Source organism: Hyperolius riggenbachi, chromosome 4 (genome assembly GCF_040937935.1).
Source record: "Hyperolius riggenbachi isolate aHypRig1 chromosome 4, aHypRig1.pri, whole genome shotgun sequence".
NCBI lineage: Eukaryota > Metazoa > Chordata > Amphibia > Anura > Hyperoliidae > Hyperolius > Hyperolius riggenbachi.
The window spans coordinates 65,183,310-65,293,367 of NC_090649.1; the positions used below are offsets into that span (position 1 = coordinate 65,183,310).

The 110,058-nt window shown below is 45.1% G+C and overlaps 1 protein-coding gene across 1 annotated transcript; it reads left to right on the plus strand.

Annotated features, from left to right (window-relative positions):
- The first annotated feature begins 22,488 nt into the window (after nucleotides 1-22,488).
- LOC137570373 (cytochrome P450 2K1-like) lies at nucleotides 22,489-101,005 on the plus strand. The gene is made up of 9 exons (XM_068279036.1): nucleotides 22,489-22,675; nucleotides 24,591-24,753; nucleotides 47,444-47,593; nucleotides 54,726-54,886; nucleotides 59,009-59,185; nucleotides 60,988-61,129; nucleotides 90,926-91,110; nucleotides 94,441-94,582; nucleotides 100,583-101,005. The coding sequence occupies exons 1-9, from the start codon at nucleotides 22,502-22,504 to the stop codon at nucleotides 100,759-100,761; spliced, it is 1,473 nt and encodes a 490-aa protein (XP_068135137.1). The 5' UTR covers nucleotides 22,489-22,501; the 3' UTR covers nucleotides 100,762-101,005.
- The last annotated feature ends 9,053 nt before the right edge of the window (nucleotides 101,006-110,058 follow it).

Below are 110,058 nucleotides of genomic sequence, written 5' to 3' on the forward strand. Positions count from 1 at the left end.
AACAAAAAAAAATTATTTCAATATTTCAAAACAAAATATCTTTGCCATACGTTGTATCTGCAACATCATTTAAATGTTAAAATAAAGGAGATAAATAGATTAATAAAATAGGAAGTATTTTTACAGTGGCATTGTTTATTTTCAAACTGTAATTGGTGAAAAAAGTGAACCCCAAGTGTGAGGCCGTCTCTTGTTGCTATCTACTGTATGCAGTATCTGTGTCATCAACAGAGTCTCCCCTTGTATATGTATTGTACGTCCTCAAATTTACTTGGCAATCCAGCTCTGACTCAGGCTGTTGTTGTTGGGAATTTTGGTGGGGGGGGATATTGTGAATATTGTATTTTCTGTTGCATGCACTGTACACTATTCTCACTTCCTGACGAAGCCCTTTGGAGTGAAACATGTTGAAGTCTGTGTCACTGTATAAATGTGCACCCTTTATGTGATTCTCTCAGTTTTTGTGTGAGCATCTGACATTGAGCAGTGCTATTCAGCATTTGTGTGGACAGACAGCTACTGTCCCTTGAATATATCTGCTCATTTGGCTGTGTTACGATTTCCTAGCTCCACCTGTGTGCAAGAAGATAGCTACACCCCTCCCTAGGCACATATATAAAGAAAGGTGGGGGTTCAGCAAGGACCCGAGCACACTCGTGGGATACCAGTATCTCCTACATGACCAATGTGGAGAGGTATTTTAACTAATGTATATACATATATTGCTAATCTGTTAGTTTCTGTGTTATATAGGGCCGTCCATTATACCCGATGCAGCATTACCTTTCCCCTGGTACATTATTTGGAATCGTTTGCATTTTAGTACCAGGAATAGAAAGTGAATGAACAACAGCTCAAACCAACCTTTGGCATATTGCTGGATTCCTACAGTAAACAGGCACAAGAGGTTGTTGGAGATTCTGTGTCTCAGGATTAGACATACATAAAATGTGGTGGTGCTTGCATACACAGGACATAATCTGGTGTTGTCACTATATCACTACAGCCTGGTTCCAGCAAGGGATCTGTGGCCTTCGGGAGTCAGTGTGGATGGGTGCATGGCTCTCCACATGGGCTTGACATCTCTTCAAACCTGTGTGCTCACACGGATGGACTTCCTCTGGCATTGCTGGGTGATGGGGACACTCGGCGTATGTTGACTCGTTAAGAGCCAACCACTAGAAGCAGATCAGACATTCCGTTGGTTGGCTGTGGTTGTGAGGCGGTTGCTAGTATTTAAGCCAGGGTGGCACACTTGTTAGTTGCCTGTAATAACAATAAGTCATTAGAGCTAGCTGCTGGGAAATCCTTGCTAAGCGTCTATACTTGCCTCTTTCTGTCCCCCTTTGTTCCTCCTTCTGCCCCCCTTTGTGCCTCCTTCTGCCCCACTTTGTGCCTCCTTCTATCCCCTTGTACTACCTCGTTTCCACTCTTCCTTCTTCTGTCCCCCTTTGTGCCACCTCTGACCCCCTGTGCCTCCTTCTGTCTCAATGTGCCTCCTGTCCCCCTGTGCCTTTGTCTGTCCCGCTTTTTTGCCTCCTTCTGTCATTTGGACGCACAAGGTGCTCAGTGCCCATTTACTGACTTGATCTTAGTGCTATGCGCATGGCACTGGCATACAAGGAGGATATATGTATATGAACACTGGATGTGAGATCCTCACAGGATATCTTCAGCTGTAACATGTCTGTTGGATAACCCGAGTATATATGATGTGCTGCTTGTTAAACTGGGCACCTATTTCATGCCAATAGTTAAAATATTGGTATGTAGTATTACCGATATCTGACAGTGGGCTCACCTATTCTAACACTAACCCTCCCTCCTAATGCCTAACACTAACCATCCCATGTTATGTCTTAAAGAGAATCTGTATTGTTAAAATCGCACAAAAGTAAACATACCAGTGCGTTAGGGGACATCTCCTATTACCCTCTGTGACAATTTCGCTGTTCCCCGCCGCATTAAAAGTGGATAAAAACAGTTTTTAAAAGTTTGTTTATAAACAAACAAAATGGCCACCAAAACAGGAAGTAGGTTGATGTACAGTATGTCCACACATAGAAAATACATCCATACACAAGCAGGCTGTATACAGCCTTCCTTTTTAATCTCAAGAGATCATTTGTGTGTTTCTTTCCCCCTGCAGCTATCTTCCACTGAAGTGTCAGGCTGTTTCTTCCTGCAGAGTGCAGACAGCACTGCCTGTATGTAATTCCTCAGTATGTGAAAGCCCAGCCAGCTCAGAGGAGGATTTATCCAGCTTGTAAAAGATAATAGAGCAGAGAGAAGCTGCACTAATCTAAATAACACACAGGCAGTGTGCAGAGAGGGGCCTGGTGGGGGGAGATGCATCACAGAACCACAACACTGAAGAACTTGGCAGCCTTCCAGACACAGGCCGACAAGTCTGACAAGAGAAAGATAAGTTCATTTATTACAGAGATGGTGATAGTAGAACGTGCTGCAGTAAGCCAGAGGACATTAGAATAGATTTTGGAACTTGTAGGATGGAAGAAAACCGGATGAAATTTTTGTTACGGAGTCTCTTTAAAGGGAACCTTAACTCATGGCTCCCGCTGCCAGCTAGTTATGTTTTTGCCGACTGGGAGTCGGCCGGCCGCCGTGCGTACCTTTTTACGCATTCCCGCTGGTGCAGAAAGCTATCGCGGACATTAACAAGTACATTTTTACACGTTACGGGTGCAATGCGTAAAAATGTACGCATGATACCTATAACGCGTAAAAATGTACTTGTTAATGTCCGTGATAGCTTTCTGTACCAGCAGGAATGCGTATAAAGGTACCCATGGCAGCCGGCCGACTACCAGTCGGCAAAAACAAAACTAGCTGGCAGCGGAGGACCAGAGGAGCCACAAGTGACTGTGAGGGCACAGGATGGCAGCAGGGGGCTGGTAGATGCCCCAGTTAAGTGAAACTCATGTTTTGTTTTGTTTTTTAGTTTAGGCTCCCTTTAATGACACTAACCTCTCCCTCCCCGTGCTAAAACTAACTACTAGTGCTACCTGATGGCTGGTGATGGTCTGATAATACGCGAAGTGAACTGTGCATTGCCTGATACATGTTACAACCACACTGCGAATGAATGTCCAAATGGTTCTGTATGCTGTGCTCCACAAGTTACCAGATACAAGTGTTTGTGAAATAGGTTGCATTGTGCTGCATGTGTTACTTGTGGGTAAACCTGGCGGTGAAGTGTGGAACATCCCTCCTTCATTGGTTCCATGGTATGCTGTGTCATTTGGATGCTGTGCTCCTCCTCCGCTGGAAATGGGCCAGATAGAAGAAAAGACAAGTGGCCTCCTGCAGCAATACAGCGAAGTCTTCCCTTTTTCTTCTTCTTTTCCACTTTAAATAATTGTATACAGAGCCAGGACAAGGTCCTCCAGCACCCAAGGCTGAGACACCAAAGTGCGCCCCTCCATCCCTCCCACCCCAGCCGTCACACACTGATTGCTATTAGACTAAGAGGGCCACAGGGCCCACAACCTCCCCAACACCTTAATATGTAGTTATCTGGCTTGCAGTCACTGCTATGTATCCCCTTTTCTTATTTCTTTCTGCTTCAAACACAATTAGGAATGACAGCTGAATGAATTCTGCGCCCCCTCTTACACTGCGCCCTGAGGCTGGAGCCTCTCCAGCCTATGCCTCGGCCCGGCCCTGATTGTATACTAATAACCAACCAGGACATCGGCTTGGCGGAATCCCGCACCACATACATTTTCTCTCACAATGGGAACTCCATTGTAATGTACCTGGCTGTAGGTCTAATGTAACTAAAGAACTTCATTGCATGAACATAAACTGGATGCAGCTTTCACTTCTGATCCAGCAGAATGGGAGTTGGTAACATGATACCTCAGCTATAGGACAGTGCGCTGTATGCAGTGTTTATACAGCTGGGGGCGTGGTGAAGAGAAAGCGCTTTACCATAATACCAGCCTTTACAAGTTAGAGATCAACAGAACTTGTTGTGGAAGAGGAAACCAGCATACATCCCAAGAAAAGGAGGCCTGTGAAAGGGAAGTGGATCTGATCCAAGAATACAAGCAATAAAAGTAAGACTCTCTGGAACTGTTTACTGAACATGAACCTGGAGTGAGAGGTGTATAGAAGATGCCATAACACTATCAGTGTTTACACAATGCTATCTGTCTGGCTGGTGTGCAGATCTGCCTTTGCTTCAGTCATATTTGATATATATATTTTATTATATTATATATAGCTATGCTCTTTAAACCTAAAATATAGCTACACAAGTTTTAAGCCCCATAAACAGTGGGATCTCTGTCGCCTGGCAGGGATTGGTACACGATCCCTTGAGCAACAGATCACTGCCAAGGCTGTAGACATGCGTCATCAGCATCCTGGCTAGTGACGTGTCTGTTGCTATGTGGTATGTTGCTATGCGGGCAGCACGGTGGCGTAGTGGTTAGCTCTCTCGCCTTGCAGCGCTGGGTCCCTGGTTCGAATCCCAGCCAGGGCACTATCTGCAAAGAGTTTGTATGTTCTCTCCGTGTCTGCGTGGGTTTCCTCCGGGCACTCCGGTTTCCTCCCACTTTCAAAAAACATACGGATAAGTTAATTGGCTCCCCTAAAAAAATTGGCCCTAGACTACAGTACTTACACTACATAATATAGATATATGGCAATGGTAGGGATTAGATTGTGAGCTCCTTTGAGGGACAGTTAGTGACAAGAGATATATATATACTGTACAGCGCTGCGTAATATGTCGGCGCTATATAAATACTAAATAATAATAATAATAATATCTATATATATATAAAATCGGATGTATATGTTTGTGTGTGTATGTATGTATGTGTGTATGCACCGCGATCACGCGAAAACTGCTTGACCGATTTGAACAAAACTTGGTACACAGATCCCTTACTACGCGGCCCCCCTGCACACCTGGGCGGAGCTACAAACAGCAAATCAGATTCCACCCATTCAAGTCAATGGAAAAAATGTAAAAGGCTGCCATTCTCACAGTAATCAAGCCAGAGTCCCCACACATGGCACAGTTGGTCACTTGGTGACCGAGGTTACAAATCCAGGAAAAGTGGGCGGAGCATAAAACAGCCAATCAAATTTCAGCCGTTCATTTTAACCACTTAAAGAAATACTATCGATACCCAAGTGTTCTAAAATGACAATGTACAAATAATGTCAAAGTAGCTGTGTAATCATTTTCTTCCTTTTCATGTAAAATATCAGAGGCAAAAGCTGTAATTTATTGAGGGTAGGATTTAGCTATATTGGGACAAATCAATTGCAGAAGTTGCACATCTAGGCTGACCATGCATCCTCTTTTGCCCTGTCCGGGCTGTCCTCCCGGATTTTTTAAATGTCCGGTGAAGTGAAGAGAGCCGAACACACTTGCAGAGATCCATTAAAGCTGAGATGAGCCGAACACTGCGAGCCAGCGACAGAAGAACCGCTTGCAGAGCTCCACTGAGGCCAAGATGAGCGGAATACTGCGAGCCCAAGCAGCAGAAGAACCGCTTGCAGAGAATCTCTGCAAACGGTTCTTCTGCCTTGGGCTCGCAGTATTCGGCTCATCTCAGCCTCAGTGGATCTCTGCAAGCTGTTCTTCTGCCTCTTGGGCTGCAGGAGAAGCGAGCTAGGAAGTGCAGACAGCTAGGGGGAGGAGGCGGAAACAAGCCAGCGGCAATAACACACACGCTGTGTGTGAAACTAAAGCAAGTCATTGGAATGCCGGGGATAACATAAGGAAGCCTCAGATGGGAGGGGGAGAAGAAAAGTGGACAGCCTGACACAGGACAGTGAGAGGAGGCTGAGATTGGAGGGGGGAGAGGTGAGCTGACAATAGAGGGAGAAGGGTGAACAGACAGAAGCAGAGTGCAGCCTCAGCCACTACTAGTGTCCTGCATGCTGTGCACTGTGTAGAAAACTCCAAGCCCTTGCCAGCCACAGTACTTCAACACAAGCTGGACACTTGTTAGACACCCTGTATACATGCTTGTTATATGCTATTAAACCTGTAATGTCTTACAGGTCCTCTTAAGTCCTCTTGTCTCCTGTTGCAGCCAAGTTTTATTCTCGCAAGTCGATGTCCCTGGCCATGCGCATCTACGTTCACGTTCCTTTGGCCATGAGTGTCCTGCGCGGGTGCAGTGCAAGGTTTTCTCGTACTGTGTAGGATGCTCTTGGTGATGGGAGTGTGAATGAGGACGTTTGTGTGGCCAGGGGCAGTGATCGCTGACTTGCAAGTCCGCAAGAACAAAACTTAGCTGCGGCGGGGGACTGGTGGATCGTTCAGAGAGAGGAAACCTGTAATGTCTTTAAAAAAAAGTTTCACTTACCTGGAGCTTCTGCCAGCCCCCTGCAGGGCACACGGAGGCTGCAGGGGGCTGGCAGAAGCTCCAGGTAAGTGAAACTTTTTTTTAAAGACATTACAGGTTTCCTTTAAAGGAATTCTGAGATGTTTAATAGTTTTGTTTTCATACTTACCTGGGGCTTCCACCAGCTCCATGAGGTGCGTGGACTCCCTTGCCTTCCTCTCCAGCCACTCTGTTATCTTATTATCCCCTCCAATAATCTGTCCAGTCGCACTCTTTGCGTTGGTGACTTGGTCAGAGGAGAACAAGGGAGGTATATTTAGGCAGCCGCACGCAGCATGGGGGAAAGAGCATTTTGTGGGGAAATGTGCTGCCAATCTCATTGCATTTGTGGGGAAATGTGCTGCCAATCTCATTGCATTTGTGGGGAAATGTGCCGCCAATTTCATTGCATTTGTGGGGAAATGTGCTGCCAATCTCATTGCATTTGTGGGGAAATGTGCCGCCAATAAAATTGCATTTGTGGGGGAATCTGCTGCCAATCTCATTGCATTTGTGGGGAAATGTGCTGCCCATCTCGTTGCATTTGTGGGGAAATGTGCTGCCAGTAAGATTGCATTTGTGTAGAAATGTGCTGCAAATAAGATTGCATTAGTGGGGAAATCTGCTGCCAATCTCATTGCATTTGTGGGGAAATATTCTGCGAATCTGATTGCATTTTGTGGTCGGCCGGCCCTCCACCATGTGGTCTTGAAAAAAAAACGGCCCTCCATGCCTGCGAAGTTAGACAGCACACTGCTAAGGTCTTGTGTATTTAGCCTCACACATGACCACGCCCACATGCTGTTGTGATCGTCCTCTTTTTTGGAAATCAAAATATGGTCACCCTAGCATATCAGACTACAGAAAGCAAATATCAAACATGTCAAACTCTGAAAGCAAAAACAGTATGAAGAGCTGTGACAATTAGTTACATTTCCTCTGCTCTCTTCAGACACTTCAGCTAGAAACACAGGACACAGAAGCTGCAGCTGTTCTCTCTGTCACACACAGAGTTACATATAGAGTTAACTGATCAAGTGTGAGGGGAATTTCCCCTCTCCTCATGGCTCAGTCTGTCAGTTTTGGCGTCAGTAAACTTTGAAAGTATTTTGATAACAGTAAACAATAAAGTTGCTACTAAAATGTATACACTAGTACTTAGCAGCACTTCCCAATCAATTTCTGTGTCAATTGAAAAAAATACGTGAATCGATAGTATTCCTTTAAGGACCATGGGATTTTCCTGATATCAGTGCTGCGTGGGCTCTCCAGCCCGCAACACCTATCAGGATTGAGCCTGGGCGATCAGACTTCCCCCCTTTTTTTCCCACTAGGGGATGTCCTGCTGGGGGGGTCTGATTGCCGCCGGCTCTCTGCGCTTTGCGGGGGGGCTCTTCAAAGCCCCCTCCGCAGCGATTTCTGTCCTCTCTGCCCATACCTGCTTCTTCCCGCAGGCTATGGACTGCGCAGGACGGATATCCGCCCTGAGCCGGATAGGATAGGCTTTAGCCAATCAGAGGCCGGGTCTCGCCGATCTCCTTTACGGCACTGCTACGCAGCAGCACCGTATTGATGTAAACAGCGGGGATTTCTTCCCCATTCTGTTATTGGCAGGGTTCTCAAACGTGACACAGTTGGCCACTGGGTGACTGGGACTAATATTCAGAAAAGTGGGTGGAGCCTACAGCAGCCAATCAAAATTCACCTTTTGATTTTCAAGGGGAATATTTACATTGCTGCCATTCATGCACTCTTAATGGCAGAGGCCTAACATCTGCTACAGTCAGTCACTGGGAGACTGGGGTTTAAATTCTTAAGGGAGTAGGCCAAAAACAGCCAATCAGATTTGTTTAATTCCAATGGTAAAATGCAACTTATTGATGCCAAAGACCCCAAAGCTCATAAACTTGGTCATTAAGTGACTGTATGTCAAGATTCGAAATAGTGGGCGGAGCCAAAAACAACTAACTTTTTACATGGGGAAATGTAAACTGCAGCTTTTCTTACACTGTTAATTGCAGGGTTCTCAAACTTCACACAGTTGGTCACTGGGTGACTAGGATTAATATTCGGAAAAGAGGGTGAAGCCTAAAAGAGCCAATCAAATTTCACATATTGATTTTCAAGGGGAATATTGAAACTGCAGCCATTCTCACACTGTTAATAGCAGAGGCCTCAAACCTGCTACAGTCGGTCGTTAAGTGTTTGGGGTTCAAATTCAGTAAAGGGGCGGAGCCAAAAACAGCCAGATTTCTTTGCTGGATAAACTGCTTCCATTAGCACAATTTTGATGCCAGGAATCCAAAAGCTCACAAACTTGGTCATTGAGTAGTGACTGTGTGTCCAGGCTACAAAAAGTGGGTGGAGTTAAAAACAGATTTTTCTGGGAAATTGTAAACTGCAGCCCTTCTTCACTGTAAATGGCATGGTTCTCAAACTTAGCATAGCTGGTTACTGGGTGACTGGGATTAATATTTAGAAAAGTTTGTGGAGCCTAAAAATGCCAATCAAAAATCACATGTCACTTTTCAAGGAGAATATTAAAATTGCTGCCATTCTTGCACTGTTAATGGCACTAGCCTCAAACCTGGTACAGTTGGTCATTGGGTCACTGGGGTTCAAATTCAGAAAAGGGACAGAACCACAAACAGTTAATCAGATTTGTTTCATTTCATGGGAAAATACAAATTATTGATGCCAAGGACCCCAAAACTCACAAACTTGGGCACTGAGTAGTGACTTTGTGTCCAGGTTACAAAAAGTGGTCGGAGCCAAAAACAAATTTCACTGGGAAAGTGTAAACTGCAGCCCTTCTTACACTGTTTATTTCAGGGTTCCCAATCTTTGCCCAGATGGTCACTGAGTGACTGAGATTAATATTTAGGGCAGTGGGTGGAGCCTATAATAGCCAATCAAAATTCACCTGTTCCATTTTCAAGTGGAATATTTAAATTGCTGCCATTTTTACACTGTTAATAGCAGATGCCTCAAACCTGCTACAGTTGGTCATTGGGTGACTGGGGTTCAAATGCTGGAGAGGGGTGGAGCCACAAACAGCCTCTGATTTGTTTAATTTCTATGGGAATATACAAATTATTGATGCCAAGGACCCCAAAGCTCACAAACTTGGTCATTGAGTGTTTGTGTGTTAGGGTTAGAAAGTGGGCAGAGCCAACACCAGTCAAATACATACCCGGGCAATGCCGGGTCATCAGTGGGTGGAGACAAATACAAATGTCACTGGGAAAATGTAAACTGCAGCCATTCTGTTAATGGCAGGGTTTTTAAACTTTCCACAGTTGGTCACTGGGTGACTGGGATTAATATTCAGAAAAGTGGGTGGAGCCTACAAAGGTGAATCAAACTACACCCGTTGCTTTTCAAGGGGAATATTTAATTGCTACCATTCTTGAACTGTTAATGGCACAGGCCTCAAACCTGGTACAGTTGGTTATTGGGTGACTGGGGTTCAAATTCAGAGGGGGTGGAGCCACACACAGCCAATCAGATTTGTTTCATCTCAATACAGATTATTGATACCAAAGACCGCAAAGCTCACAAACTAGGTCAGTGAGTAATTGCGTGTTAGGGTTAGAAAAGGTAAGCGGCGCCAACACCAGCCAAATACATACCCGGGCAATCAGCTAGTTATATTATATTATATTATTTATTTATTGTATTTATAAAGCACCAACACGTTACGCAGCACTGTACATTAGTTAAGGTTACAGACAATATTTAGGGGTGACATACAGCCAGACCTGGATTTTCATCACAGGAGCCTAAAGGCACAGATGTCCTGGCACTATAGACTTTATACTCCATGAACTTACTAACACCTGTCGAACAACACCGTAAGTGTGCTGGCTGGTCCAGCTGTCACTTCTCCCTTAGTTCTCTTGTCAGTCAAAGGTAGCTACAGGTGCCACTTAGTATTAGGTAGCCAGAGCTATCCTTGGTATTAAGTAGCTAGACATAACCCAGGTATTAGGTAGCTAGAGAAGCCCCCAACTGAAGAGAGATTTGGTCATTGGAATGCAGAGACCTGGGTGAGTAACCTCTCATTTACTCTCTGCTTGTGACTTTGCATCGGGAAGGAGGGAGGAAGGTACTTTTGGAGGTGAGTGAGTGAGCCGCCTTTCCATCTTCAGGCGCCTGTAAGCACGTGCCTACAGTGCCTTATGGTGATTCCAGCACTGTGTACAGCGATAAGACAATACAGGAATTCATGCAAACCAGATCACGCAGCACGGTGTAAGTATGAGGTAATGCTTAGTCAATCACTGGATGGGAGTATGGGGATTAGGCAAGTCGAGTTCACTCAAGAGTTCACTCTGATCCATAGGATGGGTGTGCAGTAATGGAGGTGCATGAAAAGGTAAGAGACATAAAGAGGAGGACCCTGCCCGAAGCCAGCAGAGCTATATTATTTTTATTTAGTATTTATGTAGCGCAGACATCTAACGCAGCGCTGTACAGAGTATATTCTCTTGTAACTTAAGTGAACCTTAACCGTGATAAAAAAAGTTTAACTTACCTGGGGCTTCCCCAAGCCCTCTGCAGCCATCCTGTGTCCCTGCTGGTCCTCTACTACCCTCCAGCCGCGGGTTAGATTAGTTTTTGGCTGACTGAGAGTCAGCCCCTGGCCAGTGGCCACGAGCATCCTTATACGCGTTAACACCGTCAAGCGCGTCCTGAGAAACCTCGTACTGCGCAGGATGCATTGACGATGAGGGAGAGAATATACAAACTCCTTGCAGATAGTGCTCTCTCTGGGATTCTTACAAGGAACCCGGTGCTGCAAGGCAAGATTGCTATCCACTATGCCACCATGCTGCACTGTGCTGAGTAAAGACCAGGGGCTTCACTAAGACAAATAGCATGCCTTATCAGAGTTAACACACTTTATCAGAGTAGCATTGCGAGCGATACGAACGTATGCCCACTAATTGGCAATGACAAGAGCTCCATTCATCCTGCCCTGAGCCCCTGCGGGTCCAATCACTTTAAAGGACATTATCCCCGCACTTTGATTGGCCCAATAGGCTGCCTGTCAAGTTTCCTGTCAAGTGACCGGCAGCCTATTGGGCCAATCAAAGTGCGGGATAAAGTGACAAGCAGACTATTGGGCAAATCAAAGTGCGGGATAAAGTGACAAGCAGACTATTGGGCCAATCAAAGTGCTGGGTTAATGTCCTTTAAAGTGATTGGACCCACAGGGGCTCAGGGCAGGACGAGTGGAGCTCTTGTCATTGCCAATTAGCAGGCGTAAGTTTGTAGTGCTCTGCTCGCTATGATACTCTGATAAGGTATGTTAACTCTGATAAGGTGTGCTAACTCTGCTAAGGCATGCTATTTGTCTTAGTGAATCAAGCCCATGATGTGTTTACTCATTCTAGATGGGGAGGCATTACAGCCAGGTTATCAGCACAGGGAGGATGTTTTGAAGGAAGGCAGCAACAGCCCCTTCCACATTCCCTTCAAGTTCAGTTTAGTTTCTCTCTTTTTTTTTTTTTTTTTTTAAGAGCTTGCGTTTAGGCTCAGTTTACATGAAGGACTGGTAAATTTGCTGTGGCGGGTATTTTTATGGTGACGATACCGCTTTAAAGTGACTCCAAGCTCATCTAAAAAATAAAAGTTGTACTCACCAGGGGCTTTCTCCAGCCCAGTGCTGGTCAGGAGGTCCCACGCCGGCGTCCTGGCTCCTCTCCTTCTCCCCGCTCCGGAATGGCTGACAGGCCGCAGCCCGGGCGACACTCTCCCGAGTGTCGGGCTGCTTCTTCCGCATATGACGTGGATTACGTCACACGCATCATTAATCGCGCATGCGCAGTACTTTCACGCCGGCTGCCTCGCGTCATCACGGCGGCCGGCGTGAAAGTACTGCGCATGCGCGATTAAAGCGCGCATGCGCAGTACTTTCACGCCGGCCGCCGTGATGACGCGAGGCGGCCTGCGTGTGACGTAATCCGCGTCATATGCGGAAGAAGCAGCCCGACACTCGGGAGAGTGTCGCCCGGGCTGCAGCCTGTCAGCCATCTCGGAGCGGGGAGAAGGAGAGGAGCCAGGACACCGGCGTGGGACCTCCTGACCAGCACTGGGCTGGAGAAAGCCCCTGGTGAGTACAACTTTTATTTTTTAGATGAGCTCGGAGTCAATTTAAGTTGGTTTTTGTTCTTATTTTCAAATGTTAATATGAAGGAAAATGAACCAGGATAGAAAGAATCGGCGTGGTTTGAATTACAGAACAACATATTTTTCTTATGAAATCTTAATAGCATGCATGTCTATAGGGTGTGCTGGGGGTATGGTTAGAGGTGTGGCGGGGGTGTGACTTAAATGTCTTGTCTTGTGAGGCTTCATGGGTGAAAAAGTTCGGAGGTATGAATTAGTACCAGTAAAATTGCTATGCGCTGCCTGACTCTGCAAATTTACCAGCCCTTCATACCTCAGGAAAACCCCTGAACTATCAATCAGAAGAGTGTGACCATGCACAGGAGGCTGAATAAAAAAACACACAATGGGAGTGCAATCAGCCAAACAGAGTTAAATCCAACATGCAGAAAAAGAGGCTTTGCACATCCCTAAGTAAAACTTTTGATTTATTTGAAAAAGATTAAAAAGGCATACATTACAAATCCCAAAGGTATAACGGAGAGAGGTTCAGGCAGGTGGGGAGGTCGACAGCCGTTTCGCGCCGTCACATAGAGTGGCGCATCGTCAGGACAAACACCCCAGAATAAAATCCCCCTTAAATAGATGCTTACCAGCCAGTCAGTGAGCAGCTGCAGTCATGGCCCCCTGCGCACGATGGTCTACATGGAACGCACGCCAAACACGAAAAACAGGAAGAGGAGGCGGCTTCCGCCCTATGGAGCGCAACCCGGAAGTCAAAATCCGCATCGCATCCGGAAAGTACGTCAGACAGATGCGGCCAAAAAGCCGCAATAGTCCTTACCCAGTACGCATGGCTTACTGTCACCGTCCGCAAAGGGGCAGCAAAGCATAAATGAATACGCATACCACATTTCCATCTCAGGAAAACCCCTGAACCGAGTTTATTTGTGGTGCTATGACATATTTAGCAGCACCAGGCTGCCCCTTCAGCACCCACTGTTGCCCCCACACTGCTTACCAGTAATATTTGAACCCCAGTCACCCAATGACCAACTGTACCAGGTTTGAGGCCTCTGCCATTAACAGTGCAAGCATGGCAGCAATTTAAATATTCCCCTTGAAAATCTATTGGCAAATTTTGATTGGCTGTACAGGCAAGGCTAATTTAAACCAATCAAACTGTTGCATTCAAATTATCCAATCAGTATGGTCTGTTTCATAGCCAGACCTGATGTGCAACTACATTACTGGTAGTCTATCATGGCTCTCATGGAGGCAGACACCAAATATCATCAGTACTGTGCATAAGTAATTCATGCACATCACTCCCATCGGCAAGGCCCTTCAGCACCACCCAGCTGGTCGCACTCGCACACCTCATGGGAGAATAGGCAAGCTGTGGCATGTGGAAGCAAAAAGAATCACCACTATCAAGCCTCGCTGCTGAGCACCCATGGCAGAGGAAGGCAAAGCTACCTCTTACCACATTGTTGATTTATCCCCCCATGCTACTATTTTTTGGAAGACAAGCCTCTTTTTTAACCGAAAGGGTACTGTAACCCGATTTATCCGTTAGCACTGGGCCCCGGCTGAGAGGAATCCACCAGACACTGACTCAGATGAAATTATCAAAGATTATTTGTGACCTAACGGTGGTCACTGGTAGCTTCAATCAACCTGTAACACTTCAACAACACAATACACCCCCTTTGCACATCACAGGTCAAAATACACAATTTCCTAGTCTTCACAGCCGGTGCACCGGTAAATGCTGTGTAATAAAAAGGTTAAAGAGTAACTGTCGGGCATACAATCAAAAATCAATTCTTTATTTTTATCTGGTAAAAAAGTAATAAGGATGCTAATCAGACAATCCAAAAGTTAAAATCACTATTACATTTCTTGTTGATAAATTATCATTCCCCAATTCACATGACTCTTATTTGGTACTCAGAAAATTTGGTACACAAAAGAGAAGTTGCAGGGCATGCTGGGTTGTCTTTTTTTGCTTCTCTACTTCCCCTCAGACTTAACTAATGCAGCCTGATTGGCTGAAGCATCTTTCCCTCCTGTTTTCCCCTCCCACACCTCTGTTCCTGTCTGATTGGCCAAAAGTCTCAGGCTGAAACAATGCACTTTCTATAGTGAATGGCGGGCAAATCAGGCAGAGGAGTCTAAGGATATTACATCACGACTGGCTTCAAAATAGCCACAGTAACTATGGAAACTGTCTAGAATAGGATTCTCTACCTTTCCTTTATAAAATTCACAGGAATCATAACGTGGACAGTGCAATGCATATGTTATGTAAGTAGAGCAAGTATTTATCTACTTATATATTTGTTTTGTTTTTTTCCTGAGATAGTATGGCTGACAGCTCCTCTTTAAGTTACATACAAATTATATATGAAAGTTGAGCTACAAAGGTCTTCTTGTACAACAATCACTTTACAGCATGTTTACATCACAGTACCACTGTTGGGGCGTCGGCTGGGGGTAAAGGTCTGGTCTAGTGAGCAATTTCAGTTCCTAAACAGTTCTCAGTCTCTTGTAACCAAGTTCAAGCTGTATTGCTCAGCAAAACCTGGGAGAATTCGTGACAGTTCTTAAGATGGAACTGTATAGTTGCACAGTTCGTTGGTTGATCCCAAAAAGGATGTTCACCTTGCTCAAAGATCTCTTAAACTCTTTACCCTTGAAAATCTACCACAAACCCATTTTTACACTTAAAGGGACACTTAAGCCAGAAAAAAAAATTGAGTTTTACTCACCTGGGGCTTCTACCTGCCCCCTGCAGCAGTCCTGTGCCATCGCAGCCACTCACTAATCCTCTGGTCCCCCGCTGCCAGTTAGTTTCGTTTTTGCCGACAGGACTGGCCACGCGTAGCTTTCTCCGCGTTCCCGACTGTAATTAGCGCTATTGCGGACCGCAACGCATACCAAGATACGCGTTGCCGCATTACCTACGCATAGATATGTGGCAACACGTATTTTTGTACACGTTGCGGTCCGCAATAGTGCTAATTACAGTCGGGAATGCGGAGAAAGCTACGGGTGGCCAGTCCTGTCGGGCCTGTCGGCAAAAACGAAACTAGCTGGCAGCGGGGGACCAGAGGATTAGTGAGTGGCTGCGAGGGTACAGGACTGCTGCAGGGGGCTGGTAGAAGCCCCAGGTGAGTAAAACTTATTTTTTTTTCTGGCTTAAGTGTCCCTTTAACACACTTGTCTGGATAGGGCCTCCCAAAACAAAAAACAAAATAAAATATAAATCATATAATCAAAAAGGATTACGAAAATAAAAGTAAACAAATTAAAATATAAAGTGACCAATGCACCCAGCTATGCCACCCAAATTACTCTCCCACAATATAACTCTCTTTTAGTGCACTTTGACTTTTAGGCTGAATAAGCTCTAATTTAGAGTTGTTGCAAAACTTGTACTCCGAGTAATTTAACTCTGTATCTTGGTCAGATGGCCACCGGGTCCCCTCTTAGTCTCCGGGGTGACTGCTGCGGCCTTCCTCTCTTGTGGCCTCCTTTTCCCGCTTTCCCTGGCTCTAACCAGTTCCCTCCGGCTACACTCTTCTAGCTCTGCCCCTCCGCACATGCGCTGTAGCTTCCGACAGGCCACGTGGGGCTTCTGGAAAGTTCCACTGCTCTGTGTGCTTTGGTCGCTTAGCAACAGTTTATACGACCATTACAACACCTCCACTCCTCTCCCAACGCACCGTTTTGGTTCCACAGGCAAGAATCTAAGGCTAAACTTAGCCTTAGATGCTAAAGTTACCTCACACATAGAAATACATTAGCAAAACTTTTGGGATACTCTAACTCACTTACAAAAAGTCTGGCTAATAGAGGGGCACTGCGGTAGTTGGCACAAGCCCCAGGTAAGTTATTTTTTGTTTGTTTGCTTTAGGTTCACTTTAAGGGGCCAGAGTCATCTGGTACGAAAGTAATTGCATACAAATCAGTGCTACTATCACACGCTAGGTTCAAAATAGCTAAAACATTAATGAAGATATAGCAGTTTACCAAAAATTATACATCTTAAAGCGGTATCATCACCGTAAAAATCAAATTTCAACAGCAACTGGTCTTAGTGTATTAAGTTATAAAGATGCTAATCCTGCATTCAAAACTTCCAAAACTTTTTCTGCTTTTATGATTTGGAGTTATCACATACTTAAGGAGCACTGGCCCTTTAGTAGTCGGTGCCAAAGAATTGCATGCTGGGGGTTCTTTTTATCAATAATATATTCCTCATCTTTCCTTTATTTCCCTGCCAGCTGCTTATCTGAAACCTAATCCCCTACTCACTTGTGTTTACAAGCAAGGCTGAGGCGACTCAGCGATTGGAGGAGACAAGAAAAAAAAGTAAAGGGCAGAAATGACATCACGAGTTAGCCTTAACTGTGCGCAAAAGACATGGCCGCCACCACTAACAGAATTATCGTCATTTACTATATAACATTCACTGAAATCAAAACGTGGACGGTATAATACATGTGTTATGTAAGTAGATCAAGTATTTATCTACTTATATATGTGTTTTTTTTCCTGGCATAGTATGGGTGATCCTACTGCTTTAAAGGAAATCTGAGGTGAAAATAAATTGATGAGAAAACAATTGTACCTGTCCTTCTCCTAAAAATGACTTTTTTTTAGATATCCCACAGTTTTATTTTATACTAGCTGATGGCCTGGCATTGCCTGGGTATCTGATTGGCTGTGACTCCACCCCTTTTCTGAATTTGAACCCCACTCACCCAATGACCAACTGTACCAGGTGTGAGGCTTGTGCCATTAACAGTGCAAGAATGGCAGCAATTAAATATTCCCCTTGAAAATCAATAGGTGAATTTTGATTGGCTTTTGTAGGCTCCACCCACTTTTCTGAATATGAATCCCAGTCACACAGTGCCCAACTGTGTAAAGTTTGAGAACCCTACCATAAAAAGTGTAAAAATGGCTGCAGCTTACATTTTCCCAGTGAAAAAAATTGTATTTGTCTCCGCCCACTTTTTAATTATGGGATAAAAAGTGTTCTATATGTTATTCCAGGCAATGTACTATGTGTGTGCCAAATTTCATTCAAACTCGTTCAGCTATTGTTGTGTGATTGAGTAACAAACATCCAAACTTACGCATTTATAATACTAGCTGGACGCCCAGCGTTGCCCGGGTATGTATTTGGCTAGTGTTGGCTCTGCCCACTTTTCCTAACCCTAACACACAATTACTTAATGACCAAGTATGTGAGCTTTGTGGTCTTTGGCATCAATAATTTGCAATGAAATAAAATTAATCTGATTGGATGTGGCTACACCCTTTTTCTGAATTTGAACCCCAATCACCCAATGGCCAACTGTACCAGGTACAGGTGATTAACAGTGCAAGAATGGCAGCAATTAAATATTCCCCTTAAAAATCAATAGGTGGATTTTGATTGGCTTTTATAGGCTCCACCCACTTTTCTGACTCTTAATCCCAGTCACCCAGTGACCAACTGTGCAAAGTTTGAGAACCCTGCCATTAACAGTGTAAGAATTGCTGCAGTTTACATTTTCTCAGTGAAATTTGCATTTGTCTCCACCTAATGATGACCTGGCATTGCCCGATTATGTATTGTGCAGGTGCTGGCTGCGCCTACTTTTCCTAACCCTAACACACAATCAATTACTCAATGACCAAGTTTGTCAGCTTTGCGGTCTTTGGCATCAATAACCTGCATTAAAATGAAACAAATCATATTGGCTGTTTGTGGCTCCACCCACTTTTATAAATTTAAACCCCAGTCACCCAATGATCAACTGTACCCGGTTTGAGGCTTGTGCCATTAACAGTGCAAGAATGGCAGAAATGAAATATTCCCCTGAAAAATCAATAGGTAATTTTTTATTGCCTTTTGTAGGCTCCACCCACTTCTCTGTATATTAACCACAGTCACCCAGTAACCAACTGTGCAAAGTTTGAGAACCCTACCATTAACAGTGTAAGAATGGCTGCTGTTTACATTTTCCCAGTAAAATTTGTATTTGTCTCTGCCCACTTATGACCCAGCATTGCCCGCTTATGTATTTGGCTGGTGTTGGCTGTGTCCACTTTTCTAACCCTCACACACAATGAATCAATTACTCAATTACCAAGTTTGTGAGCTTTGCAGTGTTTGGCATCAATCATTTGAATTGGAAATAAACAAATCTAATTGGCTGTTTGTGGCTCCACCCCCTTTCTGAAATTGAACACCTAGTCACCCAATGATCAACTGTACCAGGTTTGAGGCGTGTGCTATTAACAGTGCAAGAATGGCAGCAATGTAAATATCCCCCTTTAAAATAAATAGGTTAATTTTGATTGGCTTTTATAGACTCCACCCACTTTTCTGAATATTAATCCCAGTCACCCAGTAACCAACTGTGCAAAGTTTGAGAACCCTACCATTAACAGTGTAAGAATGGCTGCTGTTTACATTTTCCCAGTAAAATTTGTATTTGTCTCTGCCCACTTATGACCCAGCATTGCCTGCTTATGTATTTGGCTGGTGTTGGCTGTGCCCACTTTTCTAACCCTCACACACAATAAATCAATTACTCAATTACCAAGTTTGTGAGCTTTGCAGTGTTTGGCATCAATCATTTGAATTGGAAATAACCAAATCTAATTTGCTGTTTGTGGCTCCACCCCCTTTCTGAAATTGAACACCTAGTCACCCAATGATCAACTGTACCAGGTTTGAGGCATGTGCTATTAACAGTGCAAGAATGGCAGCAATGTAAATATCCCCCTTTAAAATAAATAGGTTCATTTTGATTGGATTTTATAGACTCCACCCACTTTTCTGAATATTAATCCCAGTCACCCAGTAACCAACTGTGCAAAGTTTGAGAACCCTACCATTAACAGTGTAAGAATGGCTGCTGTTTACATTTTTCCAGTAAAATTTGTATTTGTCTCCGCCCACTTATGACCCGGCGTTGCCCTTTTATGTATTTGGCTGGTGTTGGCTGTGCCTACTTTTCTAACTCTAACACACAATTAATTACCAAGTTTGTGATCTTTGCAGTGTTTGGCATCAATAATGTGCATTGAAATGAAACAAATTTAATTGTCTGTTTGTGGCTCCACCCCCTTTCTGAAATTGAACCCCAGTCACCCAATGATCAACTGTACCAGGTTTGAGGCTAGTGCCATTAACAGTGCAAGAATGGCAGCAATGTAAATATTCCCCTTGAAAATCAAAAGGTTAATTTTGATTGACTTTTATAGACTCCACCCACCTTTCTGAATATTAATCCTAGTCACCCAGCGACCAACGGTGCAAAGTTTGAGAACCCTACCATTAACAGTGTAAGAATGGCTGCAGTTTACATTTTCCAGTGAAATTTGTATTTGTCTCTGCCCCCTTTTTGGTTATGGGAATAAAAAGTATCCTATACTTTATTCCAGGTACTGTACTATGTGTGTGCCAAATTTCATTCAAATCCGTTCAGCCATTTTTGCGTGATCGAGTAACAAACATCCAAACATCCAAACAGCCGAACTTTCCCATTTATTATATTAGTAGGATTAGTGAGATTTAAATCTAGTTTTTTAAGTTGTTACTGCTTCCATTTTGGGGGGGGGGGTGCTATGCAGGTGCTGGACCAACTTGTAGGGTAGTTGATGACCTGTGTCGCACAAAAAATGGGCGTGGCCATGACCGGATGAGGGAGGAGCTAACTGTAATTTAAAGTAAACCTGAGGTGAGAGTGATCTGGAGGCTGTTGTTTCCTTTTAAACAATACTAGTTGACTGGCAGCTCTGCTGATCTATTTGGCTGCAGTAGTGAACTGAATTACACCAGAAACAAGCATGCAGCTAATCTTGTCAGTTCCGACAATATTGTCAGAAACCCCTGACCTGCTGCATGCTTGTTCAGGGTCTATGTTTGAAAGAGTTAGAGGCAGAGGATTAGAGGCAGAGGACCAGAATTAGAGGCAGCCAGGAAACTGGTATTGCTTAAAAGGAGATAAATATGGCAGCCTCAATATTATTCTCACCTCGGGTTCTCTTTAAAAGTGCAACGCAAAGACAGTTGGCCCAAGTTTTGGTGGCCCTTTCCCCAGAAAATTCACATGATTGTGCAGGTTTTCTCAAGAAAATACACGTAATGTGAGCAGATTTGACCAGAAAATATGTTCAATCATGTTGGCAGATTTTCCCAGAAAATACGTTCAATCATGTCGGCAGATTTGCCCAGAAAATACGTTCAACCATGTGGCAGATTCGACCAGAAAATATGTTCAACCATGTCGCAGATTTGACCAGAAAATACGTTCAATCATGAAGGCAGATTGGACCAGAAAATATGTTCAATCATGTTGTTAGATTTGACCAGAAAACACGTTTAATCATGTGGCAGATTTGGCCAAAAAACACGATCAATTATGTGGCAAATTTGACCAGAAAACTACGTGCAATTATGTGAAAACACAATCATGTGGCAGATTTGACCAGAAAACACAATCAAGTGGCAGACCTGACCAGAAAAAACTTCAATAATGTGGCAGATTTGACCAGAAAAAACTTCAATCATGTGACAGACTTGATCAGAAAAAACTTCAATCATGTGGCAGACTTGATCAGAAAATACACCTGCTAATAAAAAAACAAAAAACAAACAAAAAAAAACATTTACTCACCTGCTGAGGAACTCTTTTCCCGACCTCCGTCCAGTGCGCAGTTCCCACAATCCTCTGCAGCCAGCAACTGCAACTCCCGCGCTGAGAGCAGGGCTATGGGAAAATGGCGCCCGAAACCCTGCACTGCAGCCTCGAAGTCTCCAGAGCAGAGCTTCGGGCGCCATTTTAACATAGCCCTGCTCTGCCGCTGCTGGAGCTGCGGGCTGCTGCTGCCGGTGAACTGACATGGCGTCTATTAGACGCTGAAAGTCCGTTCACACTGAGGGGTGCTTTAGGGGTGCTTGGAGAATTTTAGAGCGTGCTTCAGCACCCAAAGCACCCCCCCTGGTGCCGCCCCTGACTGTTTCTTTGTCTCTGCTCAATAACACCTTCGTTGAAGTATGCCAGAGCTCAATCATATGAATTATTGATCTTTTTTTTATCTCTTTCCTGTTCTCAGAAGCCATTTACTGACAGGAAACCATTTTATGGCTGTAATTACTTATCAGTGAAGGTTATGCGATAGTCTAACCCTGTCACTTCCATACCTAATGTTTAACTTTCAGTCAGAGAAAGAAAAAAAGAACACAGCGTAGTTATTTGTGTACTTAGCACTGTACATACACATGTCTATCTCATCATGTCACATGTCACCTCGGTTGTCCTTTAAAGAGGAGCTGTTAGGTATAAGGTCTCAGAGAAAATAAACACATATATCAGTAGCTAAAGCTTGGCTGTACTTACATTACATATGCATTTCACTGTCCACGTTTGTACTTCACAGAATTTTTATATAGTATATGCAGAGATTGATGCTCCTGACAGCTCATGGCAGGTTCCATGTTTTTCTGTCAAATGTGTCGTCATGTCCTGCCTGCTTCCTGATCACAGAAAAGCTCGTACTGAATAACACAGTGTGCAGTGAATATTAATGAGCCATGTGGCTAGGAACAATAGCTGACTCCTGCAGTGTACTCTGCCCGGAGATTTATCAGTGCTACGCGCTGGACTGATTACAAGCTGCTGTAACGTCTCATTAGCAGCCGAGGGGAGGGCCCCAGAATGCTTTGCAGTATAGTATGCGGCTTGCGTCCTCTTAGGTCTAACAGCTTTTCTGATAAGCACACATCAAAGGTAAGAGAGATTTTTATCTTCACTAATGCCTTTTTGGCTTCCTTCTAAACTGTTTAACACAGGAGAATAGAGGTTTAAATTAGCTTCTGCAGCCTGACAGTTACTCTTTAAGAGACCAAATTATATTGATATGCCCTCATTTAGAACACATGATGCTGCATTATAATCATCCTTGTTATTTTTTCCCCACTCAGAGCTGAACATATATTTCCTATGGACCCCATCACAATTCTTCTGTCTATTGTGGTTATCTTGTTTTTTTTCAAAATCTATTATTATGACTCACAACACAAATGGAAGAACTACCCTCCGGGGCCAAAACCTCTGCCAATTATTGGAAACTTGCTCACTATTGACCCGGCAAAACCTCAGAAAGCCTTGATGAAGGTAATAAAGCAATTCATTGTATTTAAGTATCAATGCTTCTGGTCTTTGTCTTAAAGTGAATGGGAACCACATGTAAAAAAAAAATGAAGCAAATACTTACCTAAGGAGAGGGAAGGCTCTGGGTCATATAGAGCCTTCCGTCTCCTCTCTCAGTGCTCTCTATCCTGTGCTGGCTCCCCCCCCCCCCCCCGTTTCAATCCCCCGCCGAAAGGGTATTTGGAAGTCTTCGGGAGCCGTGTCCTCCCAAAGACGTGCGGCTCCATACTGCACAGACGTGAGCGTGCTTGCGCAGGCGCAGTACAGGGCCACACTTCTTCAGGAGCATTCGGGCTCCCTGAAGACTTCTGAAGCCTCCTTCGGCCGGGTAAAGCAGTATTTGACTAATTTAGTCAAATACTGATACCGGGCGAGCCAGCACCGGAACGAGGGGACCAGGAGAGGAGCGGGAAGGCTCTATAGGACCCAGAGCCTTCCCTCTCCTTGGGTAAGTATCTGTCTCATTTTTTTAAATGCGGTTTCCATTCACTTTAAAGGGAACCTTAACTGAGAGGGATACAAATGTTTCCCTTTTAAACAATACCAGTTGCCTGGCAGTCCTGCTGATATCTTTGGCTGCATTAGTGGGCGAATCACACACCTGAAACAAGCACTCAGCTAATCCAGTCTGACTTCAGTCAGAGCACCTGATCTGCATGCTTGTTGAGGGGCTGTGGCTAAAAGCATTAAAGACACAGGATCAGCAGGGGAGTCAGGCAACGGGTATTATTTTAAAAGGAAAAATCCATATCCTTCTCAGTTTAGGTTCCCTTTAAGTTGGTAGATTTAATGTGACATCTGTATAGTTTCATTTTAACACTGAACTGTAAAACGTAGCTGTGACAAAACTGCTTTGTTAAACTGAAACACAAGCAGAAGTAATTACTTTTTTTTTTTACTTTTAAAACCTTATCACAAGCCTTTTTTGCATTTAGAAAAAGCTCTTTTGGCTTCTATTTACTTTTTAGGAATTGCACTGAATTGAACAAGTTGTTCAACAAGCTCAACAAGCTCAACCTACTGGCTGGATAGTGTACTAGTTAAGGGCTCTGCCTCTGACACAGGAGACCTGGGTTCAAACCTCTTCCTGTTTAGTAAGCCTGCACCTGCTCAGTAGGAGACCACCACTTCTGCGTATAGAGAGTGCCTAGTGGCTGCAGCTCTGGCACTTTAAAGAGAGTCTGAAATGGCTTTTTTTCCTTATATATAGCAGGGGCATGTGTGCCCCTGCTAAAACACCGCTATCCCGTGGCTGAACGAGGGTCCTTTCCCCTCCAAATCCCCCCTGTGCTGCCCGGGGAGCGCTTCCATGTGAGGCCGGGCTATGAGCTGCAGCCCTGCCCCACACGCGTCTATCAGCGGTGGATCTCCGCCTCTCCCCCGCCCCTCTCAGTCTGCCTGCGCTGAGAGGGGCGGGGGAGAGGCGGAGATCAGCCGCTGATAGACGCGTGTGAGGCAGGGCTGCAGCTCATAGCCTTGCCTCACATGGAAGCGCACAGGGGTAGCAAAATCTACAACCAAGTTGGTCGTGCTTTTGCAGGGGGGGGATTTGGAGGGGAAAGTACCCTTGTTCAGCCGCGAGATAGCGGCGTTTTAGCAGGGGCAAACATGCCCCTGCTATATATAAGGAAAAAAGCTATTTTTATTAAGGCTTCAGAGGCTCTTTAAGTCCACCATGAAATGCTATTTGTCTTGTCATTTGCATAGATAACCTCTATTTTTTTTAAACACTTGTTCTTGAAAACGAAAAGATACTTCAGACATTTTCTAAGTAGGGCTATATAGGTACTATATATAGGTATATGTTAATCTCATCATGTCACATGTCACTTCAGCTGTAATTTAGGTGGTTACATTGTTTGCTGTGTCCTTTTTTTAGTTATCAGAAGAGTACGGCACAGTGTTCAGCGTCCAGCTGGGTCAGGAGAAGATGGTCGTCTTATGTGGTTATGATACTGTGAAAGATGCACTTATCAACCATGCTGAGGAATTTTCCGACAGACCATATGCACCGTTATTTGACAAAATAGCACAAGGACATGGTATTTGTAGCAATATAAATGACTAAAGTGTTAAACATAAACAGCACATTTTTAATTCAAGCACATAGGACATGATTCACTGTCCAAGAGCAACCTTATACTCACGCATGTGGACTGTCATGTATCATCCAGGTTTAAAGGGGAACTAAAGAGAGAGGCATATAAAGGCTGCCATGTTTATTTCCTTTTAAGCAATACCAGTTGCCTGGCACCCCTGCTGATCCTCTGCCTCTAATACTATTAGCCATAGACCCTGAACAAGCATGCAGCATATCAGGTGTTTCAGACTTTAAAGTCAGATCTGACAAGACTAGCTGCATGCTTGTTTCTGGAGTTATTCAGATACTACTGCAGAGAAATAGATCAGCAGGGCTGCCAGGCAACTGGTATTTATTAAAAGGAAATAAATATGGCAGCCTCCGTATACCTCTTATTTCAGTTCCTCTTTAAGTTCATTAAAAAGTGAACCTGAACTCAGAACTCCTCTCTGCTTTAAAAGACACGTAACAGTATAATAACCTTTAAATAGAAAACATTTCTTTGTTACACCTAATACAAATCTTAAAATAAATCTGCACTGTTTCACCTTCCTGATCCATGGAAGCAGACATATTGTTAACAGTCTGTGCTTTCAAACGAGCTTAAAGAGAACCTGTACTGAGTAAAAATATTTAAAATAAACACATGAGGTAACTTCAAATGAACATTACATAGTTACCTTGCTATCAGTTCCTCTAAGAAGCTCACCATTTTCTTCTGACAGTAATCCCTTCCAGTTCTGACAATATTTTGTCAGATCTGAAATATATCAGTTGCTGTCAGTAAAATATCAGTTGCTGTCAGTTATAGCTGAGAGGAAAACTGATGTGCCTGGTAATGTCCATGTTTCCCTATGGCTCAGGTGGGCGATGTTACAGTTTAACTGTGTGCTGACCAGAAAGCTGTTATGGGTAATGGCCATTTTCAAAATGGAGGACGGAAAATTCCCTTGATCACAGTGAACAAACAGGACGCAGGAGAGGAGAAAGACACTGAGGAGTAGACTACATGGAAGGTAAGTATGACTTGTGTATGCTTATTTTGAGTTTTAATTCTCAGTTCAGGTTTTCTTTAACTGCCATCTCTGCCATGGCAGTCATGTGACACAACATCCTCAAACTTTCTTATAGTGCCTCCCATTAAACTCAGGTTTGGAAAATGTATTAGTGTAATAACACAATGTACAAAGTGCTTACACCAGGGCCAGATTTACCATAAGGCACGGTAGGCATGTGCCTACAGGCGCCTGATGATGGAAAGGTGGCTCGGTCCCCTCCCCTAGTGGCTCCCTCCTTCCCTATGCAGATTCCTGATGAGAGTGTAAATGAGAGATTACTCACCTGTTCTCTGCATTCCACTGATGAGATCTCACTTTAGTTGGGGCACCTCTAGCTACTTAATACTGAGGGTACCTATGGCTACCTAATACTAAGGGACAACTGTAGCTATGACGGGCAAGGGAAGGCGGCTCACTCACTCACCTCCAAAAGTACCTTCCTCCCTCCTTCCCGATGCAAAGTCCCAAGCAGAGAATAAATGAGAGGTTACTCACCCAGGTCTCTGCATTCCAATGACCAGATCTCTCTTCAGTTGGGGGCTTCTCTAGCTACCTAATACCTGGGTTATGTCTAGCTACTTAATACGAAGGATAGCTCTGGCTACCTAATACTAAGGGGTACCTGTAGCTACCTTTGTCTGGCAATAGAACTAAGGGAGAAGTGACAGCTGGACCAGGCAGCACACTTGCAGTGCGGTTTGGAGGGGTTTGTAGGTTCATGTAGGGCGGAGTCTCGGGTGCCAGGACATCTGTGCCTATAGGCTCCTGTGATGTAAATCCGGGCCTGGCTTACAAAATGATAATGAAGGGTTTAAAACTGGTATATCTCAGCTGGAAATAAACATCAAATGCAATATTACAATGTCTTTTTAAAGTGATGGTGCCCTACAAGTGATGGGTAGAAATTACGCTTATGTGTAATTATGCATCATAATTCTCAATTACGCATCGCAATGGTAACGCAAAATTTGCAGATTGCGCATAAAAACTCCTCGCTAACGTCTCCAATGCCTCTTTGGCACCTTGCACCACTCCGTCCAGCCTCAACATACACCAGATTACAATAACACTCTAATGAAGAAAAAGAAAACCGCCTACATAGCGTAAAAGTGCAAAGCTTCTTTTATTTCCAAAAAGGTTAGAAGACAAGTTTAAAACAGATTAAGCCTCAATTTATTAGTGTGCAATAATTCACCTCCAAGTCGAATGTGCAATAGGATGAAGACTGGAATAACACAACTTCTAGAGTTAAACCATTCCATGGTAGAATCCAAGAGCCTGATGTATGTCGAAGTGGTGCAGGAAGTGTAGGCTCTCACGGCTGCTTGGAAACTTGGGTACTGCTTACACTACAATAGTAATTGTAGCAATAGTGGCAGCAAGTTAATAATTTGGGTGCTGGAGGCGCTTTATATAACCAAAGAGCATGGGGCAGCGAGGGTGGTTACAGCTGGAGATAGCTGTGAAGGAGTAAAACAGAGGTGTTGGTGGTAGGTGGTCCACACATGATGGATAAAGTTCAAAACGCTCACCACCTCAAACTAGCAATTGGGGGAGATACTGTACAGTATAAAGACTCTGTGCGAAACCTTGGGGTGATCCTGGATGGAAATCTAAAACTCAAACAGCAGATTTCAGCTGTCGTCAAGTCTTCCTTCTTCCATCTAAGAAATATAGCGAAAATAAAACACCTTATCCCAGCTGAAGACCTACCTGCCCTGGTTCATGCATTTGTATCCTCCCGCCTAGACTACTGCAATGCCCTGTTCATCGGATGTACAGAAAAGGTTCTGCGCCCCTTACAGCTAGTACAGAATGCTGCAACCAGACTCCTAGCCAATGCCCCCCACAGCTCACACATCACCCCAGTACTGCAAACTCTTTACTGGTTGCCAGTAAAATGGAGAATCAATTTTAAGATCTGCCTGCTGACATTCAAGGCTCTACACCACATGGGACCCAAATACATTTCGGAACTCACTTCCACAATCAGTACGAGAGGCTCCCTCTCTGGACAGCTTTAAAAAAAAAGGCTAAAAACTCACCTCTTTTCCCTAGCCTTTGAGACTGCATAATGCAGGGTCACAGCGCTTTGAGTCCCCAGGGAGAAAAGTGCTATAGAAATATTATTGTTATTGTTATTGTATGTTTTCTGGTATTGTTCAGAATTCAGTTTTCCACCAATAACGATCTGCAAATATAGGCTTAGGTGCACCAAAAGTGGTCCAACCCAGTACAATCCCACCACCATGTTTCACCAATGAGATAAGGTTCTTTCACTGTAATGCAGTGTTTTACTTTCTCCTACCGTAACACATCTCTTTTAAGCCAGAAAGTTCTATTTTTGGATTCATCCCTCCACAAGACATACTTCCAGATTTATAAAATGTAAACAAGTAGACAGTATGCTCCCCTAAATTTCAGTGCAATCCATTTTGTTTCAACATCTAGACAATATGTTCATCTTCAAAAATTTGCTGGTTCTCGCCTTCTTCTAGGGTACAGTTAGAGATGAGCGTAATGGAGTAATTACGATTTCGCGAAATTTCGCGTAATTAGTGTAATTAAGTTTATGGCCGTAAGTACATAATCGTAATGAAGAAGGATTTCACGAAATTTCGCGTAAGCGTAATTTTCGCGTAATTTTCGCATTGCAACGGGTATTACGAAATTAATGCGTATGGTCATGCTCCCGAAGCGGAAAAGTTGACGCATGTATCAATGTTAGGTAGCCGCCGAGTTTAAGGGTTAATAGCAAAGCCCCCTTAAATGTTAAGAGCCTCAAATTTGGAGAATATATTAAGGAGATCAGGAGGAATAAGAGGAAAAATTTTTTTTTCAAAAAGACCTTATAGTTTTTGAGAAGATCGATGTTAAAGTTTCAAAGGAAAAATGTAAACATTTAAAAACCCGCCGACTTTAACGGTTAATAGCAAAGCCTGCTTAAAGTTTAGGAACACCAAATTCCCAGGGTATATTAAGGGGATCAGTGGGAATAAGAGGAAAATTTTTTTTTTCAAAAAGACCTTATAGTTTTTGAGAAAATCGATTTTTAAGTTTCAAGGGCGAAAATGTCTTTTAAATGCAGAAAATGTCAGTTTTTTTTGCGCAGGTAACAATAGTGTATTATTTTCATAGATTCCCCCAAGTGGGAAGAGTTTTACTTACTTCGTTCTGAGTGTGGGAAATATAAAAAAAAAAAAACGACGTGGGGTCCCCCCTCCCAGACCTCTTTAACCCCTTGTCCCCCATGCAGGCTGGGATAGCCAGAATGCGGAGCACCGGCCGCGTGGTCCATGGATTGGGGGGTCTCGGAAGGGGAGGGGCAGCCAAGCTTTCCCCTCCCCCTCCGAGCCCTTGTCCAATCCAAGGACAAGGGGCTCTTCTCCACCTCCGATGGGCGGTGGAGGTGGAGGCCGCGATTTCCTGGGGGGGAGGTTCATGGTGGAATCTGGGAGTCCCCTTTAAAAAGGGGTCCCCCAGATGCCCACCCCCCCTCCCAGGAGAAATGAGTATAGAGGTACTTGTACCCCTTACCCATTTCCTTTAAGAGTTAAAAGTAAATAAACACACAAACACTTAGAAAAAGTATTTTAATTGAACAAAAAACATAACCACGAAAAAAGTCCTTTAATATTCTTAATTAGCCATTAATACTTACCTGTCCCTTTAAATAAATGATCCCTCGAAATAGCCTCGGAAATGTTCTATCAGTTACAATGTAACAAAGTTATTACAATGTAACAACTTTGTTACATTGTAACTACGCCGCACCCGACGTCACTCGCCGCTCAGAGCTCTGAGAAGCATCTTTGTATTTTGGCTCCAAGGAGCCCCATTGGTCCTTAGCAGACCAATGGGGTTCCTTCAAATCAAAAGGAACCCCATTGGTCTGCTAAGGACCAATGGGGCTCCTTGGAGCCAAAATACAAAGATGCTTCTCAGAGCTCTGAGCTATATAGCTCAGAGCTCTGTCGGGTCCGTGCAGGACACTAAGTCCCCGCAGCTCCCACTGTCCACCCCGCCCACATCTGTCACCCACATGTCACCCACATGTGGGTGACATGTGGGAGAGGCGGGGAGGGCAGCGGAGCCGGCGGGGACTTAGCGTCCTGCACGGACCCGACATATATATATATATATATATATATATATATATATATAAATATAGCTCAAAGCTCTGAGAAGCATCTTTGTATTTTGGCTCCAAGGAGCCCCATTGGTCCTTAGCAGACCAATGGGGTTCCTTTTGATTTGAAGGAACCCCATTGGTCTGCTAAGGACCAATGGGGCTCCTTGGAGCCAAAATACAAAGATGCTTCTCAGAGCTCTGAGCTATATAGCTCAGAGCTCTGTCGGGAATGTGTGCAGCGCAGACGCGTATGCGGCGGCGGCGAGTGACGTCGGGTGCGGCGTAGTTATAATGTAACAAAGTTGTTACATTGTAATAACTTTGTTACATTGTAACTGATAGAACATTTCCGAGGCTATTTCGAGGGATCATTTATTTAAAGGGACAGGTAAGTATTAATAGTTAATTAAGAATATTAAAGGACTTTTTTCGTGGTTATGTTTTTTGTTCAATTAAAATACTTTTTCTAAGTGTTTGTGTGTTTATTTACTTTTAACTCTTAAAGGAAATGGGTAAGGGGTACAAGTACCTCTATACTCATTTCTCCTGGGAGGGGGGGTGGGCATCTGGGGGACCCCTTTTTAAAGGGGACTCCCAGATTCCACCATGAACCTGCCCCCCAGGAAATCGCGGCCTCCACCTCCACCGCCCATCGGAGGTGGAGAAGAGCCCCTTGTCCTTGGATTGGACAAGGGCTCGGAGGGAGAGGGGAAAGCTTGGCTGCCCCTCCCCTTCCGAGACCCCCCAATCCATGGACCATGCGGGCTGGTATAGTCAGGGTGCGGAGCCCCACGCGGCCGGTGCTCCGCATTCTGGCTATCCCAGCCTGCATGGGGGACAAGGGGTTAAAGAGGTCTGGGAGGGGGGACCCCACGTCGTTTTTTTTTTAAAATATTTCCCACACTCAGAACGAAGTAAGTAAAACTCTTCCCACTTGGGGGAATCTATGAAAATAATACACTATTGTTACCTGTGCAAAAAAAACTGACATTTTCTGCATTTAAAAGACATTTTCGCCCTTGAAACTTAAAAATCGATTTTCTCAAAAACTATAAGGTCTTTTTGAAAAAAAAAATTTCCTCTTATTCCCACTGATCCCCTTAATATACCCTGGGAATTTGGTGTTCCTAAACTTTAAGCAACTTTGCTATTAACCGTTAAAGTTGGCGGGTTTTTAAATGTTTACATTTTTCCTTTGAAACTTTAACATTGATTTTCTCAAAAACTATAAGGTCTTTTTGAAAAAAAAAATTTCCTCTTATTCCTCCTGATCTCCTTAATATATTCTCCAAATTTGAGGCTCTTAGCATTTAAGGGGGCTTTGCTATTAACCCTTAAAGTCGGCGGCTTTTTTATATTATACGGAGCGTTACGGTTTAACGCGAAATTACGGTAGCGTTTAATGCGAAATTACGGCATGAACGAAACGCGAAATTATGCGTTGAAAATTACGCTTACGGTATTTTCAATTACGATTTTAATGGCAATTACGCTATTGTAATTTCGCATCGTAATCGCAAATTTCGCATGCGTAATTTTAGTAATGCGAATTAGATAGGCAGCAGGATGCTTCAACCCACAGCTTTACAGGTACTTCAAGTTCCACAAGCAAATTACAGTCCTGACTTTATTGTACCCTATTTCATAAATGAGCACTGCCTGATTCCAGTGCAGTCCTCTTGAGTTCCCCCAGGTTTAAGTCTCCAATGTTCTGTAGATACTTTAAAGTGTGCAAAGTGTGTTAAAAAATTTCTATTACAGTCTAGATAAAATACTTGTGTTGTCACATTAAATTCAATGGTAAAAGTATTTAAAAAAACTTAATTAGGACTTATTACAACCCCTCCCCTCCCCCCCCCCCCCCCCCTGTAGTCCAGCAGGCCCCTCAGTATTCTCTGGTTCCCCTCTGATCTCCTGCTGGGAAATTTCAAATTCCTGTGACTTGAGCTCCAGTTACATTTAATGCACATGTGCTGTCCAATCGCCAGCAGCATATATGCAGTTCTTAAAAGAACGAAGTGCACAGACGCAGAATGCTCCTGACAATGTGGGCACGGTCATGGAGAGTGTGTAGATTGGACTCTGCATGCGCATTGGAGCTCCAGACCACAAGAATTTCATTGCTGCCATCAGGAGAATGGAGAATCCCCAATGGACGCCTGGAATTCTGTTAGTTGGTCAGCAATATTTGGGGGGAGAGCAGTGGCTTTCTTCTTTCTACCTTGCCATCAGTGGTGCTCAGCAGAGCTCGAATATTCGAGCTCTTTTCCAGCTATTCGAGCTCGATATTCGAGCTCCGAATAGCTGTAGCTATTCGAATGGGCTATTCGAGTACACTCGAATAGCCCATTCACTATTCGAGCTATTCGAGCAAAACGGCGCTATTCGAGCTCGGTACCGAGCTCGAATAGCGTCATAGCCCACATTGATGTCCTTAGAGCCAATCAGAGGGCTCCCAGGCCCTCTGACGACAGCCAATCACAGAGGGGGACCCTGGCCAGCCCCTACCCTATAAATAGCGGCCTCCATGTTAGGTTTCTCCGTGCTTGCCTGAGACTTGTACAGAGAGAGAGTTGCTCCTTTGTGCTTTGGCTTAGCAAGAGCTTTATTGTGGTCATTTACCTAGCGTTTTTGCTCACATACACCTCCTATACACACCTATATTGTTGTTAGTTAGTTAGACATTGTATTTTAGTTAGTAGCTTTTGTGTTACATAGAGACAGGCCAGCTGCTGCAGGCTTACAGCTTTAGGCCTCAGGGCCTTGCCTGTGTGGGCAGATGTCCTCCTGTCCTCTGTTTATTTCTCTCTATTCTATACCAGTATTTCTGCTGTCCTTTACTACTGATTGTATTAGTATTGTAGTTATATACTGTAACTGTACTAGGACACTCACTGTCACTGTTCATAGGCTACTAGCTGCTCCTGCGTGTGTGCACTCACTTTCTGTGTACACACTACACACACTCTATTTCCTTCTGATAACTGATTGATTATTGTAATTGATTATTGTAATTAGTTAGTTGTACTTACTGTTACTACTTACTGTACTAGGAGTCTAGGACACTCAGTCACTGTTCATAGGCTACTAGCTCCTGCGTGTGTGCACTCACTGTCTGTGTACACACTACACACACTCTATTTCCTTCTGATAACTGATTGATTATTGTAATTAGTTAGTTGTACTTACTGTTACTACTTACTGTACTAGGAGTCTAGGACACTCAGTCACTGTTCATAGGCTACTAGCTCCTGCGTGTGTGCACTCACTGTCTGTGTACACACACTACACACACTCTATTTCCTTCTGATAACTGATTGATTATTGTAATTAGTTAGTTGTTTGTACTTACTGTTACTACTTACTCTTACTGTACTAGGAGTCTAGGACACTCAGTCACTGTTCATAGGCTACTAGCTCCTGCGTGTGTGCACTCACTGTCTGTGTACACACACTACACACACTCTATTTCCTTCTGATAACTGATTGCTTATTGTAATTAGTTAGTTGTACTTACTGTTACTACTTACTCTTACTGTACTAGGAGTCTAGGACACTCAGTCACTGTTCATAGGCTACTAGCTCCTGCGTGTGTGCACTCACTGTCTGTGTACACACACTACACACACTCTATTTCCTTCTGATAACTGATTGCTTATTGTAATTAGTTAGTTGTACTTACTGTTACTACTTACTCTTACTGTACTAGGAGTCTAGGACACTCAGTCACTGTTCATAGGCTACTAGCTCCTGCGTGTGTGCACTCACTGTCTGTGTACACACACTACACACAGTCACACACTCTATTTCCTTCTGATAACTGATTGATTATTGTAATTAGTTAGTTGTACTTACTGTTACTACTTACTCTTACTGTACTAGGAGTCTAGGACACTCAGTCACTGTTCATAGGCTACTAGCTCCTGCGTGTGTGCACTCACTGTCTGTGTACACACACTACACACACTCTATTTCCTTCTGATTACTGATTGATTATTGTAATTAGTTAGTTGTACTTACTGACTGTTACTACTTACTTACTTACTGTACTAGGGACACTCACTCAGTCACTGTTCATAGGCTAGCTCCTGCGCGTGTTTGCGCGTGCGTGCACTCACTGTCTGTAGTGTACACACACTAAATTTACTTGTGATTACTACTGATTATTGTAACTGCTAGTTGTACTTCCTGACTGTTACTACTTACTTACTGTACTAGGGACACTCACTCAGTCACCTCACCCACCAACCCACTCCATTAAAGTACCCCACTTTTCACCCGCCCTTTTAAAAAACTTTTGTCTATACGCCCAAAACATCGAAGATGTCTGGAAGTGGCAGCCAGCGCGGTTTGGGCAAGGGGAAGGGCAGCAAGGGAATCAGGAGGAGAGGGAGCAGCATTGTGGCAGGCCGCGGCCGTGCCACCATGCACAGTTCCGCAGCAGCAGCAGCGTCAGTGGCTAACATTCCTCCCATAGCCACTGGCCGTGGATGCCTTGGGCGCCGCCCAGCAGGAGCATCTGCAACTCACGCTGCAGAGACACAGCAGCAGCAGCGTGTAGCACCTGCTCCGATTTTCCTCCAGCCGGGTCGGAAACGTCCCATTGAGGAAAAGCATGCAGACACTGTGGTGCAACTCATGACGGAGGATGAGCAGCCCGCCATCAGCTCTGCATCCGAGGCCTCCACCCTCACCACCACCACCACCACCCCTGTTCGCAGCAGCCGCCCAGCAGGGTCTGGGGAGGAGGCCAGTTCACCGTCACTCGCCGACCTGTCATTCAGCAGTCTTTTGACCCCAGGCATCATGAGTAAATTGTCTGCTGTTGTTGGCGATCTTGAGGAGGAGATGCTGATGGGCACTTTGGGGGATGAGGGATTGGACAGCAAGACTGTGGCGACAGTCAAGCAGCCCATCCATGCATCAGGAGAGGAGTTTGGGGGGTCATCATCCCAGCAGGACATGTTTCAGGAGGGGGAGGATGATGATGACCCGGTGACAGACAGAGACTGGGTGCCACCACCTCCAGGGGATGTCGTCCTCAGCAGCTCTGAGGAGGAGGAGGAGGATGCGCTTGTGGGCCTTGCAAGGAGGCGCATCATTGCAAGCATTGACAGCAGTAGGCAGGTCCCACAGCCTGCTGGTGTCTCAGGCTCAGCAGCAGCAGCAGCAGCATCTGCCAGTACCACCACCAGCCGCACCCAATCCCCCCCCCCCAACCACCACAGGGAGACAGGCAGCAGCGCTTCCATGCCGTAGGGGGATGTTTCTGTCACCAATCTGGCGATATTTCACCATGCCCACTGTGTACAGCAAGTACGCCACTTGCAACCACTGTCAGCGGAAGTTGAGCAGAGGTGCAGACCCCTTAAAGTTCAGCACCAGCTCGCTCATCAACCACCTTGCTGCGAAACATTTCCACCAGCATGAGGAGTTCCAGAGGCTGAAGGCATCTGGTGCTGGCAGTGGCACCACACCCATCACTGCACAGCCTTCAGCAGCAGCAGCAGCAGCAGCAACAGCAGCCACCCGCCCTCCTGCTCCTCCAGCAGCACCAGCAGGAGTGCGGAAACGCACTGCTCCTCCCCCCTCTGCAACTCCTGCCGCCGACACTGAGGCCTGTTCTGGCAGCCAGTCCTCAGTGGCCTCCTCCGCTGTGTCTGCTGATTCCCGTGCCAGCAAAAGGCCACGCCAGAGCCTTTTGAGCGAGTCCTTACAGGGGGTGGTTAGGGCTCTGCCTCCCAGCAGCCGTCGCGTGCGGCAGCTGAACGGCTTGCTGGCACGGGCCATGTGCTCCCAACTCCTGCCGTACACGCTCGTGCAGGAGGGGAGCGACATTCGTGCGCTGCTTGCTTGCGCAGCCCCAGACTGGCAGCTCCCCAGCAGACACTTTTTCTCCCGCAAGGCCATTCCTGCACTGCACCGCTTTGTGATGGCCAATGTGGAGCGAGGGCTGGAGCACGCGGTTGGTGAAAGGGTCCACGTCACCATGGACTCCTGGAGCAGCCGCTTCGGGACAGGCCGCTACCTGTCCTTCACTGTCCACTGGGTCAGCTTGGTGGAAGGGGGTGAGGATGGGAGAGCAGCAGCGGGCACAGCAGCAGCAGCAACACAGTGGGTGGTGCCACCCCGCAGGGTCAGGGGAACTGCAGCAGGTTCCTCCGATCCTCTGCCATCCTCCGGCACACCTGGCCAAACCCCCCGCCTCAGCAGCAGCGTGAAGGCCCGCCACTGCCAAGCGCTGCTGCACTTGGTCAGCCTTGGGAAGACCAAGCTGACGGCAACCCATGTGTTGGCCAAACTCCAGGAGCAGGAGAGGATTTGGCTGACCCCCAGAGGCCTCAGAGTCGGAGAGGTGGTGGCCAACAATGGGGCCAATCTGGTTGCCGCAATAGACAGGGGAAACCTGACCCACATCCCCTGTCTTGCCCACGTGCTGAACCTGGTGGTGCAGAAGTTCTTGCGCACCTACCAGGGGATGGGCGAACTGCTGGAAACGGCAAGGAACGTTGTGCGTCACTTCCGGCGCTCGGCTGCAGCCTGTGCGAGCCTGGAAGACGTGCAAAAGGAGCTGGATCTGCCACGCCATCGGCTGATCCTTGACGTTCCGACTCGCTGGAACTCCACCCTGGCGATGTTGGAGCGTCTGGTTGAACAGAAGCGCGCTGTCAAACAGTACCTTGCCCTGGCCACTGTTTCCACCGCTCAGAGAAGGGACAAGACCAGCAACATCCCGTCCATCGTCCCCGATGATGACTGGAGGCACATGCAGCAGGTGTGCTTAGTGCTGGCTCCCTTTCTGCAGGCCACTAACATGGTGAGCAGGGACCATGCTATGGTCTGCGAGTGGGTGCCCCTGGTTTGTCTGCTAAACAGGGCCCTCGATGCTTTGCTGGAAAAGGGAGCGGCAGCCTTGGACCAGCAGGAGCAGCAAGCAGCTGCACAGTCCACCTCTGAGGGGGAGGAGGAGGAGGACTTGGTGGAGGTCCCTGACCTTGCTGCTGATGAGGGGGAGCAGCACAGTGCAGCTGAGTTGGTGCGGGGGTGGAGAGAGGATGAGGCTGACGAGGCAGAGGAGGAGGATGAGGACAGCAGCACTGCCGTCGATGTGCCAGCAGACGTGGCCCGCCTCTTCCCAATGGCAGCGCACATGCTGACGTGCCTGCGCAGAGACCCCAGGGTGATCCAGATGAAGCAGAGGGAGGACATCTGGATCAGCATGATGTTGGACCCACGCCTCAAGGGGAAGTTGAGCCAGTTCCTGCCGCCTGCAGGAGGAGACCCAGCGCAACAAATAAGGAGCTTGCAGCAGGCCCTTGTTGAGCGCTTGGAGGAAGCCTTCCCCCAGCCTTCCACCCCCACTGTCCAGCAGCCAGCACAGAGGCAGCAGCAGGTGCCTGCATCCAGCAGCAAGCGCCCCACAGACCTGCTGTCTCTCAGCCACGAGCTCTACAGGACTGTAGAGGCTCCGGCAGCAGTGACTAGAGAGGAGGTGCATGCAGCAGCATCCTCCTCCGGTCACAGCCAGCGCCTGACCCGCATGGTGGCTGACTACATGGGGTCCTACAGCGGGCTTGACAGCGATGCCCCTGTTGATCCCATGGAGTATTGGGTCAAGCGCCTGGAGATCTGGAGCGAGCTGGCGCAGTACGCCCTGGAAGTGCTGACCTGCCCCCCTTCCAGCGTGCTGTCTGAGCGCTGCTTCAGTGCAGCTGGTGGCGTGGTCACCGAGAAACGCTCACGTCTGTCTCACAAGTCTGTGGACAGACTGACGTTTCTGAAGATGAACCAGGCGTGGGTGGAAGGCGAGTTCCTGGCCCCTGTTGTCGGCGAGAGGGGGACATGAACTGGCTAAGAACCATCGTTAATGTGCCTTACCACCCTTTACCACCTCCTGGCTCCTGCTCACTAAGCCAGCCTGGTTCACTTTGACTATTACGTCGACTGCAGCCACACATTTTACACCTACAGTGGGCTGCTGTGTACTGCCCTTCTGCTGTCTGTCTGTGTTTCCCACTGCCAGGGTACACAGAATTACCTTCTGCTGCCACTCTGCCACCAGCTATTACGTCAAATAATAGCTATATCTGTGTAATTGGTTGTAAAACCAAAACCAAAAAACCATTAAAAAAAATAGGTTTAATTTTTCTGAGGTGCCCGGGTTGAAAACTGTGTTGTCCCAGTTGTGTATTGGACACGATGTGGGCTGCACGACCGCTGTCTGGGACCTCCTGTTGTGTTTATTTACGGCCTGGTATCACCGCTAGGTACCAGGGCTATTATGTCACGCTGCCTACCTGCTGCCACACTCACACTACTCCTCCATTCCTCCTGCTGATGCTGCTGTCTGTCTGTGTTTCCCACTGCCAGGGTACACAGAATTACCTTCTGCTGCCACTCTGCCACAAGCTATTACGTCAAACAATAGCTGCTCACATTACTCCTCCATTCCTCCTGCTGCTGCTGCTGTCTGTCTGTGTTTCCCACTGCCAGGGTACACAGATTTACCTTCTGCTGCCACTCTGCCACCAGCTATTACGTCAAAAAATAGCTATATCTGTGTAATTGGTTGTAAAACCAAAACCAAAAAACCATTAAAAAAAAAAAGGTTTAATTTTTCTGAGGTGCCCGGGTTGAAAACTGTTGTCCCAGTTGTGTATTGGACACGATGTGGGCTGCACGACCGCTGTCTGGGACCTCCTGTTGTGTTTATTTACAGCCCTGGTATCACCGCTAGGTACCAGGGCTATTATGTCACGCTGCCTACCTGCTGCCACACTCACACTGCTCCTCCTCCATTCCTCCTCCTGCTGCTGCTGCTGTCTGTCTGTGTTTCCCACTGCCAGGGTACACAGAATTACCTTCTGCTGCCACTCTGCCACCAGCTATTACGTCAAAAAATAGCTATATCTGTGTAATTGGTTGTAAAACCAAAACCAAAAAACCATTAAAAAAAAAAAGGTTTAATTTTTCTGAGGTGCCCTGGTTGAAAACTGTGTTGTCCCAGTTGTGTATTGGACACGATGTGGGCTGCACGACCGCTGTCTGGGACCTCCTGTTGTGTTTATTTACAGCCCTGGTATCACCGCTAGGTACCAGGGCTATTATGTCACGCTGCCTACCTGCTGCCACACTCACACTGCTCCTCCTCCATTCCTCCTCCTGCTGCTGCTGCTGTCTGTCTGTGTTTCCCACTGCCAGGGTACACAGAATTACCTTCTGCTGCCACTCTGCCACCAGCTATTACGTCAAATAATAGCTATATCTGTGTAATTGGTTGTAAAACCAAAACCAAAAAACCATTAAAAAAAAAAAGGTTTAATTTTTCTGAGGTGCCCTGGGTTGAAAACTGTGTTGTCCCAGTTGTGTATTGGACACGATGTGGGCTGCACGACCGCTGTCTGGGACCTCCTGTTGTGTTTATTTACAGCCCTGGTATCACCGCTAGGTACCAGGGCTATTATGTCACGCTGCCTACCTGCTGCCACACTCACACTGCTCCTCCTCCATTCCTCCTCCTGCTGCTGCTGCTGTCTGTCTGTGTTTCCCACTGCCAGGGTACACAGAATTACCTTCTGCTGCCACTCTGCCACCAGCTATTACGTCAAATAATAGCTATATCTGTGTAATTGGTTGTAAAACCAAAACCAAAAAAACCATTAAAAAAAAAAAGGTTTAATTTTTCTGAGGTGCCCGGGTTGAAAACTGTGTTGTCCCAGTTGTGTATTGGACACGATGTGGGCTGCACGACCGCTGTCTGGGACCTCCTGTTGTGTTTATTTACAGCCCTGGTATCACCGCTAGGTACCAGGGCTATTATGTCACGCTGCCTGCCTCATTGACTGCCTGCTGCCACACACTCATCCTCCTTCTCCTGCTGCTGAATTTACCTCCTGCTGTCTGTGTGTTTCCACTGCCAGGGAGCACATACAATGGCGCTTCCAACATGCGTGCGCCCACCAGCTATTTGTTACGCTCAAAAATAGCTGCATTTCTTTAAAAAAAAAATGGAAAAAGAAATAAGTGAAGAAGAAGAAGACGATATAGAAAAAGAAGGAGAAGAAGAGGAAGAAGAAGAAGAAGAAGAAGATGAAGATGAAGAAGATGAAGAAGAAGATGAAGAAGATGATGAAGAAGAAGAAGAAGATGAAGAAGATGAAGAAGATGAAGAAGATGAAGAAGAAGAAGAAGAGGAAGAAGAAGATGAAGAAGAAGAAGATGAAGAAGATGAAGAAGATGAAGAAGAAGATGAAGAAGAAGAAGAAGAAGAAGAAGAAGATGAAGATGAAGATGAAGAAGAAGAAGATGAAGAAGAAGAAGAAGAAGAAGAAGATGAAGAAGATGAAGAAGAAGAAGAAGAAGAAGATGAAGAAGATGAAGAAGAAGAAGAAGATGAAGATGAAGAAGATGAAGAAGAAGAAGAAGATGAAGATTAGAAGATGAAGAAGAAGAAGATAAAGAAGAAGAAAAAGAAGAAGACAATATAGAAGAAGAAGAAGAAGATATAGAAGAAGATATAGAAGAAGAAGATATAGAAGATAAAGAAGAAGAAGAAGAAGAAGAAGTATATACAGTACTGAACAAAATTCTGGACACAACTTCTCTTTCCACCTTTTTTTTTTAAAGGAACATCCCCACATAATCACTTGCTGTTGTTACTTGGAAAAAAAGATGTTTCTTGCATCATTCACCCTCAAAACAAGTGTTGGAAGCTATTTAAGGCCAATTCGAATAGTCAGCTCGAATAATGAGCTCGAATACCGACTCGAATAGTCAGCTCGAAGTCCGAGGTCGAATCGAATAGTAAAAATTATTCGACTCGAATATTCGACTGACCTCGAATAATTTACTATTCGAATTCGACCAAACTCGAATTTTAAAAAGGGGTATTTGAGCACCACTACTTGCCATATACACCATTGCTGTTCAGTGTTCCCTGGTGGACTCATAAATATCAACATTCACAAATGTGACACAGGTCTAGTTGCTTAGAAGTCACTCTAGGTTCCTTTGTAACCCCTTGCACTATTACACACCTTACAGTTGGAATACCTTTGAATATGGTTAGACATCTTCTGGGTATGGTAGTACCAATCTTGAATTCCATTCAATTCATTTGTACACAACCCGTCTGACTGTTTACTGGTGGAGTCTAGAGGTCCTTGTTAAATTTTCCAGCTTTATGGGCATCGGAAACTTTTTTTTCGAGGTACTAAGACACTTAAAGGGAACCAAAGGCCCCAGAAAAAAAGCTATTATACATACCTGGGGCTTCCTCCAGCTCCATACGCACGGATCGCTCCCACGCCGCCGTCCTTCGCTTCCTGTATCCGGCGGTACCGGGTCCCGTAGTTTTGGCCAGTCGGCGGCAGGACGCGGCCAATTGTCCGCATCACAGGGGCTCCCGGCATACACTTACGCGTGCAGCTGCATACTGAGCAGCCGCACGCGTAAGGGTACGGAGGGAGCCCCTGCTCATGTGGACAATTGGCCGCATCCGCCGGAAGTGACGGGACCCGGTACCGCCGATACAGGAAGCGGTGGACGGCGGCGTGGGAGCGATCCGTGCGTATGGGCCTGGAAGAAGCCCCAGGTATGTATAAAAGCTTTTTCTGTTTTTAAAGAGAGTTCCTCTCTGGTTCCCTTTAAGTTCGAGCCATGATACACACATCCACAATTGCAGTGTTTCTGTGATAAGGATTTGCTAGATTCTTGTTTTTTAAATAAATCTGGGCCCTTCGCTCATACCTGATTCTCATTCATTAAACATCAGAATTCTTGTCCTTATTTGAATCACTTTTTCTCAATAAGTCTTCTCCTGCTTAAAATAACTTTTCAGCACTTTGTAATTGAGAAAGTACCAAAAGTAGGTGAAAGAGTAGTGTCAAAATTATTCTTAGTACTTTCTTGGTTGTTGGTGGCTTCAAATGCATTTTATTGAGAAGTTGTGAAAACATGACCTAGGAGATACCTTAGGAGAAAAAAGTGAATTGAAAAAGGGCTCAGGGCCTATATGCAATTCACCTTTTCTCATAAAATGCCTTTTGAAACTTACGGTAACTTATGCCACAGATATTTTGGATCATTTTTCAAATAAATACATGACCACAGACAATCATTTTTGTTTCATTTACAGTAGAATTCCATCGTAGTAAACTCCAAGGAACCAGGAAAAAGTGGCTTACTATATTAAAAGTTTACTTTATCAGAAATTGACATACTGAAGCACATAAAGTGTATTATAGTACTGTATCTTACTGTACTTAATGACCAAGTATGTGAGCTTTGCGGTCTTTGGCATCAATAATTTGCAATGAAATAAAATTAATCTGATTGGATGTGGCTCCACCCCTTTTCTGAATTTGAACCCCAATCACCCAATGGCCAACTGTACCAGGTACAGGTGATTAACAGTGCAAGAATGGCAGCAATTAAATATTCCCCTTAAAAATCAATAGGTGGATTTTGATTGGCTTTTATAGGCTCCACCCACTTTTCTGAATCTTAATCCCAGTCACCCAGTGACCAACTGTGCAAAGTTTGAGAACCCTGCCATTAACAGTGTAAGAATTGCTGCAGTTTACATTTTCTCAGTGAAATTTGCATTTGTCTCCACCTACTGATGACCCGGCATTGCCCGATTATGTATTGTTCAGGTGCTGGCTGCGCCCACTTTTCCTAACCCTAACACACAATCAATTACTCAATGACCAAGTTTGTCAGCTTTGCGGTCTTTGGCATCAATAACCTGCATTAAAATGAAACAAATCATATTGGCTGTTTGTGGCTCCACCCACTTTTATAAATTTAAACCCCAGTCACCCAATGATCAACTGTACCCGGTTTGAGGCTTGTGCCATTAACAGTGCAAGAATGGCAGAAATGAAATATTCCCCTGAAAAATCAATAGGTAATTTTTTATTGCCTTTTGTAGGCTCCACCCACTTTTCTGTATATTAACCACAGTCACCCAGTAACCAACTGTGCAAAGTTTGAGAACGCTACCATTAACAGTGTAAGAATGGCTGCTGTTTACATTTTCCCAGTAAAATTTGTATTTGTCTCTGCCCACTTATGACCCAGCATTGCCCGCTTATGTATTTGGCTGGTGTTGGCTGTGCCCACTTTTCTAACCCTCACACACAATGAATCAATTACTCAATTACCAAGTTTGTGAGCTTTGCAGTGTTTGGCATCAATCATTTGAATTGGAAATAAACAAATCTAATTGGCTGTTTCTGGCTCCACCCCCTTTCTGAAATTGAACACCTAGTCACCCAATAATCAACTGTACCAGGTTTGAGGCGTGTGCTATAAACAGTGCAAGAATGGCAGCAATGTAAATATCCCCCTTTAAAATAAATAGGTTAATTTTGATTGGCTTTTATAGACTCCACCCACTTTTCTGAATATTAATCCCAGTCACCCAGTAACCAACTGTGCAAAGTTTGAGAACCCTACCATTAACAGTGTAAGAATGGCTGCTGTTTACATTTTCCCAGTAAAATTTGTATTTGTCTCCGCCCACTTATGACCCGGCGTTGCCCTTTTATGTATTTGGCTGGTGTTGGCTGTGCCCACTTTTCTAACTCCAACACACAATTAATTACCAAGTTTGTGATCTCTGCAGTGTTTGGCATCAATAATGTGCATTGAAATGAAACAAATTTAATTGGCTGTTTGTGGCTCCACCCCCTTTCTGAAATTGAACCCCAGTCACCCAATGATCAACTGTACCAGGTTTGAGGCTAGTGCCATATGTAAGCTGGTATATGGCTTCCTCCAGCTCCATACGCACGGATCGTTCCCACGCCGCCGTCCTTCGCTTCCTGTATCCGGCGGTACCGGGTCCCTTAGTTTTGGCCAGTCGGCGGCAGGACGCGGCCAATTGTCCGCACCACAGGGGCTCCCGGCATACACTTACGCGTGCAGCTGCATACTGAGCAGCCGCACGCGTAAGGGTACAGAGGGAGGCCCTGCTCATGTGGACAATTGGCCACGTCCGCCGGAAGTGACGGGACCCGGTACCGCCGATACAGGAAGCGGTAGATGGCGGCGTGGGAGCGATCCGTGCGTATGGGCCTGGAAGAAGCCCCAGGTATGTATAAAAGCTTTTTCTGTTTTTAAAGAGAGTTCCTCTCTGGTTCCCTTTAAGTTCGAGCCATGATACACACATCCACAATTGTAGTGTATCTGTGATAGGGATTTGCTAGATTCTTGTTTTTTAAATAAATCTGGGCCCTTCGCTCATACCTGATTCTCATTCATTAAACATCAGAATTCGTGTCCTTATTTGAATCACTTTTTCTCAATAAGTTTTCTCCTGCTTAAAATAACTTTTCAGCACTTTGTAATTGAGAAAGTACCAAAAGTAGGTGAAAGAGTAGTGTCAAAATTATTCTTAGTACTTTCTTGGTTGTTGGTGGCTTCAAATGCATTTTATTGAGAAGTTGTGAAAACATGACCTAGGAGATACCTTAGGAGAAAAAAGTGAATTGAAAAAGGGCTCAGGGCCTATATGCAATTCACCTTTTCTCATAAAATGCCTTTTGAAACTTACGGTAACTTATGCCACAGATATTTTGGATCATTTTTCAAATAAATACATGACCACAGACAATCATTTTTGTTTCATTTACAGTAGAATTCCGTCGTAGTACACTCCAAGGAACCAGGAAAAAGTGGCTTACTATATTAAAAGTTTACTTTATCAGAAATTGACATACTGAAGCACATAAAGTGTATTATAGTACTGTATCTTAATTCAGTCAATACTTGGGAATCCTTTTTTCTTTTCAATGCTTGAGCAAGTGAGCACGGACAGTGTCTAAAGGTGGCCACACACCATACAATTTTTTAAATATCTATTCAATTTAAGAATTGCAATAAATTTTTCTGACTAATTGTAACATTTTAAAAATATGACCAATGTACCAGTGCCACACACCTATGTTCAATTTTTTCCTCAATTATGATAAAAATGATTGGAAACTCAGAGAAAATTGCAAGGGTGTGTATATTAATAAATTAACAATCCAACACACACCATACAATCTTTAGTAGAAATTGAAGAGAAATATCTGGCATTCCGGATCGATTTAAATTGGAAAAAACGTGAAATCCGATCGGATTTTTCAGTCAAATGAAAAAATAGCTTTTGATACGATCGTTTTTATACGAATTAGGGCCCGTTTCCACTAGTGCGGTGCGGAATCGCCGCATATCACCGCTGACAAAATCGCATGCGGATGCGATTCCGCATGCGTTTTTTGCCGCGATTTTGCATGCGATTTCGCATAGGCAGGGTATATGCGATTTTAACCATGTCACTGCCTGTGTCAATTTACATTACTTTCAATGCGAAATCGCACGCGAAATTGCGGCAAAAACGCATGCAAAAAACGCATGCGATTTCCCTATTAAATACATTACCTGCGATTCGCCTGCATTCCACAAGCAGGCGAATTCTGCAGGGTCTACCGTGCAGAAAAATCCTGCACATAAAAACGCAAATGAAAACTGACAAGTGGAAACAGTCCCATCCACTTGTATTGCCTATGCGAATCCGCATGCGTTGTCTGCATGCGAATTCGCGCTAGTGGAAACGGGCCCTTACTGTAAAATTGGATCATTTTATTGTATCGTGTGTGGCCACCTTAAGCTGGATCGAAATGCACAATTTGCAGGGATATGCATGCAATATTCATGTGACACCTTGCACAGGAAGCATATACAGTATCTTACCAGTTAATGCACAGTACTTATAGTGTGCATGACTGTCCTCATTTTTGTGCAGCCTGGATGATACTGTAGCATTGCAGCCATGCACAAGCAAGTAACAGATGACAGGCAATTCCCTCAGTAATCAGGCAGCAGCTTACGCAAGAAGCATAGGTCTCACCAGCTTCTGCTTTTGAGGTCATCCACCCAGGCCCAGAGTAGTGTGCAGATAACAAGCAGGCTGCAAGTGGCTGCCAGCCATCCACCGACCACGGTTCATGACGTATGATGCATGCGTCTGCCCACTTTCCACTATAGCTGGATACAGAATACTGCAGGGGCCAAAAACAGGTTAACTATAAACAGAAGTTCTATATCAGGGTTTACTATACCAGGCGTTACTCCCATATACTTATAATGGTTCTTGGCCAAGACCTGGGCATTTATTTATTACTAGCCGACCCGCGGCGTAGCATACGCCACATAAGAGGGTAGAGGGCAGCAAGGGGGTATTGGGCACAGCGGCGGGGAGGGGGGTTGGACCCCCCCTCAACAGGGTCCCCCATGTGTGCTCTACCTCCAGCTTAAGCTCAGCAGGACCCCCCCCCCTCACCTGGGTCCCCCATGTGCACTCCCCCTCCAGCTTAAGCTCAGCAGGAACCCCCCCTCACCTGGGTCCCCCATGTGCGCTCCCCCTCCAGCTTAAGCTCAGCAGGAAAAAAAAAACCTTACCTGGGTCCCCCATGTGCGCTCCCCCACCAGCTTAAGCTCAGCAGGAACCCCCCCCCTCACCTGGGTCCCCCATGTGCGCTCCCCCTCCTGCTTAAGCACAGTAGCAGCCGCCACTATTAGTAAGAGGCATCGGGCGGGGATGACTCACCTCTTCCGTGTTCCATTGTGCGTTCCACTGTTGTCACTTCCTGCAATGCCGCACACTGTATTGGTGTAATTTGCCTTTTTAAAACAGAAGGAAATCTGCATAATTCAGCTATAAGTGAACATTTGTGGTTACCCACAATGCACTGCTACTAAATGTGCAAATTACCCCTTTTCCCCCTTGGTAAGCCAAGCAAGCATCCAGAGCTGCTGGTGTATAGCAAGCATATAGCTTTAAATTTAACACAGCCATATCAAACCCATATGTAGACAGCCTGTTTCAGACTTTTGGTCCTCATCAGTACATGGAAAAAAAATTATGCAAATCGGCCCAGCGGGGCCTGAGAAATCCTCCTGCACAGGTTACCCCGAGCTGAGCTCGGGATAACCGGCAAGGAGGTTAGAACAGAAGAAAATCTGCAATAATTCAGCTATAAGTGAACATTTGTGGTTACCCACAATGCACAGCTACTGAATATGCAAATTATCCCTCTTTGCCCTTGGTTTTATATGACACTACTTCTTCTTCTTGCTTGGACCAGCCCCTTCTTCTTGCTTGGACCAGCCCTGGGGGCAGGGCGCTACTTCTTCTTCTTGCTTAACGGTTGAGGCACTTACTCTATTATATATATAGATACCTGAATGTTTACTATCTCAGAATTTACTTTAATGAGATTATACTGTATTTAGTTTAAGTAAGTTTTCTTCATCTACTTTTAGAAGTTGTTTGAGAAGTAAATTATGTTTTATGTCACATATATTTAAATATATAACATTTTAAAGGATTCACAAACTTTAAGCACCACTGAATATACATTGTCTAGGTGTTGAGTCTGTGTCAATTTTGATAACAAATCTCTTTTCAGGTGTAATCTTGTCTAATGGAGAGAACTGGAAGGCTATGAGAAAATTCACTCTTTCCACGTTACGAGATTTCGGGATGGGCAAGAAATCTCTAGAAGGCAAAATTATTGAGGAAGCGGAATGTTTAATCCAGAAATTCAGAGCCTTCAAAGGTGGGAATTTTCTTCTGTCTAATGTTCCAATGATTTAGATTAAGACAAAAGAACAGCACTCACATTATGCACAGAAGATGGCCGCTGGCCAATAAGACAGGTCTCACCTGATTTTTGTGAGCTATTTTGGAGGACAACAGCTGATATATATATATACATACATATATATATATATATATATATATATATATATATATATATATATATATATATACATATATATATATATATATATATATATATATATATATATATATATATATATACTGTATATATATATATATATACATATATATATATATAGCTACATTATAGAAAAGACCATTTCCTTAGTTACGGCCATATGCAAAAATTTTACGCAAAGTAGAAGCTCTGTGTAAAACTTTGCAATTGTTCGTGTAAAACTTTACATAAATGTAAAGTTAGCAATCTTGAAGGGGGCATGGTCGAAGTTTCGAGCACCACTAATCTCAGTGGCCTTTATAGTATTGAGATACTAGGGGCATTGCTAATCCCTTGAGCAGACTTTTAGAAAAATGACACAATTTATAAATGTGCAAGTCATTATACTGATAAATTCATGGTTTCACCATGCTTCCGCATGTGCAGATATGAAACACAAGATTCATATTGTCTTCCAGTCTACAAAGATGAAATAATTAATCTCCCATATTTGCCAGAGTTAATTAAACATGGGCTAGACGATAGTGATGCTCGGATACCCCCCAATCACGGATTCGACTATTCGGCCGTAGTAAAAAAAACAATCCGGAAATGGTGTGATTCATTTCTGGATTTGAAACGGACTCACAAATTCGACCCGGATTTTTCCCATGAATGAGGCAATCACAGAAATTCACGGCCGTGATCACGGAAAAACGTTTTAGCCAATAGCAAAGCCCCCATACATGCTACAATCACCAAAATTGCATGGCTTCAAAAAGAACTTTTAGTTTGTGAGAAAATCGATTTTAAAATTTCAAACAAAAAAGTATTTGTTATTAAAAAGCAGCCAAAACCTGGTGACTTTAGCAAAGCCCCCTTACATGCCAGATATGTTAAGAAGAACAGTGGGAACAAGAGGAAAAACATTTTTTCAAAAAGACCTTATAGTTTTTGTGAAAATCGGTTTTAAAATTTCAAAGAAAAAAGTGTACATACATTTAAATGTCGCAAATGGCAGTTCTTAGTAAAACAATTCCCGCTGACTTTAGCAGTTAATAGCAAAGGCCCCTTACATCCTAGCAACACCAAATTTGCAGGATATGTTAAAAAGATAGTGGGAAACCATTGGTCTGTTAATAGACCAATGGGGAGCCTTGGAGCCAAAATTTAAAAATGCTTTTTGGCTCTAGCTATACTAAGTATAGCTAGAGCTGTGCGTGCGCGGGGACCGGCGGTGTGTGGCGGCAGTTGCGCAGGTCATTGGAGATCTTCAATCAAAGTCGCAAGTTAGAGGATATTGACGTGGGATCTTTTCCAAGTATATTGGCATGGGGACATTTTCTTAAAGGTACAGGTAAGAATTTCTGAAGATCGCAAGATAAAGGATAATGTTGTCGTGGAACATAACAGAGGGTATTGGCGTGGGACATTGCCGAGGATATTGGCGTGGGAACATTTTCTTAAAGGTACAGGTAAGTATTTCTGGTTAATTAAGATTTAAAAAAAAATGTTCTCGTTGTTGCGTTTTTATTTCATTTAACCCTTTATGGAAATGGATAAAGGGTACTTTGTACCGATATACTCATTTCTCCTGGGAGGGGGCGGGCATCTCAAATCCCCTTCTTAAAGGGGATGCCCAGATGCCACCATGAACCCCCCCAGGGAGTCGTCGCCCCCACCTCCTCCTGGGGCACCGGAGGTGGGTAAGAGCCCCATGGCCATGGATTGGACAAGGGCTCGGGGAGAGAGGGGAAGGCTTGGCCACCCCTCTCCCCCAGAGCCCCCCCCCCCCCATACTATGGACCATGCGGGCTGGTATAGCTCAGGGTGCGAAGCCCCAGTCGGCCGGGGCTCCGCATTCTGGCTATCCCAGCCTGCATGGGAGACAAGGGGTTACAGAGGCTCGGGAGGGGGGGCCCCACATCATTTTTTTTTTACATTTCCCACTATCTGAGCATAAAAAAATAAACATTTACATTTTTTTTAAATATTGTTTCCCACTATCTTTTTAATATATCCTGCAAATTTGGGGTTGTTAGGATGTAAGGGGCCTTTGCTATTAACTGCTAAAGTCGGCGAGAATTGTTTCCTTAAGAACTGTCATTTGCCGTATTTAATGTATACTTTTTTCCTTGAAATTTTAAAATCGATTTTCTCAAAAACTATAAGGTCTTTTTTGAAAAACTGTTTTCCTCTTGTTCCCACTGTTCTTCTTCACATATCTGGCAAATTTGGTGTTCCTACCATGTAAGGGGGCTTTGCTATTAGCTGCTAAAGTCGGCGGGAGATAATCACAAATTGATTTTTACCGTGATCCCCGCGATCACGACTGTGATTGCATTCCTAATATTTGTAATCACAAAATTTCCGTGGCCGATTTCCGTGATTTAGACTCGATCAAGGCATCAAATACCGAAGCCGAATAGTGAAAAAATACTCGTGAATCACGGCTAATCCGTGATCACGGAAAATAACTGCCCATCACTGCTAGACGATTTTCACTTTTACTTAAAATCTATTTGCTACACATTCTTGGATATTCTGGTACGGTTTTACACTTACAAAATGACAAAATATGAATTCTAGACGACTTGCAGGATATGAAAAGATAGAAGACCGAGAGCCCAATATAGTGTAATATGTATAGGTAAGATTGGAGGTATAAATAACTCGTAAGAATTATACTCACAAACCAGGGTTGCCAAGAAAGCAACCACTGTAAAGGCAGGTGGGGAGAACAAGCCTGTCCCCACTCAGGAGTAAAACGTCGCTCTCTGCGGATAGAGAATTTAAGGGTGGGTCACCCTTCCACCAAGGGTGGACTTCTGAATGCTTGCAGGTGTACAGAGGCGCCGAGAGGATAAAAAAGGCTAAAACGTTTAAAATGTTTAGGTTGCGGCGGTGGACCGACTAACCACAAACTGACAACAAGGCTGTTGTTTTTTCAAAAATAAATATACATAATTTATCCAATTGCTCCCAATAAAGTCGCAACGCGTTTCACGGGCAAAGGGACCCGCTTCTTCAGGCAATAAAGACAGGAGCAACAACACAGCGACACGGGCAAAGGGACCCGCTTCTTCAGGCAATAAAGACAGGAGCAACAACACAGCGTCTGGTCTGGTTGATGCTTGGCACCTCTGTAGAGGTGCCAAGCATCAACCAGACAGCGTCTGGTCTGGTTGATGCTTGGCACCTCTGTAGAGGTGCCAAGCATCAACCAGACCAGACGCTGTGTTGTTGCTCCTGTCTTTATTGCCTGAAGAAGCGGGTCCCTTTGCCCGTGAAACGCGTTGCGACTTTATTGGGAGCAATTGAATAAATTATGTATATTTATTTTTGAAAAAACAACAGCCTTGTTGTCAGTTTGTGGTTAGTCGGTCCACCGCCGCAACCTAAACATTTTAAACGTTTTAGCCTTTTTTATCCTCTCGGCGCCTCTGTACACCTGCAAGAATTCTAGACGACGGCTCTTGAGCCGCTGTGTAATAACTCATTTGCCGAGGAGCGGCATAGTACACAACGGCTCACAGCGGCTCTCTCAGTTGGAAACAATCTTAGCAATCTGGGTCATGCCATTTTCCTGGCCTACCAATGGGGCCAATAATCAGCCAGTTTTATCACCGTGCTCAAAAATCCTGACTGTCTTGGTTTGGATACCCTAAAATAGGGTAAATATGCATAGCATAAAAGTGAGCACCCACATAGCAGATATAACGAATTTCAATCCGCCAGATGAGAAGGGAAACCAGATTAAGCTGAAGTGAACGGGAACCAGGGAACCCTAAACCCCCAACCCACCCCCAACCTTTTCCCACCCCCAACCTTTTCCCACCCCACAGCTTCAACTCAAACTCGAAGTTGTCTAAACCCAAAACATGAAGCATCATCTGTGCAGTTAACTAAACCTATTAACTCCGTATGCGGATCTGTAAAGTACAGTATGGCCTGGTGCACACCAGAGGAGTTTTTCTGAGCGTTTTGAGTTTTTAAATCTGCTGCTAATGTTATCCTATGTGTCTGTGCACACTGGAGCGATGAGGTTTTGTAAAAAAACCCATAGCATTACATTGGGAAGCGGTTTTAGAGGTTTTAAAAGCTCTTCCCAATGTAATGCTATGGGGTTTTTTACAAAACCTCATTGCTCCAGTGTGCACAGACACATAGGATAACCTTAGCAGCAGATTTAAAAACTCAAAACGCTCAGAAAAACTCCTTTGGTGTGCACCAGGCCTAGGAGAGGATACAGAAAAAGGAGAGATGCATCATCAACCATTCCCTTGTCTTAGTGCTGATTAAATCCTAAACTGTGCATTTAAGTGTACAACTGGTGGGCGGAGCCCCCCCCCCCCTTCCTTTATCAATAATGCATTCCAAATATTCACATTGAATTAAGGAGAAAAGTTATTAGAAATATAACATCTCTGAAAACTTTAGGCAGAGCAGAATAGAGTAATAAAATTATTTTTCAAGGCATCCCTTCCTCATATGGGAAACAGGGGCCCCCGTGCAGACATAACTACACACAAGGACCCCCGTAGCCCACCAAAGGACACATGGCCCAGCACCCCAAATTTCTTGCACATAGAGTCTATATTCAATGTGATCGCCACCAGAGATAGAAAGTATAACTGGAGTTGTTAAACCTAGACATTGTTTGTGGTAGCTAAGGATAACAGTAGGTGGTTTGGTAGCCGCACCAGTACCAGGCAGAATAAGGAAGAATGAAGAGTGCAGTCAGTGGGCAATAGTAATAACTGCAGAGGTGGCAGTATCAGTAGGATCAAGCGAGTTAGTGTATATGGACTAGTCCAGTTCAGCAGTAAGTTCAGCTTTGCTTGTAAAGTTTCTGTGAGTTTAAGCTATCGAAATGCTACTCAGTCTCTGGGCAGTGAGGAGGATAAAAAGTCTTACCACCTTCCATTAGTCCTGCAGAGCATCGAGCCAGTCTGAAGCTTCAGACGCAGAGGTGAAAAACTGTGCTTTTTCTTTGTGCGTCACACGGAGCTTGGCCCGAAAAGATCATCATGGCGTACTGGAGGCCTTTGTTGCGTAGTCGCGTTTTCACCGTGTCAAACAGCTTTAGTTTGCGTTGGGTTTCCATTGCGAGGTCAGGAAAGAACATAAGAGAAGCATTCTCATGGTGGATTTCCTCCATCTTTCTGGCTTCTTTAAGGTTGTTGTCTCGATCTTGAAAGTTGAGCATTTTGAAGATAAAGGGCCGCGGGTGGTTCCCGCGGAGTTTAGTGGTTTCGGGCATACGGTGTGCACGTTCCACCATAAAGCAAGCAGAGAAAGGGGCATCAGGAAACAGTTGATGGAGAAAGACAGTAATAAACGTTACCGGGTCGTTGCCTTCCGCTCCCTCTGGTAGGCCAATGAGGCGTATCTGTATATTACTCCGTCGATTGCGATTTTCACTATCTTCTGCCCTTTCCTCTAGATGTCGGATACGGGTAATGGCCTCCTCGGAGGTTTTGCGCATGGAAGGGATGGTGTCTTCACATTCCCCAAAACGGCGTTCAACTGCAACCACACGGTCTCGGATGTTGCGTACATCTTGGTGGAGTGTAGAGACTTGGGATTCGACATGATCGATTTTAAGTGCAATGAGTCCCGAGTTTCGGCAATAAGATCTTTACATGCCGTAACGGCTGCCAGTACCGTGGCTAAGTCGGGCTGGTCTGCTTCCCCTTCAGGCTCCATGGTCTTTATGCCTTTTGGCTTCATCTTTTTATGCAAGATGGCTGCTGGGCCTATTTCCGTTGCACCCGAGGATCCTTTTGCAGCCTAAGCTCCCTGCAATTTCCTAGTTTTGGAGGACATCTAGATGATGAGCGGGTTCAGGAGCTTGCGACTAGGTGAGTGGCGGCGATGAAAGATAAAAATTAAAGCAGGATTAGTGCACATTGGAATGGCCGCATACGGAGCTCCTCTTCCTCACATCTGCTCAGGTCTTGTGCATAGCCCCCAAGTTTTTACAGTTTTATTGTTTTTCTCAATGACACATTCATCGAAGTATGCCAAAGCTAATGTCTATGAATTATTGAACCTTGTTATCTCTTTCCTGCTCTCAGAAGCCATTTTCTGCTAGGAAAGTGTTTTATAGTTGTACTTTCTTATCAGTGAGGGTCACACTGTAGTCTGACCCAGTCTTAACTCTTTCAGGCAGAGAAAGAAAAAAAGGAACACCGCCTAGTTATTTGTGTGCTATGCACTGTACCTACCCATGTCTATCTCATTATGTCACATGTCACCTCAGGTATCCTTTAAGAGAGGGAAGCCTTAGGATCCTATTGAGTCCTCCATTGCGCTGCCAATATCTCCTGTTGCCATATTTATTACCTTGTAAACAATGCCAGCTGAGTCAGAGTACCTGATCTGCTGCATGCTTATTTGGCTAAACGTATTAGAGACACGGGATCAGGAGGACCGCCCGGCAACTGGTATTATTTAAAAAGAAATAAATATGGCAGTCACCATATACCTCTCACCCTTCCCTTTAAAGGACAACTGTAACGAGGGGGCTATGGAGGCTGTCATATTTGTTTCCTTTTAAGCAATACCATCTTCTCTCTACAGTTGTCCGCTACGCACTTGGAGTGATGTTCATTTATCTTATTACTAATATAGTCTAATGCTGGGGATACACGGTACGTTTCTGTACCGTGTATCGAGTCGCTGGTGCTGGGAGCTGATCATTTCCGACAGGTCCGATGACCCGCCAGATCGATTCCCCGCTCGATCCTTGCGGGTGGACAATAACGGGGAGTCGAGTAGAAGATAAGGAAGCGCCCGCGTGGACGAGCGGGAAAAGATCCGGGCGGCGGCGGCGGGGATGAGTGGGGACGCGGCGGGAGTCGATCTGGCGGCTAATCGAGCCACCAGGTCGACCCGTGTATCCCCAGCATAAGGGTAATGGCAGTTGATAGTCATAGCATATTATTATTATCTTTATTTTACTCAGGGAAACCATTTGACAATCAGACAATGATCAATGCTGCTGTAGCCAACATCATTGTTTCCATATTGCTGGATCGAAGATTTGAGTATGATGACCCAATCATATTAAAGCTCATGTACGTAATAAATGAAGCTGTCACCTCTTTAAACAGCACAGTTGTCAAAGTAAGTACGATCAACAGGTGGATTGCTTATTTGGCTCCAATGCACGTCCCCCAAGACAATCTTTATCATTGATCAGTTTTGGGAAATATTTTAATAACTTTCTGACACATGACATTTCTGACATTAATTTTGCTTTGAAACTCACTCAAGCTGGTGGCTAAAATAAAACCTGTTGGACACCAGAGGTCCAGAAAAGTTCACAGCTCCTCCCCCCCCCCCCCCCCCTTCCCTTCCCTCCCAATATGCCTCCTTCCAGATAACACATTCCCCATCTTGCTCTTCCCACCACCAATTTCCTGAAGGCTATTAGTGCCCAGCACCCACCGCTATCGGACAGCTTCAATGCACCGGTACGTGTAATGATTGCTCACTTTGATGTGTGCATCTCGAAGTGTCTTTCTTTGGAAACAAAAGCTTATTTGCAGTGCTGGACCTCTCCTCCTCCTTCCTTTGCAGGTTTTAAAATGTGCCTGCTCATTGAAGTCTATGGCGGTACACCGGGTTTGCATGTTCGTGAACATCTGTGGAAGTTCGCTGTTCGCGAACAGAAAATTCTATGTTTGCGACATCTCTAAAAGCCAATGTTTTGGAGCATGTAGGTTCCTTCTTCAGGGCAAAAATAATCTGTCAATATCAATCAATAGGACAACTGTCCATCCTGCAAACCAATGTACTCACCTGCAAGTGAAGTGTTTAGTCCGGTGGCTGCAAGCACTTTGGTTTTTGTGATCTATGGGATAAATACTTGAATACAATCTGGTTTTTGACTATAGTAGGATTTTAAACCACTTCAGCCTATCTGGACGAATATGTTTGTCCAGATAGGTTGGGCTGCTGCGATGTGCGTGCGATCGCCGCCTGCCGTTAGCCCCCCGATCATTGAATGGGAATATAGTTCCCATTCACCAATCTAAGTCCCCCGCAGAAAAAACGATGGTCTCTTATCAGAGACCGCAGTCTTTATGCAAAAAAAAAAAAAGTCCCCTCCTCTTTCTAGTTCCTGGAAGCGTGATCGTACGCTTCCAGGACTTTTTTAACTGTGGCCATCTTGTGGCCAAATAGTAAGCTACACCCACATACATTTTTTATTAAACAATTACATTATATTACATTTAAAATGAGCTGTTTCCCTCCCACACCACAAATTACCCAAATCATTTTTTTAATAAAAAAAAAAATTCTTAAAAATTGCAATAAAAAAAAAACAAAACATAAATATTTACCTAAGGGTCTGAACTTTTTAAATATGCATGTCAAGAGAATATATTATTATATATTTTTTTTTATTATACACTTGTAAATAGTGATGGACGCAAATTGAAAAAATGCACCTTTATTTCTAAATGAAATATCGGTGCCATAAATTGTGATAGGGACATAATTTTAATAGTGTAATAACCGGGACAAATGATCAAATAAAATACATGAGTTTTAATTACGGTAGCATGTATTAATTTCAAACTCTAATGGCCAAAAACTGAGAAATAATGATTTTTTTTCCATTTCTTTCTTAATCTTCCTGTTAAAATGGATTTAGAAAAAAATAATTCTTAGCAAAATGTACCACCCAAAGAAAGCGGAAGTGTAGTGGCGGAAAAAACAAGATATAGATCAATTAATTGTGATAAGTAGTGATAAAGTTATTGGCTAATGAATGGGAGGTGACCGTTGCTCGGATGCATACGATTTTTGACACTGTAGGCTGAAGTGGTTAAATAAATAAAACGTGTGTGTGTGTGTGTGTGTGTGTGTGTGTGTGTGTGTGTGTGTGTGTGTGTGTGTGTGTGAGTGTATGTGCAGTAGAACAGAGTGAATGTGCTTTTTGTACAGCTTGCCAGAAGCACAGCATTTGCCACAAACACTGAGAGGGGCAGTTTTAAGGTGCATGCACACCTTTGATGGATGTTGCCCATTGGGGATCCCCTTGGGTGACATCAGTGGGCGGGGCTGCACACATGCGATTCAGCTGTGTAGCTGACGCCCCGCTGAGTGGCTATCAGTGATGATCGCAATCATCTAATTACGATTATGTGAAATTTTGCGTACATTTTCTCAATTACACCTATGTGTAATTACAAATGTTAAAGGGGCACTACAGCAAAAAACTGTAAAATTGAAAATATGTGCAAACATATACAAATAAGAAGTACATTTTTTTCCAGAGTAAAATGAGCCATACATTACTTTTCCTCTATGTTGCTGTCACTTACAGTAGGCAGTAGAAACCTGGCAAGAGCGACAGGTTTTGGACTAGTCCATCTCTTCATAGGGGATTCTCAGCAAGGTTTTTATTCTTTATAAAGATATTCCCTAAAAAAGGATTTAAACAATGATACTGGCCAGCTTCCCCACTCCCTACACAGTTTTTTGGCAGTTGGACAGAGCAACTGCCATTCACTAAGTGCTTTTCAAAACAAATATATCCCTGAGAATCCCCTATAAAGAGATGGACTAGTCCAAAACCTGTCACTTCTGTCAGATTTCTACTACCGACTGTAAGTGACAGCAACATAGGAGAAAAGTAATTTATGGCTCATTTTACTCTAAAAAAAATGTACTTCTTATTTGTATATGTTTGCACATATTTCAAATTTTACAGTTTTTCGCTTTAGTGCCCTTTTAATTAAGTTGATTTTGTATACTCATTCATCATGTTGCATGATTTTTCACTGAATTTTTGCATAATTTCATGCCGACTTTGACGGTGAATAACAAAGCCCCTATACATGCTATTGTTGCCAAAATTGCTACATATGTTAAGGAAACAAGCAAACTACCTTGTAGTTTTTGAGAAAATCGATTTTAAAAATGCAAAGAAAAATGGTTTTAAAACTGAGAAAAATCATGGTTTAAAAACCATTTGTCTTTGAACTTTTAGAATCGATTTTCTCAAAAATAACAAGGTGTTTTTGAAAAAAAAAATGTTTAACTTATACCAACTTATACCCACTATTCTCCTTAACATAAACATTAACATTAAATATAAATTTACTTTCACATTACAAGTACAGTGCCTAATTGTGAATTACAATGCATAATTATGCATAGGCATAATTTCTGCTTGTCACTAATTGCTATGCGTAAAGGGGGGGGGGGGGGGCGGTAGACGAAGGGAAGAAGAGGGGTGTGTGTGTGCGTGATGTCATGCGCCCAGTGGGGGATTGGAGTGAACACTCGCATTGGCATTGCGGGGGGTGAGTAGGTCCACCCAGCAGATTGCTCACGGGTTGGGGGTCACCAGCTGCCATACACACACCTGACTATAAGCAGTTGTTATCGGCTGCCTCAGCCAACATGTCTGTTTATGGGGAGTAGTGCAGAAGCTTACCACACCTCAATCAGCCTCCGTCGTAAGCGCGTATTCCTGCAGGAGGACGTAGTCCAGTGCATGTACACGCCGGTAAGTCTTCCCATGGAAGTGCACGCCGACTCCTGCACGCACTGACCAGGACTTCGGAATGGCCTGCTTTGCGGGGAAACCGGGGCTGATGCCAGGGCAAGGACGGTGTGGTAAAGCCTCTGCACTGCTCCCCATACACACACAAGGCATCATTTTTACATATTTTTAGGACTAAGGTGTCCTTTAACTGTCCCTTAGAGGGGCTCACAATCTAATCCCTACCTCAGTCATATGTCTAGTGTAGTGTATGTATCGTAGTCTTGGGACAATTTAGGGGAAGCCAATTAACTTATCTGTATGTTTTTGGGATATGGAAGGAAACCAGAGTGCCCGGAGAAAACTCACACAGACATGGGGAGAACATACTAACTCCTTGCAGATAGTTCCCTTGCTGGGATCGAACCAGGGACCAAGCGTGAAAGGTGAGAGCACTCACCACTGTGCTGCCCCTATCGGTGTACAAACCTGCAGAATAACAGGGATGGAATAAACTACAAGAATGGCCATTTTTTGCTTTCCATTTCCCTGATCCAAAAGTGTTGTCCAGATTTACAGTAACATCTTCTGTTTTTTTGGAAGCCAAGGGTTAAAGTAGCGTAGAAGGTCATGTTAAAAGTCTAATGATTCAGTTTTAAGCTTTTCTCCTCTATGGGAAATACTGTAATCATTATAATCTGTATAAGTTATTTTACACAATCTTGCTTTTGTTTCCATCATTTAAGCTTTACAACAGTTTTCCTTTAATATTTGGCTTACTCCCCGGAATCCATCACAAAGTACTGGAAAATATCAACACATTGAAGGATTTTGTACGTGAGACATTTACTAAACAGAAGCAGGAACTGGACGTCAACGACCAAAGAAATCTTATCCATGTTTTCATGGCAAAGCAGCTAGAGGTAAGTGTTCTATTTCCATTCTATTAAAGGTGTCATGGACCACCCACTCCACGGCAGGGGACTGGGTTGCAGCCTTGTGTCTGCTTCCCATGCTGTGGGTGCTTTTGCACACTTAATTGCTTAAAAGGCTTCTCCCCACAACAACACATTGTGTTCAGGAGTACATTCCTGTCACTGACCTGCCTAGTTGTCCAGTTTCCATCTTTAAATGCCCTTTGTGATGTAGTCTGACCTTTGGAATCTCAGTCTGACCTGACCCTCTGCTTATCCATTGCCTGTTCCAACCTGCTTTAGTAGGTACTAGGAATGAGCAAGTAAAATACACAAAGTTGAATTTTTGCTTACTATTACTTTTTGTGGTGCTGATGCTTAATTAACATTAAAATTAATTTAATAACATTACTGTAAATTCACCGGCAAATTTTGCCAGACTTTGTATAGCAGACCCCATCCCATATGACATCCTCAGGCACCTGCTCACCCCCACCAACATGAACAATGCCCCTGCCAGCACCCACAGCATCCTGGCCTGACACCCGCCTTCCTCCCTAATGCACACCAAACCACCATACTGTCGATACCTGTGCTCATGCTGACACTCCATTGCTTATTTACTGGGAAACCCTAGCAAAAGCATCTTTGAATTTGCTACTGGGCTTTTCTATTCATTATTACACTTGCCAATGGGATACCTCCATTTTAAGGGACCCCATTGTGATTGGTTAGTGTATTAACCAATGGAAAACCCCAGTGATAAATTCAAAGATGCTTTGACGGGGTTCCCGAGTAAGTCAACAGGGGCATGTGTGAGATGGGGTGGCAGGTGTCAAGTCAGGGTGCTGTGGATGCTTTGGGTGCCTGCAGGGGTGTCGTGGTTGTTGGCAGAGGGGAGGGCATGGGTGTCGGCAGCAGTCATACTATGGCAAGCCAAGGAAAAGCATCTTTAACTGTGCCACCATTGATCTCTTAACACAGTGTTCCCCAACCTTGTCTTCAAGGCCCACTAACAGTCTACAGACTGCGTGTTACACCTGATCGCCGCCCCCCACCGCCGATCCGCCGCGATGCAGCCTCCCCCACCCAGACCCCGTGCGCTGCCTGGCCAATAAGTGCCAGGCAGCGCTGAGGGGTGGATCGGGACTCCCTGTGACGTCATGACGTCAATGACGTCACGACGATCGTCACCATGGCGACGGGGGAAGTCCTCCTGAGAAATCCCGTTCAGAACGGGATTTCCGGACGGGTGATTGCGCCGGCGGTGATCGGAGGGGTGGGAGGGACGCTGCAGGGAGGGGGGAATCTTGTAGCTAGCGCTAGGCTAGCTACATGATACATTTAAAAAATTTTTTGCAAAAAACGTTCCGCGGGAATCAGAACGCCAGGCAGGTTAACAGAATATTGGGAATCCTCCTCTGCGTTCCCCAGATGGCGTGCATGATTACAGTTGCAGTGAAGCATGTGTTGCTTTGCACTGCTTACACGCACTTTCTAACATCTATTTTTCAGGATGTGCAACACAACACAAGGGGGCATAGTGTGAAAGTACCATAATTCGTCAAGCAGGAACACTTCCATAAGCTACGTTTCCTACCCCAGCTGTGCTATGTTTCTTATCTCAGCTCACCTTCCCGGGTCACTGTCAGAATTTGTGGCCTACTCTAGTGTATGTTGTTGCAGGCTGTTCCTTGAGGAAACTGAACACAAAAACGAATCTCAGTAAATCAGGACTGTTTTACAGGATAATTATTATTATGTAAGTTTGCCATTGCATAATTAATATTCCTTGTCCTCCTGGTGTGCAGGGGAAGCCAGAATCTACTCTATATTTCCACAACCATAACCTGATTGCGTTGGTGGTTGACCTTTTCACTGCTGGGACAGAGACCAGCTCCACCACTCTGCGATGGGGCATCCTTTTAATGCAGAAATACCCGGATATACAAAGTAAGACATTATAATTCCTAATGTTAAAAATGATGACAAACTTGAAGAATGATAAAGAATGGTCATATTAGGTTTTCAGATCTTGCCACAGATTCCCGAATGGATTTAGATCTGGACTTTGACTGGGCCATTCTAACACATGGATATGTTTAGGGTTGTTGTCCTGCTGGAAGGTGAACCTCCGCCCCAGTCTCAAGTCTTTTGCAGACTCCAAGAGGTTTTCTTCCAAGATTGCCCTGTATTTGGCTCCATTCATCTTCCCCAGGGATGGTCGTAGTTAGCCAACTTCGCTACGCTGGAACTACGCGTAGTTTTACGCAATTACGCTTCGCCAAACTACAGATTCGAAATCAAATATTCGCTTCGTATGCATTTCGTAGAATACGCATTAAAATACGCAATTACGCGTAGTGCGAAGCGTAGTGTATGCTTATGCCTGTATGCAGAAAATTTTACGCCTTAATTCCTCTTTAGCTGCCTAATCCGGGAACTCTTCTATGAGTACATTCCCCTTTCCGATTGCGTAAATTTGTAAGCATACAATTGTACGCGGAAAAATAGACGTGAGTAATGCATACGTAGTTCACTACGCAATACACATGTTAAATACGCATAGTAAGCATAAGCTACGCGTAGCGGTACTTCTGCGTAGATCTGCAACTTCACCTACGAACTACGATGCGTAGATGAAAACTACAATGCGTAAATTCGCACTGGCGTAGTTTCTGCTCATCCCTGATCTTCCCATCAACTCTGACCAGCCTACCTGTCCCTGCTGAAGAGAAGCACCCCAAGAGCATGATGCTGCCACCACCATATTTGACAGTGGGGATGGTGTGTTCAGAGTGATGTACAGTGTTAGTTTTCTGCCACACATAGCGCTTTGCATTTTGGCCAAAAAGTTCAATTTTGGTCTCATTTGACTAGAGCACCTTCTTCCGCATGTTTGCTGTGTCCCCCACATGGCTTGTGGCAAACTGCAAATGGGACTTCTTATGCTTTTCTGTTACCAATGGCTTTCTTCTTGCCACTCTTCCATAAAGACCAACTTTGTGCAGTGCACGACTAATAGTTTTCCTATGGACAGATTCCCCCATCTGAGCTGTAGATCTCTGCAGCTCGTCCAGAGTCACCATGGGCCTCTTGACTGCATTTCTGATCAGTGCTCTCCTTGTTCGGCCTGTGAGTTTAGGTGGACGGCCTTGTCTTGGTAGGTGTACAGTTGTGCCATACTCCTTCCATTTCTGAATGATTGCTTGAACAGTGCTCCGTGGGATGTTCAAGGCTTTGCAAATCTTTTTGTAGCCTAAGCCTGCTTTAAATTTCTCAATAATTTTATCCCTGACCTGTCTTGTGTGTTCTTTGGACTTCATGGTGTTGTTGCTCCCAATATTCTCTTAGACAACCTCGGAGGCCGTCACAGAGCAGTTGTATTTGTACTGACATTAGATTACACACAGTTGCACTCTATTTAGTCATTAGCACTCATCAGGCAATGTCTATGGGCAACTGACTGCACTCAGACCAAGGGGGGATGAATAATTACGCACGCCCCACTTTGCAGTTATTTATTTGTAAAGCATGTTTGGAATAATGTATGATTTTTATTCCACTTCTCACGTGTACACCATTTTGTATTGGTCTTTCACGTGGAATTCCAATACAATTGATGCATGATCTGGATAGGATCTGGATAGGATGGCTATATGGGCACATAAATGGCAGATGAAATTCAATGTTGAAAAATGTAAAGTCATGCATTTTGGTCATACCAATGGTCAAGCACCATACAAAATAAATGGGATACAGTTGGGGACATCAAACTTGGAGAAGGACTCAGGTGTACTCATCGGCAACAAGTTAAATAATCATACTCAATGCCAAGCCGCTGCAGCTAAAGCTAACAAACTTTTGGGATGCATTAAAAGGGAAATCAAAACTCGAGATGCTAGCATAATATTGCCCCTGTTTAACTCTCTAGTAAGACCACATCTGGAATATGGAATTCAGTTCTGTGCACCACATTACAAAAAAGATATTGCAGTTTTAGAGCAGGTGCAGAGACGAGCTACAAAATTGATACGTGGGATGGAAGGTCTCACTTACCAAGAAAGGTTAGATAAACTGAGTTTATTTAGTCTAGAGAAAAGACGCCTTAGAGGGGATCTAATTAACATGTATAAATACATCAGAGGGCAATATAATAGCTTGGCGGATGAGCTTTTTGTCCCTAGGCCTTCTCAAAGGACTAGAGGACATGATCTGCGCATGGAGGAAAAACGTTTTAGCCATTTATTTAGGAAAGGGTTCTTTACAGTAAGAGTGATTAAGATGTGGAATGCATTGCCACAGGAAGTCGTTATGGCAAACTCTATACCTGCATTTAAAGGGGGCTTAGATGCTTTCCTTGCGTTGAAAGACATCCATGGCTACAATTACTAGGTAATGCTTAATGATGTTGATCTAGGGATTTTATCTGATTGCCATCTGGAGTCGGGAAGGAATTTTTCCCTTTTGGGGCTAATTGGACCATGCCTTGTAAGGGTTTTTTCGCCTTCCTCTGGATCAACAGGGATATGTGAGGGAGCAGGCTGGAGTTGTTCTTTGTACTGGTTGAACTTGATGGACGTATGTCTTTTTTCAACCAAAATAACTATGTAACTATGTAACTATGTACCGTATTTTTCGGACTATAAGACGCTCCGGACTATAAGACGCACCTAGGTTTAGGGGGCAAAAACCAGGGGAAAAAAAAGAATACTGAGCCTAGGTGTGTCCATAGTCCAGGAGTAGTAGAACAAGGTATCCAATATACTGTAAAGTATATGATACTCCTAGAACCATAGGAGGAGCAATCTGGATGGATGGTAGTAAGTAAATGGTGGATAGTTGAAGGTCCCTGGTGCTGCTCTGTGTGTGCCACTATAAGTGGTAAAATTCTATTAACACAGGGTGGGGGAGGGGATGAAACAAAATGGGAGAGAGCACACTCTCAAAGCAATGCTGGCAAGCTTCTCCGTGGAGTAATCTCACCTCAGGGTGTTGCTGACTTGCCCTTATCAGTCAGTGGAAGTGCTTTGTCCCTCTCCAGCCAGGGACATAGGCTATGGGTATTTTCCTAGTCCTGCAGGTATCCTGGTGATCTGCAAAGATGCTCAGCAGGTGTCCTCCTGGCAGATCAGTGTCTCTACCTCTGGGAAGAGTGAGCCTGTGTCAGTGTTGCTGCATGTGGGGCTTCTCTCCGATGGTTGTAAAGCGGAGCTGCGTTGTGACCACCCACATAGGTGGTTAGGTGTCTAGAGCCCCTCACGCTCAGTGACTCTTCATCCCTGCCACAACTGCTCCCTGCATCAACCAATCAGCGTGATCCGAGTGTTTACTAAGCGGCATAGCAGCTGTCGCTGTGATGATCAGAAATGCTGGCTCCTGTGCTGTAGTGATGTCCACGGTGGTAAGGCAGCAGCAGCACAATGCTAAGTGTTTCTGATTCACACCCAGTGGTGCTCAGCAGAGCTCGAATATTCGAGTAGCTCGAATATTCGAGCTCTTTTCCAGCTATTCGAGCTCGGTATTCGAGCTCCGAATAGTTGTAGCTATTCGAATGGGCTATTCGCGTACACTCGAATAGCCCATTCACTATTCGAGCTATTCGAGCAAACGGCGCTATTCGAGCTCGGTACCGAGCTCGAATAGCGTCATAGCCCAGATTGATGTCCTTAGAGCCAATCAGAGGGCTCCCAGGCCCTCTGACGGCAGCCAATCACAGAGGGGGACCCTGGCCAGCCCCTACCCTATAAATAGCGGCCGCCATGTTACGTTTCTCCGTCCTTGCCTGAGACTTGCATAGAGAGAGAGTTGCTCCTTTGTGCTTTGGCTTAGCAAGAGCTTTATTGTGGTCATTTACCTAGCGTTTTTGCTCACATACACCTCCTATACACACCTATATTGTACACACCTATATTGTTGTTAGTTAGTTAGACATTGTATTTTAGTTAGTAGCTTTTGTGTTACATAGAGACAGGCCAGCTGCTGCAGGCTTACAGCTTTAGGCCTCAGGGCCTGCCTGTGTGGGCACTGGGCAGCTGTCCTCCTGTCCTGTTTATTTCTCTCTATTCTATACCAGTATTTCTGCTGTCCTTTACTACTGATTGTATTAGTATTGTAGTTATATACTGTAACTGTACTAGGACACTCACTGTCACTGTTCATAGGCTACTAGCTGCTCCTGCGTGTGTGCACTCACTGTCTGTGTACACACTACACACACTCTATTTCCAAGTTCTGATAACTGATTGATTATTGTAATTGAATATTGTAATTAGTTAGTTGTACTCACTGTTACTACTTACTGTACTAGGAGTCTAGGGCACTCAGTCACTGTTCATAGGCTACTAGCTCCTGCGTGTGTGCACTCACTGTCTGTGTACACACTACACACACTCTATTTCCTTCTGATAACTGATTGATTATTGTAATTAGTTAGTTGTACTTACTGTTACTACTTACTGTACTAGGAGTCTAGGACACTCAGTCACTGTTCATAGGCTACTAGCTCCTGCGTGTGTGCACTCACTGTCTGTGTACACACTACACACACTCTATTTCCTTCTGATAACTGATTGATTATTGTAATTAGTTAGTTTTACTTACTGTTACTACTTACTGTACTAGGAGTCTAGGACACTCAGTCACTGTTCATAGGCTACTAGCTCCTGCGTGTGTGCACTCACTGTCTGTGTACACACTACACACACTCTATTTCCTTCTGATAACTGATTGATTATTGTAATTAGTTAGTTGTACTTACTGTTACTACTTACTGTACTAGAAGTCTAGGACACTCAGTCACTGTTCATAGGCTACTAGCTCCTGCGTGTGTGCACTCACTGTCTGTGTACACACTACACACACTCTATTTCCTTCTGATAACTGATTGATTATTGTAATTAGTTAGTTGTACTTACTGACTGTTACTACTTACTTACTTACTGTACTAGGGACACTCACTCAGTCACTGTTCATAGGCTAGCTCCTGCGCGTGTTTGCGCGTGCGTGCACTCACTGTCTGTAGTGTACACACACTAAATTTACTTGTGATTACTACTGATTATTGTAACTGCTAGTTGTACTTCCTGACTGTTACTACTTACTTACTGTACTAGGGACACTCACTCAGTCACCTCACCCACCAACCCACTCCATTAAAGTACCCCACTTTTCACCCGCCCTTTTAAAAAACTTTTGTCTATACGCCCAAAACATCGAAGATGTCTGGAAGTGGCAGCCAGCGCGGTTTGGGCAAGGGGAAGGGCAGCAAGGGAATCAGGAGGAGAGGGAGCAGCATTGTGGCAAGCCGCGGGCGCGGGCGCGCCACCATGCACAGTTCCGCAGCAGCAGCGTCAGTGGCTAACATTCCTCCCATAGCCACTGGCCGTGGACGCCTTGGGCGCCGCCCAGCAGGAGCATCTGCAACTCACGCTGCAGAGACACAGCAGCAGCAGCGTGTAGCACCTGCTCCGATTTTCCTCCAGCCGGGTCGGAAACGTCCCATTGAGGAAAAGCATGCAGACACTGTGGTGCAACTCATGACGGAGGATGAGCAGCCCGCCATCAGCTCTGCATCTGAGGCCTCCACCCTCACCACCACCACCACCACCCCTGTTCGCAGCAGCCGCCCAGCAGGGTCTGGGGAGGAGGCCAGTTCACCGTCACTCGCCGACCTGTCATTCAGCAGTCTTTTGACCCCAGGCATCATGAGTAAATTGTCTGCTGTTGTTGGCGATCTTGAGGAGGAGATGCTGATGGGCACTTTGGGGGATGAGGGATTGGACAGCAAGACTGTGGCGACAGTCAAGCAGCCCATCCATGCATCAGGAAAGGAGTTTGGGGGGTCCTCATCCCAGCAGGACATGTTTCAGGAGGGGGAGGATGTTGATGACCCGGTGACAGACAGAGACTGGGTGCCACCACCTCCAGGGGATGTCGTCCTCAGCAGCTCAGAGGAGGAGGAGGAGGATGCTCTTGTGGGCCTTGCAAGGAGGCGCATCATTGCAAGCATTGGCAGAAGCAGTAGGCAGGTCCCACAGCCTGCTGGTGTCTCAGGCTCAGCAGCAGCAGCAGCAGCATCTGCCAGTACCACCACCAGCCGCACCCAAGCCCCCCAAGCCCCCCCCCCCCCCAACCACCACAGGGAGACAGGCAGCAGCGCTTCCATGCCATAGGGGGATGTTTCTGTCACCAATCTGGCGCTTTTTCACCATGCCCACAGTGTACAGCAAGTACGCCACTTGCAACCACTGTCAGCGGAAGTTGAGCAGAGGTGCAGACCCCTTAAAGTTCTGCACCAGCTCGCTCATCAACCACCTTGCTGCGAAACATTTCCACCAGCATCAGGAGTTCCAGAGGCTGAAGGCATCTGGTGCTGGCAGTGGCACCACACCCATCACTGCACAGCCTTCAGCAGCAGCAGCAACAGCAGCCACCCGCCCTCCTGCTCCTCCAGCAGCACCAGCAGGAGTGCGGAAACGCACTGCTCCTCCCCCCTCTGCAACTCCTGCCGCCGACACTGAGGCCTGTTCTGGCAGCCAGTCCTCAGTGGCCTCCTCCGCTGTGTCTACTGATTCCCGTGCCAGCAAAAGGCCACGCCAGAGCCTTTTGAGCGAGTCCTTCCAGGGGGTGGTTAGGGCTCTGCCTCCCAGCAGCCGTCGCGTGCGGCAGCTGAACGGCTTGCTGGCACGGGCCATGTGCTCCCAACTCCTGCCGTACACGCTCGTGCAGGAGGGGAGCGACATTCGTGCGCTGCTTGCTTGCGCAGCCCCAGACTGGCAGCTCCCCAGCAGACACTTTTTCTCCCGCAAGGCCATTCCTGCACTGCACCGCTTTGTGATGGCCAATGTGGAGCGAGGGCTGGAGCACGCGGTTGGTGAAAGGGTCCACGTCACCATGGACTCCTGGAGCAGCCGCTTCGGGACAGGCCGCTACCTGTCCTTCACTGTCCACTGGGTCAGCTTGGTGGAAGGGGGTGAGGATGGGAGAGCAGCAGCGGGCACAGCAGCAGCAGCAACACAGTGGGTGGTGCCACCCCGCAGGCTCAGGGGAACTGCAGCAGGTTCCTCCGATCCTCTGCCATCCTCCGGCACACCTGGCCAAACCCCCCGCCTCAGCAGCAGCGTGAAGGCCCGCCACTGCCAAGCGCTGCTGCACTTGGTCAGCCTTGGGAAGACCAAGCTGACGGCAACCCATGTGTTGGCCAAACTCCAGGAGCAGGAGAGGATTTGGCTGACCCCCAGAGGCCTCAGAGTCGGAGAGGTGGTGGCCGACAATGGGGCCAATCTGGTTGCCGCAATAGACAGGGGAAACCTGACCCACATCCCCTGTCTTGCCCACGTGCTAAACCTGGTAGTGCAGAAGTTCTTGCGCACCTACCAGGGGATGGGCGAACTGCTGGAAACGGCAAGGAACGTTGTGCGTCACTTCCGGCGCTCAGCTGCAGCCTGTGCGAGCCTGGAAGACGTGCAAAAGGAGCTGGATCTGCCACGCCATCGGCTGATCCTTGACGTTCCGACTCGCTGGAACTCCACCCTGGCGATGTTGGAGCGTCTGGTTGAACAGAAGCACGCTGTCAACCAGTACCTTGCCCTGGCCACTGTTTCCGCCGCTCAGAGAAGGGACAAGACCAGCAACATCCCGTCCATCGTCCCTGATGATGACTGGAGGCACATGCAGCAGGTGTGCTTAGTGCTGGCTCCCTTTCTGCAGGCCACTAACATGGTGAGCAGGACCATGCTATGGTCTGCGAGTGGGTGCCCCTGGTTTGTCTGCTGAACAGGGCCCTCGATGCTTTGCTGGAACAGGGAGCGGCAGCCTTGGACCAGCAGGAGCGGCAAGCAGCTGCACAGTCCACCTCTGAGGGGGAGGAGGAGGAGGACTTGGTGGAGGTCCCTGACCTTGCTGCTGATGAGGGGGAGCAGCACAGTGCAGCTGAGTTGGTGCGGGGGTGGAGAGAGGATGAGGCGGCAGAGGAGGAGGATGAGGAGGACAGCACTGCCGTCGATGTGCCAGCACACGTGGCCCGCCTCTTCCCAATGGCAGCGCACATGCTGGCGTGCCTGCGCAAGGACCCCAGGGTGATCCAGATGAAGCAGAGGGAGGACATCTGGATCAGCATGATGTTGGACCCACGCCTCAAGGGGAAGTTGAGCCAGTTCCTGCCGCCTGCAGGAGGAGACCCAGCGCAACAAATAAGGAGCTTGCAGCAGGCCCTTGTTGAGCGATTGGAGGAAGCCTTCCCCCAGCCTTCCACACCCACTGTCCAGCAGCCAGCACAGAGGCAGCAGCAGGTGCCTGCATCCAGCAGCAAGCGCCCCACAGACCTGCTGTCTCTCAGCCACGAGCTCTACAGGACTGTAGAGGCTCCGGCAGCAGTGACTAGAGAGGAGGTGCATGCAGCAGCATCCTCCACCGGTCACAGCCAGCGCCTGACCCGCATGGTGGCTGACTACATGGGGTCCTACAGCGGGCTTGACAGCGATGCCCCTGTTGATCCCATGGAGTATTGGGTCAAGCGCCTGGAGATCTGGAGCGAGCTGGCGCAGTACGCCCTGGAAGTGCTGTCCTGCCCCCCTTCCAGCGTGCTGTCCGAGCGCTGCTTCAGTGCAGCTGGTGGTGTGGTCACCGAGAAACGCTCACGTCTGTCTCACAAGTCTGTGGACAGACTGACGTTTCTCAAGATGAACCAGGCGTGGGTGGAAGGCGAGTTCCTGGCCCCTGTTGTCGGCGAGAGGGGGACATGAACTGGCTAAGAACCATCGTTAATGTGCCTTACCACCCTTTACCACCTCCTGGCTCCTGCTCACTAAGCCAGCCTGGTTCACTTTGACTATTACGTCGCCTGCAGCCACACATTTTACACCTACAGTGGGCTGCTGTGTACTGCCCTTCTGCTGTCTGTCTGTGTTTCCCACTGCCAGGGTACACAGATTTACCTTCTGCTGCCACTCTGCCACCAGCTATTACGTCAAACAATAGCTATATATCTGTGTAATTTGTTTTACAAACAAAACCAAAAAACCATAAAAAAAAAAAAAAAAAAGGTTTAATTTTTCTGAGGTGCCGGGTTGAAAACTGTGTTGTCCCAGTTGTGTATTGGACACAATGTGGGCTACACGACCGCTGTCTGGGACCTCCTGCCTGCTGTGTTTATTTACAGCCCTGGTATCACCGCTAGGTACCAGGGCTATTATGTCACGCTGCCTGCCTCATTGACTGCCTGCTGCCACACACTCATCCTCCTCCTCCTGCTGCTGAATTTACCTCCTGCTGTCTGTGTGTTTCCACTGCCAGGGAGCACATACAATGGCGCTTCCAACATGCGTGCACCACCAGCTATTTGTTACGCTCAAAAATAGCTGCATTTCTTTAAAAAAAAAAATTGAAAAGAGAAATAAGTGAAGAAGAAGACGATATAGAAGAAGATGAAGAAGATGAAGAAGAAGAAGATGAAGAAGAAGAAGATGAAGAAGAAGAAGAAGGAGAAGAAGATGAAGATGAAGAAGAAGAAGATGAAGAAGATGAAGAAGATGAAGAAGATGAAGATGAAGAAGATGAAGAAGATGAAGATGAAGAAGAAGAAGATGAAGAAGAAGAAGATGAAGATGATGAAGAAGAAGAAGATGAAGAAGAAGATGAAGATGATGAAGAAGAAGAAGATGAAGAAGATGAAGAAGATGAAGATGAAGAAGATGAAGAAGATGAAGAAGAAGAAGATGATGAAGAAGAAGAAGAAGATGAAGAAGAAGAAGAAGAAGATGAAGAAGATGAAGAAGATGAAGATGAAGAAGATGAAGAAGAAGAAGATGATGATGAAGAAGAAGAAGATGAAGAAGAAGATGAAGAAGATGAAGAAGATGAAGAAGAAGAAGAAGATGAAGAAGTTGAAGATGAAGAAGATGAAGAAGAAGAAGAAGAAGAAGATGAAGAAGATGAAGAAGATGAAGAAGAAGAAGAAGATGAAGAAGTTGAAGATGAAGAAGATGAAGAAGAAGAAGACGAAGAAGATGAAGAAGATGAAGAAGATGAAGAAGAAGATGAAGAAGATGAAGAAGAAGATGAAGAAGATGAAGAAAAAGAAGATGAAGAAGAAGAAGATGATGATGAAGAAGATGAAGAAGAAGAAGAAGAAGACAATATAAAAGAAGAAGAAGATATAGAAGAATATATAGAAGAAGAAGATATAGAAGAAGAAGATATAGAAGAAGAAGAAGAAGAAGAAGAAGAAGAAGAAGAAGAAGAAGAAGAAGAAGAAGAAGATATAGAAGATAAAGAAGAAGAAGAAGAAGTATATACAGTACTGAACAAATTTCTGGACACAACTTCTCTTTTCAACTTTTTTTTTTAAAGGAACATCCCCACATAATCACTTGCTGTTGTTACTTGGAAAAAAAGAGGTTTCTTGCATCATTCACCCTCAAAACAAGTGTTGGAAGCTATTTAAGGCCATTTCGAATAGTCAGCTCGAATAATGAGCTCGAATACCGACTCGAATAGTGAGCTCGAATTCCGAGGTCGAATCGAATAGTAAAAATTATTCGACTCGAATATTCGACTGATCTCGAATAATTTACTATTCGAATTCGACCTAACTCGAATTTTGAAAAGGGGTATTTGAGCAACACTATTCACACCCACTTAAAGAATACTTGACCTGGCTGTAATCTTGGCGTCCGCGGTGGGGAGGCAGCTGAATCAGTGCGATCCACGTGTTTTCTAAGCGGCATAGCAGCAGCTGCTGTGATGATCTGAAATGCTGCTCCTGGCTGGGATCTTCTAGTCTGATCAGCGCGACCCCGCAGAGAAGGACAGTACATCTTCAGCCGCTATAGCGGCAGAGTCCTCATAGGCTTCCATACTGTATTGTTTACTGGCGCTCTTTCATGACCCATGGCGCACGTGCGCTGGGTCATGTGATGACACCAGTAAACAATACAGTACGGAAGCCTATGAGGACTCTGCCGCTATAGCGGCTGAAGATGTACTGTCCTCATCTGCGGGGTCGCGCTGATCAGACTGATCAGACTAGAAGATCCCAGCCAGGAGCAGCATTTCAGATCATCACAGCGGCTGCTGCTATGCCGCTTAGAAAACACGTGGATCGCGCTGATTCAGCTGCCTCCCCACGCCAGGATTACAGCCAGGTCAAGTACCGGTATTCTTTAAGTGGGTGTGAATCAGAAACACTTAGCATCGCGCTGCTGCTGCCTTACCACCGCGGACATTACTACATCACAAAGAATTGAAGCCCCCAGATTGGTAAAACAGCCACATTCGGACTATAAGACACAGTGACTTTTTCCCCCCACTTTTGGGGGAGAAAAAGTGCGTCTTATAGTCCGAAAAATACGGTAACTATGTCTGTGGCAGTAATATGACAAAATGTGGAAAACTTCAATGGGGCCGAATACTTTTGCAAGCCACTGTGTATCATATGTACAGTATATATATATAGTATATATATATGTATATATATATATATATATATATATATATGTATATATATATATATATATATATATATATATATATATATATATATATATATATATATATATGCACCAGCTGATGACCTGGCATTGCCCTGGCATGTATTTGGTGGGTGTTGGCTCCCCTCACTTTTTCTAACCCTTAGGCCTCGTTCACATCAGGGACGTTTCTATGCGCTTTTTACAGCGCACTGCCCTGTGCGATCAGCAAGGTGTTTATTTTCCTATGTAACTAATGTAGCTGGTTCACATCTATGTGCTGCGCTGAGCAGCGTTACAAAAACGTAGGGTTGCATGCATTTCTGTGCATTGACCTGGAAAGCGCACATCAATGCAAGTGAATGGGTGCGCTTTTTTAGCGCATAGAAGCGCGTACAAGCGCATAGAAGTGCATGCGTTTTTTTACCCCCATTGGAGAAAAAAATACATTTACATAGAAAAACAAAGTTTTATTGACAACTGCTACTGCTACAATAAGCAAAATGTGCTTTAAAGAAGCGCAGCGCAACGCACAGAAACGCGCACTAAAGCGTGCACAAGCGCATGCGTTTTTTACCACGCGCTTTCACATGTTTTTCAGCGCAGCAGATGTGAACGAGGCCTAACACACAATTACTCAATTACTTAATGACCTCGTTTGTAAACTTTGTGGTCTTTGGCATCAATAATTTGCATTGAAATTAAACAAATCGTATCCGCTGTGGCTCCACCCTCTTTCTGAATTTTAACCCCAGTCACCAAATGAGCAACTGTACCAGGTTCAAAACTTGTGCCATTAACAGTGCAAAAATGGCAGCAATTAAATATTCCCCTTGAAAATCCATGGGTGAATTTTGATTGTTTTTTGTAGGCTCCACCCACTTTTCTGAATATTGATCCCAGTCACCCAGTAACCAACTGTGCAAAGTTTGGGAACCCTGCCATAAACAGTGTAAGAATGGCTGCAGTTTACATTTTCCCAGTGAAATTTGTATTTGTTTTCACCCACTTTTTGGTTATGGGGATAAAAAGTATCCTATATGTTAGTCCAGGTAATGTACTATGTGTGTGCCAAATTTCATTCAATCCATTCAGCCATTGTTGCGTGATTTACTAAACATCCAAACATCCAAGCTTTCGCATTTATATTATTAGTAAGATTAGAGTTGGACCACATCTAGTTAGAATTGTTGGCTGTGAACATTTTTTGTACACATAGGGGTTGATTCATAAAAAGCTGTGCAGAAAAAAATGTTGGTGAGAAAATACCGCATTTGGTATATGAGATTTTTGTGTGCCAATTTATAAAAAAAAAATTCACAGGCGCGGTAGAAGTTTGGTAAATTACCAAACCCCATTGACAAAAATCTGTGCGGTAGCAGCAGAGCAGTATGGAATGTCTCTGTGTTGTTAAAAGCTGCTCTGTGTAGTGAGGGCATTGCGAGGCATCCCGACATCTCCTCAGATGTAATTGTTTTGTTATACTTAGAGATGAGCGTAATGACCTAATTACGATTTTGCGAAATTTCGCGTAATTAGTGTAATTACGATTATGGCCGTAAGTACATAATCGTAATGAAGAAGGATTTCGCGAAATTTCGCGTAAGCGTAATTTTCGCGTAATTTTCGCATTACAGTCGTATCATGCCGTAATTTCGCATTAAACGCTACCGTAATTTCGCATTAAACCGTAACGCTCCGTATAATATAAAAAAGCCGCCGACTTTAAGGGTTAATAGCAAAGCCCCCTTAAATGTTAAGAGCCTCAAATTTGGAGAATATATTAAGGAGATCAGGAGGAATAAGAGGAAAAAATTTTTTTTCAAAAAGACCTTATAGTTTTTGAGAAAATCGATGTTAAAGTTTCAAAGGAAAAATGTAAACATTTAAAAACCCGCCGACTTTAACGGTTAATAGCAAAGCCTGCTTAAAGTTTAGGAACACCAAATTCCCAGGGTATATTAAGGGGATCAGTGGGAATAAGAGGAAAATTTTTTTTTTCAAAAAGACCTTATAGTTTTTGAGAAAATCGATTTTTAAGTTTCAAGGGCGAAAATGTCTTTTAAATGTGGAAAATGTCAGTTTTTTTTGCACAGGTAACAATAGTGTATTATTTTCATAGATTCCCCCAAGTGGGAAGAGTTTTACTTACTTCGTTCTGAGTGTGGGAAATATAAAAAAAAAACGACGTGGGGTCCCCCCTCCCAGACCTCTTTAACCCCTTGTCCCCCATGCAGGCTGGGATAGCCAGAATGCGGAGCACCGGCCGCGTGGGGCTCCGCACCCTGACTATACCAGCCCGCATGGTCCATGGATTGGGGGGTCTCGGAAGGGGAGGGGCAGCCAAGCTTTCCCCTCCCCCTCCGAGCCCTTGTCCAATCCAAGGACAAGGGGCTCTTCTCCACCTCCGATGGGCGGTGGAGGTGGAGGCCGCGATTTCCTGGGGGGGAGGTTCATGGTGGAATCTGGGAGTCCCCTTTAAAAAGGGGTCCCCCAGATGCCCACCCCCCCTCCCAGGAGAAATGAGTATAGAGGTACTTGTACCCCATACCCATTTCCTTTAAGAGTTAAAGTAAATAAACACACAGACACTTAGAAAAAGTATTTTAATTGAACAAAAAACATAACCACGAAAAAAGTCCTTTAATATTCTTAATTAACCATTAATACTTACCTGTCCCTTTAAATAAATGATCCCTCGCAATATCCTCGGAAATGTTCTATCAGTTACAATGTAACAAAGTTATTACAATGTATCAACTTTGTTACATTGTAACTACGCCGCACCCGACGTCACTCACCGCCGCCGCCGCCACCGCGTCTGCGCTGCAGGACCCGACAGAGCTCTGAGCTATATAGCTCAGAGCTCTCTAAGCATCTTTGTATTTGGGCTCCAAGGAGCCCCATTGGTCCTTAGCAGACCAATGGGGTTCCTTCTGATTTGAAGGAACCCCATTGGTCTGCTAAGGACCAATGGGGCTCCTTGGAGCCCAAATACAAAGATGCTTTAGAGAGCTCTGAGCTATAGCTCAGAGCTCTGTCGGGTCCGTGCAGGACGCTAAGTCCCCGCCGGCTCCGCTGTCCTCCCCGCCTCTCCCACATCTCACCCACATGTCACCCACATGTGGGTGACAGATGTGGGCGGGGTGGACAGCGGGAGCTGCGGGGACTTAGCGTCCTGCACGGACGCGTATGCGGCGGCTGAGCGGCGAGTGGCGTCGGGTGCGGCGTAGTTACAATGTAACAAAGTTTGTTACATTGTAACTGATAGAACATTTCCGAGGATATTGCGAGGGATCATTTATTTAAAGGGACAGGTAAGTATTAATGGTTAATTAAGAATATTAAAGGACTTTTTTCGTGGTTATGTTTTTTGTTCAATTAAAATACTTTTTCTAAGTGTCTGTGTGTTTATTTACTTTAACTCTTAAAGGAAATGGGTATGGGGTACAAGTACCTCTATACTCATTTCTCCTGGGAGGGGGGGTGGGCATCTGGGGGACCCCTTTTTAAAGGGGACTCCCAGATTCCACCATGAACCTCCCCCCCAGGAAATCGCGGCCTCCACCTCCACCGCCCATCGGAGGTGGAGAAGAGCCCCTTGTCCTTGGATTGGACAAGGGCTCGGAGGGGGAGGGGAAAGCTTGGCTGCCCCTCCCCTTCCGAGACCCCCCAATCCATGGACCATGCGGGCTGGTATAGTCAGGGTGCGGAGCCCCACGCGGCCGGTGCTCCGCATTCTGGCTATCCCAGCCTGCATGGGGGACAAGGGGTTAAAGAGGTCTGGGAGGGGGGACCCCACGTCGTTTTTTTTTTATATTTCCCACACTCAGAACGAAGTAAGTAAAACTCTTCCCACTTGGGGGAATCTATGAAAATAATACACTATTGTTACTTGTGCAAAAAAAACTGACATTTTCCACATTTAAAAGACATTTTCGCCCTTGAAACTTAAAAATCGATTTTCTCAAAAACTATAAGGTCTTTTTGAAAAAAAATTTTTTCCTCTTATTCCCACTGATCCCCTTAATATACCCTGGGAATTTGGTGTTCCTAAACTTTAAGCAGGCTTTGCTATTAACCGTTAAAGTCGGCGGGTTTTTAAATGTTTACATTTTTCCTTTGAAACTTTAACATCGATTTTCTCAAAAACTATAAGGTCTTTTTGAAAAAAAATTTTTTCCTCTTATTCCTCCTGATCTCCTTAATATATTCTCCAAATTTGAGGCTCTTAGCATTTAAGGGGGCTTTGCTATTAACCCTTAAAGTCGGCGGCTTTTTTATATTATACGGAGCGTTACGGTTTAACGCGAAATTACGGTAGCGTTTAATGCGAAATTACGGCATGAACGAAACGCGAAATTTCGCGTTGAAAATTACGCTTACGGTATTTTCAATTACGATTTTAATGGCAATTTCGCTACGCTAATTTCGCATCGTAATCGCAAATTTCGCATGCGTAATTATAGTAATGCGAAATTACGAAAATTTCAGCTCAACTCTAGTTATACTGCCTCTGCTTGCTCTGAATCTGCTCGGAATCCATCTATTAGACTTTCTTAACATTCTATTTAATTTCCACAGTTGCAGACAATTTGGGTACAAGCAGCAAATGCATGATTTGTTCACCATAAGGATAACCGAATGCGGGCCGACGCAGTTTAAATCTACATCGGGCGGGTGGCGCTGCTGGCGGTTCTGACTGGATGCAAGCTCTACATCCCATTCACCACCACTCTCGCCGCTTTCTACCCACCGCAATGTGCTGCCCTGCCGCCTCTATGATGGCAGAGCACTGTGAGCCGGGCAGGAGCCGTTTTCATTATCATTACTGTAAGCCAATCCCATTGGCATACATTGAGTGACAGGGTCAGGAGCCAATTAAATCAGCTCCTGACCGCTGCACAACGCTCTGCCATTAGACGGCAGAGAGAGCAGCCTGCTAGGCTAGCTACATGATTAAAAAAGAAAATTAGGTTAAAAAAACCACCCACGGCCGCATGGCCGCAGGAAATCATAGGTTAAGAAATCTTGTATTTTTAATTTGGGTCCACTTTAAGTGTGTTGGTTAATGGTGTTTGGCAGGTATCAGTGTGTGTGCTGACTTGAGGAAGGCATGCTGGCAAATCAATGCAGGGGGCATGACTCATGGTTCTGTTGATTCATGGTTTTAGGGGTGGGAAGTAACTGCCATTTATAGGGGAGTTTGATACGCACTGTTCAATTTGGATCACCCATAGTGATGAGCGTAATGACTCAATTACGATTACGTGAAATTTTGTGTAATTTGCGAAATTACGATTATGGCCGTAATCGACATTTCATGAATTTCACGAAATTACGCAAAATGTTGTGTTTATGAGGAATTTCGTAATTATGATCTTTTTCATAATTACGATCGTTTATGTAACACAAACAAATCAGAATTTCGTGTTTAACACGCAAATTCAACCTTTCTCAAAATGATTTCCAGTCCAGAGGCTCCTGATACATTTTAAGCGACAGCACTTGCAGGTACCTTTGCATTATCAGATATTGCAAGGCCCAAAACCAAAGGTCTCAGCATGCATGACCACTAAGTGCATCTTGACAAAGAGCACCTGTCTTAGAAGTGGCTGCAAATAAAGCCTCCTGATACATTTAAAGCGACAGCATGTGCAGGGACCTTTGCATTATCAGTAATTGCAATCAATGCGTGACTTTCCTGAGTTTAGTCATGACCTAAATTTGCATAAGTACTATTAGAAACAAATTATGTTCATTTTCGTAGCTAAAATAACTTTGTTTCAATAGAAAACATGAAATTACTAAATTTTGCGTTAAAACACAAATTTGCGACAAAACGTGAAATTACAATACCAAAATTTCGCTTATGGAATTCTGAATTATGGTTTGCATGGCAATTACGGAATTACGAATTTTCGTCGTAGCGGCAAAATTCATATCCGTATTTAAGGAAACACGAAATTTCGAAAATTTCAGCTCAACACTAATCGCCAAATAAAAGTTGCTACTTTGTCATATGTCAGTTGAGCACCATTTCTTTATTTGCTCAGTTGCTGCTGTTTATTGGTAGCTCCCACAGCTTTCTGTGGTGTGAGATAGGTTGAAAACAGGCTAGTGCCTCCACATTACTTGGTTATCGGTTACTGTTAGGAGTAGGGAGTTGAGGGTTACTGTGAGAGAAAGGTTTGCATTACTGATATTCTACTATTGCCATTATCCAGTTCCCAATGGTTGAATATCGGTAATATGGCCAATATTCTGCCAGCAGTTTCACCCAATGCCGACATTTAAAAATCTACATTCCTGACATTTCCAGAATAATTCCATGCTCAATTTTGGTTGACCATTGACTTAAAAGTGGAATTAAAGGAATACTGTAGGGGGTCAGGGGAAAATGAGTTGAACTTACCCGGGCTTACAATGGTCCCCCACAGACATCCTGTGCCCGCGCAGCCACTCACCGATGCTCCAGCCCCGCCTCCGGTTCACTTCTGGAATTTTAGACTTTAAAAAGTCTGAAAACCACTGCGCCTGCGTTGCCGTTTCCTCACTCCCGCTGATGTCACCAGGAGTGTATTATGCAGGTCCAGTATGGTCTGTGGCTGTGCAGGACGCTCCTCGTGACTAGAGATGGGCTGAACCTCCGATTTTCAGTTCGGGAACCCTGTTCGCGAACTGCCGCAGAAGTTTCAGTTCTTACGAACTTCCACGAACCGCAATAGACCTCAATGGGGAGGCGAACTTTGAAAACTAGAAACATTTCTGCTGGCCAGAAAAGTGATGGAAAAGATGTTTCAAGGTGTCTAACACCTGAGATCTTTTAGTGACTACAAGAGGGGAAACATTTTTTACAAAAATACCTTATAGTTTTTGAGAAAATTATTTTAAAGTAACTCCTTCTGACCGTGGGAAAATTAAACGCCCGCCGACTTTAGCAGTTAATAGCAAAGCCCCTTTAAAAGCTAGAAACACCAAAATTACTGGAAAGGTTAAGAAAAACAGTGGGAACAAGAGGAAAAAATGTTTTCAAAAAGACCTTATAGTTTTTGAGAAAATCAGTTTTAAAGTTTCAATGTAAATTCTCCTTCTGACCGTGGGAAAATATACCCCCGCCAACTTTAACGGTTAATAGCAAAGCCCCTTTAAAAGGTAGCAACACCAAATTTACTAGGAATGTTAAGAAGAACAGTGGGAACAAGAGGAAGAATTTTTTTTCAAAAAGACCTTATAGTTTTTGAGAAAATCGATTTTAAAGTAAAAAAAAAGTCGATTCATAAAAAAAGAACCGATTCATTAAAAAGATCCGGCTCATTCATGAGCCGTTAGTATAGCAGAGAATGCGTCCTCGGCAGGACGTAAAGCTGCTGGCTCTCGCTGCTGTCTCTCCCCACCTGCCTGAACCTGTCAACCCCCACCTAGCCTGGAACCCGGTGCACCCATGGGTGCACTGGGTGCAAGCCTAGGTGGGGGTTGACAGGTGCAGGCAGGCAGGTGGGGGGAGCCAGCGGGAGCTAGCAGCTATGCGTCCGAAAGGATGCGTTCTCTGCTATGTAGGTGTGGGGATTCGGAGATCTTCAATCGACTTAATAGAAGATCGCAACATAAGAGGATACTGGCGTGGGAACATTTACCGAGGATATTGGCATGGGACATTTTTTTTAAAGGTACAGGTAAGTATTTACGGTTAATTTAGAATAATAAAATACTTTTCTTGTGGTTGTGTTTTTATTTCATTTAGCACTCTGTGGAAATGGGTAAGGGGTACTTTGTACCCCTATACTCATTTCTCCTGGGAGGGGGGTGGGAATCTGGGGTCCCCTTCTTAAAGGGGACTCCCAGATGCGTCCATGAACCCCCCAGGGAGTTGTCACCCCCACCTCCTCCTGGGGCAGCGGAGGTGGGGAAGAGCCCCTTGTCCATGGATTGGACAAGAGCTCGGGGGGGGGGGGGAGGCTTGGCTGCCCCACCCCACCCCCCGGAGCCCCCATACTATGGACCATGCGGGCTGGTATAGCTCAGGGTGCGAAGCTCCAGTCAGCCGGGGCTCCACATTCTGGCTATCCCAGCCAGCATGGGGGACAAGGGGTTACAAAGGCTCGGGAGGAGGGACCCCACGTCATTTTTTTTTCAGATTTCCCACACTCAGCACATAAAAAGAATAAAATATATATATATATATATATATATAATTTTTTTTTTAACCACTTAACGATCGGCTTTTCTACGTCAGTTCACAGAGGGTGCCTCCGTGAACATCCTGCGAGCCGCCAATCGCGGCTCGCAGGCGAAATGTAAACACGCGGGGAAGAAATCCCCGCTATTTACATCATATGGCGCTGCTGCGCAGCAGCACCGTTAAGGAGATCGTCAATCCCTGGCCTCTGACAGCTGATAGGCTGAAGCCTATTAGAGGCGGTAAGGGTAGGATCTCCGTCCTGCGCCACCCAGGGGAAAGAGGAGAGAGAGGGAAGGGGAAGGAGGCGGAAAATCGCTGCGGAGGGGGGCTTTGAGGAGCCCCCACTCCCACGCTGATTGAAAATAGCCGGCGGCGATCAGATCCCCCAAGCAGGACATCCCCTTAGTGGGGAAAAAAGGGGGGAAGTCTGGTTGCCCTGGCTGTCTGCTGATCTGTTCTGTGGGCTGGAGAGCCCACGCTGCACAGATCAGCGCAAAAAAGCCCGGACTTACGAGGCCACAAGTATGAAAAAAGTTAAATACAATTTCATAATCCAGATCCATGGAGGATGCCATCTGCGCCCTCCCGTTCATTCCGCCATGGTACCCGCAGTAATAACGACCCCGGGCCGGGTCCTGACCCCTCCAAACGGGTCGGGTTCTTATTCCCCCCTCAATATGGCCGCCACAGATTGCCGCGGCTGCGCAGTCCGCATAGACATAATTGCCGCTGCGCAGCTCTAGGGCCTCCTCCCTATGCGTCCGATGTATGCACGCATATTGATGACGTGGCAGGAGGAGGTCCTGGAGCTGCGCATCCGTGGCAATCTGTGGCGGCCATATTGAGTGGGGAATGAGAACCCGACATCGGAGGGGTCGGGACCCGACCGTGGCTGGTATTACTGTGGGACCCATGCGGAATGAACGGGAGGACGCGGATGGCGTCCTCCATGGATGTGAATTATGAAAAGGTATTTAACTTTTTTCACTTTTCTGGCCTCGGAAGTCCGTTAAATATTGTTTCCTGCTATCTTTTTAACATATCCTGCAAATTTTGTATTGCTAGGATGTAAGGGGCCTTTGCTATTAACTGCTAAAGTCAGTTGGTGATGATAACCAACCAGAATTATAGGGGTGCAAAAGTGCTGAATTCTGCCGTAGGATTCCATTAGGCTCCCTATTTCACTTTCAAAAATCTCAAATCTTTTCAAAGGGCGATGGCTCAGCAGTGGCAAATTTTCTAGCATTGTAGGGACTAATAGGGGGATCATGACTGGTGAGTTTCGGGCCCCTAGGCCAAAGAGGTCATAGCCTAGGGTCACAAAAACTTGTTTGTTTGGGCAATTTCAATGGTGGAGATTCTGACGAACATAAATCGCAGCCATGGCCGTTAGCAACGTCTGAATCTCACGACATGTCTCATGCAGGTAGAAGGTATATTGTTATACTTTTTCTCCAAGGTTGGGTTCCATACATCTCTGCAAACCAGGGTTACAGGGGTGCAAAAGTGGTAAAATCCACCATAGGCTTTCATTAGGCCCCTATTTCACTTTCCAAAATCTCAACTCTTTTCAAAGGACGATGGCTCAGCAGTGGCAAATTTTCTAGCATTGTAGGGACTATTAGGGGGATCATGACTGGTGAGTTTCGGGCCCCTAGGCAAAAGAGGTCATAGCCTAGTGTCACAAAAACCTGTTTATTTGGGCAATGTCAATGGTGGAAATTCTGACGAACATAAATCGCAGCTGTGGCCGTTAGCAACGTCTGATTCTCACGACATGTCTCATGCAGGTAGAAGGTATATTGTTATACTTTTTCTCCAGGGTTGGGTTCCATACATCTCTGCAAACCAGAGTTACAGGGGTGCACTTGGTTCACTTTCCAAAATCTCAAATCTTTTCAAAGGGCAATGGCTCAGCAGTACCAAATTTACTAGCATTGTAGGGACCTCTTTGGCCTAGGGGCCCGAAACTCACCAGTCATGATCCCCCTAACAGTCCCTACAATGCTAGAAAATTTGGTACTGCTGAGCCATTGCACTTTGAAAAGATTTGAGATTTTGGAAAGTGAAATAGGGAGCCAATGAAAGCCTATGGGGGATTTTACCACTTTTGCATCCCTGTAACTCTGGTTTGCAGAGATGTAGGAAACCCATCTTTGGATTTCAAGTATAACAATATGCCTTCTACCTGCATGAGACATGTCGTGAGATTCAGACGTTGCTAACGGCCATGGCTGCGATTTATATTCGTCAGAATTTCCACCATTGACATTGCCCAAATAAACAGGTTTTTGTGACCCTAGGCTATGACCTCTTTGGCCTAGGGGCCGGAAACTCACCAGTCATGATCCCCCTAAGAGTCCCTACAATGCTAGAAAATTTGGTACTGCTGAGCCATTGCCCTTTGGAAAGATTTGAGATTTTGGAAAGTGAAATAGGGAGCCAATGAAAGCCTATGGGGGATTTTACCACTTTTGCACCCCTGTCGGCCACTAGCCAATCGGAAGAGGCAGAGAGGAGAGGGGCGGCGCAGCGGGAATGGAGGACGCCGCGACATCATAGCCGGGGGGCAGTGCTGGGCACAATGCGTCAGCGCACGCTGCCCACAGCCCCCTTCGCTCCCCGGAGTCTTCTTCCATGCCGCGCATCTGCACTGACTTTAGCCAGCGCGCCCGAAGGAGGGGAGACCAGGAGGAGCCCAGACACCGCCGCTGGAAGTGGAGGGAGGTGAGTTGCACCTACACCTAACTACTCTATACCTGACTAACTATGCTGAAGGTCCCTACACCTAACTACATTATACCTGGTTAAGTATACTGAAGCCACCTACACCTAACTACCCTATACCTGGCTAACTATACTGAAGGCACCCACACCTAACTACCCTATACCTGGCTAACTATACTGAAGGCACCCACACCTAACTACACTATACCTGGCTAACTATACTGAAGGCACCCACACCTAACTACACTATACCTGGCTAACTATACTGAAGGTACCCACACCTATCTACACTATACCTGGCTAACTATACTGAAGCCACCTACATCTAACTACACTATACCTGGCTAACTATACTGAAGCCACCTACACCTAACTACTCTATACCTGGCTAACTATACTGAAGGCACCCACACCTAACTACACCATACCTGGCTAACTATACTGAAGGCACCCACACCTAACTACACTATACCTGGCTAACTATACTGAAGGCACCCACACCTAACTACACTATACCTGGCTAACTATACTTAAGGCACCCACACCTAACTACTCTATACCTGGAAAACTATACTGAAGGCACCCACACCTAACTACACTATACCTGGTTAACAATACTGAAGGCTCCTACACCTAACTACACTATACCTGGCTACCTATACTGAAGGCCCCTATACCTATCTACCTATACTGAAGGCACGCATACCTAGCTACCTAAATGTTGGTAGATCTCCTGGGTTTTCAAATTTTAAAGTAGCTCACGAGCGAAAAAGTGTGGGCACCCCTGCCCTAGGCTATGACCTCTTTGGCCTAGGGGCCCGAAACTCACCAGTCATGATCCCCCTAAGAGTCCCTACAATGCTAGAAAATTTGTCACTGCTGAGCCATCACCCTTTGAAAAGATTTGAGATTTTTTAAAGTGAAATAGGGAGCCTAATGGAAGCCTATGGCAGAATTCAGCACTTTTGCACCCCTATAATTCTGGTTGGTTATCATCATCACCCGCCGACTTTAGCAGTTAATAGCAAAGGCCCCTTACATCCTAGCAACACCAAATTTGCAGGATATGTTAAAAAGATAGCAGGAAACAATATTTAAAGGACTTCCTAGGCCACAAATGTGAAAAAAAGTTAAATACCTTTTCATAATCCAGATCCATGGAGGACGCCATCCGCTCCCTCCCGTTCATTTACCCATGGCTCCCGCAGTAATACCAGCCCCGGTCGGGCCCTGACCCCTCCAAACGGGTCGGGTTCTCATTCCCCCCTCAATATGGCCGCCACAGATTGCCGCTGCTGTGCAGTCTGCATAGGCGCGATTGCGGCTGCGCAGCTCTAGGCCCTCCTCCCGCTGGGTCATCAATATGCATGCATACATCGGATGCATCGGGAGGAGGTCCTAAAGCTGTGCAGCCGCAATCGCGTCTATGCGGACTGCGCAGCCACGGCAATCTGTGGTGGCCATATTGAGGGGGGAATGAGTTGAGAACCCAACCCGTTCAGAGGAGTCGGGACTCGACCGGGGCCGTTATTAGTGCAGGAGCCATGGCGGAATGAATGGGAGGGTGTGGATGGCGTCCTCAATGGATCTGGATTATGAAAAGGTGTTTAACTTTTTTTCACATTTGTGGCCTCGGAAGTCCTTTGAAAAATGTTTTTATTTTTATTTTATTATTTTTATGTGCTGTGTGTGGGAAATCTGAAAAAAAATGGAGTGGGGTCCCCCTCCCAAGCCTCTATAACCCCCTGTCCCCCATGCAGGCTGGGATAACCAGAATGCGGAGCCCCGGCCGACTGGGGCTTTGCACTCTGAGCTATACCAGCCCGCATGGTCCATGGTATGGGGAGGGCTCCAGGGGGGGGGGAGGGGCAGCCAAGCCTTCCCCTCCTCCCCCCCGGAGCCCTTGTCCAATCCATGGACAAGGGGCTCTTCCCCACCTCCGGTGCCCCAGGAGGAGGTGGGGGCGACGACTCCCTGGGGGAGGTTCATGGTGGCATCTGGGAGTCCCCTTTAAGAAGGGGACCCCAGATGCCCACCCCCCTCCCAGGAGAAATGAGTATAGGGGTACAAAGTACCCCTTACCCATTTCCACAAAGGGTTAAATGAAATAAAAACACAACCACGAGAAAAGTATTTTATTATTCTAAATTAACCATAAATACTTACCAGTACCTTTAAAAAAGTTTTCCCACGCCAATATCCACAGTAAACGATCCAACGAACTGTATCCTCTTATGTTGCGATCTTCAATTAAGTTTATTGAAGATCTCCGACGCCTCCCACATAGCAGAGAATGTGTCCTTTCGAACGCATAGCTGCTGGATCCTGCTGTCTCTCCCCACCTCCTCACCTGTCACCCTCACCTAGCCTGGCACCCATGGGTGCACCGGGTGCCAGGCTAGGTGAGGGTGACAGGTGCAGGCAGGTGGGGAGAGACAGCAGCGGAGCCGGCAGCTTCACGTCCTGCTCAGGACGCATTCTCTGCTATACTAACGGTTCATGAATCATCCGGTTCTTTTTAATGAATCGGTTCTTTTTTTAACCACTTGAGGACCCACCCTTTACCCCCCCATAAGGACCAGCGCTGTTTTAGCTGATCTGTGCTGGGTGGGCTGTGCAGCCCCCAGCACAGATCAGGGTGCAGGCAGAGCGACCAGATCGCCCCCCTTTTTTCCCCACTAGGGGGATGATGTGCTGGGGGGGTCTGATCGCTCCTGCCTGCCTGGGTGTTGCGGGGGGGCACCTCAAAGCCTCCCTCCGTGGCGAAATTCCCCCCCTCCCTCTCCTCCCTCCCTTCCCCGGAGATCCGAGGGTGCACAGGAATGGATCTGTCCTGTGCAGCCTCTAACAGGCTCCTGCCTGTCATGTGACAGCGATCCCCGGCCGCTGATTGGCCGGGGATCGCTGATCTAGTACAACGCTGCTACTGTTAGCAGCGTTGTACGAATGTAAACAAAGTGGATTATTTCCGCTTGTGTTTACATTTAGCCTGCGAGCCGTGATCGGCGGCCCGCAGGCTAATCACGGAGCCCCCCGCCGTGAATTGACAGGAAGCAGCCGCTCGCGCGAGTGGCTGCTTCCTGATTAATTAGCCTGCAGCCGGCGACGCAGAACTGCGTCGCTGGTCCTGCAGCTGCCACTTTGCCGACGCGCGGTATGAGTGCGCGGTCGGCAAGTGGTTAATGAATCGGCACATTTTACTTTGAAACTTTACAATTGATTTTCTCAAAAAGTATAAGGTCTTTTTGAAAAAAAATTGTTTCCTCTTGTTCCCACTATTCCACTTACCATTCCCAACAATTTTGGTGTTCTTACTATGTAAGGGGACTTTGCTATTAACCGCTAAAGTCGGCGCCATTAAAGTCTATGGGTGAACCGAACTCTTTGGAAAAAAGGTTCCTGGTTCTCTGCGAAGGCGAACCACCCGAAGTTTGCCTGGAACCATTCGCCGGCGAACCGTTTGGCCCATCTCTACTTGTGACACCAGCGGGAGCAAGGACACGGCAATGTAGGTGCAGTGGTTTTCAGACTTTAAAGAGGAACTGTAACGACAAAACGGCCCCTGGGGGGTACTCACCTCGGGTGGGGGAAGCCTCCGGATCCTAATGAGGCTTCCCACGCCGTCCTCCATCCGTCAGGGGTCTCGCTGCAGCCCTCCGTGCAGCGGTGACGTAATATTTACCTTCCTGGCTCCTGCGCAGGCGCTCTGACGGCTGTCGGCGCCGAAGTAGGAGGAAATACCCGATCGCCGTCGGGTCTGCTCTACTGCGCAGGCGCAAGTTTCCGGCGCCTGCGCAGTAGAGCGGACCCGACGGAGATCGGGTATTTACGTCTATTTCCGTGCCGAAAGTCGCCACAGCGCCCCCGCTGGAGCCAGCAAAGGTAAATATTGAACTGACAGTCGGCACAGTCGCCGGCTGTTCGGAGGGCTGCGGCGAGACCCCCGTGGGACAGAGGACGGCGTGGGAAGCCTCATTAGGATCCGGAGGCTTCCCCCACCCGAGGTGAGTACCTCCCAGGGGATCTTTTTGATGTTACAGTGTCTCTTTAAAGTCTGAAATTCCAGAAGTGAACCGGAGCATCGGTGAGTGGCTGCGCGGGTACAGGATGTCTGTGTGGGACCATTAGAAGCCCCGGGTAAGTTCAACTCATTTTCCCCCGACCCCCTACAGTATTCCTATAAAGTCATTTTTTTACTTAATGTACTGTAAAAACAAAATAACTGCTTTACTCACAAATTAGTAATGTTAACATGTTAAAAAAAAATTTTTTACCTTACATTTCGCTATTTCATATGCTAGTTTTTCAATTTTTAAAGGACACTGAAGATGAAAGTAAACAGAATGATGTATTTATACCCACAAAATCAATGGACCAAAATTCTCTGTTCATTTCCTGGAGGAGGCAGAGCTTTGCACAGTAGCTCTGTGTATGCTCCAGTCAATCTCCACCGATCTCCACCTCTCCCTGCCCCCTCAGTCTTCTTTCATTGAGAGGGGCGGGGAGAGGCGGTGATTGGCAGTGATTGATTGGACTGGAGGCAGAGCTACTGCGCACAGCTCTGCCCCTCCCCTCAGACACCAAAATCCACGACCTGGAAAGTCGTGGAATTTTGCCCTGGGATTTTGGGGGTATAATAACCTTGTTTTGCCGCGGGAATGCAGCGTATGATCTATGATCTCATTGCTGAAAATGGCTGGCCAGTAAAAAGGCTTCAAAATTCTCTTTAAAGGAGTTCTGTGTCGGTTAAAAAGTAAAACAAGCTGACACTTACCTGGGGCTTCTATCAGCCCCCTGCAGCGGTAATGTCCCAGCAGCGGTAATGTCCCACGCCGTCCTCTCCCGATGCACTATTTCCCGCCGCCGGTCCCCGTGTAATCACGTGAGTGATTACACTCTGGCTGCGCGGCTGAGCTCTCGCTTCTGTGCGCGTCATCAGAGATTACTGTGCAGGCGTAGTACAAGAAAAGTCTTTACTGCGCCTGCGCAGTAAGCGCTCGATGCGAACGGGAGCGCGTATTATTCGTCTGGCATCAGCCGAATAATGCCCGGTGGTGGCAGGGAACGGCGCATCGAGAGAGGACATGTGTGCTGCAGGGGGCTGATAGAAGCCCCAGGTAAGTGTCAGCTTGTTTTAAATTTTAACCTACACAGAACCCCTTGAAAACATTCCACAGTTTTAATTTATATTTAAATCAACTTTTCACTGTTTTATTTATTTATTATTTTTGCTCAATGACACATTCAATGAAGTATGCCAGAGCTAAAATCTATGAACTATTGACTCTTTTTATCTCTTTCCTGCCCTCGGAAGCCATTTTCTGCTAGGAAAGTGTTTTATAGTTTTAATTTCTTATCAGTGAGGGTCACACTGTAGTCTGACCCAGTCCTGACTCAGACAGGAACTGCCACTTACATACCTGATGTTTAACTCGTTTCGGCGGATAAAGGAAAAAAGGAACACAGCGTAGTTATTAGTGTGCTAGGCACTGTACATACACATGTCTATCTCATCATGTCACTGCACAATATTTTAATTTTTCGAGTTTCACCTGTATAAATGTGTTTCCCTAATGCAAATATATTTTCAGTTTACCCCATATCAGTGTCATTTTTGAGGCAAGCCAACTCTTCATTTTGATTTTAACCCATTCGCATTCCGTCATTTTCACTTGAGCAATGTTCACCTCCCATTCATTAGCCTATAACTTTATCACTACTCATCACAATGAACGGATCTATATCTTGTTTTTTCTGCCACCAATTAGGCTTACTTTGGGGGGTACATTTTGCTAAGAGCCACTTTAGTGTAAATGCATTTTAACAGGAAGAATAAGAAAAAAACGGAAAAAAAATCATTATTTCTTAGTTTTCAGCCATTATAGTTTTAAAATAATACATGCCTCCATAATTAAAACTCATGTATTGTATTTGCCCATATGTCCCGGTTATTACACCGTTAAAATTATGTCCCTATCACAATGTATGGCGACAATATTTTATTTGGAAATAAAGGTGCATTTTTTTCCGTTTTGCATCTATCACTATTTACAAGTTTAAAATAATTTTTTTTTGAAAAACTTCATCTTTACATTGATATTTAAAAAAGTTTAGACCCTTAGGTAAATATTTACATTTTTTTAATTGTAATGTTTTTTTTTTTATGTTAAACATTTTATTTGGGTATTTTTGGGAGGGTGGGATGTAAACCATAGTTTTATAACGTAAATGCGTCTTGCGTTTTATTTTTTTTTACTTTTAGTTGTAGTTTTACTTTTTGGCCACAAGATGGCGGCCATGAGTTTGTTTACATGACGTCACTCTAAGCGTAACATACGCTTAGAGAGGCGCATGGGGGAGACAACAGCCAGAAAAAGCGAAGCTTCCGAGAGAAGCTGTCGCTTTTTCAGTGGGGGAGAGGAATCAGTGATCGGGCACCATAGCCCGATTCACTGATTGCCTGGCTAACGAACCGCGGGCCGGGAGTGCGCGTGCACACGTGTGATTGGCCGCGGGAGTGCGCATGGTTCCTGGACGTATTTTCTACATCCAGGAACTAAAATAGGTAAAAGATTTTAATGTACTTTCTTTTTTTCTGGGCGTCCATCTTGTAACTATCAGTTGAGTGAATATGACAGTAATTCTTCATCACTAGTAATGAGCAGAACGTTACAATAGCTCTACTCGGGAAGGGGAAGTTTGGGCTAGCAAATCACTGAATAAGTAACAAAGCTGCTGATTTAAAGAGACTCTGAAGTCTCGAAAAAAACAATTTTTATTTATTAAATATGTTTAACACTTTAGTTCTAACTAAACCGCCGCATTACCGCCGCTATGCGCTCTAAATCCCCCCAAACTCCCGGGGAGCACTTCCGTGTGAGGCAGGGCTATGAGCCACAGCCCTGCCTCACGCGCGTTTATCAGCGGCAGAGCTCCGCCTCTCTCCCGCCCCTCTCAGTCTTCCTTCACTGAGAGGGGCGGGGGAGAGGCGGAGATCTGATGCTGACAGACGCGTGTGCGGCAGGGCTGTGGCTCATAGCCCGGCCTCACATGGAAGCTAATGCGGGCAGCAAAATCCACGACCAAGAAAGTCATGGATTTTGCAGGGGAGAGGGAGGGTGCGTTGGGGGAGTTTAGATAGTTGCGGCGGTTTAGTTAGGGCTAAGGTATTAATCATAATTATTAAATAAAAATATGTTTTTTTAGAGACTTCAGAGTCTCTTTAATGGGTCAGCAGGGGGAAACTTTGGAGGTATTAAGAACATTTTTTGCTAAGAGTAATCATTTGCAAATAGTTTTTCTGTGCGGAGGAAACAGCATATTTGTGGACTATGGGCACATTTTGTTGATGTGGTTCTATTTTCCTGACAGAAAAAGTCCACGATGAAATTGACAGAGTGATTGGATCGGCAGAGCCCCGGCTAGAGCACAGGAAGCAGATGCCGTATACCGATGCCGTCATTCATGAGGTTCAGAGGTTTGGTGATATTGTACCTCTAAATGCCCCACACGCAACCACTACAGATGTGACATTCAGAGGCTACACCATCCCGAAGGTGAGCACCACATCTCCCCATCAGTTGTGTATATTCTGCCTTGGTGTGCTGTGCAGGCAGCCCCTATACGGTAGTAGTTTTTTACCATTGCAAAATAATCATGACAAAGAAGATTATCTAAAGTTAGCACAGTTGGTTTAAAGGTCTAAAGGTAAATAAACATGTTGACATCAAGGGCAGACAGCTTACAGTAGCTCACAAAAGTGAGAAAACCTCTCCCATTTTGTGTAAATATCTATCTATCTATCTATCTATCTATCTATCTATCTATCTATCATCTATCTTTTTATGAGACACCACTGCAGATATGTCACTTTGATACAATGGAAAGTAATCAGAGTACAGCTTGTATAACACTGTACATATGTTGTCCCATAAAAATAACACATTAATGTCTAAGGCCCGGTTCACATTAGCGTTTTTTTCCAGAACGTATATTGTACAAACGGAAGGGATGTGAATGGATCCAATTTTAACCTATGGATCCATTCACATGCGTCCGTTGGTACAGATACGTTCCATACGTTCCGGTCCCCGGACCTAAAAATTGCTGCAGGCCCTAATTTTCTGGACCGTTCTGCTTAGCGGAACGGATCCAGACAAAAATGCAGCAGCATTGGGGGCAATGGCAAACGGAACGTTTCACACGGGGATGGGGGCATGGGCCGACACAAATCTAGCGACAGGAGGGTGAGGGGAGGGTGCAGCAGCTGGGCAGATAGGCTAGGAAGGGCTTATACATATCTAATATTCCGTAGCAGCCGGCGGTAGAGGCTTTTGTCTTCTTCTGCGTCATGTGAATACACGACGTATTATGTGACTAGTCGCATGACGCACTGTGTAGTCACAGTGGAAGAAGAGGAAGCCTCTATCGCCGGCTGCTGCTGAAGATTAGGTACGTATTGCTGAGTGAAAACGGATCCAATCAATCATTGATCAGATCCGTTTTCACTAATGTGAGCCGGGCCACGGACTGAGTCATCCGGATCCAGTGAAGCCGATCCTTTTAGCTCAAAACGCAGATGTGAACTGGGCCTTAACCGCTAGCAACAAATGTGAGTACACTCCTAAGCATCACGATCGTAATCTGCTAATTACAAAAACGTGCATACATTTTCGCAACTACAGCCAAACGTTATTCCGATTCGGAGATTTAATTGATTTAGTGTAATGTTTGCATCATATTTGCATAATGTTGTGCCAATTTTAGTGGTTTATAGTAAAGCCCCCATACATGTTATTATCATTCCAAAATTGCTACGCATGTTAAAGGGAAGGGTGGGAATAAGTAAAAAAATGTCTTTTAGTTTTTGAGAATATTTGTTTAAAAAAGCAAAGGAAAACTTTTTAATTTTTTTGTTTTTTAAATGACAGTGTAAAAACCATTTTTCCTTTGCAGTTTTAAAATCAATTATACCAAAAACTACAAGATCTTTTTGAAAAAAAAAAAAAAAAATCTTTGCCTTGTTCCCACTATTCCCCTTAGGGCATATTCACAGTGGTACGTGCGTTGTAATACGACGTTAAAATCACAACGCAGCATTACAACGCAAGGCAAAAAGAATTGGTAACACACAATATGCATTACCGGGGCATACAGTAGACACAGTGGAGCATACATGCAATGAAAAGTTTGCCTCTCTGTATCTGTTAACGTCTTTGTTTAGAGATAACGCACTGCAAGAAGGGAGTTACCATAATGTAACATTTACAACGCGACGTTAGTGGCAATGTAGTACAAAAATAATAAAAGAAAAGAGCGCTCTCCGCTATTGTGTAGATATGGTGTTGGGCCCTATTTAGGACAGGTCTCACCTCCTTAAAGAGGAACTCCAGCCTAAACAAACATACTGTCATTAAGTTACATTAGTTATGTTAATTAAATAGATAGGTAATATAATCTCTTGCCCACCCTGTTTTAAAAGAGCAGGCAAATGTTTGATTTCATGAGGGCAGCCATCTTTTTGGTTGAAAGGAGGTGACAGGGAGCATGAGACACAGTTCCAACTGTCCTGTGTCCTAAAGCACCTCTCCCAGTTGCTAGGCAACGTGTATAACAACATAGGAAATCCCATCATGCTCTGTACAGCATCAGGGGAAAAAAGCCCGGGCAGTTTTCTTTAATGGGTGGAGCTTAGCTGAAAATGCAGCTAAAAATGATGCTTTGGTAAGAAAAATAAAGTTCTGATGCTGTGAAACTGTTAAAGAAACACCAAGCCTTTTCAGTTCTGCTGAGTAGATTTTTAGTCCGGAGGTTCACTTTAAGATGTAACTGTGCTTGGATTCTGTAATAGTGTTTGTCCCACTGGTAGCCAGGGACCAGGCTCTCAGGCTGTAGTGGTGGAGGTACACATGCTTACCTCTGGCTGCTGCGGTGATAGTGTCCCCAGCATGTATTTTAGGCTTACAGGGAGGCGGGAGGGCCCAGCGGGGGAACAGTACACTCTACTGAGAGGCTGCCAGTGCACAGAGTGTGGAAGCTGCAATGCTGCAGGGAGTGATAGCTGCTGGATGAGAATGCAGCAATGCTGCCAGGTACTAGGCGACAGGGGCCATACGCTATGGACAGCACAGAATCGTAGGTAAAGTAAGTAGCTATTTATTTACACCAAACATTTCACTGAGGTCTCCCCACCGTTTCATCAGGTCTCAAGAAATAAAATGGCCACCCCTCTAGTGAATGTCAAAAAAGTGAAAAAGCTCATGTTCATATAGTATAAAACATAACTTTTAATGACAAGCTTTGTGAGTACAAAGATTCAAGGCCATTGACGATATGGTTATGTGGCATAAGGACAGTTTTTATTATATGTTGTCACATCTTTGTATTTACAAAGTCTGTAATTGAAAGTTATGTTTTATGCTATTTGACCATGATCTATGAGCCTTAAAGGAGAACTGTAGTGAGAGGGATATGGAGGCTGCCATATTTATTTCCTTTTAAGCAATACCAGTTGCCTGGCAGCCCTGATGGTCTATTTGCCTAAAGAAGTGTCTGAATCACACCAGAAACAAGCATGCAGCTAATCTTGTCATATCTGTCTAAATTTGTCCGAAACACCTGATCTGCTGCATGCTTGTTCAGGGCCTATGGCTGAAAGTATTAGAGGCAGAGGATTAGCTGAATAGCCAGGCAACTGGTATTGCTTAAAAGGAAATAAATATGGCAGCCTGCATATACCGTTCTCACTACAGTTCTCCTTTAAAACCTTCACTTAATTTTTAGGTTTTTTTACTTTTTTAATTTTACTTGTGACATTATTTCCACTACAGTTCCTCTTTAAATGAATTTGCAAGCCATATGATTCATATGTTATTTTTTTTCAACAGGGCACCATGGTTATTCCATTGCTATCCTCTGTCCTCAGGGATAAGGCTGTCTTTGAAAGGCCGGAGGAGTTTTACCCAGAACATTTTATTGATTCAGGAGGGAATTTCAAAAAGAACGAGGCCTCCATTCCATTTTCACTGGGTAATGTGTGCCTGTGTTAGGGGCAGGTGTTTGCTGATTCTGATTCATTTTGTTGAAACATGATTAGGATAAGTATGCAAAATCTTCAGCGCCATCAGTATTGTCTACTCTTCTCAGACTTTCACATATCACTGCTCCATGCGCTCTACTTTGAGTATACAGTCAGATCAGATCCAAGTCAAGCTTGTAGATCCAAATCAAAGTTTTCCCCACTGGAATACACCCATCATGCAGTTCTTCAGACACCACTGGTGCATACAAAAGTTTGCCTTCTTAACCTCCTTGCCGGTTCAATTCCTCCGGCAAGGAGGCAGCGCAGGAGTTTTTTTTTTTTTTTTTTAAATCATGAGCCGCTGAGTGGCGGCATCCCCCCACCCACTCCGATCGCCTTCGGCGATCAGAGTAAGCAGGAAATCCCGTTCAGAACAGGATTTCCTGCAGGGCTTCCGCGGTCGACATGATGACCGGACGGGATGACGTCACCGACGTCGGGACATCATAGGGAATCCCGATCCGCCCCTTAACGCTGCCTGGCACTGATTGGCCAGGCAGCACAGGGGTCTGGGGCGGGGGGGGTGCGACTCGGCGCGTCGGATTGCGGCGGATCGGCGGCGAGTGGCGGCGATCGGAAGTTACAAGCAGCTAGCAAAGTGCTAGCTGTTTGTAACAAAAAAAAATTATGCAAATCGGGCTGGCGGGGCCTGAGAAATCCTCCTGCGCAGGTTACCCCGAGCTGAGCTCGGGATAACCGGCAAGGAGGTTAACACAGAAGGTATTTGCGATTATTCAGATAGGACTGAGTATTTGATGTCTAACATGATGCATCACGTCTAAATATGCAAATCATCCTTTGTTGTCCCTGTAAGCTAAACCCACCTTCAGAACTGCTGGAATGCATTGATGTGTCAGCTTGTGAATTGTATGAAGCCACAATTATTCAACCTGCCTACAGACTGTTTCGATTTGATTGATCCTCATCAGTGCATGGCATGGATTAATGTGGCTCTATGGAGTAGGACTTAACTTGAAATAACCAATTGTCACAGACTACCCAGCAAGCTCATGGTGAACCAGAACTCCTAGGAGTGTGTAAGGGGCTACAAAGGACTAAAAAGCCCTCTTACTAAAACATTAAGCAAACCAAAAGTTTGCCTTCTTAGAACAGAAGTTATTTGTGATAATTCAGGTTGGAGTGAGCATTTGATGTCTCCCATGATCCATCACTGCTCAATATTCTAATTAAGCTAATCACACCTTTAGAATTATCGCAAATACCTTCTGTAAGAAGGCTAACTTTTGTTTTGCGTACCGTGATCACACCACTACAAATGAGGGTAAAAGCAGTAAAATGATACTTAAAGCGGAATGAAACCCAGCTTTTCTACTTTGCTCTAATAAATTATTTACAGCATATTATATACAACCAGCATTTTTTTTTAATTAGAACTGCATTCAAAGGGTTAACACAGACTTTACAAGCTTCCCTGCCTGCAGAGCTGGCCGCTTCCAAACTTTACATAATGTTATCTTGTGTTTAATTGTATCACATGAGAAATGTAAACAAAGCCTTCTCTCACACTGCCAGGTCCCCTGAACAAAGTCAGACAAGCATAAATGCTTACTGATGCTTTCTGATTAAGGCTAATTTCACACCAGGACGTTGCGTTAGAGAGGGCGTTAAGGTCGCATAACGTCCCCCTAACTCAACGCCTGGTGGTGCTGGATCTGGACGTCAGAGTGAGCCGCGTTGTGCAGCTCACTCTGGCGTCAGTGATGCCGTGATGCGCACTCTTGTGCGCATGCGGCATCACGTGGTCCCGCCGGCCAATCGCCGCACAGAGCGGCTGCTCCAGGAAGTAAACACTGCACGTCATAACGTGCAATGCATATTCATTAGCCATGTGCCTGGCCGCTCTCCGCTCCTCCCCAACATTAGTGAGCATGTGCAAGCAGTCTAACGCGGCTCAGCCGCGTCTAAAGTACTGCATGCAGTACGTTGCCTTGTGACGCAGCGATACAGTGTAACGCAACGTCCGCACTGTGAACAGCCCCATTGATTTTTCATTACTGTGCGGTGGGCTGCGTTACAGGCTGCTCTAACGTGCGCCTGTAACGTCCCACTGTGAAACCAGCCTAAGAGGATGAATAAAGCAGTTATAAATAAAATGCCAAGTCAGCTCTCAGAGTAAAATAAGTGTACTTTAGGAACGTATAATTTCTAAATGAATATTAGTACTTATGCACAAAAGCAAATATGCTAACCGTATGGCATATAAAAAGTAGGAAAACATGTTTTTATTGAATATTATGTCAGGGTTTTACACCACTTTAATATCAATCTTCGGCTTAAAAACATGCATAAAACTTTCATAGAACTCAAACAAAATACTTACAGTGCATCGTGTGCCATAATTACAGCGATCTGGATCTACTCAAGCAAGCAAGAAAGCATTGAGCGGTGCCATACAGAAATCCTTCAAGTGTGAACAGTACTGGTAGCATTAAGGTTTTTTGGATACTATTTTGTCTGATCCAGAAGTTAGAATCCTTGACTACTACATGTGAATATTAAGTGGCACTCACATATCGACATATGTTATTTATGATTAGGATAGGTGTGGAACATAAATTATGCAATTTGACCCAAGCATTTAACAGTGCCTTTTTAAGCTTTTTTTTACCCTGAACCCTTTAATTTGTATTCAAATTTGGGAACCCCTGCTTAACCCCCGTAGCAGTAACTCTGAGCCAGGATCAGGCCGAAAATCCGCAGTTCAGAGCGGTAACACCAAGCCTGACTCGTGGTAGCTGCCGGGAGGTGAATGCAGAGCATTGCGTGTAGCAAGCTTTGTAACTCACCTTCCCCGGGATCCAAATGCTGACAGCCATTCTTCTTCCAGTCCTCAGAGGCCCTGGGTCCCTCTGGTGAGATCTCCATCTGTCGTCATGAGGACAGCCGGGGATCTCACTATAGGGGTACAGTGCCACCCAGTGGACGGAGGGAAAACTGCGGTGCTGGATTCAGTGGAGGTGAGTAACAAGCTGGGCTGCCGTGGATCGCTCTGTGGTGTAATTTTTTTTTCCAGTTTTTAAGGTCTAAAAGCATGAGAAAATATGGCACCATTTTTAGAACCTGAAATCCTGCAGTAATCACCTGGGAGGTTAAAGAAAACCTGAAGAAACCCTCCCCCACCCCCCCCCCCAAAAAAAAAACTGATATAATAAATTGTATGAGTAGTATTACAGATAATGAGTAGCAAAGAAAAGAGTCTAATATGTTTATTTTCAGTTATACAAGTTTTTTTTATTTTATTTTATTTTTTAAGAACATTGCATCATACTGTCACAGTAGCAGTTTTAAAACCAAATGGCATTTTAGGCAGGGGTCACACTTGTCTGCATTTGTGCATGTTTTCTACACAGAAAAACTGATTTCAACTGAGAACTCATAATAATCAATGGGCTAGGTTACACTTGAATACAGATTTCGTTCGCAGGAAAAAAAAAACTGACATCTTGCACATTTTGTCAGTTTTTTCTATAAATTACATTAACTGCTGTAAGGCAGGGGCCACACTCGTATTTCAGTTTTCTAAAAAGTGTAGAAAACTGAAAGACAAGTGTGACCACTTTCAGGTGTGCAAGTGACAGCTTCTGTCTTATCGTTCCCTTGTCAAGAGTGGAGTAAACCTCGCTGATTTGCTAGCAAACAGTTCACTATCAATCCACTTACGGGAAGGCGAGCAGTGGCAGTTGTTGTACTCAGACACTCACCATCTATATACAGGGTGGGCCATTTATATGGATACAGCTTAATAAAATGGGAATGGTTGGTGATATTAACTTCCTGTTTGTGGCATATTAGTATATGTGAGGGGGGACATTTTTCAAGATGGGTGGTGACCATGGCGGCCATTTTGAATCCAACCTTTGTTTTTTTCAATAGGAAGAGGGTCATGTGACAAATCAAACTTATTTGGAATTTCACAAGAAAAGCAATGGTGTGCTTGGTTATAACATAACTTTATTATTTCATGAGTTATTTACAAGTTTCTGAACACTTATAAAATGTGTTCAAGGTGCTGCCCATTGTGTTGGATTGTCAATGCAACCCTTTTCTCCCACTCTTCACACACTGATAGCAACACCGCAGCAGAAATGCTAGCACAGGCTTCCAGTATCCATAGTTTCAGGTGCATCTCGTATCTTCACAGCATAGACCAGTGGTCCTCAAACTAAGGCCCGTGGGCCAGATGCGGCCCCCAAGGCTTTTTCACTGCCCCCCCAAACCAAAATGTGTAACTTATAGATGTGGCCCACTGCACCTTTACATATCAGCGACCTGCATATAGAATAGCAGTGCTGGCCCCACCTATCCACATACTGTAGAAGCCAGTGAGCAGTTGTTGCCTGGCTTCCAATCCAATTCTGCATCAGATGACACTGCTGTCCAACTGGATGGCAGATTGTCACCTGGGTATGCTTCACTGGTGCACATAGATGTTCTTCGGGCGCTGCATGACTGAATGGTTACTGCTGGGAGTTCTCCTCCAGGCATGATTGGGGGGAATCAATACCTAGATTCAATGTAATGTTTTTCAACATCATTTTATGCATTTTCCAGTCCCTCAAGCAGTCTGAAGTATGTTGTTCTGACCCTTGACCAAACAAGTTTGGGGACCCCTGGCATAGACAATTGCCTTCAGATGACCCCTAAGATAAAAGTTTAAGGGGTCAGATCGGGAGACCTTGGGGGGCCATTCAACTGGCCCACGAAGACCAATCCACTTTCCAGGAAACTGTTCATCTAGGAATACTCGGTCCAAGCATTCCTGACTCCCATAATGTGGTGGTGCACCATCTTGCTGGAAAAACTCAGGGAACGTGCCAGCTTCAGTGCATAAAGAGGGAAACACATCATCATGTAGCAATTTCGCATATCCAGTGGCCTTGAGGTTTCCATTGATGAAGAATGGCCCCACTATCTTTGTACCCCATATACCACACCATTGTTTTTTCAATAGGAAGAGGATACGAGAAGTGCAGCACCTGAAACTACGGATGTACATTACTTTTCTCCTATGTTGTTGTCACTTACAGTAGGTAGTAGAAATCTGACAGGTTTTGGACTAGTCCATCTCTTCATAGGGGATTCTCAGCAAGGTTTTTAATCCTTATAAAGATATTCTCTAAAAAAAGATTTAAACAATGATGCTGGTCAGCTTCCCTGCTCCCTACACAGTTTTTTGGCAGTTGGACAGAGCAACTGCCATTCACTAAGTGCTTTTGAAAAGAAATAACTCCATAAGAATTCCCTATGAAGAGATAGACTAGTCCAAAACCTGTCACTTCTGTAAGATTTCTACTACCTACAGTAAGTGACAGCAACATAGGAGAAAAGTAATTTATGGCTCATTTTACTCTGGAAAAAAATGTTCTTCTTATTTGTGTATGTTTGCACATATTTTACAATTTTTCACCATAGTGCCCCTTTAACCTCCCTGGCGGTCTATTAAAACCGCCAGGGGACAGCGCAGCACTTTTTTTTTTTAATCATGTAGTTAGCCTAGCGCTAGCTACATGATAGCCGCTGTGCAGTGGCATCCCCCCACCCCCTCCGATCGCCTCCGGCGATCAGCGTAAACAGGAAATCCCGTTCAGAACGGCATTTCCTCTTTGGCTTCCCCCATTGCCATGGCGACGATCGTCATCGCAAAGTGCTAGCTGCGTGTACCAAAAAAAAAATTATACAAATCGGACCTGCAGGGCCTGAGAAATCCTCCTGCGTGCCATAGGCCGACCTGAGGTCGGGCTTACCACCAGGGAGGGTAATGTTTTCCCTATCATAATGTATAATGGCCATTGATTTTTGAAGAGATTTGAATATCTTATTGTCTTTGATTCTTGCTTTCAATAAAGCTCTCTTCTTGAAATAAAGAAAAAAGGACAAAAAACAGTCAGTTCCCGTAGTAAATGAATCTATGTCTGTGTTCTCTCTAGGGAAGAGAAGTTGTGTTGGAGAGAATCTGGCAAAGATGGAGCTCTTCCTGTTTTTCACATCATTGTTGCAGACGTTCACCTTCCACGCCCCTCCTGGTGCTGAACTGGATCTGACCCCAGCTCTGGGGTTCACAAATGCTCCCTTACCTTATGAGATCTGTGCCATACCTCGTCTTTAGGGATCTGAGAACAACTAATAGTGATGAGAACACATTTTTAATAAACCTAATTTCTCATCTTAACCTCTTGAGGACCGCAGTGTTAAACCCCCCTAAAGACCAGTCCATTTTTCACAATAAGGGCCACTGCAGCTTTAAGGGCTCGCAGCAGGGCCGCAGAACTCAGCACACAAGTGATCCTTCCCCCCCCCCCCCCACCCCTTTTCTCCAAACCAACAGAGCTTTCTGTTGGTGGGGTCTGATCACTCCCCAATGTTTTTTTTATCAATATTTGAGTATTTTTTTAAATAAAAATGTTTTTTTTCTTATACCCCCCCCCTCCCTTCCCTCCCCTGCCAGCCAATCCCCGTGATCAGCTGTCATAGGCTTCAGCCTATGACAGCAGATCACCTCCGAGCCCACAGAGGGGACAACAGAGCTCCGCTTACCAAGCAGAGATGCGCGTGAAGCTGCATGCGCAATTTCCTGCAAAAGTGTGTCCCAGGACTTTACGCCGATTGGTGTTAGGCAGTCCTGGGGCTGCTGCCGCGGCCACGCCCATCGGCATGATGCCGTCGGCAATAGGTTAATTCGCAATGCACTCATGGGGCTTGATTCACTAAACCGTGGAACTCAAATATCACACCTTATCAAAGATAAGGCGTGTTAACTTTGATAAGGTGTGATATCTTTGATAAGGTGTGATATTTGAGTTATCACGGTTTAGGGCCCGTTTCCACTATCGCGAATTCGCATGTGTGAATTCGCATAACCAATACAAGTGGATGGGACTGTTTCCACTTGTCAGGATTCCTTTGCGTTTTCTGTGCAGAAAAAATCTGCACGGCAGAGCCATCAGAATTCGCATACCGCATACCGCTATGCGATTTGCATACAATGGGCTCGATTCACAAAGTGGTGATAACCCAGTTAAAGATTTAGGCGTGATAACCATTTTATCATGCCTAAACTCAGTTTAGGCATGATAAGTTTAGGCATAAGTTTAGGCGTGATAAGTTTTGGCGTGATAAGTTTAGGCGTGATAAGTTTAGATAACTTTAGATCGCAAAGTCCTGAGCGCAAAGCAGTGCCATTAAACTCTATGCGATGTTTCGTGCACCAGACTTTGCTAGCGCAAAACTTTTGATCAGCTGTGCACTGTGGTGCTAACCCAGTTTGTGCTATAGTTATCATGCCTAAACTTATCACGCCTAAACTTATCACGCCTAAACTTATCACGCCTAAACTTATCATGCCTAAACTGAGTTTAGGCGTGATAAGGGGCTTTTCACCAGCGTGCTAACAGTTTGCACTGCTTTGTGAATCAAGCCCAATGTATTTAATAGGGAATTTGCATGCAAATTTTCATGCGATTTTGCATACGATTTCGCATGGAATCAATAGAAAAGCACACAGGCACTGCCATGGTTAAAGTTGCATACATCGTCATCCATGCGAAATCGTGTGCAAATTCGCATGAAAATTTGCATATAACCACATGCGAAATTCGCATCCGCATGCAAATTTTTACCACAGCGATTCCCACCGCACAAGTGGAAACGGGCCCTTAAGCCCACAAGTGTACAAGGGCCCACAATCAGAAACACAAGGTGCACCAACTTAATTACCCTGACTAACTAAACTAACCTATACAACAACAAATAGGCAGAAGCAATAATCATGCAATACAGGTACAAAGGCAAGTGCACACAATCGGAAGCTAAGCATATATTTACAATAACAATACACATACAATGTATGTACCATGGCAAGTGCATAAAATAGGCAGGCAAAAGAATAATCAAACAGGAATTATGTCATAACCAGATTGTCAAATGCATACACAAACAGTAGACAAGAGAATAGTCAGGCAAGCAAGGATTGATACCAGGAAATCAATACAATAGTCCAGAAAAGTCTCCAGAGCTTCATTTTTTGGCGATCCTAGGAATTGCAGAGTTTACAGTACAAGTGGAGACATCTACTGGTGGACAGCGGAAGCCAATACAAAGGGCTCGATTCACAAAGCGGTGATAACTCAGTTATCACGCCTAAAAGACTTTAGGCGTGATAACCTTTGCACCAGCAAAGTTATCACCACTTTGTGCTCTAACTCGCGCGAAGTTTCCGCACGTGCGCAAAGTCCCATAGAGCTTAATGGGAGCTTCGCGCGAAGCGGGGGCCGCTGCGCGCGCGCGTGCGCGGAAAATTCGCGCGAGTTTCTTCTTATCATGGCTTAACTGAGTTTAGGCGTGATAAAGGGGTTTTCACAGGCGTGCAAAGTGTTTGCACCGCTTTGTGAATCAAGCCCCTAGTCTACAATGCTACCATCAGCAGGAATTCAAAGACAAGAATCGTAACAATAAGATAGTCCAGAACCTAGCATAAAAAAAAAGACTTTTTCTACTTGTTGAACATTTGTATTTAGACAAACCAGAAAAACAATTAAGAGCTTAGCAGATTAACTTTCTGGTATTATGTTCTGTTCTTTTCTTAAAGTGACACTGAAGCGAAAATAAAATAAAAAATAATGGTATAATGAATTGTATGTGTAGTATGGATAATTAATAGAACATTAGTGTCAAAGAAATTAAGTTCATAATTTTATTTTCGGTTATATAGGTTTTGTTTTGTTTTTATTAATTGCATCATTCTCTAATATTTGCAATTTACACACTACACTCAGCATTCTAAATGATTTCACAGAGCAGGCCAGTGAACTTTTGAACCTTACTCTGCAGAAAAAAAACAAAATACAGTGACAGACAGTTGAGACAATAAGCTTCAGAAGACAGAGCTCTCTGCAACTTTGATTTGCTCTGATTCTCAACCCTGAGGGAAAAAAAAAGAAAAAAAAAAAAACTTCAACAAATAATAAATAAAAATAAGTTGTTGTTAGACGATCAAGACAGGTTCCTAAGTGGCTCATCTAGATAAAGAACTTTTTGGTGCGTACATGCAAAAGCGGTGCTGGGGGAACTTAAGCACCCAGAAAACCCGATAGCAGAATATCGGTAAACTTCCCTATTTTCTACTATTACAGTGTAAATGACGATAGTAAAATATCGAAAAACAGAAAAGTATCCGCACTCCTATGTATTAAATGCTGGATGTGCTAGGGTCAATACACATAAATATAAATAAGAAGAAAGCGGCCCTTTAAGAGAGTCTGAAGCGAGAATAAATCTCGCTTCAGACCTCATAGATAGCAGGGGCAACTAATAAGTTGTTGTTAGACGATCAAGACAGGTTCCTAAGTGGCTCATCTAGATAAAGAACTTTTTGGTGCGTACATGCAAAAGCGGTGCTGGGGGAACTTAAGCACCCAGAAAACCCGATAGCAGAATATCGGTAAACTTCCCTATTTTCTACTATTACAGTGTAAATGACGATAGTAAAATATCGAAAAACAGAAAAGTATCCGCACTCCTATGTATTAAATGCTGGATGTGCTAGGGTCAATACACATAAATATAAATAAGAAGAAAGCGGCCCTTTAAGAGAGTCTGAAGCGAGAATAAATCTCGCTTCAGACCTCATAGATAGCAGGGGCATGTGTGCCCCTGCTAAAACGCCACTATCCCGCAGCTAAACGGGGGTCCCTTCACCCCCAAATCCCCCTCCGTGCAGCGGGGGAGCGCTTCCGCATTGGGGCAGGGCTAACCGCTGCAGCCCTGCCCCACACGCGTCTGTCAGCGCGTATCCCCTGCTAACTATGAGCTCTGAAGCGAGAATTATTCTAGCTTCAGTGTCTCTTTAAATAAGCACCAACCAGCTAATGGTAAATATAAAGTCACAAAAAATCTTTATTTATACACACATAATGAAGTTACAACATATAGTTCATATGAAGTATATAGAACATTTCATCATAATATAATATACCCATATGCTTATACCAATGCAAAGATAAAAACATTTAAAAACACACATAATTGCACAGCCAAGCCATCTGTTCACTATTGCACATCCCCACAATAATAAGCCAATCAATAATATATATATATATATATCTAACTCCACTCAGGGTTTATAATAAAGCCTAGGGCTGCACGTTTTTTTGGTTTTCAATTGAAACCGCGATTCATTAGAAGACGATCTTCTGATCGTCAGTTTTTTGTGAATCGCGGTTTCGCCTGCCCGTACGGATCTGCCCGCCCAAATGCATTAAATTCTGAATGCGGAGAGAGGATGGGGGCGGATCCACAGCTGTCATGCCTAAGATTGCTGCTGATTGGGCAGAAGCTGCGTACAGCTCCACCTACCGCCTGTTAGTGCATGCTGCGGGTCATGGGGTGACACAAGTGAACTAGGAAGTACGGAGGGAGGACTCTGCCGCTATAGGAAGTACGGAAGCCCCTGAGGACTCTGCCGCTATATAGAGAGTCCTCCCTTCATACTTCCTAGTTCACTTGTGTCACCCCATGACCCGCAGCATGCGCTAACAGGCGGTAGGCGGAGCTGTACGCAGCTTCTGCCCAATCAGCAGCAATCTTAGGCATGTGTCCGGCGGGATCGTGCTGATGCCTCCCATGATCAAAGAAGGAGATGAAAGGGCCAGCGAGGAGGATAATTACAGCGGCTACTCCTATCCCACTTGGAACCACCGGCTGGGGATCACGCTGCTGCTGGGCTAATGCCGGTAACCGGGTATGATCAAGGGGCCACATTGTGGATCATTACCGCGGCTATTGCCGCTTGGAGCCATTATGGATCACATTGCTGCTGCCGCCCCACTGCGCACCTCAGCACCCAGCTACTGCCACCCAGGCTGGTGAGATATCATGTAATATAACTGTAGTGGTTAGTTACTGTAGCTGGGAGGGGGTTTTATGTAATGTAATGCAGTGTAGCGAAAAAAATTCGTGAAAAAAATCGAAATCGCAATTACTGAGATAAAAATCGCAATTTCAATTTTTACCTAAAATCGTGCAGCCCTAATAAAGCCCATGAAGTGAAGGAACCCGTGTTCAGTCTAAAGTGCAGTGCATAAACAGAATAACATCAACATTTCATATCATACATAGTGCAAATTGCAAAAAATTCCTGTGAAAAAAATCAAATACTAATGAGAGCAGCCCAAAGATAAAGTGTGTAGAGTGAATAAATAGAAGTGCTAGAAAAAAATTAATACTTAGACCGGGTAAGAATAAATAAGTGGGAGCGCAGGGTGGCGAGGCAGGCAGGAGTTCCCCTCAGGATAAGTCCCACTAGTTCCGCGGACCCCCGTCCGCTTTCTCAAGGAGAGGAGAGCGTGATGGTGCAGCCGCCATTGCGGCGTTTAAATGTACATAGGAAGGAGGAGGGAGTGCGTCATAGACCCATCCGCCGGAAATGACGTATACGGAATAAGAAGCCAGAAGGGAAGGCAGAAGTGAAGAGGAACCAGCGTGGCACGCAAGGCTGTAAAAAGCATGTAATACAGCCGGTCACCACAGTGTGTCAGCGTACAGATTAAAACAGCATCCATAGTACAGAAGGAGGCAGAGATCCAACAAACTCAGTTCAAATAAACAATACTTATGTACTAATGTTCCCCATGCATGTTGTCCCCCGATATTGACTCATGTATGTTCTCTCTTTCTTCTGTATAGACAACTCTTGAGAGTGTCTTGATATAATCCAATGAAACATAAATATATATATATATGCTCCTTGATGATATGGACCTATATATTATTATTATTATTATTTATTGTATTTATAAAGCGCCAACATATTACGCAGCGCTGATACTTACCATTAGCTGGTTGGTGCTTATTTAAAGGGCCGCTTTCTTCTTATTTATAGATAGTAAAATATCGGTAATACAATCTTATATTTTACTAAAGCTAAACATAACTCTATACTCATACTGAACCCTTCCACCATTGATGCCTAACCTTAACCACTCCCCCCACAGCTCACTAGTGCATTTTTAAGCGCTAGTACAATAAAAAAATATAGGGTAGTGATCTGCTGTGGTTAGCAATTATCAGGAAACCCGAATGCAGTGCATGCAGCGATTTCTTGCGATTTTTGAGCGATCCCGATAACAATGTTAAAGAAACGCTAATCGCTCAACAATTGAGAAAAGTACAGTGAAGAATACACGTTTATTGCTTAAAAATCGCGGCTGCAAAATGCTAGCACTAATTGCTAGCATTCTGCGATCATAAGTTGGATTGAGCCCTAACAAAGAGATGTTTTTCTTTAAAGGTTATTCTACTGTTGCTTGTAAAGCAGATAGGAAGTTCTGAGTTCTGGGGCGTAGTGCGCCATGGCAAAAATTTGGGGGTACGTTGTGTGGCGCGCGTAGCCAAAAAATGGGTGTGGTCATGGACCAGAATGTGGGTGTGGTCATGGGTGGAGACAAATTTACATGAACTTTGTGTCAGGAACCGGTCCCGCGGCAAGCCTGCAGATACGGTACCCGACTGCGGGTTTGACCAGATCGAGAGGGAAGCAGCCTTAGTCAAGCTACAACAAGGCTGTCGCCCCTCAAAGCACTTCTCACTGCCACCACTAGCTGCTGCTAGACACTTCCACGATTCCCACTATGCTGTCGAGTGACCTGCATGCAGTCTGAATTTTCGTATTCGGGTCAACTTTGCACTTTAGGCCGAATACAATAACACCACGCACACACACACACAGTACAATCGTACAGTAGCAAGGCACAATCAGGCACTGAATTTGTAACGTAAATTACACTGCAGTCTCTCTAGGCTATGAGCGATGGCTTAGTACAGCAGAAGTCAAACTTATTAAATAACGATTTAATATTCCAGAATAAAAGTGGAACAATGCAGAAAATAATATATACAAAAGATTTACAAAAAACAAAGTAAAAAGTACAAAATAAAAGTTACAAAGATACACGACACGACAGTTTGCTTAAAATAAAATGGGAATAAACGTTACCGGCATATAGATCTGAGCGTTGTTTGCGGGAGAACGCAGCTTCTGGTCAGGAACCAGGTTAGTCCTAGCTGTTTGCTATCTCCAAAGAACTACCAGTTGTGACTATCCTATGCCACTTATATAGTCCGAAGTGTGGCCCGGGGGTATTTAATGTTCAGTCCCAAAACTAATGCAATTTCCCAGATTGTTCGGTTTGTCATATCCTTTCTGTGATATGCAAACTTCAAAGCTTTCCTGTTTTAGCTTCCCCTCCCCATAGATCTAATTTCCACAGGTAAAATTGTATCAAAAGGACTTCCCTACTCCAGGTGACAGTGACAACTTGAGCAAGGCTTCCTGGCTTCTTCAGCAGGCTGTCATATGTAAATTCCAGAGTTTCCTGTTAGCCTTTGAAGTTCCCAGACTAAGTTGGTCCAATTTGTATATTGGGACAATGGGCTGTCTACATGTACACAGAGTTCAAAAGCCATGCAGACACAGACTATTCTTTGCCAAGTGGCTGTTTATTAGCAGCTCCCTGCTACCAAAGGGACTAAATGCAAATGTAGTTGTCATTGACATACAGACAACCACAGCTTCCCCCATAGCCAGACTGGGTTTTAGCAGACATACACATGTGACACAGACAGAAAATGTGAAAATATGGCTGCTATGTTCTGCCTATTACCATACATATTATCATCACCACATAGATCCTCACACTTAGCAATGGTGGGACATTAGATTAGGACAGTGGTGGCGAACCTTTGGAGGCCGAGTGCCCAAACTGCAACCCAAAAGTCACTTATCTATCACAAAGTGCCAACACGGCAATTTAAACTAAATACAAACGTTTTAACTCATACATGAACATTATGGAAAATCCAAGTTGAAAATAAACTGTGCAGATAAACAATTTCATCCATCCTACTCCTTAAAAATGTATTAATCTTTTTAGAACCTCCCAGTTTTAATTTTCTGTTTTAAAAAGCTAAAAAAGTAGGTTTAATGCTATTGTCTCATATGATGACTTTTCCAACTTTTCCCATAGTCTCGCAGTTAGCAATCATGAGGCCCCCAACAAGACAAATTCAGCTATTATGAGGCCCCCAACAAGACAAATTCAGCAATCATGAGGCCCCCCAACAAATCATGAGGCCCCCAACAATACAAATTCAGCAATCATGAGGCCCCCAACAAATCATGAGGCCCCCAACAAGACAAATTCAGCAATCATGAGGCCTCCAACAAATCATGAGGCCCCTAACAAGACAAATTCAGCAGTCATGAGGCACATAAATAGACAGCATTTCACATAAATAGGCAGAATGCCCCCTTAATATGGTAGACACCTCTCACCTGGCTTCTGAATTATCCTCTACTGGCTGATGTGCCCGGCTGGCCTGGCAATACTGTTTTTGGCTGGATTGGGGATGATGTGTAGGCTGAAAGGCCTGGCAGTGATGTTGTGGCCTGGCTGGCTGTGATGCTGTGGCCCGGCTGGCAGTGATGCTGTGGCCCGGCTGGCAGTGATGCTGTGGCCCAGCTGGCTGGCAGTGATGCTGTGGCCTTTTTGACAGTGATTTTGGGCTGGTTGGCTGGTGGTGATGCTGGGCTGGCTGACCTAGATAGTTTAGCTAGTGACAGGAGCCTCCCAGTTTAGGTAGTGACAGTGCCCCCAGTTCAGGTAGTGACAAGAGCCCCCAGTTTAGGTAGTGACAGGAGCCCCCAGTTTCGGTAGTGACAGGTGCCTCAGTTCAGGTAGTGACAGGAGCCCCTAGTTTAGGTAGCGACAGGTGCCCCCCAGTTTAGGTAGTGACAGGAGCCCCCCAGTTCAGATAGTGACAGGAGCCCCCAGTTTAGGTAGTGACAGGGACCCCCAGTTCAGGTAGTGACAGTGCCCCCCAGTTCAGGTAGTGACAGGAGCCCCCAGTTTAGGTAGTGACAGGAGCCCCTAGTTCAGGTAGTGACAGTGCCCCCCAGTTCAGGTAGTGTCAGGAGCCCCCAGTTTAGCTATTGGCAGGGCCCCCCAGGTCAGGTAGTGACAGGTGCCCCCCAGTATAGATAGCCAGATCTATAGGTGTCCTCAGTGGCAGAAGGGAGAGAAAAGGGAGCGTGTGGACAGCGGTGGAGAAGCCCCCCCCCCCCCCCCTTGCCTCACCTTTGGGGCTCCCACTCTCTCGCTCCCCCCTTTAGAAATTAGTGATGCGGACTTCAGCGGCGGGGCACTTATGCTATTACCAGGCCCGAGTGACTCTCTGTATCTGTGCGCCAGACCAGCGCAGCGGCTCACAGAGAAAGAGTGGGTGGCCAGCCACTTCTGGGTTTGGGTGGCTAGGGGGGGCAGCAGCTGGCCAGGGGAGGGCCAATGCCCTATATTGCCATATGTGCACACACCCATGACTGTAGGGGGGGGGTCGGGGGAAAATGAGTTGA

What these genes read in the sequence shown, in the direction of transcription:
- LOC137570373 (XM_068279036.1), top strand. Translation starts at nt 22,502, where the DNA reads ATGGACCCCATCACAATTCTTCTGTCTATTGTGGTTATCTTGTTTTTT. An exon ending in CAAAATAGCACAAGGACATG is followed by an intron (nt 24,754 to 47,443) that starts GTATTTGTAGCA and finishes ATCTCTTTTCAG; the next exon opens with GTGTAATCTTGTCTAATGGA. An exon ending in CTCCATTCCATTTTCACTGG is followed by an intron (nt 94,583 to 100,582) that starts GTAATGTGTGCC and finishes TGTTCTCTCTAG; the next exon opens with GGAAGAGAAGTTGTGTTGGA.